Here is a 144,179-nt window from a genome sequence, read left to right as displayed (position 1 = left end):
GGAGGGCGCAGGACTCTGCCAGCTCAGCTCAGCTGCGCTGCATGTCGACCCTCTGCCTCTGGGTCCATCTGCAAGAGAAGAGGTGATGGATCTCCATGCACAGATGCAGGAGTCTCTGGCAGGTTTTGTCTCCAGGGTCGCTGCGAGTGTGGAGTGAATGGAGGAGTCCAGAGCGAAGATGAACTGAGCCATTGTGTAGTCATTGGCGCATGAACGCATCACCATGGAAAGGTTGGCACCCTCCGTGGAGGAGATAAGTCGCCAGGGTATGGAAAACATGGTGGGTGTTCATAATAGAATGACATCTCCTGAGGAGCGATGGGCATCTATTGAACAGAGAAACCAGACCTTCATGGAAGTCCTTCTGAGTAGGACTGCCAGTGCAGATACGGGTCCCCATGGGCCCCTAATGCGCAGCAAGGTGCTCTCAAGCCACATCCAAGCGCTGGCCCCTTCTGGCCTGTGCAGCTTCAGGTGAGTGAGCAGCAGCCTGGTGCTCCTGCTGCTGATGCTGCTGTTCCTGGTTCTGCTGCTGCCGCCTCTGCTGCTGGAGATCCTCTAATGGCATGAAGGGAAGGGAACAAAGGCCTCCCATACTTCTGGTAGATGCCTCCATTGAGGAAGCGCTGAGTGAGGGTGCCGAGAGGTGCTTCCCATTGAGCTCACACTGGAGATGTGGGTGAGGCTCCAACCTTCCACAGCTGTGCCTAAGCTTTGACCAAGTTGCCCCAAGCCTGAAACAACAAGGTCCTGCAACCTACAAATGCTGTCTGATTAAATCTCTTCTTTCCTGATTGACCTGCAGCTGAAAGTAAGCAAGCCGACATTGTTCACGCCAGGTTTCATCAGCAGGGTTCCCACTAGGCGTGTTTAACATGGGGAAAGGCTGGAAATAGCAAGGGCCCCTTAAAATGGCATTATAGATGCCAATTATTGGTGATTAGGCTCCCGACGACCAGTCCCGCCTGCTGCGGGCGGGACTGATTCGGGTCGGATTGAAACGCCAGGGTGAAAGTTGGACGGGGCGGGGAATCAGGCGGGGGGGGGGGTGGGTGGTCGCGACCCCCTATTTTTGAGATTTCCCCCCCCCACACACGGCTGAAACCCCGCCTGACGGCTCCAGGAAAATCAGCCCCATGGTAATAGAATACTGAGTCCAGTGATCCAAAGGGTGATCCATTCTGAGTACAGGCTGAGCCAGTGAGAGGCCTTTGTGGAGTGCCAAAACATCGACCTCCACTAACAGCAGACAGCAATGGTGTCGAGAGGGGCCGAACAAGCGGAGGAGAATGGATGGGACAGGGGTGATGATGCCAAAGACTTGGAACGACCAGTTCTGGCCAAAAGGCAGCATAGAGTCATAGGGGGAGAAATTGAGTATAGCCCCGTTTGGGGCACCAGCCTCGCCAGGGCACTAAAAGTAGCGCCCCGGAAACATTCGCGCTCCCGCACCGGAAATTGAGTTGTTGCGCCACAAAGGGAAACGCGGCGCTACTGGAGGTGCCCCGCATCCCTCTTGGGGCGCTGCGAGTGAATATTGTGGTGCTACGTGCCACAGCGCCACACGCTGCGGCACATCGCACTGCAGTATTGCAGGCCTTCCTCCCCTTCTTAAAGGGGAGGGACCTTGTGCAGCGCGATCTGGGGCCCTGCTGAGCCCCCGAGGATCAGAAGTGCAGGCAAAAGAGCCCGGCACCGAGGAGAAGTGCCGGGCTCTTGGAGCACAGCCGGCACTCCGCGGAGTGGGGGGGCGTTCAGGAGGCCGGGGATGGGAGCGCAGGCAGGTGCTGGCAGGTGGCCAACAACAAAAATGGCCGCCCCACACCTCGCCATTAATTTGCGCCTCCCCGGCCGCAGGTAGGCCCCCCTGAACCGGTCAGACATAGCGTCCGGCGGTAAGTCAGGGGGCGCTGCCAAATATCGTGGCCGGGGCATCAGTGGGGCACTGCACACACCGATGACATCATCGGCAGCGGCGCAGCGCTAACGGTTAGCGCCACCACTAACGTCCCGTGGAATTTAGCGGGAGGTGTGGGCAGTGCCGTGCCCGGGCGCCAGTTGGCTTGCGACCCACTTAGCACCCTCTTAAGGCGCTAACGGGTGGCGCAACCTACTGAATTTCTCCCCCATAGAGTCATAATGGCACAGAAGGAGGTCATTCGGCCCATCGAGTCTGTGCCGGCTCTCTGTAGAGCAATCCAGTCAGTCCCATTCCCCCGCTCTATCCCCGTAGACCTGCAAGTTTATTTCCCTCAAGTGCCTATCCAATCTCCCCTTGAAAACATTGAGTGTCTCCACTTCCATCACTTTGTTGGCAGCGAGTTCCAGGTCATCACCACTCGCTGCATAAAAATTTTTTCCCTCACATCCCCCCTGTATCTCTTGCCCAAAACCTTAAATCTGTGTCCCCTAGTCCTTGTACCATCAACTAGTGGGAACAGCCTCTCCCCGTCTAGCCTATCCAAACCTGTCATAATCTTGTACACCTCGATCAAATCACCCCTCAACCTCCTTTGCTCTAATGAAAACAAATCCAGCTTCTCCAACCTGTCCTTGTAGCTAAGATCCCCCATCCCCAGAACCATTCTGGTAAATCTCCTCTGCACCCTCTCAAGTGCTTTTGCATCCTTCCTAAAGTGTGGTGACCAGAACTGGACGCAATACTCCAGTTGTGGCTAACCAGCGCTTTATAAAGGTTCAGCATAACTTCTCAGCTTTTGTACTCAATACCTCTATTTATGAAACCCAAGATCCTATATGCTTTGTTAACCACTCTCTCAATATGTCCTGCCACCTTCAGGGACCTATGCACATTAACTCCCAGGTCCCTCTGTCCCTGCACACTCTTTAAAACTGTGCCATTAAGTGTATATTGCCTCTCCCTGTTCCTTCTGCCAAAATGCATCACCTCACACTTCTCTGTATTAAATTCCATCTGCCACTTGTCTGCCCATTCTGCTAGCCTTTCTATGTCCTGTTGCAGTCGATTGGTATCAATTACAGTTGAGAGGCCAATTGGGGGAATAGCAGTTGCATCCATTTTTTGATTAAACCTTTGTGACGTCCCGTCACTCCACGTTAAATTGAGTGATTTGCTAACCACCAATGCCCAGGATGCAGCATGATGCCCTTTACACCCCCAGTCTTCACCTCAAAGTATTCTTTCCTACACAGACCTGCATGGAATCACCACATTGGACCCATTATGGGCTGCTTGTTGATACCCGTTTGTCATGGTACCCAATGGTCATTCTAACTTCTTTCCATTCTTTTTTAAGGAGAAGACAACCATAATAAATAATGTGAGAAATGCCACCGGTGGGATCCCTTTCTGGCCTATGCTGTTTCACCCACAACATGGAGCAACTGCTTACAATCCCGGAAAGGGATAGAATCGAGAGAGTTGGAGAAAGCAAAGTAGGGGGTGGGGTTGGGGCAGCTGCCAGGAAAGTAAACATTAACTTGAGTAATGCAGTGCAGCTGGTTGCAACAAGCTACACATTGCACAGTTAGGGTGGTTCCTTTCCTGTTGGCATAGATGATGGCATTGATGAAAGGACCATGTACTGTACGCATGGCCTGTTGTGGCCTTTTAAATTTACTTCTGCCTTTTCTGTCGACTAGCAATGCTGGATGGCATGGTGTGATTACCATCCATGATAGAAATGGGCCGTATGAATTTCCCACATCCTTACCGCCCTACTTAGATGCTCCCTCGGGTTCTTCCAGCATCAGTCAGTATTCAGAGGAACATTTACCTTGTCATATTTACTATTGGCATTAAACACTGCATGTTGCCCAAGCTTGTCTTCAAAGGGTATTATGAGTATAAACATCCATACACTTCAGGTATGAACACTTCAGTTTTGTCTGACAGAGGAGACACACAACTGTCAACCCTGCAGACTGTATTTTGTTGGTACACGAAGGACTTAAAACTGTTTTCTTTCAGTGAAAAGTATTTGTTTTATCCCAAGTTCTGCAAGGAACTTTTGAAGGATGCCACCTGGCTGGTCTGTCTGTTTAATCCTTCGCGAACTGGCTCCAGAATTATGCATGATGTATTTGAGTGGATTCAATATCTCACTTATATTGCAGCTTTTATAAATAACTCTCAACATGTTTCATGGTTTAGTCTGTTACAGAAAGTGCCTGGCATCACTGATGTTATCTGTCTTCTGAAGTGATGTGAGGTGTAGCGAATTCCTACATACTCTCCAGTCACAATAAAAGGATTCATTGTTCGCCCAGGGCACACTATCCTCGATTACTTCATGCATAACATCATGTTTCAGTTCCTCAGAGGTGCAAGCTTACCTATATGAGCAGACTTTTGTATTCAGCATGAAAAAAATTGTATCGGGGGTGAGTTGAATCTTAACACTGCAGGAAAGATTAATAAAGAAATAATTGAAATGCAGAATTTTCAAGAAATTAAGAGCTTAGCATAAATCATATACTATTAAGGGTTTCAAGATAATTAAGGGATTGAGATCACACAATGAACCAATGAAGTGAAACAATCATCTGAATCCTGTGATGAGATCGCTGCTCTGATATCACTGTTTATATAATTGAACAGTTGGATGTTCTACCATTTTATAACAGCTAGTTTGTTCCTTTAAGGCCACCAAGACTAATTTCTATAAATAAGAACAAACCTGAGATCAGTTAGAGTTAATTGCTGTCGGTGAGTTTAGTTTGCAAATTGCTAGTTATTTGTAGATGTCTAGCTGCAGGTTAATCTGTAAACTGCCTTACAAACAACAATAACCTGTAATCAACCTATTTACTTTTGACACTTTGAACTGTGATGGGTGCTCTCAAAAAAAAGAAAAGACTTGCATTTAATTAGCGCCTTTAATGGCCACCAGACGTCCCAAAGCGCTTTACATCCAATGACGTAATTATGATGTGCAGTCACTGTTGTAATGTAGGAAACGCGGCAGCCAATTTGCACATAGCAAGCTCCCACAAACTCTTCTTCTTCTTAGGCAGTCCCTCGGAACCAAGGATGACTTGCTTCCACATTAAAAATGAGTTTGCAGGTGGCTGATGAGTCCAATGCGGGACCTACAGTCTCGGTCACAGGTGGGACAGACGGTGGTTGAAGGGGGCGGGTGGGTGGGGTGCTTGGGTTGACGTGCGCTCCCTGCGCTTGGCTTCCGCTTGCTCCTGGCGAAGAGACTCGAAGTGTTCGGCGACTTCCCGGATGCTTCTCCTCCACTTTGTGCGGTCTTGGGCTAAGGATTCCCAGATATCGGTGGGGTTGTTACACTTTTTCAAGGAGGCTTTGAGGGTGTCCTTGAAGCGTTTCCTTGGCCCACCTGGGGCTCTCTTGCCTTGCCGGAGCTCCGAGTAGAGCGCTTGTTTTAGGAGTCTCGTATCGGGCATGTGGACAATGTGACCCGTCCATCAGAGCTGATCGAATGTGGTCAAAGCTTCGATGCTGGGGATGTTGGCCTGAGCAAGAACACTGACGTTGGTGCGCCTATCCTGCCAATGGATTTGCAGGATCTTGCGTAGGCAGCATTGGTGGTACCTCTCCAGTGCTTTGAGGTGTCTGCTGTACATGGTCCATGTCTCTGAGGCATACAGTAGGGCGGGTATCACTGCTGCTCTGTAGACCATGAGCTTAGTGCCAGTTTTGAGGTCCTGGTCTTCAAACACTCTCTTCCTCAGGCGACCAAAGGCTGCGCTGGCACACTGAAGGCATTGGACTTCGTCGTTGACATCTGCCCGTGTTGACAGTAGGCTCCCAAGGTATGGAAAGTGGGACCTGCGAGAGGCACAGAGCTCCGAGAGCGGGAGAGGCTGATTTAAACAGAGCCGAGAGCAGGAAAGGCGGACCTGTGGGAGGCACAGAGCTCCGAGAGCGGGAGAGGCTGATGTAAACAGAGCCGAGAGCGGGAGAGGCGGACCTGCGAGAGGCACAGAGCTCTGAGAGCGGGAGAGGCTGATTTAAACAGAGCCGAGAGTGGGAGAGAGAAGAAAAAAGTACTCGAAGTATGACGTCACCAGAAAGCAGGTAAGTGATTGGTTGGTGAGTATTTCTCTCTTTCTCACTTTTTCTAAACTTAAATTTATAGTTTCTAGGGTCTCTGTTGTGTAGAGGGGACTGCTGGTAAACAAGGGCCCTTGAGTATATCATTTAATTGTAGTGTAATCGGTGGGATTGATTTGATTTAATTTTATTTGAATTAATTAAAGGGTAAGTCATGGCAGCACAGCTCGGCGCACTGGTATGCTCCTCCTGCAATATGTGGGAAATCAAGGACACTTCCTGTGTCCCTGATGACCATGTATGCGGGAAGTGTATCCAGCTGCAGCTACTGGCAGACCGCATTGCAGCGCTGGAGCTGCGAATGGATGCATACTGGAGCATTCGCGATGCTGAGAATGTCGTGGATATCACGTTTATTGAGTTGGTCACACCGCAAGTAAAGGCTGCACAGGCAGGAAGGGAATGAGTGACTGCCAGGCAGAGTAGTAGGTGCAGGCAGGTAGTGCAGGGGTCCCCTGTGGCCATCCCCCTCTCAAACAGATATACCGCTTTGGATATTGTTGGGGGAGATGGTTTATTGGGGGAAGACAGCAGCAGCCAACTTCCTGGCACCGTGGGTGGTTCTGCTGCACAGGACGGGAGGAAAAAGAGTGGGAGAGCTATAGTAGTAGGGGTTTCTATTGTAAGGAGAATAGATAGGCATTTCTGCGGCCACAAACGAGACTCCAGGATGGTATGTTGCCTCCCTGGTGCAAGGGTCAAGGATGTCTCGGAGCGGCTGCAGAGCATTTTGGAAGGGGAGGGTGAACAGCTAGTTGTCGTGGTGCATATAGGTACCAACGATATAGGTAAAAACCGGGATGAGGTCCTAAAAGCTGAATATAGGGAGTTAGGAGGTAAATTAAAAAATAGGACCTCAAAGGTAGTAATCTCAGGATTGCTACCAGTGCCACATGCTAGTCAGAGTAGAAATAGAAGGATATTTCAGGTGAATACATGGCTAGAGGAATGGTGCAAGGGGGAGGGATTCAAATTCCTGGGACATTGGAACCGGTTCTGGGGGAGGTGGGACCAGTACAAACTGGACGGTTTGCACCTGGGCAGGACCGCGACCGATGTCTTAGGGGGAGTGTTTGCTACTGCTGTGGGGGAGGGTTTAAACTAAAATGGCAGGGGGTTGGGAACCTGTGCAGGGAGACAGAGGAATGGGAAACAAGGATAGAAGCAAAAGACAGGAAGGAGAAAAGCAAAAGTGGCAGTCAGAGAAATCAAGGGTTTAAATCAAACATGGCCACAGTAAATAATAATTCTAAAAGGTCTAAGAGTGTTAAAAAAACAAGCCTGAAGGCTTTGTGTCTTAATGCGAGGAGCATTCGTAATAAGGTGGATGAATTAGCTGCATAAATAGATGTAAATGGATATGATATGATTGGGATTATGGACACATGGCTCCAGGTGACCAAGGCTGGGAACTCAACATCCAGGGGTATTCAATATTCAGGAAAGACAGGCAAAAAGGAAAAGGAGGTGGGGTAGCATTGCTGGTTAAAGAGGAGATTAACACAATTGTAAGGAAGGATATTAGCTCTGATGATGTGGAATCTGTATGGGTAGAGCTGAGAAATACCAAGGGGCAGAAAACGTTAGTGGGAGTTGTATACAGATTTCCTGGAGTGTATTCATGTTTTCCTGGACCAATATGTCGAGGAACCAACTAGAGATCAGGCCATCTTAGACTGGGTACTACGTAATGAGAAAGGATTAATTAGCAATCTTGTTGTGCGAGGCCCCTTGGGGCGGAGCGATCATAATATGATAGAATTCTTCATTAAGATGGAGAGTGAAATATTTGACTCAGAGACTAGGGTCCTGAATTTAAATAAAGGAAACTACGATGGTATGAGGTGCGAGTTGGGTAGGATTGATTGGGGAATGTTACTGAAAGGGTTGACGGTGGATAGGCAATGGCAAACATTTAAAGATCGCATGGATGAACTACAGAATTTGTTCATCCCCGTTTGACATAAAAATAAAACAAAAAAGGTGACTCAACCATGGCTAACAAGGGAAATTAGGGATAGCATAAGATCCAAGGAGAGGACATTTCTTAAGACTAAAGGGATCAAGGGATATGGGGAGAAGGCAGGGACAGGGTACTGAGTTTGGATGATCAGCCATGACCTCATTGAATGGCAGAGCAGGCTCGAGGGGCCGAATGGCCTACTCCTGCTCCTATCTTCTATGTTTCTATGTTTCTATATTTCTATGGTCCACGTTGTCCAAGGCCTTGTCGTGGATTTTGATAATCGAGGGGCAGTACTGTGTGGCGGGGGCAGGTTGGTAGAGGACCTTTGTCTTACGGATGTTTAGTGTAAGGCCCATGCTCTCATACGCTTCGGTGAAGGTGTTGACGATGGTTTGGAGTTCAACCTCCAAGTGAGCGCAGACGCAAGCGTCGTCTGCATACTGTAATGCGACGACAGAGGATGGGATGACCTGGGATCTGGACTGGAGGTGACGGAGGTTGAACAGTTTCCCATTTATTCTGTAAATTAGCTCCACTCCAGCGGGGAGCTTACTGAGGGTGAGAAGGAGCATTGCAGCAAGGAAGATCGAGAAGAGCGTTGGTGCGATGACACAGCCTTGCTTGGCCCCAATTCGTACATGTGGTGTCTGTGGTGGAACCGTTGGTCAGGATCACGGCTTGCATGTCTTCGTGAAGCAGGCGGAGGATGGTGACAAACTTTTGAGGGCAGCCGAATTTGAGGAGGACACTCCATAATCCTTCACGGTTGACAGTGTCGAAGGCCATTGCAAACAGCAATGTGATAATGACCAGATAATCTGTTTTAGTGATGCTGATTGAGGGATAAATATTGGCCAGGACACTAGGATAACTCCCCAGCTCTTCTTCAAAATAGCATCATGGGATCTTTTATGTCCACCTGAGAGAGCAGACAGGGCCTTGGTTTAATATCTCTTCCAAAAGACAGCACCTCTGTCAGTGCAGCACTCCCTCAGTATTGCCAGCCTAGATTTTTGTGTTTAAGTCTTATGGATTGGGACTTGAACCCACAACCTTCTGACCCAGAAGTAGTGATGCTACCAACTGAGCCACAGCTAACACTTAAACACTTAAGTAAACAAAGATAGATATGATACTTGGGCGCTGCTGAAATAGATTTATGCAAATTTTTGCCAGCTGCAGATTGTCATGCTGGGTATCAACTGGTCTGGGAAGTTCATGAAGGTGACATGAGATGATGTCCTATTGAAGGTTATGGGATAGAAAAGCATCTTGGATGGTAGCACATAATAGGCGATATCACATAGATCGACCATTATATGCCCTCTGCCTGATATTCAATTCCATTGACTTCAATAGGCAAATTATTATATGAAATTGTTTATTGGCTACTCTTTATTTTTTTTCAGATCTGATAAAACAGCATACTTTAATTATCATTTTCATGGACCAAAATTTGTTTGTATTAAAATAATAAAATAATTCAGGAAATTGACTCGAGGTCCTTTTTTAAAAAAATCACAAGTCCACAGTAGACTAAAACAATATTATAGCCACACTTGGCCACTGTACTCTTGCAGTGTTTAGAAGCATAGATTTTCTCATAAACTCAACAACTGCACTGTATCTTTGTTAAGTACACAACAGGAAGCTTTGCAGCAATCTAAACTGCTTCAGAAATCCCTCCTTTCCACAGCACCAGCCCCCCCCTGCCACTCGCCCCCACCACCGCCCCTTTGAGACAATGCCAAAATGTCCGTTAAATCATACAAGATCCTTGTCTGCATTTACATCTCCAGTTCAAGAGGGAAAAAGAAGACAACCTGATAGGGACCAGTACAGTCAACTTCCCAAAGCTAGCATATCCTAACAACCTATGAGGGGAGCAATCAATCAGACATCCATCCTCCCCCCTGGTGTTCCTCATTTTCAGAGGACAGCACCATCAGACAGTGCTAAAGAGCAGCAAGAGGCCCCAGGTCACACAAAGGCCAATACAGAGAAAGCGAAGTGCAAGACAGCCTAATATAGAAACTGAAATTCCACCAAGCTCAAGCAGAGGCCTTTGCTAGTTTAGCTCCTCGTCTAGATGCATCTGAGGAAAAGCTTGAATGAACGGCCCAAAACCTGGCCAATTTCAGCAATCCTTCAAGAAAATATGGAACTGGATTATTTGACGCATTAAGACCACTGCTTCCATGGACCACTTATGATTTTCCATGTTGTAGAATTTTCCCAAGCCACTCAATCCCTGAGGTAATTTTCAATGAGCATAAAACTCTGTGAGATTCCTCCCCTACTGACAGACATATTAAAGAAAAACGGCAAAGCATCAAAACAAATTTACAATCCACGATATTCAACTCTGTCCAGTTGCATCCCACAGAAAAAACAGCTTTTCTCCCAGTAGCATAGGAACCATTCCATTCCAGTCAGTATTTAATCACCTGTGTCTATATTTACGCGTATGACCTTTAGTAATATTTATCAAATTCCTTTTTTAAATGGACGAAATAGCACAGTATTAATTGCTTTTGAATCTATTCCACATGTCTAACATTCTGTGGGGAAAGATTGTGTTAATAATTGATCTCGTTTGACTCGTATCCCAGCAATAATTCCAAAAAACCAGTTACCTCAGCCCTGCTTTATGCACAGCATTCAACAAACCTACAAACCTTTTTTGGGATCCAATGAAAACTTTTGCTCAGCCAGATAGAAGGTAGAAAACATTTGCTTTGCCTCAGGGCAGGTGTGAGGAAACTACAAAGGCAGCGACTATTTATCATAACTCCCGAATCCCGATGACTCATGCAAAATGCAGAAACAAGTTTAGCAAAAAAACAAATTCAACTACACAGAGTGTCCACATGTTTTTCTTTCATTTAAATTACTCAGAACTAAAGATGATCAGCATTTATTATGCTTACTACTTTATGTCATCTGAGGTTTGCCTGGTGTTTAAGCAACCAACTGAGGAAGCAATTCACAGAATTTTACCCAAATGGATTAGATGATATGGGCTTCCACTGGAATATTGGTAATTCAGTCCAGATCTGGCCGACGACTTGGTTTTCTTTCCTCCCTCTCTCCCTCTCTTCCTCTCTTTCCAGTTACACTTCTGTAAACCACAGGGACCTTTTGCTTTATTTTCTGCTGCTGTTAGGCAGTCTTTAGGAAGAATATATATGTACCTGTCCATCTAACTAATACAACTGTTACCCGAGAAACATATTTGCACATTGAGGAGCTATTGATTCTAATAATGTTACCAGTCGGTATCTAAGAGGGTTCATGGTTAAGACAGCAGTTGGTCTCGATGGCAGTACGCCACAATCCCAATAAACGTTAGTGGGTTTAGGAAGGGAGAGAATGCGCACCACAGGCAAGATTGAGAGAGCCAACAAGAAGCATAATTGCATTCTTGTTGGTCAGAGAGAAACCGATGGATGAAAGGGGCAGAGAAAGAGATGCAGCAAATTACAACAAATAAGAGAAAGAGACGGAATCTGGAGTTGAGCGGAGAAGAAAAGATGGCTCCTGATTTGTCTGAAAAAAGACTATGGATATATCAGTGCATGATAGCAGGTTCACAACATGTGGATTCCCTTTGCCGAGAACTCTAGCTAGCATGTGGTTGGATCTTTGATGAATTAAATGAACATTTTCAGAAGTCTAAACCTTCAAATACCAATTTCTTATTTTGTGATAAATTTTTGCATCCATTAATAAACAGAAAGACTTGCATTTATATAGCGCCTTTCATGACCACCGGATGTCTCAAAGTGCATTACAGTCAGTGAAGTACTTTTGGAGTGTAGTCACTGTTGTAATGTGGGAAACACGGCAGCCACTTTGCGCACAGCAAGCTCCCACAAACAGCAATGTGATAATGACCAGATATAATCTGTTTTTGTGATGTTGATTGAGGGATAAATATTGGTCAGGACACCGGGGATAACTCCCCTGCTCTTCTTCAAAATAGTGCCATGGGATCCTTTACACCCACCTGAGAGAGCAGACGGGGCCTCGGTTTAACGTCTCATCCAAAAGACGGCGCGTTCAACAGTGCAGCACTCCCTCAGCACTGCACTGGAGTGTCAGCCTAGATTTATGTGCTCAAGTCCCTGGAGTGGGACTATGAACCCACAACATTCTGACTCAGAGGCGAGAGTGCTACCCACTGAGCCACAGCTTATGAGAGACCCTGTCCTTTAAAAATGAAGGGAGGAAGTCTCCGCTTGTTTCCACTAGTTTTCCAGCGCAATCTGGACGGAATTGGTGGAACCAGCGCAAAAGATTGGGGAATTTAAAACATAGGTAAGTTTGTGAGGTGTTTGGTTTCCTCATCCTTACAAGAGTTCTTTGAGTCTGGGTTTTACAGGAACAAAATGGTAGACAACACAAAGGTTTAGGTTCAACCCAAAACTGCTAGTTTATTAAAACAAACAAAACACAGAAAAAAACCTGTTGAGATTTGGCTGATACTTACAATCACCCATACGGCCGATCGTTACCGTTGTGGATTATAGGCCTGGATCGGAGATGACCGTCTTCCCTTCCTTCTTACACCTGGCAGTTGCTATAGTCAGAGCTAACTTCCGAGAGAGAGAGAGCTTCCCAGAGAGAGCTTCCGAGTGAAAGAGAGAGAAAGCTGTGGTGTGGTTCCTTCTTATAGTTCTTTTAGTCACTTGGCCCCATGCTGGGCCTCCCCCAACCAGTTTTGGTTGTCAGTTTGCTGAACTGTCTGACATTCACACCTCGTCAACCTATAATTCAGTCACCGGAGGTGTACAGAGTTGTGAGATCGAAGATAACTCCTTATCTCCTCTCCCGCTTTCTGTAACACACATTTATTTAGATTTCTATTACTGTTGATGGGCGGTTGGCTGATTGTCTGCTCGGGACTTGTGTATCTTCCATTCATGTCAGGAAGTCGATCGTGACCCCCATTGTCTCAGTTAAACTCAGAGCATTGTCCAGATGTTAATTTTTCCCATCGAAACCAATCATGATTCAAGGCCTCACAGTTCAATGTCAATGTCCTTTTCAGAGTTAATCATGAGTCAAAGCTTTCATTGTCCAGTATCAATCTGTTCTCCAAGAACTGCAGACTTTAATGACTGGCACCTTTTCTGTGCCATGAAGTTTAACCGTTTCATGTCCTTACCACTGGGCCAAACAGGCTTCCAGCATTTTGCTATTGTACAGGGTTTTTTGAAATCTACAAGTTACACCCCAAACCACTTTTGTTTATGTTTTCCGCGATCTTTCGCGCTGGTTCAAGATTGAATTCGCCCAAATCAGGCCCCGCCCACAACGCTGGCCACGCCCCCAGCTCAGAATTGCTCGATTCCGCCAATTGCGCTGGTTCAGGAAGGGTCTTCATATCCCACTCATTTTCTGAGGTGCACTGGCACTGGTAGGCACATTAAGAAGATTTTCATATCAAAAAATATTTAACTTACTAATAAACTGACTAGTGTACACCACTGAAACTATTAAAGGGCTCAGTATAGTTAGTTAAATAACTTTCATTGATTTTAAATCAGGTTACTCACAGGCGGGGGAGCGGACAGCCTTATTAAAAATGCTTATTTTTGGTGTTAAACCCATTTTCAGCTGTATTAATAAAACTGCTCCAGGTTACCACTCTTAAATACATCAACGAATGCTTCTCAATGGAAAGAAGATAAAAAAGAAACAATTTCCATCTATTACGCAGCTCGATTGCACTGGTTCAGGGAAGATTTTAGGTTTGCGATTATACCTAAGGTGCATGGCCAATCTCAAAGGTCCCGTGCAGGCCTCTCACCGGCTTTTCCACTGTAACTACCGTGCCTGTGTAGAAATTTAAAGGGACCGCGCATTTAAAGAAACAGGATGCGCCGATCAAAGCGCAGCTTACAGGAAACTTTGCTAACCCCAGAGCAATTTCAAGTGCATTTTTGGCACAATTTCGCAATTGTGCACAAAGCAGAAGCTCTATCCCGAAATGTTTTAACAGTCTGGGAATACAGTGTCAGCCTTGAACATTCCCAGGTCAGAAACGGTATGGGCCAGCTGCACTGTAACTCTTCCTCATCCCAGCCTTTGAAGGGCATCTCCTAAAGCATCAGTGCAAATTCTTCCACTTCTCACACCAAGTCGGCCAATTTAGTAGACTGAACTATGGGTTGTCTTGTGCTGCTGCGTAGAAATACAAAGACGTTACAACACAGAAGCAGGCCATTCTGCCCAACCAGTCCATGTCAACATTCGAGCAAAGAGTTCTAATCTCATTTACCCCCTTCATCCACCTATTCAATCTAATGTTGAGTATTAACCTAGCTTCTGCCTCAACCACTAACACTGGAAGTGAATTCCACAGCTCTCCGTATAAAGAAATTTCCCTTGCTCTCTGTTCTAAATCTTACACTTAATCTTGTATCTGTGGTCCCTGTAGGGGTTTGCAAAATTCCCCTATTTTTCCCTGAAGATTGAAAATACTGTTCCACATCGTGGATGAAGAATTATATGTTTTGAATTGCCTCTGGGTAGGACAGTGTTTTTTTAAACATACCCAGAATCGTGAAAAGCTGCATTGGACAGAGCAGCACTTGGGCAACATCAGGGTCTAAGACATTACATTTTTATTAAAATGGTACCTCTGAGTTTCGAACTGTATATTTCAAAGAGGTTTTAAAATGGCCATCAGTAAAAACATGGCAGAGAAAGCATGGCAAAAGGACAAAGAAGCAGCTTGGAGTATGTCTGTGTGGGAGGATCTACAGTGGCAGTCAAAGACCTGCCAATCAAAGGGAGGTTCCCTTCTAAGCAATCGATGTTGTTTATTGACATAAGAGATTAGCCCACTTGAGACTAACCGCAGGACAATCGATTGAAACTGCTTCTGTTTACACAGCAATTCAGCCATTCAAAACACTCACAGACAATGAGATACTGAAGCCATGGAACGGATTTTGATATGCAACAGTTTAGGAATTGAATGGGTTTTTGAATCACCCATCATTCTGGACAATAGGGCAGTTGCATTCCCTTTTGTTTTAGCCCAGGTGAGCTCCGGATGTGGGCGGGAACATTTTGGCCCCACAGTGCAGACACATTAACCCATTCCAACCACTTTGAATCAACCAATCACAGCGTTTCTCTTGTGTATTGGAACTTTGGGCGCGAATTTTGCAGACAGACTTTTCCAGGTATAAAGATAGCTCCTGAGAAGCTATCTCTCTCTTAGCTCTTACTTCGCTGGACCCCAGGTGAGCAGGTTTTCTGACTCCTCAGTAAGGCAACCTAGTTAGGGGGTGGTAAATAAGGGGAATTGCTAAGATTGTTTAATCAACATTGTAGCCATTTAATCCCTCATTTTTGCTGTCTGCCTTCCCCCATTTAAGCAATTTTTACTGTAATTACTGTGTTCGTGTGGTATAGTTTGATATTTGATTATAGTTTCTTTTAGTTAATAAAGCTTGATTTTTCTCTCATCCAGACCATTTGTCCGTTTTAATATCATTAATTATAAGTCCTTCAGTCAGAACTGGAAGGTGGGGTAGCGATTCGAAACCGCTGTTTGAAAATTGGTTTATTGGAAATTGGTTTACAGTGTAGCAGCAAGGCTGCCTGACCAGGTGAAGTACCGTAAACCAGGTAAAAGATTGGAATTGGTCAGAGTGCAGGCAAAGGCTGCAAGACCAGGTAAATTACCTTAAACCAGTTACTAGATGCCCCCCTACAAAATGGCGACCGCGGCAGGACAAGAGGCAGTTTTTGATATAATAAATGGTCTGGATCTGGAGAAAGCATCAGTTATTGCTTTTCTTGTTTTTAGCCTGTGGGCAGCCCTGCGGAAGGTAGTGGCAGTGTGTAAGCTGGCTTATTATAGTATAGGTGGCCAGGTTAAAGAGGCCGAGAATTGGGAGTCCCAGCTTGAAAAATGCCAGGCAGAGATAGAGTGCCTTGTGCAGGAGGTCACTGAGACCAGAGATAGCGAGATGAGACTGCGGGAAGAGAATGTCCGCCTCATGTCAGAGGTTACAGAGTAGGAGGAAAGGGTTAGGGAAGTAAAGACAGCTTATAAGCTGGCCTGCACCCAAAGGTTTAGTGAAGCAGATCATGGCCCCTGTAGGGCAGAGATAGAAAGCCTTAACGTGGCTTTAAAGGGAGCAAGGGGAATGATTTGCCTGATCAGCCCAAAGGCAGGTCAGCTGGATTTTACTGGCAGCCCAAGTAGAACCATCCCACAGGCAGCACCCAGAACGGTGCTGGATAGGGAGTTAGATAAACCTGGGGCTCCATATCAGAAAGAGTGGCACCAGGAGGGGAGCCATCCCTCCCAGAACAAGGTCACTTGGTACAAGTGCGGGGAGGAGGGCCACTGGCACAGGGATTGTAAAAAGCCTGGGAGAGATGATACAGCCAGGCACCCCGCAGCCCCAACTCAGAAGGCAGAGACAGACACAATCGAGTCTGTCCTGGAGACGTTAAAATCTCTCATGAAGGTCAAGCAGGGAAAGGGGGCAGCCATCAGTGGTGCTGCAGCCCTCTCGCCCACCTCTGCCTCCCCACAATGACTGGAAAGAAAGGGGTTTAAAATCAACCCGAACCAGGCAGCTGGGAGTGAGCCTAAGAATAGGAATCCTCAGCCCACAGTAGGTTCAAGTTCACAGGCAAGTGCTGTGGCTTGTGTGGGGGGAGGAGCCATTCCTGGGCGGAGTAAGCTGTTAAAGCCAGGGAACAGTGAAGGAGAGTTCTGGGACTCCTGTAGAGCAGGTCCAGTAGCAGAAATCCGGGACAAGGGAGGCACAAAGGGGATAGTTTTGGCCCCAGACCAAAGGCAGGTCCAAAATTCCCCATTTAAAGCCACCCAGGTAAGGGAACATGAGTTTGCTGTTCATGCAAGTTCAAGTTCACAGCCTGTAAAGACAGGCACTGTGGCTTGTTTCCAGGGAAAAGTTGTCCAGCCCACAAATTGGGACACTTCCCTGCCCCAGTGGGACCCTAGTTTTGCCCAAAGTCCAAATTTGAAAAGGTTAGGTGGCTCAGAAACAGAGAAACAGCAGCCTGGGATTAGAAATCAGCAGGCTGCTGCCAATCCATTCACTGAAACTGTTCGCGCAAGCGCGGTTCCCCAGCCCGTACCCCAAGCGGCTCTTCCTCAGTTTTCCCATGCAGGCGCGGTCGCGCGCCTGAGGGGATAGTTTTGCCAACAGGAGGGCCGCGCAGGCGCAGCCGCGCACCTGAGGGAAAAGGTTCCCCAAAACCGGGTTCGCACAGGCACAGTCGCAGACCCGGAACCCCCAGCGGCTCTTGCTCAGTTTGAGGCCGAGCGCGCAGGCGCAGTCGGCCGTTTAAAGATCCCTGCTTCCCAAACAATACGCGCAGGTGCAGCGGCCTGCTTGGAAGACTCAGCGGTTCTTCCAACCCTTTTTAGCGAGATAGTTTGCGCAGGCGCAGTTGCCTGCGGGACCCCAGTGGCTCCTCATAAGTTTTCCTGCGCAGGCGCAATTGCCTGTTTGAAGCCAGAGGCTTCACAGCCTCTGCCGCGGGACTCCGAAGAGGAAGTTCACGCAAGCGCAGTTGCCGGCGGGACCAGCGCGGCTCTTCTTCAGGAGGTTTGTGCAGGCGCACTCGCCTGCTTGAATACAAAGGCTTCACAGCCTCTGCCGAGGGACTCAGGGGAGGAGATTCACGCAGGCGCAGTCGCCTGTTTAAAGGGACCAGCTTCCCAGCCAGCCTCTAGAATGGTTCTCCCCCATGATGTGGGACCCTGGGGAGGCAGGGATAGTAATTCCTCTTAAAGGGGACACAGGGGGGGAGCTGGAACCAGGTTGTGGACCTGGAGAGGAGGATTTGCAGCCACCAGCAGCGGGTGGTGAGGGAATACCTGCCCCCAGCACAGGAGTGGGCAGGGAAAAGGAGGCAAACCCAGAGTACCGGCAGGCTGCCAGGTATCTTATACAGTGCAGGCTGTTGGCACCAGGGGGAGAAGGTTCCCAGCCAGCTAGGGCTGCGACCCTGGCTCAGGGTCCGCCAGCCAAAATTTCCCCCACAGAGACGCCCCTCAGAAGGTCTCAGTGGGTCCGCAAGCCTGAGACAAGATGGTCACCCACTTTACAGTGGAGTAAGGCCGTCTCCCGAACCAGGGAGAAGCCAAAGAAGAGAGGTCCCATACCAGCAGCCATAAGCTGCGAGGGACCAGAGACAGGAGGCAGTCCAGCTTCGCTGCAGCCAGCAGCAATCTGCGACAGTGCCAGAGATTAGCCTGGCTGTCCGGAGACGGGCAGCATTTGTATTATAGCTATGTGTGTATATAGCTTGTTTAAAGGTTTGTATTTTAAGTTTAGAATGTTTCAAATGTTTTGAGTTTAAGTTGTTTATAAGTGTGACAAATGTTTGTATTTTGGTCCGAGGTCAAGGGACCCGACCTTGTCTCCACCTAAGGCAGCAGGTCAGTGAGATCTGGCTGCATGTCTTTTTAAGTTTTGCAGGAGAGTGGAAGAAGAAGCAGCCCTGTTCACCCAGCCCGAGCTGGGCATCGAAGGAAGATGTAGGTACAGAATGTTGGGGATCACCTCATCACTGGACGAATCCAGAGGGAAACCCCGCAGCGACCTTCGGGAGAAACCGGACAGGGTCCGGAGGAACTTGCCTACTCCTCCTACGCGGAAGAGATGGCCCCAGCTGGGTGGGGCACGGCCCCCAACCCAGCACTATCCTGACCGAAGTTCACTTACGGGAGACCTCGCTGTTGAGGAGTAATGATGGGGAAGCGCGGGCGCCTTGTCAGAAAGGGACGCATTCCATGGGAGTGGGTGGTGATGGCCCGGGAAAGATTGTAAAGGGAGGGGGAGGCCCAAGAGTTGCGTGGGTGCGGTCGGGGGAGGGAGGAGCTCACCCAGGGGCCCACGGGTAAAGTTAGTGTAAGTGTGGCTGGGGAGGATGAATGGGTGGCCGGATCTGGGATCCAAGTTTGAGCGTGGGGCCAGCGAGAGCTGCCACACAGGCACCCATCATTTTCTGCAGCCAGTCAAGGGTAGACGGGAGGGGGAGGGACTGGGAGTCGTGATCCCATACTCCCCGGTCTCGGTCTGTGCCAAGGTATCTTAAACATGAGGGGTACCCCGCCTCCACAAAGGGACAAGGGAACAGCTCAGGGCTGGCAGAGCAGGTTGGTCTGTAAATCCATTCTGTCTGTTTCAAAGTTTAAGACAATCAAAGGGGGGTGGAAGGTACATTTACTGCCCGGGTGGGTGGAGCAATACCCACTCGAATTTTGCGACCCATCATTGGCACATAATGGTCGGGGTTTGTTTAAGCATGTTGTTCAAGATTTTTTGTATTTTGTGTTACAGCCCCAAGTTGAGCAGAGGCGTAGGATCCTCTCCGTGCTTGGGATCATTTTGTGACAACTCCAAGTTGAGCAGAGGCGTAGGACCCTCTCTGTGCTTGGGATCATTTTGATTACATTGTGTAACTAAGATTGCAACATTTTGTAATAGGTTATAATGTAAAAGGTGATTGTAAATTTTGATTGCATTGTAATTGTACAAGCGTGTAGGGGTATGAGACCCCTTATTGTAAACTGATGTATCTGTAATATGCCTACCGTATCACGGTTTTTTCTCGAATTTTAGGGGAATAGACGGTTCGGGGGATCAGTGGCAGATAGCTATTAGGTAAATACAGGGGATGGTTGTTTGTGAGGGGGTCTGGAAATTTTGCTCACTCCTTCGAGTTGATACTTCAATCAAGTTGGGAGTATCAAAAGGAAGGAATGTAGGGGTTTGCAAAATTCCCCTATTTTTCCCTGAAGATTGAAAATACTGTTCCACATCGTGGATGAAGAATTATATGTTTTGAATTGCCTCTGGGTAGGACAGTGTTTTTTTAAACATACCCAGAATTGTGAAAAGCTGCATTGGACAGAGCAGCACTTGGGCAACATCAGGATCTAAGACATTACATTTTTATTAAAATGGTACCTCTGAGTTTCGAACTGTATATTTCAAAGAGGTTTTAAAATGGCCATCAGTAAAAACATGGCAGAGAAAGCATGGCAAAAGGACAAAGAAGCAGCTTGGAGTATGTCTGTGTGGGAGGATCTACAGTGGCAGTCAAAGACCTGCCAATCAAAGGGAGGTTCCCTTCTAAGCAATCGATGTTGTTTATTGACATAAGAGATTAGCCCACTTGAGACTAACCACAGGACAATCGATTGAAACTGCTCCTGTTTACACAGCAATTCAGCCATTCAAAGCACTCACAGACAATGAGATACTGAAGCCATGGAACGGATTTTGATATGCAACAGTTTAGGAATTGAATGGGTTTTTGAATCACCCATCAATCTGGACAATAGGGCAGTTGCATTCCCTTTTGTTTTAGCCCAGGTGAGCCCCAGATGTGGGCGGGAACATTTCGGCCCCACAGTGCAGACGCGCTAACCCATTCCAGCCACTTTGAATCAACCAATCAACCAATCACAGCGTTTCTCTTGAGTACAGGAACAAGGATGTCTTGCTACAGTTGTACAGGGCCTTGGTGAGACCGCACCTTGAGTATTGTGGCATAGGGGGCACAGGGGAGCACGGTGGCATAGTGGTTAGCACTGTTGCCTCACAGCGCCAGGGACCCGGGTTCGAATCCGGCCTCGGGTGACTGTCTGTGTGGAGTTTGCACATTCTCCCCATGTTTGCGTGGGTTTCCTCCGGGTGCTCCGGTTTCCTCCCACAGTCCAAAGATGTGCGGGTTAGGTTGATTGGCTATGATAAATTGACCCTTAGTGTTAGGGGGATTAAATACGTGGGGTTACGGGGATAGGGTGGGATATGTGTCGGTGCAGGCTCGATGGGCCGAAATGGCCTCTATCTGCACTGTGGGGTTTCTGTGATCTGTGATTTCTGTGATTGTGTGCAGTTTTGGTCACCTTACCTGAGGAAGGACGTTCTTGCCATGGAGGGAGTGCAGCGAAGATTCACCAGGCTGATACCTGGGATGGCAGGAATGACGTATGAGGAGAGATTGTGTCGATTGGGCTTATACTCACTGGAGTTTAGAAGATTGAGAGGGGATCTCATCGAAACCTATAAAATTCTGTCAGGTCTGGACAGACTAGATGCAGGAAGGATGTTTCGGATGGCCGGGGAGTCCAGAACCAGGGGTCATAGTCTAAGGATAAGGGGTAAACCATTTAGGATGGAAATGAGGAGGAATTTCTTCACCCAGAGAGTGGTGAACCTGTGGAATTCTCTGCCAGAGAGGGCGGTGGAGGCCAGTTCATTAAATATATTCAAGAAAGAGTTGGATATATTTCTTGAGGCTAAAGGGATCAAGGGATATGGGGAGAAGGCAGGGACAGGGTACTGAATTTGGATGATCAGCCATGATCTCATTGAATGGCGGAGCAGGCTCGAAGGGCCGAATGGCCTACTCCTGCTCCTATCTTCTATGTTTCTATGTTTCTATGTATTGGAACTTTGGGCGTGAATTTTGCAGACAGACTTTTCCAGATACAAAGATAGCTCCTGAGAAGCTATCTCTCTCTTAGCTCTTACTTCGCTGGACCCCAGGTGAGCAGGTTTTCTGACTCCTCAGTAAGGCAACCTAGTTAGGGGGTGGTAATTAAGGGGAAATTGCTAAGATTGTTTAATCAACATTGTAGCCATTTAATCCCTCGTTTTTGCCGTCTGCCTTCCCCCATTTAAGCAATTTTTACTGTAATTACTGTGTTCGTGTGGTATAGTTTGATATTTGATTATAGTTTCTTTTAGTTAATAAAGCTTGATTTTTCTCTCATCCAGACCATTTGTCCATTTTAATATCATTAATTATAAGTCCTTCAGTCAGAACTGGAAGGTGGGGTAGCGATTCGAAACTGCTGTTTGAAAATTGGTTTATTGGAAATTGGTTTACCGTGTAGCAGCAAGGCTGCCTGACCAGGTGAAGTACCGTAAACCAGGTAAAAGATTGAAATTGGTCAGAGTGCAGGCAAAGGCTGCAAGGCCAGGTAAATTACCTTAAACCAGTTACTAGATGCCCCCCTACATCCCTGTTGGCTCATGGTCAGTACACACTGTACTGAGTCTGCCCAAATTCATTTTTGTGTGGGACCTTTACAGCAGGCAAACAGAGGAGAACTCCACCCCATCATTGTGGGTCAGATTCAAACTTAAGGCCCAAAGGTGTAAAGATTATTCTAACTCCCTGACCCATCTGATGTCTGAAATGTCAGTTTCTAAGAAAATATATTAGATTAATGAAAAGTAAATCATATGTAATAAAAAAATGAACTTGCATTTATATAGTGCCTTTCAATGTACATAAGTGCTTTACAACCAATGGATTACTTTCCAAATGCAGTTACTGTTATATCGGTAAGTGCAGTAGCCAATTTGTGTACAGCAAGGTCCAACAAAGAGCAAAGAAAAGAATGACCAAATGTTCTGTTGTTGCTGGTGTTGGCTGAGCAAGGACTGTTGGCCAGTACAACAACAACAAGACCTTGCTGCTACATTTTTTAAAATTCGTTTATGGGATGTGGGCATCGCTGGCAGGACAGCATTTATTGGCCATCCCTAATTGCCCTTGAGAAGGTGGTGGTGAGCCGCCTTCTTCAACTGCTGCAGTCCGTGTGGTGATGGTGCTCCCACAGTGCTGTTAGGGAGGGAGTTCCAGGATTTTGACCCAGCGACGATGAAGGAACGGCGATATACTTCTAAGTCAGGATGGTGAGTGACTTGGAGGGGAACCTGGAGGTGGTGGTGTTCCCATGCACCTGCTGCCCTTGTCCTTCTAGGTGGAATAGGTCACGAGTTTAGGAGATGCTGCCGAAGAAGCCTTGGCGAGTTGCTGCAGTGCATCTTGTAGATGGTACACACTGCAGCCATGGTACAGAATATTTGGCCATTCATTTCTTTGCTTTTTGTTGGACCTTGCTCTGCACAAATTAGTCAAAACTGGCAAGATATCTTGTAAACTATACAAGGATGAAGTAAAACAACAACAACAACAACAACGTGTATTTGTATAGCGCCTTTAATGTAGTAGAATGTCTCAAGGCACTTCACGGGATTATTATAAGACACAAAATTTGACACCGAGCCACATAAGGAGAAATTAGGGCAGGTGACCAAAAGCTTGGTAGGTTTTAAAGGAGGAAAGAGAGGTAGCGAGGCGGAGAGGTTTGGCAGGAAATTCCAGAGCTTAGGGCCTAGACAACAGAAGGCACGGCCACCAATGGTTGAGCGATTATAATCAGGGATGCTCAAGAGGACAGAATTAGAGGAGTGCAGATATCTCAGGGGTTGTTGGGCTGAAGGAAGTTACAGAGTTAGGGAGAGGCGAGGCCATGGAGGGATTTGAAAACAAGGATGAGAATATGAAATCGAGGCGTTGCTTAACCGGGAGCCAATGTAGGTCAGCGAGCACAGGGGTGATGGGTCAACGGGACTTGGTGCGAGTTAGGACACAGGCAGCCGAGTTTTGGATGAGCTCAAGTTTACGTAGGGTAGAATGTGGGAGGCCAGCCAGGAGTGCGTTGGAATAATCAAGTCAATCCAAAGGCATGGATGAGGGTTTCAGCAGCAGATGAGCTGAGGCAGGGGCGGAGACGGGCAATGTTATGGAGGTGGAAATAGGCGGTCTTAGTTATGCTGCAGATATGTGGTCGGAAGCTCATTTCAGGGTCAAATATGACACCAAGGTTGTGAACAGTGTGGTTCAGCCTCAGACAGATGTTGGGGAGAGGGACAGAGTCAATGGCTAGGGAACGGAGTTTCTGGCAGGGACTGAAAACAATGGCTTCGGTCTTCCCAATATTTAATTGGAGAAAATTTCTGCTCATCCAGAACTGGATGTCAGACAAGCAGTATGACAATTTAGAGACCGTGGAGGGGTTGAGAGAAGTGGTGGTGAGTAGAGTTGGGTGTCATCAGCATACATGTGGAAACTGACACTGTGTTTTCGGATGATGTCACCAAGGGGCAGCATGTAGATGAGAAATAGGAGGAGAACACCAGAGGTAATGATGCAGCACCGGGAAGAGACACAGATGCAGGTGATTCTCTGGCTATGATTAGATAGATTAGAATGGAACCAGGCGAGTGCAGTCCCGCCCAGCTGGACGATGGTGGAGAGACGTTGGAGAAGGATGGAGTGATCAACCGTGTCAAAGGATGCAAAAAAGTCACAGAGGACGAGGAGGGATAGTTTACCTTTGTCACAGTCACAAAGGATGTCATTTGTGACTTTGATGAGAGCTGTTTCACTACTGTGGCAGGGGCGGAAGCCTGATTGGAAAGATTCAAGCATGGAATTGCAGGAAAGATGGGCACGGATTTGGGAGGTGACAACACATTCAAGGACTTTGGAGAGGAAAGGGAGGTTGGAGATGGGGCAGTAGTTTGCAAGGACGGAGGGATCAAGGGTTGGTTTTTTGAGGGGAGGGGTGATGACAGCAGTTTTGAGGGAGAGGGGGACAGTACCTGAGGAGAGAGAACCGTTAACAATGTCAGCTAACATGGGAGCCAGAAAAGGAAGTTGGGTGGTCAGCAGTTTGGTGGGAATAGGGTCGAGCCAGCAGGAAGTGGGTCATATGGACAAGATGAGCACGGAGAGGTCATGAGGTAAGATCGGAGAGAAACTGGAGAAAGATGTGAGTTCAGGGCTAGGGCAGGGGGGAATCTTAGAGTAAGTTTGGCCTGTTGGGCAAGGGGAAGGAAGGGAAGTGGCAGAGGCAGCTGAACGGATGGTCTCAATCTTAGAAACAATGAAGTGCATGAGCTCCTCACACTTGTTGTCGGAGGTAAGGGCCAGGCACCAAAGATATGTCTCTACTGGGAGGAGTGGGTGGGAGAAGGTTGGCTCCTGAAGAGGTGGTGAAATGAAAGAACTGTTTTGGATAGTTAACATTGGATGGCTTGTTCTGGAGAGAGATGGGAGCATGTGACCTAGAAGCTGGCACTTTTCCTGTTGTTTTCCTCAGAAATTGAGTTGATTTGACTTGTCAAAATTAAACATATTGTGAGATTATACATAATATACAATGGAGGAGAATTTCCGAGAGGCCTCTCCTGATCGCCCACTATAACAATAGCAAAACACCTGAAGAAACAGCATTAAATGTCACTTTTAGACATTTATGATTGATAGAACCCCTGCATATATGTATATATTTTTCATGATTAACTAGTCGCCTTCCCTGTAGCTTATTTCAATTGTAGAAACAATACTTAAAGATTGTTGAATTAAGGCAAGGCGCATGGAATTTTATGCTATTTTGATCTAAAACCTCCTGTGGAGTATTCCAACGTCTCCTGCTGTGTTACGAAGTCTAAATCTAATCCAGCGACACTGCAAGAAATGCCTCTTACTGAAGCAGCATCTCAGAACGTAAATGAGATTGGAGGGGACAGGTCTGCTTTTCCTCCTATTCCACTAATGCAAGGGGCACTGCAATTCCTTTTAATAAAAAAAAATGTCATTTCAATTAAAGCATCAGGTGGCAGACTCCCCTTCTCCCCCCAAGGCAGGTTTATGGTAGTTAATGGAAGGCAAGACGCAGATGATTTTACAATTATATGTATGTATGCTCAAATGGTCGTGCTGTGTATCTATCTTTGAAGGATTGATTCCGATTCTGTCCCAGTTGCCAGTGCCCCACAAATAGTCAATGGTTACATAAACACCATTCTAAATTCTTTCATGGACAATATTATGCAATTTTTAATGCAAAGCAGCACAATGTACTGTTGTGGCTTAGGAAGAAGCTGGAGCTGGTAGACACCTAACAATTGCTTCACCCTAGAGACAGAGAGCAGCTTAGACATTTTTTTTCTCCCGTTCATTCAACTTATTTCCATATTGATTTAATTCTGTATTCATTTGCTATTTTGACACAATGATCTATTGGAAATTGACAGCAGACCTCCGGGACTAAGATTTTTTTTCTGGTGCAGGTAATTCGCATGAATCGGAGGCTGGATATGGTGCTACGGTCAGAGCAGATGAAGAGTATGTACATGGTGGAGCTGACGGTTTGCCGAGAGACACTTGACCGAAGGCTAGTGAAAGATGCAGAGTTAGTTACGAGCCTTGGCTCAGTGGTAGCACTTGCGTCGCTGAGTCAGAAGGTCATGGGTTCAAGCCCCGTTCCATAGACTTGATCATGTTTCGCTTGATGCTTTTTCATGTATGACCAGAGCAAAAAAGGGATTGCATAACTCTGTATCGGAACCAAGATTTGGGGGATCTTCGCTTTTTATAAATATTTGTTTATGGCCCCATTGCTATTGTTTTGAGAGACTTCAGAGCCCCTGATGAAAGCTCACACTATATGTAATGCTGCTCTCAGGCAGTAACTCATTGATGAGAGATTCTCATGAATGTTCCCTCCCCTCCCCAATGCACCAACAGTCACTCTATCCATCTAACCCAGTCCTCAACTACCACCTGAATATCCTCATATAGTCCAACTTCGTGGGTGTTGCCTCAGGTGACGAAGAATATCAAGACCAACAACAATCCAAGAAAAATATATTTACTATACCAAGATACTTCATCATTCCTCATTTAACAATTGTTATACTGAACATTAGAAAACTAAAAATCACCCTTGTGCAAAGCCCGAGTGTGCGCGCTAACCTATTCTAGTGCTCCTATGAGGTACATCAAGGGAGGAAAAAGGCTGCTGAACTTCCATTGAGGACACCTGAGATGGCCGTGGTGGGAAACCTTGAGTAGCTCTGACCCTAGAGGGCCCAGTCTTATATTGTAGTATCTCAGCGGCGCCTGAGGTAGTCAGGCCCAACTAGCTCTCTGGCACCAACATATGCACTGGTTAAGAGTGTCGTGAGAGAGCAGGTGTGCTGTCCTCTTGAGTGAGGACAGCATCTGCCTCTCCCATAGAGCCAATGCCACTCTCGTGGGGCTGCACCTCAGCACTCCCGCTGCTCTGCGCGCGAACAGAGTGCAGGAGTGATGAGAAGCTGTTAAAGCCTCTATCTGCACTGTCCTTCATGCTTTGAAAGCCAGAGGACATGCTGGAACTCAAACCCAAGGTGGCAGCAGTCTGAGCTTCCATCGAATCTGCCAGAGCTGCCAGCAGAGACTCGACCATTGCGAGTCTCAGTGCAATGTTATTCAAGCTGACCACACAATAATAATACAATAATACAAATCGCTTTATTGGCATGATAAGGTACATCTTATGTTGCCAAAGCATCAAAATACATTTATGGTTGAACACATAAACGCGGTTCCATTCATACAGTGTATAAACAGGTATATCCCTGAGTTTATAAATATATTTTCGCCTTGTTTATATATATTCTTGTCTTAGTTTACTGGTTGTCCCTCTGTTCATGGCAAGCTGTAACATAGTGTGCCGCCAGTGTTACACAGCTTCTCTCCTCCCCCAGTAGGAATGATTGACTGCATGGTCTGCATGTCATGCCTAAGGTCCCCGCAGAAGTTGGAGCTGGGCCCCTCCATGCTCTGCCACTGTACATAAGCTAGCTGGCAGGCTGCTCATTGCAGTGAGAAGTTCATCCTTTAGAGGCAACAGTTCTGTAATGTACAAAAGCAAAATACTGCGGATACTAGAAATCTGAAATAAAAACTGAAAATGCTTGAAATACTCAGCAGGTCAGACAGCATCTGTGGAGCGAGAAACAAAGTTAACGTTTCAGGTCGATGACCTTTCAGCAGAACTGGAAAAAGTTAGAGATGTAACTGGTTTTAAGCAAGTGCAGGGCAGAGAAAGGTGGGAGGGGGGGAAAAAGTACAAAAGGGAAGGTCTGTGATAGGGTGGAAGGCAGGAGAGATTAAATGACATAAGGGATGATGGTGCAAGGTGAGATCAGCTGGTAATGGGTCAGTTCTCTTCTGTAGGCTGGGTCCTCAAGGTCTTCTTCGCCACCCTCTACAGCAGGGCTAAGATGCGAGATCGCCCTCCAGCAACATGCTTCCTGGGGTGTCATATCCACCTGCCTTTGCTCCTGCACACTTGTGGTCAGTGAATCTCCCAGTGCAGACCTCTGTACTCTAGCCTCTGGGCTGGTGCTTGCTTGGGTAAGGTTCAGTGATGCTAGATCTTCTGGAGGGATGTCCTCCTCTCCCTCCAGTCCCGCTGTGCCTTCTGGTGTTCCAGGATCTGAAAGGGAAGAGAGGGACAATTAGTGGCAAGGGTAAGCAGTGACAGAGGAATGACTTTCTGATGCATCGTAAGTGAGATTTTAATGAGAAGGGAAAGCGGATGAGATGGCCAAAACCCCTGAGGGACGTGTCCTTTAGCCGCTCCAGCAGTAACACTCCGGACACGCCCTGTGCTCACAATTTCCTTGACCATCCCTTCCAGAGGGGACAGGATGTATTTAGATGCGAGGTCTCTTGTCGTTGCCTGCTGCCTGTTATTGCATGTCCTCTTCTCCCGCAAGAAAGATGGGAATGTGTTAGTGTTAGCCTGGTGAGATGCTTTGAGGAGTTGCATGTCAGGGTAGAGTAGTGTTGCTGGTGTGTGAAGGATTGCACAGGTGTAAGGAGGTGAGGGAAATAGTATTGAGGATAGTAACAGGTGTAGAGTGATACAGTAGCAGCAGAAGGAGGTGGAGTGAAGTGAGCAGCAGTGATTGGAGAAGAGTGATAGGAGCGAAGGGTTGTGAGTGCTGAGGTCACAGGTAATGCAGGACTAAGCAGAAAGTTAGAAGTTAGAAGTCTTACATTAGAAGCTACTGTCAGGTCATTGAATTTTTTTCCTGCATTGCAGCCGGGTGGAGGCCCTTAACCTCTACAAGGATCAAGAATCATTCATAGATTTACGACATTTTCCTTACAGGAGTTTCTTACTGCAGTAGCAAAAATGCTGCAAGAATAATTGATATGTTTGTTTTTGCGTGAATGATTTCTCTCTTACATCCTGTTTGCACTATAGTGGTGCAATAGCCTGCCCCGGTCACTGTTTAAACTTTTCCAAAAGCTACACAATGTCTAAAGTGGTTAGTTGTGAACCCTCTAACTTGCCAGCCGTTTCCTTCATCTGTGGCAAAAGGGCAAGGCTATGAATGAAGCGCACTTGTATCGTTCCTGTCAATATCCTGTTATTTACATCGAGTAATTCGATATAGTGGCAGGTGTGTGAAACACAGCATATCGTCTTTTATCAACAAATATTGAATACAAAGGCGAGTTGCACTTCATTTATTTTGTAAAATATTTTAACTTGCTCCTGGCATGGAACTTGTAGTGTAAAAAATCCTAGATGTCACTAACAATTAATTATAATTAAAATAAATATTTTTGGATTCCTGCAGACTATTTCCTTTGTGCTTTGGAACTGTCTGAATTACATTAGAATCTGGCTTCTGGATTTCTGTAATCTTCCAATTATCAGTTTATTGTAAAAACTGCACATTTACAATTATATTGCATGTTAATCTGAAATATTTTCCTCTTTATAAAAATGTGTTACTTACAATCATATTCTCTTCCAAAATTTGAATAGAAAGGAAAAGGTTTTATTTGTGCCTACACGTTCCGAGCCCTGTCAGATAGACTTGACTCCAGTGCGGAGGTAAGGGGGGCTGACAGGGCTGTAATAGTCTAACTGACTGGTCACACAGCTGCTTAGGTAGCTGACGATATTGGATCGTTACTCGAGCTGAGGTGTGAGTGATCATAGCAGCACCTTTAATCTACAAGCAACTGGGGAAGCACCAGTGTAATCAAACAGGAAATTCAAACCGCAGGTGTAAACTGATATCGAACCATTCTGCCCACTGGAGTAATGCTGGGTATTATCCACAACCGCTGCCTCACACCTTTCACTTCTCAATGTCCTTCACAGCTTTCAACGTGTACGTATATCCTCCTCTCTTCTACCTCCCACCACACACGTTCTCTCCTTAAACCTCTCTTCATCTCTTCCACTCTCTCCTCCTTTAAGACGCTCCTTAAAACCTACCTCTTTGACCAAGGTTTTGGTCATCTGCCCTAATATCTCCTAGTGTGGCTCGGTGTCAAATTTTGTTTTCGAACGCTCCTGTGAAATGCTTTGGGACGTTTTACTACTGTAAAGGCGCTATATAATTACAAGTTGTAGTTGTTGTTGTTCTTCTTCTCCGGTGGTACTAGTGGGGTGTTGTTCAATAGCCCTCTCATATCTTGCCTAGGTCACCCTTTTTCATGACACCGCCCAGCTAGTGTCAGCCAGCAGGAATGAAAGCCCTGGCTTACTTTCATCCTTCAGCCCAAAGGCACTGCAAGTAATTGTATTGCTCCTACAAGACCCCTGCCTGAAATCAGTTCATTCAGCAGAGATAGAAGCCGCGATTTTGCTCACCTCAGCAGGTCTGTGGCAGGTGATGTCGGTGGCGGGTCTCGGCCCCGCTGCTGGCTCCATCCCGGCCTCCTAAATGACTTTCTGTTTATAGGGCTTATTAAGCCCGCCCAGTGAGTTTCCCGGCCAATTGACGGAAACAGGTCTGATGACGTCATTTATGACGCGTTATCAGCCAGTTTCCTTAAAGGGACCATGGCCAACTTTATTTTGACATTTGTGCTGTCAGTGTTCTACAGCAACGAAATGCTGCAAACACTGACAATCTCTGCACAGAGGTGCAGGGCTGCACCCAAGTTCTCCCATGACTCCCTCCATAAGCATATGGAGGGAGTCACAGCACGCAGGGAGGTTCTCTTCCCTTCCAATGGGTGGAAACGACCTCCCCCGGACACCAACGCAGCCTGGTTGCACATTGCACAGGACGGTACAAGCAGGGATGTCGTCAGGAGGACCAGGCTGCAGTGGCGCAAACCTTTCAATGATCTCAGTAGATCACGAAACGTTAGTACAAAGCCACACTCAACCTGATCCTGCTGTGCCACTTATCACATCCCCATCACTCTACCTTCCCTACCTCACTCCTGCACATCCTTACTCACACCAACTTACCTTGCACCTCCACCCATCCCTCTCTATTTACATTATCACTTCCCCATCTCAATAGCCAACCCTCACACTCACCCTCATCCGAGTCCAATCATGCCAACTAACAACACACAAGGGTAGGCACTTGAGTGTTTTAGCCAATGCTCATTTAAAGTTTCTGTTAATGTAGTGTCAGACATTGAAATCTTTATTTTCAACATTTTGCGTTCTTGGACAGATTTGTGTGCACCTTTGGAAGTGTCTTAGTGAGTTACAGTGAATGGTAAGACATAACGGTACCCCCCGCAATGGTGATAAGTGTGAAAGGAATGGCTTGAGCATTGTCGGGATGCTTTATGTTGTTGGTGTGGGGTGGTGCCAACCTGGTCCATCATGTGGCAGCCAGGGTGTACAGCATCAAATGAAATATATATGGCCATGATGAGGCCATCCCTGGCCTCCCGGGCAGCAATGTGGTTGGGTGCTGATGCCCTCTGTCCTGTGCAGCATCAGGTGATTGCGGAGAAGGTTGGTGCTGCTGGTGATGTTGGTGTTGGGGCTGATCATGGTGAGATTCTGAGGACCAAGGTGAGAGAGTTTCAAGGGCACCGATGCTGATGGAATAGCTGGCAGGTGAAGTAGAGATGACAGAAGCGATCTGTCAATGGTGGGAGAGGTAATGAGGTCTGACTGGATGGAGACTTGTGTAAGGAGTTGCAGCATCCTGAATCTGTAGTGGAAATGCAGTTTAGAGAAGCTAGTGGTTAAGGAAACATGTCTCAATTAGCTGGGAGCTTTGACTTGACAGTTGAAGCTGTCAACTCATCAGCTAATTCAATGGCAAGTGACCTCCTGCCTCAGCTTCACAGGTGAGGTCGAGGCACAGCGGGAAACTGTTGGGCGACCTGTCAAATTCAAAGAGCTGGGGAAAAAACCATTGCTAAGTGGCTGTAAACAAGCCACTAATGATTTTAATTGCCTCCCCCGCCGCTGCCTGTCGGGTCTGCTCAGCGCTGGCAGACCCAACATCGGGAAAGTCCAATGTGTGTGTTTTGACAGTGGGTTCATGGCCCGCTGTCAATCATTTAAAACTTAACAGCTGACCCACCACCCATCCCGTCTACTGAGCGCCGGCAAAATTCCGGCCAGAGAGATAGAACCCGGACCCTTCCTGCTCTGTTGGGCTATGGGGTGCATCAATCCACCAAGCTGTCAGGGGAAGCTGTTCATTCTCTCTTTCCAAAGTTAAAGACGAAAGTCAGAACGCATAATAAATGATTTACACAAAGGTGAATAGATTTATAAAACAAGTTGCCTCTAGGTGAAATCTGCTTATATATCATGTATTGAGTGTTAACATCAAATAATTAGGAACGTGTTATGCTTGTAACAGGGTTTTCTGATTGGGGGTACTGAAGGGAAAGGTGGCTGGTTTATAAGGGAGTGTAGTGATTGAAGCAGGTATATATTTATTTACAAAAAAATATACATAATTTCTCTGGAAAACTATTCAGAAAAATGAATAAAACGTGGCAAGCAGCTTACCCACCAAGACGTAGGCACAAAACGTGACAAGGAAAATATCTTTTAAAACAGACCAGAATGCTGCAGGTTTGATCGCCTGTCCACAAGGAGTCAGATGATCTCTACTGGGCCTGTAGTTCGGGTTCCTGCTCCTAATTGCCATCTACTGACCCCACCCCCTGCTGAAAACACACACACATCGGTGTGTCATGAAAGCACATCTGGGCTTTCAACTATGATACCCTCCTTAGTTAAATAACCCATCTAGACTCACTACCTAGGCTCATGTATGAATCATGAGCATTTCAGTGAGGTACCAGGGGATTGTGGTGCCAGTAAGAGGCATTATAAATAGAGGCATTCACTGGGCAATCATGGAACACCATTTTTATCCCACGACTGAATAATTGACAAGTAACACTGTTGCTCGTTAATTCCCAAGGTGAGCCAGATAAATGGAATATTCAGTAAGTACCCATTTGAGTATTCCATTTGTACAACTCATTTAAATTTGTTAAACAGTTAACTTCTTTGTTTTTAAAATATTATTGATTTAATTTTAGTGGGACTATTACTAGTGTGTAGCACTTCACTCCTCTGCCTAAAGTCATTTGATAAATGTCATTCATTGATAGCATTAACAATCCTTATAAAATGTTCTTGTATTGCTCTATGCTTACACAAAGTGCAGTACACCTTTAGCAAACCTTACAGAAGATGTCCCTGCTCTCTCTTTACATTATTGTTGTCGGGAACAGTAGCGTAGTGGTAACGTCACTGGGTTAGTAATCCAGAGGCCTGGACTAATGATCCAGAGACGTGAGTTCAAATCTCCACCACGGCAGCTGCGGAATTTAAATTCAGTTAATTAAATAAATCTGGAATAAAAAGCTAGTATCAGTAATGGCGACCATGAAACTATCGGATTGTCGTAACAACCCATCTGGTTCACTAATGGGAAGGAAATCTGCCGTCCTTACCTGGTCTGGCCTATATGACTCCAGACCTGCAGCAATGTGGTTGACACTGAAATGGCCTAGCGAGCCACTCAGTTGTAAAAAACCGCTACAAAAAACAATAAAAATGAAACCAGACAGACCACCTGGCATCGACCTTGGCGCCGGGTATGGACATGACAATGGCACACCCAGGCCAGTCGACCCTGCAAAGTCCTCCTTACCAACATCTGGGGACTTGTGCCAAAATTGGGAGCGCTGTCCCACAGATTAGCCAAACAACAGCCTGACATAGTCATACTCACAGAATCATACCTTTCAGCCAATGTTTGAGGGAAAAACGTACTTGATCTTGTCCTCACCAATCTACCTGTCGCAGATGCATCTGTCCATGACAGCATTGGTAGCAGTGACAAAGTACCGTCTTCACACTGAGGACACCCTCCATCATGTTGTGTGGCAATACCACCGGCTAAATTGTCAGCTGGGGCTCAGTGGGTAGCACCCTCGCCTCTGAGTCAGAAGGTTGTGGGTTCAAGTCTCACCTCCAGGGACTTGAGCACATAAAGCTAGGCTGACACTCCAGTGCAGTGCTGAGGGAACGCTGCAGGTGCCGTCTTTCTGATGAGACATTAAACCGAGGTCCCGTCCGCTCTCTCAGGTGGACTTGAAAGATCCCATGGCACTATTTTGAAGAAAAGGGGAGTTATCCCCGGTATGCTGGCCAATATTTATCCCTCAATCAACATAACAAAAACAGATTATCTGGTCATTATCACATTGCTGTTTGTGGGAGCTTGCTGTGTGCAAATTGGCTTCCGTGTTTCCCACAATACAACAGTGACTACACTCCAAAAGTACTGCATTGGCTGTAAAGCACTTTGAGACATCCGGTGGTTGTGAAAGGCGCTATATAAATGTAAGTCTTTCTTTTTAAATGGGATAGATTCAGAACAGATCTTGCAGCTCAAAACTGGGCATCCATGAGGCGCTGTGGGCCATCAGCAGCAGCAGAATTGTATTCCACCACAATCTGTAACCTCATGGCCCGGCATATCCCTCACTCTACCATTACCATCAAGCCAGGGGACTAACCCTGGTTTAATAAGGAGTGTAGAAGAGCATGCCAGGACCAGCACCAGGCATACCTAAAAATGAGGTGCCAACCTGGGGAAGCTGCAACACAGGACTACATGCATGCTAAAAAGCAGAGAAGCAGCATGCTATAGACAGAGCTAAGCAATTGCACAATCAACGGGTCAGATCAAAGCTCTGCAGTCCTGCCATATCCAGTCTTGAATGGTGGTTGACCATTAAACAGCTAACGGGAGGAGGAGGCTCCATGAATATCCCCATCCTCAATGATGGCGGAGCCCAGCACGTGAGTGCAAAAGACAAAACTGAAGCGTTTGCAACCATCTTCAGCCAGAAGTACGCAGTCCTGAGGTCCCCACCACCACAGAAGCCAATCTTCAGCCAATTCTATTCACTCCACGTGATATCAAGAAACAGCTGAGCGCATTGGATACAGCAAAGGCCATGGGCCCCGACAACATCGCAGCTATCATGCTGAAGACTTGTGCTCCAGAACTAGCCGCGCCTCTAGCCAAGCTGTTCGAGTACAGCTACAACACTGGCATCTATCCGACAATACGGAAAACTGCCCAGGTATGTCCTGTCCACAAAAAGCAGGACAAGTCCAATCCGGCCAATTACCGTCCCATCAGTGGTACTCTCAAGCATCAGCAAAGTGATGGAAGGTGTCGTCGACAGTGTTATCAAGCAGCACTTACCAATAACCTGTTCACTGATGTCCAGTTTGGGTTCCACCAGGACCACTCGGCTCCAGATCTCATTAAGCCTTGGTCCAAACATGGACAAAAGAGCTGAATTCCAGAGGTGAGATGAGAGTGACTGCCCTTGACAACAAGGCAGCATTTGACTGAGTATGGCTTCAAGGAGCCCTAGTAAAACTGAAGTCAATGGGAATGGGGGGAAAATGCTCCACTGGCTAGAGTCATACATTCAGGCTTGGGCTGATAAGTGGCAGGTAACATTCGCGCCACACAAGTGCCAGGCAATGACTATCTCCAAAAAGCGAGCGTCTGACCACTGCCCCTTGACATTCAACATTACCATTGCCAAATCCCCCACCATCAACATTCTGGGGGTCACCATTGACCAGAAACTTAACTGTCCCAGCCACATCAATACTGTGGCAACAAGAGCAGATCAGAGGCTAGGCATCCTGCAGCGAGTGTCTCACCTCCTGACTCCCCAAAGCCTTTCCACCATCTACAAGACACAAAGTCAGGAGTGTGAGGGAATACTCTCCATTTACCTGGATGAGTGCAGCTCCAACAACACTCAAGAAGCTCAACACCATCCAGGACAAAGCAGCCCGCTTGTTTGGCACCCCATCCATCACCTTAAACATTCACTCCCTCCACCGTACCGTGGCTGCAGTGTGTACCATCGACAAGATGCACTGCAGCAACTCGCTAAGGCTTCTTCGGCAGCACGTCCCAAACCCAGGACCTCTACCACTTAGAAGGACAAGGGCAGCAGGTGCATGGAACACCACCACCTCCAAGTTCCCCTCCAAGTCACACATCATCCTGACTTGGAAGCATATCGCCGATCCTTCATCGTTGCTGAGTCAAAAAGCTGGAACTCCCTCCCTAACAGCACTGTGGGAGTACCAGCACCACACGGACTGCAGCGGTTCAAGAAGGCAGCTCACCGCCACCTTCTCAAGGGCAATTAGGGATGGGCAATAAATATCGGCCTTGCCAGTGAGGCAAACATCCCATGAACGAATAAAAAGAATAAAAATATTAAATATTGGTCATTAACGCAGCGCAATCTGTATGTCGTGGTTATGCCGATATACTGATCAAATCCTGTTTGCCACAACCTATTATTAAGTTCAGGTATATCGAAGAGGGGAAAAGCACTGCATCATGGAGTTTGCCAATCCCTGCTGCAGCGTCAAAGGGGAAAAAAATCAAGAACCATTGGATTTAAGTATCGGCCTAATGTCAAATACAAATGGAACAGTTATGAACCTCGTCCCATAACACAGGAAGTTAACATTATGCCTTTAGATTTGTTGTAGCTCGGAGCGAATGCAAAGTTTGCTGCCAGTTGGAGATGTATACCCACCCACCTTTACTATTGAGGCTTGGAAAGCATGGCTTATATGTAATTGTTCAGTTGCTGTGTCTTCAGGGAGGTACATGGAAAACATGGAAATAACTATTTTTGCCATTTCTGCCATGCCTGCACACTCTTTCAATGCACTAAAGCTTTGGGGCACAATACGAGAGGGCCACACTAATACCCAGCACCAAATCAGTTCAAAGTTCACAGAAATCACAGAAACTCCACAGTGCAGATAGAGGCCATTTCGGCCTGCACCGACACATATCCCACCCGATCCCCGTAACCCCTGCATCAACACATATCCCACCCTATCCCCGTAACCCCACGTATTTAATCCCCCTAACACTAAGGGTCAATTTAAGTTGTGCTATAAAAGAATACTGCCACCACAAACAGGATGCTTTGCCATGCTCTCCCGCACGGAGGGAGGAGGAGCGGGCACAGGGTGTTTTTTTCCGCATTCTAATACGTTGATAAATTGAAATAAAAACAGAAATGCTGGAAACACAGGTCAGGCAGCATCTGTGGAGAGAGAAACAGAGTTAAAGGGGGGAATTTTAACCTCCCAAAATGGGTGGGTTTATGTCGGCTGGGATGTGAACATTTTACAAATCTCAAACCCAACCCTAGCCTGCACACTTCTGGTTCAAGCGGAGGTGGGATGGGTGGGGCAGGGCAACCAGCCCGTTAGCAGGAGACGGGTTGGTCATTTAAATGTTACTGTTACATTGTTATAGTATCACATCGTTAAATGGAACTACTTTGGTATGGAACTACTTTGGTATGGTGTAGTTATATTGCTATGTGGCACACTGTGCACGGGCAGTGCACAGTGCAGCGTCGGACATCTTGTATCACTCCACACCATGCGGCAGCACTGAAACAAAGCAAATACAGCTAAGTAAAAAGCACTAACTACAAATGAACTAAAAGTGTCTGTAATATATATAGTATAAGAACACAAGGAGACACAACATGGTGGCAGCGGTATAAGTGAGTACAAAATTGTGCTATACGAACTACGAATAAGACAAAAAGTGATTTTATGAGCTGATTGAGAGTGAATCATACGGGAAACTAAAATGACTGTGCAAATGCAACCCCTCATGAAGGTTAGTTACATTCTGTTGTGGACAGGAGAAAAAGGTCTAGATTTGTATAATAGCTGGAGTTTGACTGAAGAGGAAAAGGAAAACACTGCGACAATTTTTGATAAATTCAGCAAGCATCTAGAGCCTAAATCCAATCACCGTATACACAGATACAAATTCCAGAGTCTAAGACAGGAACCCGGTGAAACAGCTGACAATTTCCTGACAAGGCTGAGAAATGAAGCCAGCAAGTGTAAATTTAAGGAAATGGAGGAAAGGCTTGTGGACCAGCTAATATGGGGGTCAGCGCATGTAGAGGTACAAAAAGCCCTGATAGGAAAAGAAAAGCTCAGAATAACAGAGGCTATAGATACTGTGAGAGCTCATGAAGCCATGAAGCAGCAAATGAAAACGCTGATTTCTCAAACGGCTGATATGCGGACGGCTTCTGAGACGGACAACAGAGTGGATGCAGTGAGAGAAAAGTACAACACACAAAGACATGCACATGACAATGGGAGAAACATGTGCAGAAATGGTGGAAGACCACACGATTACACAGACAAGAGGAAATGTCCAGCATATGGAACAAGCTGCAATGCATGTGGCAAACTAAACCATTGGGAAAAGAGGTGTAGAACGAAGAAAGACGGAACATACATCAAAAACAAAGGCGGACAGCAGAACCAGAGAAAGAAACACAATATCCATGCCATGGATGAGCAGGATGATGATGATGATCACGACAATGCACTAAACATCGAAACCATAAAGATACAGCTTCACGAGATGTCCAGAGCGGAAAATACTCCGAGGAGAGAATTGCACACCATCATCCAAATCAAAAAAAGGGTCAAAGGTCGGCCCACACCATCAACTTAAAGTTGAAGCTGGACACAGGGGCTCAGAGCAACATTCTCCCATTGAGACTGTACCAGCAGATCTTTCCCGAAAATCTGAGAGAAGATGGCTACCCGAAAAATGGTTGTTTAAAGGCAAGTAATGTCACGCTGACAGCATACGGGGGGAGTGAGATTAAACAACTCAGAATAACCTTTATCAAAGGGACACATAAAAGAAAGAACATCAACTGCATGTTCTATGTCATCGACACTGAGGGGCCAGCGATCCTGGGATTAAACAGCTGCGAGAAGTTGAGATTGATCTCAGTGCATCACGAGCTGACGGAAACGCCACTGAAGATAGACAGCCACACTCCACTGGAGAACCGCCCACAAATCAAGAGTAAAAAAGACTTGATAGACATGTATCCGGAATGTTTCGATGATACAGTGGGATGTTTTGGAGATTTCCAATACCACATCACCATCGATCCAGAGGTAAAGCCCATTATCCATGCTCCACGAAAAGTACCCATCGAGCTGAAGACAAAGCTTGAAAGAGAGCTAAAGGAGATGGAAGAAAAGGGAGTGATCGTAAAGGTCACTGAACCCACAGACTGGGTAAACTCAATTGTGGTACGAGAAAAGCCAAACGGGCGTCTCAGAATATGTTTGGACCCCAAAGATCTAAACCAGGTGATAAAGAGGGACCACTATCCCATCCCAACGCTAAAGGAGATTACGCCATCACTGGCAGGAGCCAAGGTTTTCTCAAAACTAGATGCCAGAAATGGATATTGGAACGTGAGGTTGGATGAGGAATCAACAACACTGACAACATTCGACACACCATTTGGGCGTTACAAATTCCTGCGGCTACCATTCGGGTTAAAGGTCAGTCAAGATATCTTTCAACAGAAAATAGACGAGACATACAGAGGCTGTGAAGGAGCTATAGGAATAGCTGATGATATTCAGATCTATGGAGCAGATGAAAGAGACCATGACATGCACCTACATGAGGCCATGGAGAGTACCAGGAAGGCTGGCATCAAGTTAAATGCAGATAAGTGCATAGTTAATGTCAAGGAATGCCAATTCTTCGGTATGATTTATACACCAGAAGGAGTCACGCCAAATCCAGAGAAGATTGCGGCGATTGCTGAAATGAAACCACCCAAAGACAAGAAAGAGCTGAGGAGTTACCTCAGCTTGGTCCAATACATGAGTTCTTTCATCCCACACATGTCGGAACATACAACAAATCTCAGAGAGCTATTGAAAGAAAATGCCGAATACCAGTGGTCTGAATCACACAAAAGGAATTTCAAACAACTTAAAGAACTGTTGTGCAAAGAAACAAGTCTGTCATATTATGACAGAAGAAAACCAGTCACTCTGCAAGTAAACGCTTCTACCAGAGGACTAGGGGCAGCTCTGGTGCAGGAAGGAAAGCCGATAGCTTTCGCATCAAAGGCCTTGACGTCAGCCGAGACGAGATACGCCAACATAGAAAGAGAACTATTGGCAGTAGTGTACGGATGCGAGAAATTCCATACATACCTATATGGCAGGCGATTTACAATAGAGAGTGACCATCGTCCACTAGAACAGATCTATAAGAAGAATCTGTGCAAAGCGCCTGCAAGACTGCAAAGACTACTTCTAAGGATCCAAAGCTATGACTTCACACTTAAATATAAGCCAGGAAAAGAAATGGTGCTAGCAGATGTGTTGTCTCGATTGTCACCATATGAGAAACACGAGGTGGAGGGCCTAACAGTAAAAATCCACCACCTACAATGTTACCCCTACAAAGCTCAGTCAAATCAGAGATGAGACTAGCAAAGATGAGGAGTTGCAACTACTCACACAACAAGTAATACAGGGGTGGCCAGAGAGAATCCAGCAGGTACAGGCAACAATTCGTCAATACTGGACGATTAAAGATGATGTTGCAGTAGCAGACGGTATTCTTCTTGCTGGATCGAGGATCATCGTGCCAAAGACGATGCAGACACAACTTCTCCATCTCATACATGAAGGCCACATGGGAATGGAGAAATGCAAGCTGAGAGCCAGATCAGCTGTATACTGGATAGGCATGTACAAAAATATCAAACAGATGGTCTCTGCATGTGGTATATGCCAGAAATACAGAAATGCACAATAGAAAGAGGAGATGATACCTAGTGAAATACCGTCAAGACCATGGCACACTGTTGGGGCAGATCTCTTCATGTGCAATCAAGAATGGTATCTCATAGTGGCAGATTACTATTCCAAGTTTCCTTTTGTGAGAAGGATGAAAGACTTGAGAGCCACAACTACCACCAGAGTTGCAAAGAGCTTGTTTGCTGAACAAGGAATCCCGGAAAAGGTAATCTGTGACAATGGAACCCAGTTCACATCGAGTGAATTCAGAGCTCTGGCAGAAAAGTATGGGTTCAAAATAGTAACCTCATCCCCACATTTCTCAAGGGGACACGGGTTCATCGAAAGACAGATCCAGACTGTCAAGAGAACTCTCATCAAAAGTAGTGAGATGGGGGAAGACCAAGACCTTGCCCTCCTATCACTCAGATCAACACCACTGAAAGCAGACATGAAATCACCTGCGGAATTGCTGAATGGGAGGAAGTTTAAGACTACACTACCAGCAAAAATACATCCTCTCCAGGACCAGGAGGACTTCAGACAAAAGCTGGCAGAAGCACAAATCATAGGAAGCAAACATTACGATAAACATGCAAAGACGCTACCAGAATTGCTGAATGGACAATCAGTGCATGTGCAAGACCCAGTGTTGAAAACCTGGAATCCAGCCAAGGTCATTGGAAAAGCTGATACTCCAAGATCCTACTTCGTAGAGACTGAACCTGGTAACCAATACAGACGGAACAGACTCCACATCAGACCTTCACCTGAACTGGATAAGCAGCAGACAACACCAGCAACATTGACAACACCAGCTACCACAAGCAGTGCAACACCAGAAACAAGCGCTACAAATCAAACAACCATGAGCATGCACACTCCAACTCCAAAGGCGACAGCAACAACAACAACGAGAGTGGAACACACCAAAACACCGCAGAGAGGAATGGTCACCACCAAATCCACAAGATGGAGGGACAACATCCAACCACCTGAGCGATATCGCGAATAAAAAAAACTCACGATTCTTTGTAGTTGATAATAATAGTTTAGATATAATATTTGTTAATTTAAATTGTTAAATTTCGGGGGAGAAATTGGGTATGTAGCGCCACCTATTAGCGCCTAAAGAGGACAGTCAGTGGCTGTAGCGCCACTGGCCGCGCCTCCCGCGATATTCAGCGGGGCGCTAATGGTGGCGTTAGCCTGTTGCGCTGCGCTGCCACCGATGATGTCATCGGTGTGCGCAGCGCCCCGATCACGATATTTGGTAGCGAACGCCGCTGTAGCGCTGTTCGCTACCCGCGCCCGGTTCACAGGGCCTTGCTGTGCCGGCAGTGGCACAAGTTAAGGTGGAGGTGCGGGGCGGCCGCCTTTTTCGGCGGCCGCCTGCCAGCACCTCCATCCCCGGCCTCCTGACCACCCCCCCACCCCGCGGCATTGCCGGCTGTTTCCCGAGAGCCCGGCACTTCTCCTCGGTGCCGGGCTCTTTTGCCGGCACTCGCGATCGGGGATCGCGCTGTTGCAGGCCCCTCCCCCTTAACAATGGGAGGAAGGCCTGCAGTATCGCAGCGTGCCGTGCCGCAGCGTGTGGCGCTGCGGCACGTTGCGCTGCGATATTCAGTTTCAGCGCCCTAAGAGGGATGCGGAGCGCTTCGAGCCTCGCCCCGTCTCCCTCTAGGGGCGCTGAAACTGAATTTCTGACGTTCGTTAATGCTCCGAACGCTGTGCAAAAATCAGCGCCCAGGCGAACTTGGCGCCACTTTGGCGCCTCAACCCAATTTCTAGGCCTTCATGTTTTCGTTTTTTGAGAAAGAGGGATGTTACATTGTTATAGTATCACATCGTGTATCACTCCGCACCATGCGGCAGCACTGAAACAAAGCAAATACAGCTAAGTAAAAAGCACTAACTACAAATGAACTAAAAGTGTCTGTAATATATATAGTATAAGAACACAAGGAGACACCACAGTTATAATGAGGCTGCATGCCTCATATCTTATCTGTCTTCCAGGTTTAACCCTGGCCAGCCAGGTTTCCCGGGCCTCGGGAAACCCGGCAGCTAAAGTGAGATGAGGACTGCTGCGTGGAAGAGGTAAGTGCTTTTCCAGCACTGCTTGTGGGCCAGGAAGAGCCAAATTTAAAAGACGTCCCACAGTTAATATCTGCTGGACATCCGGGAAACCCACTCCAACACGCTTCTCCGTAAATATCGGGCCTATTGTATCAGAGGTCCTCTCAAATTCATCTTTTTCTCTTCCTATGGGTTTCTCTTAAAATAATGGTAGGTGACAACAGGAAATCATGCACCTCACAGCAGCTTGCATCAAACACATTGCAAGCAACAGCACAGATCCCAGCAGTCTGAGAAATCTGGGTAGGAAGTTTGAGGAAGGAGACCCTGGTGATGAACCACTCACAAGTGAGGAGAAGCACATGGCGACGAGGAACAGGAAAGATCTGGCCAGGCGGAGACCCCAAGGTGCTTCCCCACTGAATGAGCAAGGGTTTGGTACCTGACTGGACCTTCCTTCAGATAGAAAGTTAATGGAGGGGAAAAAGGACTAAAAGCAGCATGGGAACTGCCTGGATACTATTAACATGCAGTATCTTGTTACTGTTGCCAGATACCGCCTGAACGTTGACGGAATGGAATCCTTTCCTGTTCCCATTTGGGGGGTTATATCCAAACAGCTGCATGTGCACCATTTGTAGTGCCCTGGACCCTTGGAAAGCTAGTCAGCTAGAAAGCTAGTCAGCTAGAAAGCTAGTCTGCTAGAAAGCTAGTCAGCTAGAAAGCTAGTCAGCTTTAGTCTGCTAGAAAGCTAGTCAGCTAGAAAGCTAGTCAGCTAGAAAGCTAGTACGATAGCAAAATACTGCAGATGTTGGAAATCCGAAATAACAACAGAAAATGCTGGAAAAACTCAGCAGGTCAGGCAACATCCGTGGAGAGAAATTTGAGTTGACGTTTCGGGTTTGACCCTTCTTAGTCTGCCTTCTCTCCAGTTGGTATCTTCTTTCTATTTAGAAATTCATGAAACTGTTTCTCTGGCAAGCATGCTTTATACTGTAGACTGTCTTACCCAGCAGTATATTCTCTGTGGTTGCCTGGAAGATTCCTATAACATAGAAACTTAATGTTGTTATGAGCTTCACTACCACAGGGAACAGCCACCCCAGTCCTTAAGGTTGTTTGTAGGTTAGTAGAGAGTAGAGAGATCTCCTCCAACATATCCAGTTAGGACAGGCCTGGTCGATAAATGTGGGTCTTTGGGTCTTGATGGAGGTGCACATTCCACCTGAGGAGTTGTTGAAGATTTTACCCCCTCATGAAATCTTCCCCTCCTCCAAGTCACACAGCAGAATTAAAACAGCCAAAGGGATTCACATCCTTAAAGCTAAGTCACCTGCAGCTTGAACCAACTGGCCTGGCAGAATCAACTGTTATACAATTTTTGCAGGTATGCACAAGTCAAAAAGCTATGCTGAATGCTAAATACAAAAGTACTTAAATGCTTAATGCAAAAACAGTTCCCACAGCACCTATAACAAAAACCTTGTTTAAAGGATTAAACCAAAGCAGGCCAATGGAGCAGTCAGGTGCCCATTTTCTAGGGGTGAGGTGTGCACTGGGGTGGAGCTCAGTCAACCTCAGAAAATTCAGCAAGGGATATACTTAACATAATTATCCCGTTTAAATGAAGTGTAGCCTCTTGTGGCTCAGCAAATTCCCAGACCACCAAATTAGGAATGATGCCAATCGGGCACACGATATCACATGCCCGATTCCATGCCCCACTGCAGTCCGCAGCCCAGCTCCAGATCATAAACCCAGCCTCATAAAATCACAGCTATCATATTCTTTCAGACATAAGGGGACAAATTCCTGATTTAGTGACAATAATGAACTGAAAGGTTTGTGAGTATTGGGGTTTTTTAACCATGCCAGTGGTTGCTGTGTAATCAGGCCCTCCTTGTATGTGTGCTTTGCCATTTATTATGACTGATTTACAATTATTTCACAATAAATTCATACATTGTCAATATTTCAATTTAAAAATCACTGACCGCGTGCCTAGCATCTCTGTTGCTCAATAACGTAGCTTTACTGGTCAATTTTGCAAGACTCCATTCCGAGCACAGAAACTGACGAGCAGCAGGAGCAGTAGCGCAGAAAGAACCACAACCCTGCAAACCCGACTTCCCAGCCCACGTTCACCGCAGGGGAGGCTCGGCACTGGGAACGGAAACTCGGAAATTCACCACTGCTATCCTGCCTTATTATTCAACAACAGGAGTGGGCCTTTGGCGTAGCAGTAGCATCCCCGCCGCTGGGCCAGAAGGCGTAGGGTTTCGAATCCCGCTCCAGACAGTCCCGGCAAGTGGAGTCGGAGCTCCGGCTCTAAATTCTGGGTTGACATCCAGCGGGATATTTGCGTCCATGGGTGTGGGTGGCCCCCCCCCCCTCGTATGGGTTGTGGGAGCCCGTAAAACCCTCCCACCATAGGACTAACCACCCTAATGGCTGGTACGAAGATGGTTACGGTCACGGAAGGAGCATTAATCGCGGCCAGAAATCCTTCCATCACTTCATACAGTTCCCCAAAGGGAACAGTGTGAAGACACGTACGACGACGATTCAACAACTTGCATTCCTATATGGCACAGTAATGATATATTACCTTCTTCTTCTTCTTAGGCAGTCCCTCGGAACTGAGGATGACTTGCTTCCACATTAAAAATGAGTTTGCAGGTGACTGATGAGTCCAATGCGGGACCTACAGTCTCTGTCACAGGTGGGGCAGACAGTGGTTGAAGGGGCGGGTGGGTGGGGTGCTTGGGTTGACGTGCGCTCCTTGCGCTTGGCTTCCGCTTGCTCCCGGCGAAGAGACTCGAGGTGTTTGGCGCCTTCCCGGATGCTTCTCCTCCACTTTGTGCGGTCTTGGGCCAGGGATTCCCAGGTGTCAGTGGGGATGTTACACATTTTCAAGGAGGCTTTGAGGGTGTCCTTGAAGCATTTCTTCTGCCCACCTGGGGCTCTCTTGCTGTGTCTGAGTAGAGCGCTTGTTTTGGGAGTCTCGTATTGGGCATGCGGACAATGTGACCCGTCCATCGGAGCTGATTGAGCATTGCCAAAGCTTCGATGCTGGGGATGTTGGCCTGAGCAAGAACACTGACGTTGGTGCGCCTATCCTGCCAATGGATTTGCAGGATCTTGCGGAGGCAGCGTTGGTGGTACCTCTCCAGTGCTTTGAGGTGCCTGCTGTACAGCAGGATATATTGCTACCACATTGGCCAAAAAAGGCCTAACCTTTGAATGAAATTACACAGTCACAACATTTCCCAATCATGGAATCAGTTTTTAATATTCTTCCAAATGTAATAATACTGTAACTCATCATCTTTACTTAACAGAGGAGGTCATTGTGACGTTGGACGATAGTGTAAAACGCACAATATCGGCTCCGCCACCTGTTAGACACTTCTGATTAAACGGAAAGCGGATGGCCAAGCCGATGGCACATGTCGCCCAAATTCAAAATTACTGCCCCCCCCCCCCCGGCCCCACAACCCCCGTAGCCCAGGTTTTTAGTATGTTCGGATGAATTCCACAACACAGCTTAAAATATAGCATGGTCAAGCCAGCAGCCAAGGTCTAGTAACCTAGTAACATCGGCAGAGGTATAACTGAGAGCCTCTTAATAAGGCTGGCATTTTTAGTGTACTTGGGAGATTTACAGGTTTAAACGACTGGCTTCTATCAGCAGCTTTTACAGTGACAAAATTGACCTTTGTGGCAAACAACGTTCAGGACTTAATTAAACCATCTTTTTGATTGCCAATGGCTCTACGTTTTTGAGGTGGGGGTGCCTCAAAATTAAAATTGAGTCACGACTGGCTCTTTGACTCATCCTCACCTGTGATATGTAATATGTGAAATAACAACAGAAAATGCTGGAAAAACTCAGCAGGCCAGGCAACATCCGTGGAGAGAGAAACAGAGTTAACGTTTCAGGTCGAAGACCCTTCGTCAGAACTGAGAAAAAAGCAGGAAACGAAACGGATGAAAAAGCAAGTTTGGGGGCTGGGAAATGGGGGAGGGGATGAAAGAACAAAAGGGGAAGGTCTGTGAGAGGTGAAGAGACATTAAGAGATATTCAAGGCGAGATGAGATGGTAATAGGACAGGTAAAGAAACAAAAGATGGCTCTAGATGAAGTGTGAAATGCGCTGGCAGAGTGAGAGGCAGCTGCCAGCATCCGCAGTATTTTGCTATCATATGTAATATGTGGCTTGGCTCCCAAATTGTCTTTATTGCAGCCAAGTTCTGCTAGCCAAAGTGTTATCTTAAGGAACACTAGACTAATAGACAATTAAAAATTAATCAAAAGAGCAATTGTATGGTGCAGTCTGCAGCCCAAAATAAAACCCTTTATTAATCGTTGGCCACCAAAATTTGCGTCAGCTCCTGTGCTTGGCCACCAAAACTGGGGACAAGCCGCAGAAACCTGTCAATTAAACTGTTGCAGTTGGGAGACATTGGCCTAGATATTAGTCTGGGCCCATTTTCTGGCCCCGAGTCAGCAAAGTCGAGAAAATTGGTCCTCGGGGCCTAATTTGACATACTCGTCTCGAGCTGCCGACGCTGGTCGTGACGCCACAGGTCGCTCGCCCGAGTGACGACATCAATGTTGGGCTGCCTGCCTCGTCACCAAATTAGCCCTCAGGTAAGTCCCGAGAGGGGGGCTATTGGAGTGGGCTACAGCGGGGGCGGTGCGGGGGGGCCATCACAACTCCTGTCGGAGTCGGAGGAAGAGCACTCCTGCTCCTTCTGGCTCCACAGGGTGGGTTCACTAACAGAAACATTTTTAATCACTTACCTGGAGTTGGCGGCCACAGGGGCCGCTGAAGGACCCTCAGCGGAGCAGGTGCGCGACTGCCCTGTTCATTGCCAACAAATTTCTCAATGGGGTCCTTCAACATTTGTTAGGCTCTGAAACTACATATTTAAGGGGCAGTCGGACCAACAACTGTGCAGAATGGGCGTAAGACATCCCACTGCAAAATTGTTATGCTTTTGCGCCTGTTGTATGCCCTAAAAACAGATGCAATACAAACCAAATTGTACCCCTTTGACCGCTGTTGAAAACACTGGCAACATAGAGCCCACCTTTACTGTCACTTTTTCTCTCAGTTGGATTGGCATAATAACACATGATGGCATTTGCAGACTGACAGCTTGTCTGATGAAATTGAGAATGTATTTCAATCCTTATTCAGTTGGCAGAAAGGCCCATCTACAGGGTACAAGCTGTGCCATCTAGTTCCAATCTGTGCTTACCAAGGAGTAGGAGGAGACATTGCTCCGCAGTAGTGTTACATGTATTGTAAGCTTGCAGTGCATTATAATTGAGATTGTTGTTTGCTTCACTGTGCCAAATGTTTTTTTTTTACCAATCATGGAAGTTCTTCAATGGGCCATCAGATGGGCTTTATGCTGCAGTGGTATATTACATGTTCTATCTGAAGGGATGAAAAACTGGCAGGACCAGTCATCCTTGCAGAAGGGCATCTCCTGGAGGATGCTAAAACTGTATCAGTTACAGAGGCTATGGAGAAACCTGTCCCATAATGTGTACATTACAACAGTGACTACACTTCAAACGTAGTTCATTGGCTGTAAAGTGCTTTGGGACATCCTGAGGTTGTGAAAGATGCTATATAAATGCAGGTTATTTCTTTCCTTCTTTCTTTCTTTTCCTCCTTTCTTTTCTTTCCTTTTTTCTTTCTTTTCTTTCCTTTTTCCTTTTCTTTCCTTCTTTCTTTCCTTCTTTCTTTCATTCCTTATTTCTTAAGAAATGGGAAGAAACACAAATTAGATGATAAAATCTGGATGGGAATGAGCTAAAGTCAACAAGCTCACCCTAATAGCCTAATGTTGGAACACGATTGTACGAGATGCCACAGACAGGGCACGTCAGCTAACATTGGCTTGCAGGCTTCCTCTGGACGATGAGTTGCTCTGCTGGGAGGCTGAGCACAACGTTGACCAAAAGAAGAGGGACCCCCACTAACAGGAAAGAAAGCAAATGGAGGAGGGTTTCCATCACGGGCTGAACTTCGAAACTGGCTCCCCTCTCGCCAGCTGGCCAAAGTGCAGCACTGCCGGGGGCCATGGAGATCTCCGCATTCGCCCACCCATCATCTCTCCCAGGTTCTAGTGTGCACAGTCTCAGAGGATACAAAGGGGAAATAATGGAGAGAAAATACACTGAAAAAGCATTCCCCCAAAAAACTTACCCCAACCTTCAGCTGTTACGGTCGGTAATAACTGTAAGAATCACCTAATAAATTTGAAAGGCTGTTTTCTTTCTGTTGTATTTAGTTAAATCTCTTCACATAAAGAAGGGGATTATTTGTTCTTTTAGAAAAAAAGAAAGCACTTCTTTAACTTAATAAAACACAGACCATTCAATAAAAAGCAATAAAACAAATGTGGTCTAAACCTCCCCAGTCTGGTCAAGCAGTAGAATAGAGCAGAGTTTCTAAAATATCACTGGAACTAAAACATTTTTATGAGGATGCATTCATAGGCCACGATTCAAATGTCATGCATGTTTCCTTAATCCCAATAGCCGTGAAAGTGTTGTCTCAATAAGGCAGCTGTATTAGCTGCAATCGAAAAGTTTTAGGCTTGACACAAACTGGCTTTACTAAGAGGGGATCATGAGCCAGACAGCTGCACTGTGAATAACCTGAGAGGGATTCGTGGCTTGATCCACTCTGGAGTATAAACTGTTTTTTCTCGCCACCCTTCTATTCAAATGTTTAATGCAGAAAAGAGCAGCAAAATGGTACAAGTTTAAAGAGCATGCAAGCAAATTGGCGACAATGGAGGGGACAAAGGAGTTCAAACGATTGAAGTTAATCTCTAAGAGTTTGGTAATTAATTCAGTAAAGCTGTGTGAAAATTTGGATTAACCTCTCCCTCTTAAGAGAGTGAATGTCCAGGTTTAGCATTGGGAAGATCGAAATGAAATGGATGTTTAGCCAGTTCCGATACTCTGGACGAATATTCTAAACAGGAATACCTTTATGAAATGAAGATCAGCTTTAGCATTCAGCAGGGTGAAACTGCTTTGTTCTCAATGCTACCGAGCCACATTTCACACCTTTTATTGGGGCCAATGGTACAATTAGTGTTGCCACTTTTAAATTTGCTGGTGCCCATTTCTGTTGTTTCCCCTGGTACTGTTCCGTAGGTTTATATCATAATGTTATACATGTGACTGCTCGGTGATCAGTATGTTCCTTGGTGGGATGTTTTCCTTTAGTTTTCTCCTAGGTGCCAGGATGCTGGAGCGCTCTCTCTTCTAATTTTCATTTCTGTTTCACGAAGGGAATGCAGGATCATTCTCAAAGTGGTCAGGAGCCCACAAAATAATTGCTATCATCTGACAGTTGCAGCGATTTGCTTCCTTCCTACCACTATGTTGTTCTTTTCCTAGGACAATCTGGTCCATGTACTTCTCCGAGCCCATTTCATTCGTACTCCAGATCAGGAAGAGTGATTTGTGGGGTACAATAATTTTCCACTGTTCTTCAATATCTTTTCCCAATCCCCACCCGCCCCCCCCAACTCTCAAGATGGATCAAGTGGTCCAGCCAACCACCAACAAACAGCATTTATTCATTGAGGTTGGGGGAGGGGGTAGCCTCTTGGAACTTCAAAGTATTAAAACACATGTTGAGTGAAACACACCTGCAGCATTGCCATTCCCTCCAGAGAGGCCACAACTTATCTCCAAGTTGCAACTGCCCCACGCCAAGCACTTTAATGTAACAGACCTTTAAAATTGTGGCCAAGGACACTCCAGTGGACCATCATGTAATTGAAATAATAAATGATTCCACCTCAAACCTGTTTAGGGTGACCCTGCATCTCTGACCAAACTCGATTGTATAAATACCTTATAAAAATAATAATCTACCCTCGGTTGTCAGTGGCCTGGGAGGTCAACCACTGGAGTTCAAGGAACCACAGAAACACCAGTTTCTACTCTTGGGTAAAGAAATGAGAGCTGGAATTCCTTTCCACAAAACATTTATAAATTCAGGTGTCAGGGTGAACCTCGGTGAAGTATGGGAGCCACTTATCATGACACAGGCAGCAGCCGAAGGTTGATAGACTTGGGTGTGTGGGTCTTGAACCCTCACAGTTAGAACACCCCAAGACTTCATACTTTTACGTTGCGATCATCCTTCCCAAATCAGTGACCTACAAGGAAAGTGTGTAAAGCTGTTCGTGTTCCTAGTCTTTCCCGACAATGGTCAGCCGAGCCTGGTTATTCTTTACTCACTACGATACTGGCCAACATACCCCTGTTGTGAAAGATATTATGAGATCAATAAAAGCATATTTTGTTTAAAAAATAATGAGAAGACCCAGCAACATTTTAGAAAATATCCCCATCTCTTCATACCGTCTCTCCTTGATTGTGTGACCCCACAGCACATATCCATGTTTAAAAAATTTGATAACACTTCAAATCGCCATAAAATTGTTCACGGGGGGAAAAAAATGTGCAAATAGCTCTGGAGTGCAAATGTTTTGCAAATAGCCTTGTTATCATTATTATTAAGCTGCTGGGATGTCACTACAATAGCTGATCTGAAGCAATATTCGAAATTTGACTACATTTTGAATATAATTCTGCCAAATGTTTTCAATGAATTGCAATTGTTTCACATGTGTTTCAAGAATGTCACTCATATATGTGAAGTTTTATTGATTGCGCGGTATAGGGCATTGCGGTTCAAACCGAACTATAGGGCTATGTTTGTTTAATCCTATATCTAGATTTATCATGAGGAAGGTTTCCTGTTTATTTATCATTTCAAAAAAAAAACAGCCTACGGCAGTGAGGCTGCTGTGTTTCTCTGCTACGAGAAGTTGAGCAAGACAGGCTACACTCCTGTAATAAAAATCCACCTTCTGCACCAGCTCTGCACAAACTCACATTTAGCACAGGCCACCAATGTAGCAGATTTGTAGAACCTGGTTACCTTTGGAGCACTGATGTGCTTTGTGCTCCCCCTCCCCTCCCCATTTTTATTTTTTGTGTAGCACGTTATACCTTTCCAATCCAAATTAGACTTGAACATAAGAAATCGGAGCAGGAGTAGGCCATTCGGCCCCTCGAGCCTTCACTAAGGTTATGGTTGATCTGATCTTGGCCTAAACGCTACTTTCCTACCCACTCCCCATTAACCCTTGATTCCCCTGTTTTTCAAAAATCTATCTATCTCCACCTTGAATATATTCAATGACTCAGCATCCTGGGGTAGAGAATTCCACAGATTCACGACCCTCTGAGAGAAGAAATTCCTCCTCATCTCCATTTTAAATGGGTGACCCCTTATTCTGAAACTATGCCCCCTAGTTCGAGATACCCCCACGAGGGGAAATATCCTCCCTGCACCTACCCTGTCAAGCCCCCTTAGAATCTTATATGTTTCAATAAAATCACCTCTCATTCTTCTAAACTCCAATGAGTATAGGCCCAACCTGCTCAACCTTTCCTCATAAGACAACCCCTTCAACTCAGGAATACCTTTCCAATCCAAATTAGACTTGAGGTCATCCAAGGCTCTGCTGCCCGTGTCCTAACTCACACCAAGTCCTGTCCATTCATCACCCTGGGCTTGCTGACCTACATTGGCTCCCAGTTAAGCAACGCCTCAATTTTAAAATTCTCATCCTTGTGTTCAAATCCCTCCATGGCCTCGCCTCTCCCTATCTCCGTAATCTTCTCCAGCCCCACAATCCTCCCAGATATCTGCGCTCCTCTAATTCTGGCCTCTTGAACATCACTGATTTTAATCACTCCACCATTGGTGGCCGTGCCTTCAGCTGCCAAGGCCCTAAGCTCTGGAATTCCCACCCTAAACCTCTCCACCTCTCTATCTGTCTTTCCTCCTATAAGACCTACCTCTTTGACCAAGCTTTTGGTCATCTGCCCTAATATCCCCTTTTGTGGCTCGGTGTCAGATTTTGTTTGATAATGCTCCTGTGAAGTGCCTTGGGATGTTTTACTGCATTAAAGGCGCTATATAAATACAAGTTGTTGTTGTTGGTGGTGTCTAAATCTCCCCCTCCTGACCCCCACTACTCCATTTGTGAAGCACTGTGAGGTATTTTGAAATATAAAAGTGTGACTTCTTGTTAGGCATTCAGCAGTGGTGCTATAAATACAAAGTACAGTAACTGGCCACCAACAGGCTGGATGACTCAGGCAGACTCCTCAGCCATTTATGGGCCTGTGGACTCCTCCCTACAATACAGTTTTCACAGCACCATGAGTACTTTTGCTCAACGTCTTTCTTGAAACGGCTCTGCAATAGAAATCCACCGTTAATGTGTTTCATTTTCTTCTCTCCTTCAAATACTTCTGTGTCTTGCACCATTTTTTGGCTGGGGAGACTATGGGGAACCAATAACAGGCTCCCTAGGCCTCTGGGATCCTATAGCCAGCTGCTTGGCAGGATTTAGGAATTGCCTGAGCTAACCCATCTGTCCCACCTCATCATCGTCCCCGTGTAGAATCATTTGCCCTCCTCTTGGCTGCATGGATAATCCTCTGAAACTTGATGTGTGTGGGGTGCAAACCCAGATTCTGGCGCTCCATATCACTTTGAGTTGGACCACTGGTGCCATGTTACCTTGCCATCTGACTGTTTATGATGGAGTTTTTTTAAGTTTAAATAGTAACTCTCATTCCCCCATACCCACTCAAACAATTCTGTAAATGTTGACAATTCCAGAAGTTGGATCTGTTCAAAGTCTTGGTGCATGAGAGAGAATGAATACCTCAAAAATACTTTGTAATTACTCGTACTGCTATTATATATAGAAGATAACATATAATGTGGAATTTGTCATGGTCATGTAACCTTGTGAAGAAACTAAGTTTACATAACCAACCACAGAAGTAAAAACTTGCAGATTATCAACACCATCTCAACCACTGACTGTTACAGCCTTGAAGCAAACGCTAGATGTGTTATTCTTTACTGTAGTTAGAAATATAACATGTTATGACATTTTGCTGTGCCTTGCATTCAACCACTTTCTGTATTTTGTTTTGCTGGTGGGATGTCCTGATAGATAATGATGGATGGTTAACTCTTGCTTGTATATGATCTAATTAGTGGAGTGGTGTTGCTGGGAGGTATTTTGCTGACTGATTCAGGGCAATACTTTAACTTCTATCAATTGGAAGCAGGTAGAACGTGGAAGTCCAGGTACAGAAGCAGTTACAGCACTGGTTTCCCAATCAAACATTCGTTGGTTCAAGCCACAGGGTTTCAGTAGCCGCAACTACAATACGAGTTTAATCAGTTCTAGTCCAGGCTGTTAGGTAAGTGGTCTCGTGATGGCCAAGGGCTGTACTAGTGAATGGGGTGGGTGGGAAGGGCTTGATAACAACTGACATTATCCATACCACCCCTCTAACTGCCCAAGCTTATTTTCCTACGTCACATACACAGTGCACATTTGGGTTGTCACGCGTCCTGTTTTGGACTGAACAGACTGATTTATTTTTGAGTGTTGTTTTCCAACCACTTCTAAAACTGGACATGGTTCTTTTTAAATATATTTCTATTGGTATACTCTAGTCGCATGTTTTGATTGGGGAAAAAAAGGGCATTGCTAGTATTTTAAAAGCAGCAACATTAAAACTGATGCATTACAGCAACAGAATTTTAAAAATATCAATATATTTGAAGTTCTTGCATGATAGGAAACAGGTTACCATGTTAGCAACTACAAAAGAAATTCAATACTCAGTGTACATGGTATCTTAAATGCAAATATCTACGAGGGCAATGAGTGGCAAAGTGAACCTGGCTGACCCAGATCAGTTTAAAGTTAATTGAAGATGATTGTTTGCTGTTTTAAATGCCTTCTACTGATAAGGTCCCGCCCAGGTACGCTGCCCCTGGGCTAGGGAGTGGGGCCAACCCACGGATAATCATCTTTTGTCTCTCAGATCATTTAGCTCGGTCGGCCACCCTTTCAGCCATGCATGAAAATAAAACTAATCTGATTAAAACAGAAGGGGAAACACATCAAAGTTTACTAACAAAGGACAGGGACAGGCAGAAATCCGGCCGCTCCATAGCCCTCTGCTGCTCTGTTTAGACACGTTAAACATAAGGGAATAAAGCAAGGTGCAAGAGATGAATAAGCCGAGCACATGGCAATTAAACGCTGCTTAAACACCCCCAAGGTATGGCAGCATGCTTTCCGTCACTTTAACAGACTCTTAAGGAGACAGTCCACCTTCTGTAGTGCACATACTGCGGGTGATGCTCAGTTCATATTTTCCTCCAAAATGATTTGAAGCAAACCAGGAAACCCACACAAAAAAACACTCCTGGGACAAGATTCTGTGACACCTCTAGGAATGGTCCAATATTGTCTGCCTGACCGAGCCCTGCCAACCAGCTGGCATGTTTCTGTCACTGTTTGAATAACCTGCAACGATCCCGGCTGTTTCCAGGAGCGGTGAGGCTTGCTGACCACACCCCAACTATTAATCACAAGTCAATGCACCTATGCAGTAGAGAGAATAATGTTGTCAGTGCTCACGTTGGCTATTTGCTCTCATTTTCTTACTTCTACCAGGAAAATAGAGAAGGGTTAGAAAGAAAGACCTGCATTTATATAGCACCTTTCACAACCACCCAGCCGTTCCAAAGCACTTTACAACCAGTTAATTACTTTTTGAAGTGTAGTCACTGTTGTAATGTAGGAAACGCGGCAGCCAATTTCCACACAGCAAGGTCCCACAACCAGCAGTGTAATAATAACCAGTTAATCTGTTTTTAGTGATGTTGATTGAGGGATAAATATTGGCCAGGACTAACTCCCCTGCTCTTCTTTGAAATAGTGCCATGGGATCTTTTACGTCCACCTGAGAGTGCAGGCGGGGCCGCGGTTTAATGTATCATCTGAAGGATGGCACCTCCGACAGTGCAGCGCTCCCTCAGCACTGTACTGGGAGTGTCAGCCTAGATTTATGTGCTCAATTCTCCTGGAGTGGGACTTGAACCCACAACCCTCTGACGCGAGTTCTACCCACTGAGCCACAGCTGACACGAGGAAAGATTTAACTGATTACAACTTCCTTTCATCATGGAATATATGAACGAAATTCATTGATATTTAATTATGGTGCGAAACAATTAATTATCAACAACGTAATAAATAAAATAAGATTTTAAATAAAATAAGACTACTCGATTTTCAGAATGAAAGATGCAAAGAAATACTTGAGTGAGTTTGATGTTCAAAGTTTGTTAGTATTGAGAAGGTGATGATCTCAATCTCACAGGACTCTGGGACTCAATACAAGCTCCTGTGATTTGTACATTCAAGGCAGTCTCACAGAAGAACTCAATTTTTTTTATTGAGAAACCAAAGGAGAAGGCCAACGACACATAGAACAAGAGAGCAGCATGGTTCAAAACAGTAAAAGAGAAGACTGGGTAAAACAGGAAGTTAAGGATCGATGTTGCCATTCTTGGGTCTTGAAGATTGTGGGAAGAACGAAAGTCCCACAAAACAACATTGAGAAGACCAAACACATGATGAACATGCTTTGACAATGCAAAAGCAAAATACTGCCGATGCTGGAAATCTGAAATAAAAACAGGAAATGCTGGAAATACTCAGCAGGTCAGGCAGCATCTGTGGAGAGAGAGAACCAGAGTTCACGTTTCAACTCGATGATGAAAAGTGCTGCCTGACCTGCTGAGTATTTCCAGCATTTTCTATTTTTATATAATTTGACAATATGAGCTTATCCTTCCTGGCCAATTTACTGACCATTTAGAAAAATCCATAAAGGCTTCATCGTTGAACAGTTTTAAGGGATATAAACTATTTATGCGCACTGTATTCAAGGAATAGCATGGTCTGAACATTTATATTGGTTCCTGTTAAGCTGAAAGTGAAATTGTTTAAACCTTCTCAGCGAAAGCTGAATAATTAAAGATGCGCTCAAAGTTTGTTTCAATAACGTACGGCCAACTCTTACAGAACTATGCTGAGGAGCACATGCTCCGACCTGGTCCAGTATGATCCATGTTGAACATGGGCTTCTACCAGAATCTAATCCAGTCATGACAGCTCCAGTGGCTGAGCACACCGCTGTGTGGCCCGAGCACCTGATTCAGGGCAAACCTGAATGTTTATATTGTGGCGGAGACCACATAGGGACAATAACACAATGTATAGCCAATGCTGTTATATGTACCTAAACACAATTCACTTTGTATAGCAATGTTGTGATATGTACATGCTGGGTTGGGTTATTGGTGCAGGGTCCCTTTAAGAGCGTCGGGAACGTCATGACGTCGGTTGCGTGATGACGTCATAGCCCCTGCACGGGGCTGAGCCTTCAGACCTCGTGGAGATTGATTAAAGTAAGACACGTTTTGTTTTTGCTTAAAGAAAAGTCTCAGCCTGTTGATTTCTGTCGACTCCAACAATATCCTCAACACTACAAGGAGCAAATCAACAGCAGACCCCCATTTGTTCTCAGAGAAGATCAAGTCCTCAGCGGCCACAGCCAGCTTCACCCCAAGATTGAGTGATCTGAGGAGAGTAAAAAGAACAGAAAACGCTGGAGATGCACAATAGATCAATCAACAGCTGAAAGTGAGCGCTAAGTTCAAGTTTTGGGTGGAACCCTCGTTCTGTTTGAACTTTAGCTGCAGAAGTATTGTGACCACTGGCAGCAGTCCAGCTCCGTGAAGATAATGAGCATAATTTGGATTGTTTCTCATGCTCTTACCTGTCCAAATCATAAGCATTTTAATGGTCACCAAGTGCATTTGCCAGATGGTGATTCCTATTCATTATCAATAATCAAAGCACCTCAATGAGCCATTCTCAGCTGAAAGGAGCAAGTTTTTAATATTCGCCTATAATGTCCATTTGGTGTTAATATGACTGGGGAGGGGGGTTCAAAATACACTAGCATTTTTCACCTGATCTCTTAAAAAAATAGCCTTTTAAAAAAAAAGGTGGCACCGTGTTCTTTAGCCATTGCTTTGGCCGAGTCAATTTGATATTAGCAGCTGCATCGAATCAGTGCATCGTGGCCCACTGTTCATTGTGGAGTATTTAGTTTTTATTGCTGTTTCTCCAGACAGGCTTTGGAGTATTTATTTTTTAATGTAACCAGTGTTACGCTGTAATTACACTATTAATTAGAAATGAGCCCAAATTAAAAGCTGGGGCTAGTTTCCGAAACACATCTGAGATTTTTTTTTTACTCATAATTATTAATTCCAGTCATTAACCATGACTAATTTGACTGTGACATTACTTGGAAAACTGTTCTTTAATTTCTTGGCCCTAACTTTTATAACAAGGCCATTCTCTGCCAAAAGTGGGTGTGTTATGTGTCCTGTTCCATCCGTGTCTAACATTCATGGCTTGTTTGCTGCTGGGGTTTGAGTGTACAATGTTAGGAACGTTCCCCCCGCCCACCCCACTGTTCTCCTTAATGGCTAAAGGTGCTCGTTCATGCTGGGGTACAGGGCACCAGTTGTTCTGCAACACTTCTTCTCGTGTGTGAGCCTCGACACACAGAGTGTTGGTCCGCTATTCAACTGTGGGCGGCATTACAGCCATGCCATTCCAGTCTGCATCTCATGTCCACACAGACATACTGTCGAGCAGGAGTCACCAGATACTGATCATAAGCAAGAACTCTAGCTGATTATCTCCCTCCCAAGCCCAGAGGCCCATTTTATCCACAGCATAGATTAGCCAGCTCAGCATAGGCCTATAACCATACTGCCCCATTTTCTGCTTGAGATCAGGGAGAGATATTTGCCTGATGTTTCTCCTCAGTTGGCTGTTTAATTTTGATGTAAAGACGAACCTCAACTTCACTTCGACGTTACATTACGGAAAGTCCCTTGCGATAGTCAAAATGAATGCAGAGACATCACAGCAGGGATGGTAACAGAGAGCAATTAAGTAAAACAATTGGAATAGTGCATTAAAAAATATATATATATAAATAAATAAGTGCTAGAACCCAACAGCTTAAGCTTTGACTTTGATACGATGATTGTGCTTTTGAAATTGCCTGAAACATCCTTTTGTGTGTCAGCGGTGGCTCAGTGGGCAGCACCCTCGCCTCTGAGTCAGAAGGTTGTGGGTTCCAGTCCCACTCCAGAGACTTGACCACAAAAATCTAGGCTGACACTCCAGTGCAGTACTGAGGGAGTGCTGAACTGTCGGAGAGTGCCGTCTTTCGGATGAGACATTAGCCAAGGCCCCGTCTGCTCTCTCAGGTGGGCATAAAAGATCCCATGGCACTATTTTGAAGAAGAGCAGGGGAGTTATCCCCTGTGTCCTGGCCAATATTTATCCCTCAATCAACATAGCAAAACAGGTTATCTGGTCATTATCACAATGCTGTTTGTGGGAGCTTGCTGTGTGCAGATTGGCTGTTCCATTTCCTACATTACAACAGTGACTACACTCCAAAAAGTACTTCACTGGCTGTAAAGCGCTTTGGGACATCTGGTGGTTGTGAAAGGCGCTATATAAATGCAAGCCTTTTTCTTTTAAAAAGCATATCCCACCTCCATCTTCCATTTTGGAAGATGAAATTTATGGTTTGGATAATATGGCAATGAGAAGATTGTTGAGTTGGCCTCTGACAGGTTTTGTAAATTATATTCTGAAACAATAATGTTTTCTCTATTAAAATATTGGCAAAGTTCGTTGAAGAATCAGCATTTTTTTTCTTCTCTTCTGCAGCTTAGGGAGTGTGATTTCCTAAAACTTTAAGAAGTGACTTTGCCAATATTCCACCACATTCAGCTAATTCCCTGAAATAAAAGCCTTCGACAGAAGAGAAACATTGTCTGATGCTTACAAAAGTGCCGGGGGGCCTGTTCCAAAATCAGATTGTTTTAACACAGCAAATTCTTCAACTGACTCCAGTATCTCCAAAAGCCAAGACTTTTATCAAAGAAACGACAGCACATTGTCTTAAAGCTATTGAAGTGCCCTACATCAAAGAATTAGTGGGAAATGGAAGAAAAAGATGTTAAGCAATAGCATTTCATGACTTTAAATCTTCAATGCATGTAAACTCGAAGAAAGACCACACCTGGAGTGCTGTGTACAGTTTTGGTCTCCTTACCTAAGGAAGGATATACTTGCCTTAGAGGGAGTGCAATAAAGGTTCACGAGATTGATTCCTGGGATGAGAGGGTTGTCCCATGAGGAGAGATTGAGAAAAATGGGCCTATATTCTCTGGAGTTTAGGTGATCTCATTGAAACGTATAAAATTCTTGACAGGGTAGATGCTAAGAGGCTGTTTCCTCTAGCTGGAGAATCTAGAACTAGGAGTCATAGGGCGTGAAATTCGGTTACGCCCCGTTTGAGGGTGGTAACTGAGCTAAGGCCGGACATTTAATGCCCGGTGTGGAAGTACCACCCCGGCCGCTACATTCGGCTTACCGCCCCGTAAAGGAAGTGGAGTGCAATCTCGGACGCTCCACTTCCTGGTGGGACGGTAACCAAGGCGATGTCGGGGCACGATCGGCAGCGCTCCTCGGAGGATCCACGGAACACTGCCGTTTTTCAACGCCCCTCCCCTTCAGTTAATGTGGAGGGCCACTGCACTCTGCAGGGCCTCTGATGGCCCACAATAGGCCACCAGGGTGGCGTGGTGTCATGGCCGCAGCCTGGCGGGGAGATGCGGTGCTGGGCTGTGCGGTGGCGGCCAGGACCACGCCACGGCCCACCATGGAGGGCTGACCTGGAGGTCAGCGAAAAAAGAAAATGGCGGCACGGGTCGCGGCCGCACTTCCCCTTTAAATACCGCCCCACGAGCGGATGTCGACCCAGTTTGCGACCCGCGAGGCTGGTGCTGACATCGCTCGTGGCAGCCTCGTGAGGCGCAGCTGAATTTCTGCCACGAGGCACGGCGATGATGGGCAGCAGTGAATTGTAGGAGCATGTGCAATTCTGAGTGGGTTTGGGTGAGTGCACACAATTGTATTCGTCTTATCAATGCTGGCTATCCTTTCTCCGTTTTAAGAGCCAAAAGTCGTAGGGGGAAAAATTCGGTTGGTTTGTGCCTCCCGTTAGCGCCTTAAGAGGGCACTAATGGGGCGCAAAGCAACTAGCGCCCGGGCGCGGCGATGTTTGCGCCGCTCACGAAATTGACTAGACATTTTGCGGTGGCGCTAAACACTACCGCCACGATCTCCTGCGCCGGCAGATCGTGACGTCAGTCGAGTGTGCAACGCCCCGGTAGCACCCCAGACCGAATATTGAGTGGTGCCCCCTGCCGCTAGCAACGACAGGTTGAGGGGAGCGTTTTGCAGTTGAGAAGGGACTGGGGGAGAGTTATTTAAAGGTGACCGCTTCCTGCCTTTTTTTGTTGGCGAAATATTTTCACCACGCATTCTGAGTGAGAGAGAGAGACTGCAGGAGATATTCAAAGCTGTGTCGAGGAGTTTTGGGTACTGAGCAGCACTTTGCAGGTTCTTTTTTATTTGATCTTCCTTGCATCGATTTAGACGAGACTATGGGGGCTGCACTCTGAGCTCTTTCCCTGGGCCTCTCCATTGTTCTTTCCAACAGATTTCTCCAGGCCTAGATTCAAGGCTGCAATGAGCAGGGTGTGGATGGAGAGCAAGATCGACCCGCCCCTTTAAGAACTGGCCAGCGCCAGTGTGTCTGTGTTCCATTGCTGACTGACATCGCATGAGCTTCACCAGCGCTCTGAGGTAGCGCCTCGCTCCTCAGCCTTTGCACCTTAAGACAGGTGTGCTGTGCCAGATTTTGTGTTCCAATCACTTCCAGGGGCGATAAAAGCCAAGTTTGCAGTCGGAGGCAATAATTAGCGCCAGGCACTAAACTTTGCGCCCGGCCATAATCGTGCCCCAAACGGGGCGATACTGAATTTCTCCCCCGTAATCTCTAATTCCAAGAATGGATCGTTCTTAACAGGATCAGTTGTAGCTGGCTTATATTAAAACAATGGACAGATGTAGCAGCACACCAAAGTATGGAGAGAACAAATAGAAATGGTTATGCATGATGCTCCTTATACATTCCCCCTCCCCATACCCCACAAATGGTTGTGCTTTCAGCTGCCTAGGGCTCATGCTCTAGAATTCTCTCCCAAACCCCTCAGCCTCTCCACCGCCCTCTCCTTCTTTAGGACCCTCTTTAAAACCCACCTCTTTGAGAAAGCTTTGGTCGACCATCTTAATATCTCCTTCTTTACCACTATGGTTGCATTTCAAGTGGCTGCCTACCCTATTCTCCCAGATATTCCAGCACCTGGCAGACTTCTGGGGAATGCCAAGGCTCCCTGGAGACTCTACAGCTTCCCCTCGGCCTCCTGTGTAAGGATGCTGAAAGCAAAAATTTTAATTAAAATTTACCCATCTCCAGGGGTACAGGCCGCTTCTGCTCTGCAGGTCAATTCAACGCCCCCCCCCCCCCCACCCCCCGAGCCCCGGTGAGCTACTGCCCTTCTGGAAGCCAATACAATCTATCCAAGCCAGTGTACCAATCTCCAGTCTTATGTTGCATCCCTAATGGGTCAGGGAAGTAGGTGCTCCCAGTGTAGGGAGTCCTTGGCCCAGGCCCCAGCCCCACTACCTCTGGCATGGATACACACTTCTGAGGATGTCTGGGATTTCCCAGCTGAGGTCAGTGTGTCTCGGTCCTGGCCTTTTTATGAGCAAATTTGGCCCCAGTGCGTGTGCAGACGGTGTTTTTGGCAAGTTTTGGAAGTGGCCTTGATAATGTAGCGTGAGTGGAAGTTGTCTGAGTTGAAGTGCACAGAGAAGGGTCTGTAGAAATTGGCATATCAGTAATGGGAAGAAGGAAGGTGTAGGCAGGACTGTTCTTGCAGTAACCAGATGTGGTAGTCAAAAGAAAGCCTCTCGTATCAGATTTTCACAATTGTTTCTTCCAGCTGGCAATATCAAATCAATCAAATCAAATCAAATCAAATCAACTTTTATTGTCATTGTTAGTGCACAAGTGCAGTACAACGAAATGTAGGCTTGCGGCTCCCGAGAGTGTACATTTAGATTAAGACATTTAAACATTCAACATACATTTGGCTTGTAATACAGTAACATGCAGCTTCAGCCAGTGTTCCTCTTATCAATGCCCTTGCTCCTGATGAGGTCCTTTGCCTTACAAAGAGGACACCTCATATCAACGCCAGCTTTGCGACTCTTGCCAGATTATACTTCAGGAAGCAGACCAATCCAGGTACCTGAAGTGTCACATCAACATGGCTATGGTGCGTTCAATGATGATTTTGGTGGATAAATGGACCTCATTACAATGCTGCTCAGCTGGGCTTGTGGGAAGGCACTTTAACGTCATCAGCCAAGATTCTAGAGGATAGCTTTTATCCCTAAGGAGCTACCCAAAGTCTTGGCTTTCTGGATTAAAGAGTGCCGACACTGTGGAGTTCATTAAAAGAAAGGCATCACGCAGCTTCAAGGGAAGCAAGTATTCCCATCTTCTCAATGTGCGCAGCAGGCAGCAAACAAGCTGCACATTGAGAGGGTGGTGTCCTTTGCTGTTGGCATACAGCTAGCCATTGAAGGGATCGCATATAGTCACATGGTTGCCATCTATAACACCTTGGACTTAGCGGAATCCTGTCATTTGGTAAAATTGCAGCGTTCTGTTATGTTAGTGCTGGTCGCTTAGGGCGGTGGTTCTCAAACTGTGGTCCATAGAGACTTTCCAGGGGGTCCACAAAATACCAAGCAAGGCCAGCCCTACGGGGGGTTGGGGGGGGGGGCGCCGTGGTCAAGAGTAAGCGAATGAGCAGTGGCCGGAAGTGGGCTTGGTGCGAGCTGGGAGGCAGGAGCAGAGTGCGGCCGCCACGGGTACAGTGCTGAGTGGGCTGGCTGTCTCACCCAGGAGGGGAGTGAGCATGGAGGAGCGCCGAGACTGGCACGGAGATTGCCAGGCAGTTACCAAGGCTGGTGGTGGGCACCAAAAGGTTGATCGGTGGTAGTGTGGCACATCCATCTCACTGATATCTGTGTAAAAACCCGTTTTCTTAAAAGCGTTATTAAAACCCTCTTGACAGGCAGCACTTTCATATTATGAGTATTATATAGTATTATAATTTAGATAGGGGGTCCCTGATTCCTAATCCATTTGAAAAGGAGGCTCTTCAACCAAAAAAGTTTGAGAACCACTGCCATAGGGAAGCTGATGAATTTACTAGTTTAAACAGAATTGTAACTCAATAAGTTTGTCTCTTTAAATTACTTTTACCTCCAGGGTAACATCTAGCAATCCTGGATGCCAGTTTTATATTGGCATGATAGAGACTCAGTCTAAACGAGCCATAATGATAGGAAATGGGATGTGTGCCGTCAAGAGGTCCACCGGAACTGACCATGGAAAATTGGTCAGGAACGTAAGCGGGTGGGGATCTCTGCCTCATTTCCCGCCAGTCACTCAATGACTACCTGTGCTTCAGGATCCATCGTTGCAAACACCTGCTCCGCCTGGCCCACAAGGATGCCACAGAAAGCTCATTTTTATCAACTTATCTTGGCCTCTTCCGACCACTCCGCAGACTCCCGCCATGAGTGAACTGTCAGGGATGGCCCCTTGCAGGCCTCCCAATTCAGGAAGTAAAAATGTTGTCGGGGCGCTGATGATCCCATCGGACCACGACTTTTCAATGTACATTAGGCCCCCGCGTGCTGGGGTCGGGCGGCCCTCCCATGCCTGTTGTCAGGTAAGTTTCGATGAACAGGGGAGGGAAAGCGGGGCGACCCCCACCCCCATCTTAAACTCCCACCCACCCCCGCCTGCATCATTCTTACAGGGCTGGGGGGGGTGGGTTTACATCTATCCCCTCAATCCACTCCCTGGTTTTTACAGGATGTGACTCCACAACACAAAGCGTCCACTATTCAACACAAATTAGCACTACCTTTGCAACCTCAAACAACCACAAGCAAGGCTGATATGGGAAGTGTAAATCTCACCCTGAAGCAGTATAAGGTAATCTTCAGAGACTGGATAAATCTATATTGCTGGGACAGAGCAGACTGAGTTCCATTTTCTGGCCTGTGATATATCTGGAAAATGTTGCATTCATCGTCACTGACACACCTCACCTTGATTTCATTTCTCTTGATCCTGCTTTCTCTTTTATTTTAAATAATTTTTAAAAATCAGCAATCCATTGTGTCTGTGTTTTTGTTGGACATTTCTACAAGTGATCAAGGGAATAGAGAGAGAGAAACAACACACATTGTTCAAGAAAAGTCTAATCGTCAGAGATGATTTTTTTTTTTGCTTTTGTTCCATGATGCTTACAGTATCAGGTCAGAATTGGCAATAAACACCACTGGTCTATACATTCATCCATTTGCTAATGTTGGTGAAGAAGTTGTCGTGAGCATAAAGCAGGGATATTTGTGCTTGTGATGTCAACAGTGTAGCATGACAATAGGCGTTCATGTGAAATTACAGGAAATAAATCTACACCTTCCAACATAAGAACATGCAGATTGCAGCCATGTAATTTTCAGGAAATGTAGGGTGAGAAAGGAATTTGCATATATTATAATTCAATATATTTTATCAGTTATACAATACCTACTTAGTAAACACTTCAGTGCAGTGCTGAGGGAGTGCTGCACTGTTGGAGGTGGCATCTTTCAGATGAGACGTTAAGATCCCATGGCACTATTCGAAGAAGAGCAGGGGAGTTCTCCCGGTGTCTTGGCCAATATTTATAACTTAACTGACATCACTATATATATATATACTAAAACAAACAGATTATCTGGTCATTATCTCATTGCTGTTTGTGGGAGCTTGCTGTGCACAAATTGGCTGCTGCGTTTCCTACATTACAACAGTGATTGCACTTCAAAAAATACTTAATTAGCTGTAAAATGTTTTGGGATGTCTTGAGGCCATAAAAAGCATGATATAAATGCAAATTTTTTCTTTAAACCTGGATATTTGCATTGACCATATTAATTTTTATTGCTTTTTTTTTTGCTCAGTCAGTTGTCGAAGTTTAGATGTGATTCACACCAGTCACAGTAAACAGACTGCAACACTAATGGAATGAGGACACCAGACGACAGATCAATATCTAAATGACTCTGATTAAATCAAAATGGGGATACAAGAGCTACAGTACTTTATACACGTTCACTGAGTGGGCACAGATAGACGGCCTATATGCACAAAAAAGAGCTGCATCAGTGGCACCAGAAATCGTCAAAAAACAACTCAAGTGATGGACTAGTTCCATCAGAGACACAGCAGAAGAGAGGCAGCTGAGACTGCAGACTGCACAAGGGAGGAGGGCCGGGCTATTGTGAGGCCTCAATGGCGGCAGTCTTACCCCAAAACTGGACAAGAGTGGATAATGATGACAACCATGGTGGTGGCTCACAGTAAGCCTCTGTGCTATTCTTGGGATAGGCTCAAGCACAGCAGGGAAATCTGTATCTAAATTTTGGCTTTCATTGTCCTCCAATCTCCAGATGTAAACTGACATCCGATTCATTTATCAATTGCCTAATGTACATGTTTCGGGTTTGATTTTGAGCCACTGCACCTGTACTCAACTATTCTTAAGCTGCCCCTACACTAACATCTGAATGTGAATGGAGGAAACTTTGAAAACTCTAAATGAATCTGAAGTTCCTCAGTTTGGATCCATTTAGGTTTGGATATTACAATCAGGAGCTCGTCCCTGACCTGTAGTTTATATAGAGGCTCTGAATCTGTTGCACGTTGGCTGGTTGTCCCATTATTGATTCAGACCGTGCTACATCGTGTCCTTGAAACCTGGTACTGCAACATAATAAAAAAATAGCAACCAAAATGAACACCACTCGCCAATCAAAATGATCAAGTAAATTCATGACTATTTGGGAGCCTATTTCATAACCTGTGGAGCTTGACCACAATATCAGTCAAAGTCTTCAAAAGCAAAAAGGAGAATATTTGAGTGCAAAAAATGAAATAGTCCTCTCACCATCCTTTCCTTTTATTTTCTATTCTGTATGAAACTGTTAATGTACATCTTTGTAAAAATCTACACTTGGCCTTTTTTTATTGTACAAATAATTAAATTGTATTATTGTATCAAATATTAGATTAAAGATCTTACTGGTACTCTTATAGATTGAGCTGTCCTGTTTACATTAGTGTGTGAGGTGACACCAGGTACAGGGACTCTTATAGATTGAGCTGTCCTGTTTACATTAGTGTGTGAGGTGACACCAGGTACAGGGACTCTTACAGATCGGGCTGTCTTGTTTACGTTAGTGTGCGAGGTGACTCCAGGTACAGGGACTCTTATAGATTGAGCTGTCCTGTTTAAATTAATGTGCGAGGTGACTCCAGGTACAGGGACACTTATAGATCGAGCTGTCCTGTTTACGTTAGTGTGCGAGGTGACACCAGGTACAGGGACACTTATAGATCGAGCTGTCCTGTTTACATTAGTGTGTGAGGTGACTCCAGGTACAGGGGCTCTTATAGATCGAGCTGTCTTGTTTACATTAATGTGCGAGGTGACTCCAGGTACAGGGACTCTTATAGATCGAGCTGTCCTGTTTACATTAATGTCCGAGGTGACTCCAGGTACAGGGACTCTTATAGATCGAGGTGTCAGTTTACATTAGTGTGTGAGGTGACTCCAGGTACAGGGGCTCTTATAGATCGAGCTGTCTTGTTTACATTAATGTGCGAGGTGACTCCAGGTACAGGGACTCTTATAGATCGAGCTGTCCTGTTTACGTTAGTGTGCGAGGTGACACCAGGTACAGGGACACTTATAGATCGAGCTGTCCTGTTTACATTAGTGTGCGAGGTGACTCCAGGTACAGGGACTCTTATATATCGAGCTGCCCTGTTTACATTAGTGTGTGAGGTGACTCAGGGTATAGGGACTCTTATATATCGAGCTGTCCTGTTTACATTAGTGTGTGAGGTGACTCCAGGTACAGGGACTCTTATATATCGAGCTGTCCTGTTTACATTAGTGTGTGAGGTGACACCAGGTACAGGGACTCTTATAGATCGAGCTGTCCTGTTTACGTTAGTGTGCGAGGTGACTCCAGGTACAGGGACTCTTATAGATCGAGGTGTCTGTTTACGTTAGTGTGCGAGGTGACACCAGGTACAGGGACTCTTATAGATCGAGGTGTCTGTTTACGTTAGTGTGCGAGGTGACTCCAGGTACAGGGACTCTTATAGATCGAGGTGTCTGTTTACGTTAGTGTGCGAGGTGACTCCAGGTACAGGGACTCTTATAGATCGAGCTGTCCTGTTTACGTTAGTGTGCAAGGTGACACCAGGTACAGGGACTCTTATATATCGAGCTGTCCTGTTTACATTAGTGTGTGAGGTGACTCCAGGTACAGGGACTCATATAGATCGAGCTGTCCTGTTTACGTTAGTGTGTGAGGTGACTCCAGGTACAGGGACTCTTATAGATCGAGCTGTCTTGTTTACATTAATGTGCGAGGTGACATCAGGTACAGGGACTCTTATAGATCGAGCTGTCTTGTTTACATTAATGTGCGAGGTGACATCAGGTACAGGGACACTTATAGATCGAGCTGTCCTGTTTACGTTAGTGTGCGAGGTGACTCTGGGTACAGGGGCTCTTATAGATCGAGCTGTCCTGTTTACATTAATGTGCGAGGTGACTCCAGGTACAGGGACTCTTATAGATCGAGCTGTCCTGTTTACGTTAGTGTGCGAGGTGACACCAGGTACAGGGACTCTTATAGATCGAGCTGTCCTGTTTACATTAGTGTGTGAGGTGACACCAGGTACAGGGACTCATATAGATCGGGCTGTCCTGTTTACATTAGTGTGCGAGGTGACTCCAGGTACAGGGACTCTTATAGATCGAGCTGTCCTGTTTACGTTAGTGTGTGAGGTGACTCCAGGTACAGGGACTCTTATAGATCGAGCTGTCCTGTTTACGTTAGTGTGCGAGGTGACTCCAGGTACAGGGACTCTTATAGATCGAGGTGTCTGTTTACGTTAGTGTGCGAGGTGACTCCAGGTACAGGGACTCTTATAGATCGAGCTGTCCTGTTTACGTTAGTGTGTGAGGTGACTCCAGGTACAGGGACTCTTATAGATCGAGCTGTCTTGTTTACATTAATGTGCGAGGTGACATCAGGTACAGGGACACTTATAGATCGAGCTGTCCTGTTTACGTTAGTGTGCGAGGTGACTCTGGGTATAGGGGCTCTTATATATCGAGCTGTCCTGTTTACATTAATGTGCGAGGTGACTCCAGGTACAGGGACTCTTATAGATCGAGCTGTCCTGTTTACATTAGTGTGTGAGGTGACACCAGGCATAGGGACTCATATAGATCGGGCTGTCCTGTTTACATTAGTGTGTGAGGTGACTCCAGGTACAGGGACTCTTATAGATCGAGCTGTCCTGTTTACATTAATGTGCGAGGTGACTCCAGGTACAGAGGCTCTTGTATATCGAGCTGTCCTGTTTACATTAGTGTGCGAGGTGACTCCAGGTACAGGGGCTCTTATAGATCGAGCCGTCTTGTTTACGTTAGTGTGTGAGGTGACACCAGGTACAGGGACTCATAGATTGAGCTGTCCTGTTTACATTAGTGTGCGAGGTGACTCCAGGTACAGGGGCTCTTGTATATCGAGCTGTCCCGTTTACATTAGTGTGCGAGGTGACTCCAGGTACAGGGACTCTTATAGATCGAGCTGTCTTGTTACATTAGATGTGTGTAGTTACATACTAACTGTTGGCTCCGTTAGAGACTGAGCTGTCTTGTTGATATCACAGTCTCACAGTGGGGCACTGTGTTCACTGTTAATGGACTGCACCCATCCGTTGCACTTTAAACTGAACCACTGCGCATGGGTTGACATAACACGCTCACATGTGCTCTAACATTATTCACGATAATCAAAGGGTTAATTAAATTTACTGCTGTGCAAGAGGCCACCGAATGCTGAATGAGTTAATTTCTGAACTGTATCGAAATAACCTTTTGTTACTGTTGCAGCCCTGATGCTGCTCCAGAGCGGAGTCGAGTCCTAATTTGCCCAGAATAATTGCAGAGAGTCTGATTAAAACCCAGGTGTTGAGAGAAACTCAATCTTATTTCCCAGGGTGATTCTATCGGTTAAAAAAAAAATGTTTTTCTGCAAATGAAAAAAATGCAAAAAGATAACAGAATTCATTGCTCTTAAAATTTTAAATTTAAAAAGTTAATAAAGCTCAGGCTGGAAGATGATAGGAATTTGCATTTCGCAGATTAACATGCACAAAAAAAGCAAAAATCCTTTTGCCTCAGGTAATAATTTGAGAAACCTTTGCATATTTTATTTAAAACCAGGCCGAGTTTAGCAGGGTAATAACACAGACAGATGATGATTAGAAGGTTAGGCCTGGAGGGCTCACAGCTTGGGCCCTGCAACTCCTCACACACAAAGGACTGCTGAAGTGCAGATTACTCTAATTGCCTGTCACACGTTTGTCAAATGTTCTGTGCAAATATTATGCACAACTCTGCCAACCTTTTGAATATCTCTCTAACAACTTTTTTTTAAACAGACAAGTTTCGGCATATTGTGTGTTACGAAACTGTGAATTTGTTCAGTGTGGCGTGCTACTTGTCGTGTCAGGGACCCCTGAACAATAATTGAAAAAACTGCACCCAACAGAGGGATTTACCAGGAACGGGCACATTAGCCCAGTTGATTTTTGTAAAGTGAATAGCAGGTTTGCCGTAAAATTGTACTGTCAAGAGGAATCACTTAACCCTTTTAGTACTTGGGCCCTCAAATATTTACAAGTCCTTCTAGACTCTCGCATATTGCTTGCAAAAAGAAAAAAAAACCTTTTGGAATATTCTACTTCTGATATCATAAAGAAAAACAAGAGGGAAGTGGAGTATGTAGAAACTGTTTCTTAGCGGAAGAGTTTTGCGAAACACAATGGAAAATGTTTTGCACTCATTTCATTTTTGTAGTCCTTTGACAATTGACATCAATCCACATGGAAGGTTCTGGTGTCAGGGTTCACATTAGTTTACAGGTTTAAGTAATTTATTTAAATGTGACAGCCCCATACTTAAACTTTTGAAGTAGCCTTTAGGTTTTGAGAGCACAATTTGTGGAACACAACCTGGGAGTGGAAGGAACTCAAAGCAAAAAAACACTTGTATACAAAATAAACCTCCGCCTCACCTGTATGATTGAAGGGTCCAAACACAGGGATAAGTACAAAGGATCCCCTGTTTGGATTCAATTCAACTACAGTGTTGGGAATAAAGTTCCTTTCTTAAATCTCTTTCAGTCTCGGGAATTTCTTTTCAAAAACAGTGGGTTGGAGTTTCCGCTAAGTCACCTCAAATCAGCCAAGCCAGCGCGGAAGGTCAAGGAATTTCAAGCGCAAATTATGCCCAGCGCAAATCAAGTTTCCGCGATCTTTTGCGCCGGTTTAAAAACCGTCACGATGGAAGCCAGCCCCGCCCCAGATCGAATTAATCACCATGGCGAGTTTCCGCTAATTGGTCCTGTTTGCGGGCCTTTGAGGAGGCTCTTAAAGATTTTAGACGCAAGGACACTAATAGGCACCTTTTAAAAGCTTTTTAATTTACTAAGAAACTGACGACTGCACACCAATGTAACCAGTAAATGGTTCTGTATAGTTTTTTAAAGTCATTTTCAGTGATTTTAAATTGGGTTACTCACAGGTGGTGGACTGGACACACTGATTAAAAATGCTTATTTTTGGTGATAAACCCATTTTCAGCTGTATTAATGAAACAGCACCAGCTTACCACTCTTTAATATATCAAGGAAACTTTTTTAATGCACATTTTTTTTTCTCCAGAATTACATTCTAAAACGCTGCCTGATTGCGCTGATTTGTGGAACAGTTTACATTCGGAGATATGCAAATGTGTTTGAGCAGAAGCTTGAGCAAAAAATTCTATTAGAAAATTAGCACAATTTTGAGTGCAATTTGCGCCCGGATCGCCGATTGCGCCCAAAAGCAGAAACTCTACCCCAGTGTGTTTCTGCCTAATGATACAAGGTATTGCCCTGTAGTTGAGAGTGGAGAAATAAGTGATTATAGTGCAGATCTGTCTCAATATAATGCTATTCTCAAGAGCCAAGTATTTTAGTAGTGAATCAAGGGAAGCGCAGTATGTGATATCTTACAGAAGGCTGGGAATCACTTCCTCTTTCTGCCATTCATAACTAAGAACTAAAGATATATTATAAGTTCCATATTTACCCATGACCAGAGTTAACTTTAATTTCTTCTCTGTCAGACTGCTGCAGCTGTGAAATGGGTTTCTGTAAAATCTGCTTTCTCTTCATAAACCCTAAATGGTTTTCTCTGTATAAACTGGGGCTGCTTGTCTGGGTATTACCGTCAAAGTAAGAAATAACTTAACATTTATGTAGTACAGTAATCCCTCCCCAACCGCGGGGGATACATCCCTGAAAACCCCCGTGGTTAGTAAAACCGTGGTTGGCAAATACAGTATAAATGTTCAAATAACACAATAAAAAAATATATAAAAGCAATAAAATCATGTTATTTACCTTAATCCTAAATTAAAAACCGCGTATACGCAAACTTCGCTGCCGCGGTTGGCAAAAGTTGTCGCAGAGAGGAAACCGTGTATACTTGGAATCCGCGTATGGCAAAACCGCGCGGTTGGGGCGGGATTCCTGTACTCTATCACATCTCTCAAACATCCCAAAGTGCTTTGAGGGTGCAGTCAGCCTCGGCTCAGTGTCGGGTCTCACCTCTGAGCCAAAAATAGCAGGTTCAAATCCCACTCCAGCGACTTGGGTACATAATCTAGGTCAACACTTCAGTTGCAATACTGAGGGAACGCTGCATTGTTGGAGGTGCTGCTTTTTGGATGAGATGTTAAACCATGGATGGCCCTGTCTGCCCTCTCAGGTGGACGTAAAACACATTCCGTGCATTATTAAAAGAAAAGCAGGGCAATGTCCAGGCCAACATTTATCCCTCAACCCACATCATTAAAACCGATTATCTCATCATTTATCTCACTGCTGTTTGTGGGATCTTGCTGTGAGCAAATTGGCTGCTGTATTTCCTTATATTACAACAGTGGCTACACTCAAAAGTACTTCATTGGCTGTGAAGCATTTTGGGGAAGTCCTGTAGTTGCGAAAGGGACTACATAAATGCAAGTTGATTCTTTCTTTCTTACAAGGCAGCCAGTTTGCATACAGCAAGATTCCACAAGCAGCAATAAGGTAAATGACCTGTTAATCTGTTTTTGGTGGTGTTAATCACGAGAGGAATGTTAGCCAGAATACCAGGAGAACTCCAAATTCTTCTAATATTGCCATGGGATCTGTAATGTCCGCCTGAATCTAAGGCAGGACTTTGGTTTAACATCTTATCCAAAGGACAGCATCTTTAACAATATACCCCAGCCCACGCCCCCCTATCCCTCAGTGCTGCACTGAAGTGCGCCAGTATGAATCAGAGCTCTTAGTAATACAGTGCTAGTTTAGCATATCGAGATCCTGATGAAGTTGACTGAAGTTAAAAAAGCCACACCATCAATACTCAACCTCAGTCTATGACTCTCGCACACTTTTCAAGAACCAGATGCAACAGGAAGCAAGGCATACAAGATCACCAAATAGAAACAAAATTAAGCAAAACGAACTATCTGACGAGAGCCAGGCAACCATAAAAATAAACGACGCATATTTGTTAATTAGCCATCAAAGTCTCTTTGCAAATGAGCAAATCCATGTGGAATTACATCGTCACAAGCTGTAAAGAGCTCTGTTCATTTGAGCCAGACTGTCACAAATTTTTTCCACATTAAAAGACTGAAGTATCTATAAACTATGACACAGCAGTGAAATCTTAGTTCAAAGGCATTTTTACATTCTGGTCAGGTCATTTACACTGGGGAGTTCCGTCAACTGCGCCAGTCCCAAGAGTCAGGATTCCCAGACTGGGCTGAGTTAGAAGCAACAGTCCAGGTGCTACCACTAGCATTTGTGCTCCAGGCTAAAGGAAGAAAAATCAGCCAAGGCTCCGACTCCAGAATGCTGTCCAGTAACCCCTGCTCGAAAAGAAATGTGTGTGTGTGTGTGTGTGTGTGTGTGTGTATGTGTTGCATGGCCTTCAAATGAAGGCAAGATTAGGTTTGGTGATGTCCTCCATGCTCATGTCTAGGCTCACACATGAGGGATAGTCATTTGGGAAAGGTGCTGGAGGGGGTACCAGTAAAAGCCAGGATTTTCAGGAGATAAGGGAGACAAAATTGTTGGTCACTTCCAGTAGGGATCACGGGATGAGCTGTCGATGGGGTAGGGGGAGGAGGCAGGTAGGGCCGTAACCAGTTTCCTTTCCCCTGTCCAGGGATCATGAGGTCAATTGTAGTACTGTCCCAGAACTAACTGAGATCTAAAACTAGGGGTCATAAATATAAGATAGTTACTAATAAATCCAATAAGGAATTCAGTAGAAACTTCTTTACCCAGAGAGTGGTTAGAATGTGGAACTTGCTACCACAGGGAGTGCTTGAGGTGAATCGCATAGATACATTTAAGGGGAAGCTAGATAACTACATGAGGGAGAAAGGAATAGAAGGATATGCTGATGGGGTGAGTTGAAGTAAGGTGGGAGGAGGCTAGTGTGGAGCATAAACACCGGCATAGACCTGTTGGGCCGAATGACCCGTTTCTGTGTGGTAAATTCTATGTAATTTACAAAATGTGATAGTGGGGCACTTCCTTGTTTTATTTTTTATGCAATAGGCCAAACACTAGTGCACCCATGAGCGCTGGTTCTGCACTCCCAGGGGGAGCAGCACTCATAGGGAGCACATTATGGGCGATTTTCTTCCCATTAAAATGAATGGGTGATAAATCACGGGCTGCGCGGATATGATTTCCTGCGTTGCTCTCCCTTTGACCATCGATTCCCCACTGGGAGCGCAGGAGCACGGAATTGGGGCTCCAGTCCACACTGCGATTATTTGCCGGAACATTTGGTGCAGTTGGGTCTTTTTCTGCTGCCCCTATCCATTTCTGGTAGATTTTTGCCTTTGCAAGAGGGATGTTGAAATGAGTTCACTTTGCTGGAAGTTCCACTGGATTGTGGGAGCAGCACCACGTCTGCAGCAGATGTTTATCCCAAAACATATTCTTTGTCAAAAGATTTGCAGCTCCTTGATAGCAAGAGCATTTCAGAAAGTAAATGATGTAAAAAGCCAGTTGCAGTACACTTATGCACAAATTAACATTTACCACACAATCTGAAAGAACAATACCCAGACAACTAGCACCAGTTGCCTGAATCATTCCTCTCGTTTTCCCTCCCTGGTGACTGGCAACCATCCAGTACCTTACCCAAGTGGCCATTCATTATGCTCGAGTCGGCACAGTGAATGTCAGTGTCCGAGTTAACCTTAGGGGTCTGTCAAAGCCGAGCTCGATTCTGCCCTCACCTGACGCACATTCTCGCTCGGGAACACCACTTCCAGTAGGTGTTGCTAGATGGCAATTAGGAGCAGGAAGCCTGCCTGATGTTTGGAGTCAAAGGTGCTGAGGCCAATTGTAACACCACTACCAATTCCCCAGGTAGAAATCAGGTGATTGGGCGCACCGCTGACAGCAATGCGTTTCGCTCCTGGAATATAAAGAGTTTCCAGTTAAAATTAAAGATTTGTGGCCAGGCTGAGAATTTGGCACTGGACTCTGTAAAATCCTGCCAAATGTTCACTGATACAGCCTGTACTGACATCACCCTGAGTTGGAATATCTATAAATGTGAGAAGTCACACAACACCAGGTTATAGTCCAACAGCTTTATTTGAAATCACAAGCTTTCGGAGCGCTGCTCCTTCGTCAGGTGAAGTCTTGTGGTTTCAAATAAAGCTGTTGGACTATAACCTGGTGTTGTGTGACTTCTCACATTTGTCCACCCCAGTCCAACACCGGCATCTCCACATCATGGAATATCTATAAACAGCTGGTTTGCTTCTCTGATCTAGGAGAATGCCTGTTACCATAGAGCACCAAACCACAGGGCTTTTATCAAGCGTTATCACATCAGAACCTTTTTTTAAATGTACTCAAAAAGTTTTTAATCTTTTCATTGCTGCTTGGCTCCTTGTAGTACCTCACTCCTGGTTTAGTGCCATAGATTCCCTTGGTAAATGCAGATCAGAATCATAGGTTTACACTGACTAAGTAAAGGACCTGTTATTCCGAGAGCCTGAATCTGTTCATTTATTAACTCTATTTTAGCAGATAAATTTTGGTGTAAAAGTCTGTATCTGGTTTTGGAATTTGGATTTGACGGTTTAAATATTGTTAACTGGCTCATGGGTGCACGGGATCCAAACTAAAGGAAGAACAATATAAAAGTGGCTGAAGTCAAATTCCATTATTATTATATCAGATTCTGGGACTTTTAGCAGTGCTTTGGGGCTTAAATTCTGCAATTTCAATTCTTTTTCATGAAAGTAGAGAACCAGTAGCTTTGGTGAGGATTCTTGCTGTAGGAAAAGAAAAAGTAACGGTAGGAAATTGTTGGCCTTCATGTTGTCCTTGTAATCAAATTTGTTTTGGGAACGCTACTTTGATTTCAGGGCTGATCGAATTGTTCTTACTCTAGGGCACAATGCAAAGATTTCGCTTCTTCAGCAGCGCTTATGAATGAAGACTTTTTATCTATTTACACTTTTTGTGTCTTTTTTTCCCATTTATTTTCTTTCTCCCCTCCCCCCACCCCCACCCATCCAGGCCGAATGTATTTCCCAGGCAGCTTAGAGGAGGCTCACTCCTAGTCTTCTGCCCACAGCTCTTTGGAACCAGTTACTAGGGGGAGCGTGTTAGATTTCTTTTTCTCTTGATGGTGCAAGGAGATTGGGAATTATCCTGCAGGGAGAACTTAAAGGCTTTAGAGAAGGTGCAGAAAAGATTTACAAGAATGGTTCCAGGGATGAGGAATTACAGTTATGTGGATATACTGGAGAAGCTGGGGTTGCTCTCCTTGGAGCAGAGAAGGTTGAGAGGAGATTTGATAGAGGTGTTCAAAATCATGAGGGGTCTAGACAGAGTAGATAGAGAGAAACTGTTCCCATTGGCGGAAGGGTCGAAAACCAGAGGACCCAGATTTAAGGTGATTGGCAGAAGATCCAAAGGCGACCTGAGGGAAAACTTTTTTACACTGCGACTGGTTATGATCTTGAATCCACTGCCTGAAAGGGTGGTGGAGGCAGATTCAATCGTGGCTTTCAAAAGGGAGTTGGGTAAGTACCTGAAGGAAAGGAAATTGCAGGGCTACGGGGAAAGGGTGGGGAAATGGGACTAGCTGAATTGCTCTTGCAGAGAGCCGCACGGGCTCGACGGGCCGAATAGACTCCTACTGTGCTGTAGCGATTCTATGATTCTAACTACAAAAGGCAGTGACTGGAGAGCCAATATGTTGTGCTACCAAACTTTAAGTCAACCTCCTGAAGTGAGCCGTGTTCTGAATTCCAGACCTGTCTTTGGTGTTAAAAGTAAGGTTATGGGTCTAAACTTGTCACGCATTTGGGCATAGACAGTGTTTACTATTAGTCTGTTGTGAACCGAAGAGGATATTTGGCTGCTTTATTTTTTAATGAGCAATTTTCATAACATGGCTCTAGGCAAACAGTTTGCACAGATAAGACCTCACTTGGGTCTTATTTATGCATTATAAAAAGAAAGGTATTTGCTTCCTCTCTTCCCCCCCACTGCTGCCACCCAAATATATTCCCCCCTCTTCTCCTTAAAGGCAGTGACTCATGTTGGGATGTGGTTCCCAATTTGCCAACAGACCTCCAGTAGACTCTCAAGCGGCCATTCTTCTCAAGTGAGCTAAGACACTGAGTGCTAGCAGGATATTAAACTGTGGCTGCTCCAGCTAAACCCAATCTTGTCCTACACTTTCCAGCAAGGAAAGTATTTTCAAAGTTTTAAAAAGAACTTTCTCAGAGGCTCCATCTCACTCACAGTTTTTAAAAGACAAATGAACAAACACAAAGGAATATCAAACACAAACTGGTTGATTTGATGAAGGGGGTGTTAATGGGTCCAGCAGTGGGCAAAAAGAACAAATGGCTGCAAAAGGGAGCAAACAGTGTGAATCCAGCCAGTTACAAATGTGTCTATAACTGCAACTGCACACGATGCACAACTCCAACAAAGGACTTCTAGACTTGTCCCAGATGAACATATGATCACCTGCAGATCCTTTTCCATATATTTCCGCAGGGATGTCCGACCATTTTGCCTGTGGTCAATATTTGTATCACACTATCGATCCTTTTGTAGGTACTCCCGGTACTACCTAATTCCAGAATGAATAAGTATAAACATCTTCCCCTAACCTGAGTTGTCTAATCTCAACTCTGGCAGAAGTTGAAGCACTACAATTGGCCTCAGTGCCTCAGGCTAGGGAAAGGAAAAATCAACCTGGGTTCCCTCACCTGAACACTACCCACTGACTCATGCTGTATATGTGTGTGTGTGTGTGTGTGTGTGTGTGTCCATGTGTAGAGGTTGGGTAATAAAAGGACTATGCTCCATGATTGAAGAGTTTCCCAGCACTCAGTTTCTAGGCGCAAGAATGAAGAATGGTCACTTAGGCTCGGTTAGGATGGATTCCAATGTTTGTTAGAACTCCAGCAATGAGTCCGTGCTTTCAAGAGAGCAGAGTAGAAAATTGGAATAGAAACTCCTGCTTAATCCAAACTCAATCCAGAACCTATCTGGAGTGTTTTCTGTACATGAAGAGAATTATAGAAAAATAAGTTGTTGAGTGATTTGTCCATAATTCATGCTGCACATTTAATTACAAGCTGACTTCATTCAGCCCCATTTTTGCTCCAATCTTTAACATGAACCCCTTGTTAATACAGATTTAATGTACATCAATGTCTCAGGTGGAATCAGGTCTTTTGTCTTAAACCTTTTGACTGGAGCAGTATTTATTGGAGTTTCATTCCCCCACCTCCCCATGATGAATTGTCTTTCATTTTGCTGTTTGTGTGGAATTTTCAACCCCAGGCAATTGACATTGCATAAAGGGAACCGGTTATCTGCTCTCACCCTTGCCTTTGCATGTCAATGGTATTGAGTGAAGTATTTACAATAAAAATCCAGGAGTACTTCCCCAGGGATTGCTGCACTGTTTCAGTAACCAGAGCTCACCTGTCACTTCGGCAACACCCAACAACATCATAGTTATTGGAATGTCTGAACTTTTTTTGTGGGGGATGGAGGATTCTGGCATAACAGTGATAGGTAACAGTGCTGAACAATTGCACAACTTTCCTCCTTGCATGTACTGCCAACATCAGCAGCTCGCAGGTTTAGGTTAAATGAGGTTGGCTCCTGCTAAAAGATGGCCTTTAAAGTGTCTTTACTTCAGTTTGACATGTCCATTTCCCATAATGGGCATATTCCAAATGAATTTGATCCATTCTACTTGTTGCCAAGTTTATGTAGTAAATTCAGCCCACTGGGAACCGGACTAATGTTGTCTAACCTTGCATCCTTTAAAAGAGCATCTTTTACATCCTCAGGATGTCCCAAAGCTCTTCACAGCCAATTAATTATTTTGAAGTGAAGTCACTGTTGTTATGCAGGGAAAATGCAGCAGCCAATTTACATGCAACAAGGTCCCCCAAACAGCAGTGAATTATATAACCAGTTAATCTGTTTCGGAGATGTTGGTTCAGGGATAAGTGTTGGCCAGGACACCAGGAGCGCTCCACTGCTTTTCTTCAAATAGTGCCATGGGATCTTTTACATCCACCTGAACAGGCAGATGAGGCCTCTCTAACATTTCATTTGAAAGGCGGCACCTCCAACAATGCAGCACTCCCTCAGCACTGCACTGAAGTATCAGCCTAGATTATGTGCTTAGGACCCTTAAAAGCAGTTAGAGGGGAAAAACTTTGTTTTTCTTCCTGGTTTTCTTCCCTCCTCTTTTGAAGGTACTGGGGTACGATTCTACAGGAGTCTGCCAGTACCTCGCCCAAAAGAAAAGAAAAAATTGCATTTATATAGCACCTTTCATGACCACCAGATGTCCCAAAGTGCTTTACAGCCAATGAAGTACTTTTTGAAGTGTAGTCACTGTTGTAATGTAGGAAACGCGGCAGCCAATTTGCACACAGCAAGGTCCCACAAACAGCAATGTGATAATGACCAGATAATCTGTTTCAGTGATGCTGATTGAGGGGAAAAAGTTTGGCCAGGACACCGGGGATAACTCCCCTGCTCTTCAAAATAGTGCCATGGGATTTTTTTACATTCACCTTCAAGAATAGATGGAGCCTCGGTTTAACATCTCATCCAAAGGGCAGCACCTCCAACAGTTCAGCAGTCCCTCAGTACTGCACTGGAGTGTCAGCCTAGGTTCTTGTGCTCAAGTCTCTGGAGTGGGACGTGAACCTGCAACCTTCTGACTCAGAAGCAAGGGTGCTACCCTTCTTCTCTTCTTCACTGAGCCATTGGCTGACACACAAAAGGTCATTCTTCATCTGTGAGTCTAGACAATGAGGTGCTGGCGGCCCATTTTGCCAGGGGGTATCACAACTGACCCAAAGTCTCTGCCACCCACCCACCCACAGCCCTTGTTCTCCAGTGTAAACAGAATACTGTGATAAGTCTCCCAAGGCCAATTGATATGTCATTATTCAGATTATGAGATAATGTAAAAATGATGTGAGCCCAAGCTTATAATATTTAATTCATGTTGTGCTTGAAGACAAATTGAGCTGCTATTTTTTGCATAGGATCCCGATTGCCATTTCGGGTGACAACCAGGCGGAGTGTATACATTGCACACAACTAGTTTTACTGCTGGTACAGCCAAAGTGGACCAAAAAAGGTATGTTTTAAATTATTTTTCAGGGGCCAGGAGGAGCAGAAGTAACATGAGCACTACACCTGGTAATGGGGCACATATCATGGAAGACATGCTTTTAAAGGCAGTGCAGTACAGTGCACCTTCGCACCAAGTTTACAAACTAAAATAAAGCAGAAATGACCAATGTAAAAAGCGCGTGGTTTCTGCATTTTTTTTGGCCATTCTTTTACTGATGAAACTATACCCCACTGTACAGTGGCTGCTTGGAGCTGAAATCTTCGCCAACCTTTCTGGATAATATAGTGACAGTGTTTCAGATTTGGGTGTAACATAAATCCCTCTGACACCTGCTACACTACACTAGCATAGTCCAGACAAAGCCAAAGTTACCTGGCAGACAGCTGAAGTACTCTTAAAAAAAGGCATTCTTTTCATTATCCTAGGTATACTGCAACATTTTATTTAAATATCAGGTCAAATGAAAATACTCAGAAGCTTGTGGGTTCAAGACACATTCCAGGGACTTGAATACATAATTCAGGCTGACCTCAGTGCAGTCCTAGGCCGCGATTCCGCTTACCGAGGCAGGTCCAGGGCGGCCGAGGTCAGTGGCGGGTCCCGACCCCGCTGCTGGCTCCAGCCCGCTCTGTGAAAATTTTTTACGCTGATTGGGCTTGTTAAGCCCGCCCAGCACGTTTGCCGACCAATTGAAGGAAGCGGATCAGATGACGCATCATCAGCCAGTTTCCTTAAAGGGACCACGCGCAAGTTGATTTTGACAGTTCTGCTGTCAGTGTTCTACAGCATTGAGGTGCTGCAAACACTGACAATCACTGCGCAAAGGTGCACGGCTGCACCCAGACTCTCCCATGACTCCCTCCATATGCTTATAGAGGGAGTCACAGTCCGCAGGGAGGTCCTCTTCCCTCCCAATGGGCGGAAGAGACCTCCCTAGGACACCAACGCAGCCTGGTTGCACATTGCACGGAGAACACAAGCAGGGATGTCGTCAGGAGGACCAGGCTGCAGTGGCGCAAACCTTTCAATGATCTCAGTAGATTACAAAATGTTACTGCAAAGCCAGTCTTAACCTTATCCTGCTGTGCCACCCATCACATCCCCATCACTCTGCCTTCCCTACCCTACTCCTGCACACCCTTACTCACACCAACTTACCTTGCACCTCCACCCATCCCTCTCTATCTACATTATCACTTCCCCATCTCACTAGCCACCCCTCACACTCACCCTCATCCTAGTCCAATGATATCAAATAACAACACACAAGGGTAGACACTTGTGTGTTTTAGCCAATGTTCATGTGAAGTTTCTGTTAATGTGCTGTCAAACATTGAAATCTTTATTTTCAACACTTTGCGTTCTTGGACAGATTTGTGTGCACCTTTGGAAGTGTCTTAGTGAGTTGCAGTGAATGGTGAGACATAACGGTACTCCCCACAATGGTGATGAGTGTGAAAGGAATGGCTTGGGCATTGTAGGGATGCTTTATAGTGTTGGTGTGGGGTGGTGCCAACCTGGCGCATCATGTGGCAGCCAGGGTGTACAGCGTCAAGTGAAGTAAATCTGGCCATGGTGAGGCCATCGCTGGCGTCCCGGGCAGCAATGTGGTCAGGTACTGAAGCCCTGTGTCCTGTGCAGCACCAGTTGATTGCGGAGAAGGTTGGTGGTGTTGTTGGTGTTGTTGGTGTGCCTGGTGCTGCTGGTGTTGGGGCTGATCATGGTGGGGGTCTGAGGACCAAGGTGAAATATTTTCTAGGGCACTGATGCTGATGGAATAGATGGCAGGTGAGGTTGAGATGACAGAATCGATCTGTCAAAGGTGAGAGAGGTTGTTCCAATGAGGTGACCCTGGATAGAGAATTTGCGCCAAAGACTTGCAAGCTGCATAAAGCTCAATCTGTCTTCCAAATGCAGTAAGCAACAGCTTCTAACCTTGGAAAGTGAATAGCTGTGAGATGGGAGCTTTTATAGACCATTTGCCGCTGTCAAGTTTAGAAATCATCCCATGCTGACACAACACCCAACCTCCTTACCCGACATGATCCATGAGCAACGGGGAAGCCGTTGTCAAATTCTAAGGGGGAAAAAATTCAGTTGCTTTGTGCCTCCCGTTAGCGCCCCAAGGGGGCATTAACAGGGCGCAAAGCAGCTAGCGCCTGGGCACAGCACCGCTAACACCTCCCGCGAAATTCAGCGGGAGGTTAGCGCCGACGGTAGCCGGTAGCACCCCGCGGCGCTGCGCCTCTGGCAATGACATCATCGCCATGCACAGTGCCCTGCTCACGCCCCAGCTACAAACTTGGTTCGTGCCCCCTGACCTACCACTGGATGCTAAGTCCGACAGGGTCAGGGTGGCGTTTTTGCGATGCGATATTCAATGGGAGCGCCTCAAGAGGGAGGGGGAGCGCTTCCAGTAGTGCCCCGCCTCCTGCTTGGAGCACTACCATTGAGTTTCAGGTGCGGGGATGCTAAGTTTTTCGAGGCGCTAAAAGTATGTGCCCTACCGATTTTCCCAGCCGAACCACCACCAAATGCGCCCCGACCCCCTGAAAAATTCTCCCCTAACTCGTGAAAGGCACTATATAAATGGAAGTCTTTCCTTCTTGAGGTCATGGGGAGCTGGAGCTTTCATATGAGTAGCTTGAAACACAAAAGTCAACAGTAAAAATGGTAAAAGAACCCCAAATGTATCAATTATTTTACTCTGTTAAAGCAGTGATTAATAATATATGATACAAAGTACTAACAATCACAATATGTGTTAGATTACAACCAGTGATGTCCAGGTGCATTTTACAGTGCATTTGTAGCAACATTACCCAGATAGGATGGACCAGACACTCCCTACACCAGGTATTAGGGCCATTTCTATATAAGGGTATAGCATTGTAAAAATGGTATTTTATAGTCTACACCTTGGACCTCTCCACTGCAAATACCAATCTGTTAATCCTTCATATTATCGACTGATTATTCATATTATTGAAGTCAATGGAAAGAACAATGGTGCGGGGAGTATAATGTGTGGACGTAGTGTTAGCACTGTTGCCTCACAGCGCCAGGACCCCGGGTTCAAATCCGGCCTCGGGTGACTGTCTGTGTGGAGTTTGCACATTCTCCCCGTGTTTGCGTGGGTTTTCTCCGGGTGCTCCAGTTTCCTCCCACAGTCAAAAGATGTGCGGGTTAGGTTGATTGGCCATGATAAAAATTAAAAAAATTAAATTAAAAAAAATTGGACCTTAGCGTTAGGGGGATTAAATACATGGGGTTATGGGGATAGGGCTTGTGTGGGATGGCTGTCGGTGTAGGGACCGGGTGCTAGGGTTTGGATGATCAGCCATGATCTCGTTGAATGGCGGAGCAGGCTCGAAGGGCCGAATGGCCTACTCCTGCTCCTATCTTCTATGTTTCTATGTTTCTATGATCCATTATCACCTACTCAATGCCCCTGTCGAAGCTGAATTTCAAACCCCCTTGATTTTCATGCTCTGAGCTGCTTGAGATGTCTCATTGTTGAAAATATAAAACATTTCCATAAATAATTATATTTAAGCAGCATATTTTCACATACTTCAGTGGTGGGATACTACTACACAAATGTTTAATGAACTTGTCCAAAATTCCACTCTCTGCTATTTCAATGCAGGCCATAAAATTAAACATACAAAGAAATAGGGCTGAAAACGTTTCTACAGTCCATATGGCCGATCCCAAAAGCCAGTAACCCTCCATCACCCATTCCCGCAGATACCAGTACCCCTCAATCACCCACTCCCACAGATACCAGTACCCCTCCATCGCCCACTCCCACAGATACCAGTACCCCTCCATCACCCACTCCCACAGATACCAGTACCCCTCCATCGCCCACTTCCACAGATACCAGTACCCCTCCATCGCCCACGCCCACAGATACCAGTACCCCTCCATCACCTATTCCCGCAGATACCAGTACCCCTCCATCACCCACTCCCGCAGATACCAGAACCCCCTCCATCGCCCACTCCCGCAGATACAAGTACCCCTCCATCACCCACTCCCGCAGATACCAGTACTCCTCCACCCATTCCGCAGATACCAGTACCCCTCCATCACCCATTCCCGCAGATACCAGTACCCCTCAATCACCCATTCCCACAGATACCAGTACCCCTCCATCGCCCACTCCCACAGATACCAGTATCCCTCCATCGCCCACTCCCATAGATACCAGTACCCCTCCAATGCCCACTCCCACAGATACCAGTACCCCTCCATCGCCCACTTCCGCAGATACCAGTACCCCTCCATCACCCACTCCCACAGATACCAGTACCCCTCCATCACCCACTCCCACAGATACCAGTACCCCTCCATCGCCCACTCCTACAGATACCAGTACCCCTCCATCGCCCACTCCCGCAGATATCTATCCAATTTTCCCTTAAATTTTGCCACGCTATTTGCCTACACTGTCTCCCTGTACAGGCTGTTCCACAAATTCATCATCTTCTGTGTAAAGTAATTAAATCTAAGTTGTCTCTGCACTTTTCTTCTTCTAAACTTGAAGCCATGTCTCCTGGTTCTAATGTCTGTTCAATGTTGCAGACATTCCTTTAAGCATTTTGAATACTTGAATAATATCCCCCAAAGCCTTTTCTTCTCCAGAGTAAATAACCTCTGGCTGTTCAACCACTCCTCATAGCTCAGATGCCATATTCTAGGCACCTTTTCTGGCTGTCCTTTCTGCGCTGTTCCCAATACTTGGATATCTTGTCATAGTACGGTGACTAGAATTGTACACGGTACTCCGGTTGTGGTGAAAATAGTGCCTTTTATCTGGGACTTGTGTTCTATCCATCTTGCTATACATTCCAAAATCCAGTCAATTTTTCTTACGACTGCTGTACATTACGATGCTGCCTCATCAGATCCTTCTCCTGCCAACACCCCCACTGGATCATCAGTGATCTGCATTAAAGCGCTCGATAGGGTGTCTCCAATATGGGTAACCACCACATTGATTAGCCAGTCTGTCAAATCCAGCAGGATCAATCTCCTGTAAGTGACTGCCCAAGTTCTCAATGGCATCAGTTACAGCTGTCACGAGATATCTTTTTTTCCTCCCTCTGTGCTTTGGGGATTCCCTTGAATGGCTGTAAAGACAACACTTGCTCCATAGTACATTACATTTCTGTAAATCACTCACGCAGGACTACAGTAATATTGGAGGTGCACTGTTGCAGGCTGTACCACCTACTGCTGCAGGGTCCTCATGGCAGACTCAAAGGATGTGGAAAATGCCTCCTGCTCCAGTCTGAAAGCAAGCCCAGTAGATACTGTAGCCCGTACTGTATTGTAATTGAGGGAAGTTGTAGGTTAGAAAAGTAAGAATTGGCATTGCCATGGAAGGTCTAAATATGAGGGTGGAAAATTTAAGTTTGAGGTGTTGAAAAAGACAACATAGATTAGCGAGAACAGGGGAATTTAGTGCAGGGTAGGATATAGATAGCAGAGTTTTGGATGAGCTGAAATTTATGGAGGGGAGGGTAAAGAATGGGATCTTCTTGCATCCAGTTACGATTGATTAGTTTCCATGCATTTCTACTGTCGTTGATCCTCATTTTAGCTTTAGAACTATCGAACTGGCTGCGTCCTGGTTGTAGTTGGCTTCAGCTTGGTCGTGTGCATTTTTCAAATGCCTTCTTGCGTGTTATTTTATGACAAGATCTTTGCTGCATGCCGGTTTCAAGTGTTCTCTCTTTTCTATAACTAGGAAATGATTTTTATGGGGAGATCAAACGCAGATTGGGTGACCGCTTTGCGGAACGCCTCCGTTCAGTCCGTAAGGGTGACCCCGAGCTTCTGGTCGCCTGTCATTTCAATTCACTGTTCCATTCCCACTCGGACCTCACCGTCTGCGGCCTCTTGCATTGTTCCATGGAAGCTCACCATAAACTTGAGGAACAGCACCTCATCTTCCAATTAGGCACTTTACAGCCTTCCGGACTCAATATCGAGTTCAACAATTTCAGATCATAACCTCAGCCCCTATTATATTTTTATATTTTTTATCCACACTTTTGGTTTGTGACTTTTCCTTTGTTTTCTCTCTCCCACATGGCAGCTGTCTCTCACTCTGCCAGCGCATTTCACACTTCATCCAGAGCCATTGTCTGTTTCTTTACCTGTCCTATTACCATCTCGTCTCACCTTGAATATCTCTTAACGTCTCTTCTTTCATCCCCTCCCCCATTTCCCAGCCCCCAAACTGCCTTTTGTTTCATTTCCTGCCTTTTCTCTCAGTTCTGTAGAAGGGTTTCGACCCGAAACGTTGACTCTATTTCTCTCTCCACGGATGTTGCCTGGCCTGCTGAGTTTTTCCAGCGTTTTCTGTTGTTATTAATGATTTTTAAGTTTGGGTTTTTTCAAGAGATGTGCTTTCTTGGGGATTATTTGTCTGCTGTTTTGGCTATTGCTTTTACCAGGAGTGAATATTCTTCTGAAGGTGTTTTCTCTGCTAATCTGTTGATCATCCTTATTCCATCTACTCCTGCCTAAATTTCTGCCTGGCACTCTCCGACTTGTTCTTGGAGCCCTTAAGCTAGAATTGTATGGTCTGACCCGACGATATTAAAAGAGTTGTAAGCTTCAACATTCCTAACACTGTTTTTCCACTTTTTCCATACTAAGATGTAATCCAGCTGGGCTTTCTTACCATTTGGGGATTTATATGACGAAAATTTTCCTTATTTCATGGCAAAGTTATTACTTGTAGACCAGAGGCTGAATTCTATGTCAAGAAGTAATTCTCCGTTTCCATTTGCATCATGATGAAATGAGTAGCAAATTATTTCTTTACTCAGCCCTGTGTTTATCTCACCTCCAATAATCAGGAAATTATGGGGTGGGGTAGATTCTGTTGTCTTCACAAAATGTGAGTATTTCTGCATCTGGACTACGGTTGGTTGGGCTGTAGCAGGTTATTATGCTGACGAGTGGGTTGCCAGGAAATTCTGAAACAGATATTCTACTATTAATTACATGGACAGATTGAAGACATTTTGCCACGTACAGACTGAGCAGGAATCTTACTCCTCCTATTGTGGTTCCTGCATTTATTTTTGCTGGAGCCACAACTAAAATCCATCCATCATGAAGATCCTGGTATTTTACTCCTTCATTCTCATGATAGAGGCGATGTTCCTGTAGACAGATCACCTGGATGTCATACTTCTGTGCCCTTCCTACTAATTCCCTTTTTGCAAAACTTGCATTTAAGGTGCAAACATTGAATGTGGACACTTTTATTATCATACATTTAATGAAATTAATGCTGGTTTTCAGATCTCTGTCAGCCATAGCCCTCCAATAGTTCTATGAGGTTTTGGGGTTATGTCATCAGATGTTTTTAGACACATCAACCTGTAGACTAGCAGCATTAGGTCTCGAGGCAGGGACTTGAAACCTGGTGTTGTGTTTCGGATTGTCCATGGTTGCTCTTTCATTGACTTGTTACGTGCTGCAGTTGCATCATGGCTTACAGGTTATGGATGTCATTGGCTAATTCAAGGATTAGCTCATCTGCCTTTTGATGGCATTTCCTCCAGCGAGGGTCCAACTCCCCTCTTCCAGGCACTCATTCACCCAAAGCCGCTGACACATTCTGGAGGTGGCCAGATTACTTGACCGCCATCCGGCACTCACCGTTGACCAGTCGCAGGTAGCACCGCCTACGTTCATTACGGTAGCCGGTTTTAACAACTGGCCTGACACCTTTTATCAACTGGCCTGACACATGGTAGCCATCTAAGTGATGTATGACAACACCACAGCAATAGCCCGTTTGATTGGCACCCCATCCACCACCTTAAACATTCACTCCCTCCACCACCTGCGTACCGTGGCTGCAGTGTGTACCATCTACAAGATGCACTGCAGCAACTTAGAGTCATAGAGTCATAGAGTTATACAGCACGGATAGAGGCCCTTCGGCCCATCGTGTCCGCGCCGGCCATCAAGCCCTGCCTGATCTAATCCCATATTCCAGCATTTGGTCCGTAGCCTTGTATGCTGTGGCATTTCAAGTGCTCATCCAAATGCTTCTTAAATGTTGTGAGGGTTCCTGCCTCCACAACCCTTTCAGGCAGTGAGTTCCAGACTCCAACCATCCTCTGGGTGAAAAAGTTCTTCCTCAAATCCCCTCTAAACCTCCCGCCCTTTACCTTGAATCTATGCCCCCTAGTTATTGACCCCTCTACTAAGGGAAAAAGCTCCTCAGCATCCATCCTATCTATGCCCCTCATAATTTTGTACACCTCAATCATGTCCCCCCTCAGCCTCCTCTGCTCCAAGGAAAACAAACCCAATCTGCCCAGTCTCTCTTCATAGCTGAAGCGCTCCAGCCCCGGTAACATCCTGGTGAACCTCCTCTGCACCCTCTCCAACGCGATCACATCCTTCCTGTAGTGTGGCGACCAGAACTGCACACAGTATTCCAGCTGTGGCCTAACCAGTGTTTTATACAGTTCCATCATAACCTCCTTGCTCTTATATTCAATGCCTCGGCTAATGAAGGCAAGTATCCCATATGCCTTTTTTACCACCTTATCCACCTGTTCCGCCGCCTTCAGGGATCTGTGTACTTGCACACCCAGATCCCTCTGACCCTCCGTCTTGCCTAGGGTCTTACCATTCATTGTGTATTCCCTTGCCTTGTTAGTCCCCCCAAAGTGCATCACCTCGCACTTTTCCGGGTTAAATTCCATTTGCCACTGTTCCGCCCATCTGACCAACCCATCTATATCGTCCTGCAGACTGAGGCTACCCTCCTCGCTATTTACCACCCTACCAATTTTTGTATCATCCGCGAACTTACTGATCATACCTTTTACATTCATATCCAAGTCATTAATGTAGACCACAAACAGCAAGGGACCCAGCACCGATCCCTGTGGTACCCCACTGGCCACAGGCTTCCAGTCACAAAAACAACCTTCGACCATCACCCTCTGCCTTCTGTCACTAAGCCAGTTTTGTATCCAATGTGCCAAGGCACCCTGGATTCCATGGGCTCTTACCTTCTTGACCAGTCTCCTGTGCGGGACTTTATCGAAGGCCTTACTGAAATCCATATATACCACATCCACTGCGTTACCCTCATCCACACACCTAGTCACCCCCTCAAAAAATTCAATCAAATTAGTCAGACATGATCTTCCCTTGACAAAGCCATGTTGACTATCCCTGATTAATCCTTGCCTCTCCAAGTGGAGACAAATTTTGTCCCTCAGAATTTTTTCCAATAATTTTCCTACCACTGATGTTAGGCTCACTGGCCTGTAGTTCCCCGGTTTTTCCCTACTTCCCTTCTTGAATAATGGTACTACATTAGCGGTTCTCCAGTCCTCTGGCACATCCCCTGTGGCCAGAGAGGTCCTGAATATATGTGTTAGAGCCCCCGCAATCTCTTCCTTTGCCTCACACAGCCAAGGCTTCTTCGGCAGCACCTCCCAAACTCACGACCTCTACCACCTAGAAGGACAAGTGGGAACACCACCACCTCCAAGTTCCCCTCCAAGTCACACACCATCCTGACTTAGAAGTATATTGCCAATCCTTCATCGTCGCTGGGTCAAAATCCTGGAACTCCCTCCCTAACAGCACTGTGGGAGTACCTTCACCACACGGACAGCAGCGGTTCAAGAAGGCGGCTCACCACCACCTTCTCGAGGGCAATTAGGGATGGGCAATAAATGCTGGCCTTGCCAGCGACGCCCACATCCCATAAACGAATGCAAAAAAAAATCTCGGATGTTGATACAGAGCCTTTTCAGATGAAAGCAGGAATTCAGATGAAAGCAGAGATATGCTGGCACCCTTTTTATTTATCATCGTGCTAGATTATGTAATGAGGAAAACAGCAAACTTCCAGGAAAGCAAATATGGTTTTACCATCCAGACAAAAAGAAGTCAAAGATATCCAGCAAGAACGATCACAGACTTGTATTGTGCAGATGGCATTGCTCTCTGCAGTGACACAGCAGGAGATGGGTAGAAGTTAATAAACAAGGTTGAAGAAGCAGTATAATTTGGTCTTCAAACGAATGGAGAGAAAATCAAATGTATGATGCTAAATATCAACAAAGAAACAAGAGAACTGAGAACTGCAAATTGAAATATTGCAGGAGGTCAACAACTTTAAATACTTGAGATTGTAGATTAGAACAACAGAAATGGATATCAACTCCAGAATAGGCAAGACTTGGTCAGATTGCAATGAAATGAATAGATTTTGGAAGTGAAGAGAGCTGGTCAGGAAAGATAAGATCAACATATTCAGAAGCACAATAATTTGTACAATAATCTTGCTGACAGTAATTTCTAAAACTCACACTCACCAAAAACTAGGTTGAGACGATCGAATCTCGATTCACATTACAACTGGCCGAGAAGACCTTTATCATGTCATTCTGGGTTTGATCAGAACTCCAGTTCCAGCCTGATATTCAATCCCCATATATGCTATCATCTGCCCCGATATATATGAGATCAGCAGCATCTGAATACTTCAAATAGATTACTGCCTTGTAATCACTCTTGGATATCATTATTCATATTATAGTCATCGTTCAGTATTCATGATTATCTCACCCCACTAACACCTTTAGAGTGACTAGTATCTCAAGTGATCCATCAAAATCTGCAGCTACAAAACCCATAATACTCAACTGCTTAAAGAACTAGTGGAGCTTCATGAACTATTTTTGGTCCCAATTTATTATAAAAAAGGACTTATGCAGACACTCCTCCAATCAACTTCCTACACTCTTAAGTTTCAAATATTGACTGACAGCAAATCACTGTAACACTTTAAAAAAAAAAGAATTAAATAAACTCCTTGCTGGGTTACAGTTCCACAAGTGTCAGGCAGCTCACTGGACCCTGAGATGAGCAAGACAGTGAGTGTTAGCAGACAGATCCACCATGAATGATGTCTCGGTGAAGCCCAATCCTGTTCTTAGCCGATGTCTACAGAAACATAATTCCCAGCAGGCACCACTTGGTACAGATCAGGAGCGGGAACTCTGTCTGGTTTTCCTCTCCCTAACCAAGGGATGCTGATGCGAGCTATAGCACCCTGACCGCTGCCCAGCTGAGGAACGAGATATTTTTAACAATGGGACTATCCGAATAGTTCACTAACATCCAGGTAGTTCTCTACAGTAGTGATAAAGCAGTTGATTCAGCTAAAGTCTTCACTGGTTATACCCTACAATATGGTATCCAGCTTTAACATACATGCCTCCAGGATGGTGTGCAATTAGATTTCCGTGGCAATCTCCTTCTTGTGCAATTAATAAAAATTACACATCTGTGTTGTGTTTTTTCATGTAATTTATTTTCTCATGACAAACACATAAATAAAGAGCACCATGCAATAATTATACAGCCCATTAATGAGAAGACACAGCCATTAATCAGCTGTAACATAAGCCGTAGAGTAATTATGTGCAGATTGTATAAAATGCAGTGAATCAAAGAACTACACAATGGCATTCTCTGTTATATACCTATGGGTGGCACCTCCATGGCGAGTTCCCAATCTTGGTTGAACTGTCTTGGAAAGATAGCTGTTTCTTCACACAGAGAGACGGGAAGTCAGAGAGTGAGTGACCCCTCCAGACACTCTCTCATATCACATGTTAACTGTTGTGTATGTACCTTTAAGAGAATAACTGATCTCAGACTGCAGTACCGGCAGTGACCACCCCTGTATAAAAGGCGCTAGTAAGCCTCTGTAGTTTCAGTTTCCCGATTGACTCCTTTCAGTAAAGACTTGTTTTGTTCAACTCCTGCTGTCCGTGTCTCAATCATACACGGACATAATACTGGCGACGAGCAGATACGAACTTACCTACAGTCTGCACCACCTCCTGGGATCCATTCCTGCAGCGAAGTGAGCAGAGGCCGAGGCCAGAAGGAAGAAAAAAGCAGTAGAAACGGGCGTCGACCATGGGCATTCGCCCCTGTGTTAGAGGAGTTGAAGATTGCTGGAGAAGCTGTCGAAAGCGGGGCCTGGTTCCTGTCGACGGTGCTTCAGCTAATCGGGCTGGTGGCAGGTAGTACACTGATCCTTCCTGGGCTGCAGCGGTCGTGAACTCGAGCGGGTTGCTTGCAACGGGGCCGAGCAGCGTTGTCGGGAAGAGGAGAGAGAGAGGGTGGAGCACACAGGGCGCGGCCGGTGCTACGAAGCCGGGCTGCGTATGGACCCGAGAAGAGGGAGGCAAGAGTCCCACAGGGTTGTTCCACGACGGGAAAATAATAAAAAAAGAAATATTAAACGCGCAGGAAACCGCGAGGAGCTGCAGGTTGCAACGGAAACCGCGGAAAGCAGTGCTAGCAACAGCGGGGAAGAAGGCAAAAGCGCAGGAGGCGCCATCTTAATCAGCGGGGAAGAAGGCAAAGCGCGGGAGGCGCCATTTTGTTAAATCGGGGAAGAAGGCAAAGCGCGGGAGGCGCCATTTTAGATTTTCAAGATGCCGAAGACTGGCTGTATCACTGCCTTTGATAATACAATAGAGGACTGGACCACGTATGTGGAAAGAGTCGAGGTATATTGCGAGGCAAACGAAATAGCCGATGAGAAAAAGGCATCGGTATTGCTAAACTTAATGGGCGCTAGAACGTACGGCCTATTGCGGGACCTGATTACTCCAGCCAAACCGAAGGCGAAGAGTTTTAACGAAATTGTTGCTGTCCTACAGGAACACCTAAACCCTGCACCGCTGTTGATAGCCGAAAGATTTAAATTCCACAGGAGAACTCAGCATAAAGATGAGAGCAATGCTGAGTACCTTACGGAACTACGCAAGCTATCAAAGCACTGCCAGTTTGGAGCAGGACTGGCAGATACACTACGGGACAAATTTGTCTGTGGACTCCTGAGTGAAGGAACACAGAAGAAGTTACTCTCAGAGAAAGAGCTGACGCTAGATAAGGCTTTCAGCGTGGCAGTATTGTACGAAGCAGCAGCCAGGGGAGCTGCGGAAATTCAACAACAGCCACAGGAATACGGCACCCACGAAATGACACGGGGATTTGCAAAATGTTATCGCTGCAGCAGAACTAACCATGACCAGAAGGACTGCTGGTCCAAGGACAAAATATGCAGGCAATGCGGAAAGATGGGACACATTGCATGAGTTTGCAGGTCTGGGAAGAAGACCAGCGACAACAAAAAGGCTACTAAGGAACCGTACAAGAAAGTACAAAAGATGACAGACAGTAGTTCCGAAGACCAGATGAACGATAGTGAATCCGGGAACAGGAGACTAAGCTGTCTCAAACTTCACAATGTAATCGCAAAAGAGGATCACCGAACCATTTGGGTCACCCTCACGATAGCAGGGTCCCAAGTTAAAATGGAATTGGATACAGGATCAGCGCTAACCGTCATGAATCGACGAGACTACGAGCGGCTATTTTCACACATACCCTTGAGAGAGACATCCATCGTCTTGACGACGTATACGGGGCAAAAAGTATACCCCAGAGGAAAAATAAGGGTGCCTGTCGAATACAACGGCAAGAAAATATGGAAATTGTATCTCTACATACTGCCAAATGGTGGACCACCGTTATTGGGACGTGAATGGATCAGGAAGATAAGCTTAGATTGGCACTCCATTCATGCAATGATGGTGGACGGTAAAAAAGATGAAGACATCACTCCTGGACGATTGTCAACAATCTTAGGTAACGCCAAAGAGGTATTTCAACAAGAACTGGGTACTCTTAAAGGCGTAACCGCCTCGATAAAAATAGAAGAGAATGCAATTCCCAAGTTTTTCAAAGCAAGACCGGTACCATATGCAATTCGACCAGCCATCGAGGCAGAGCTGGAGAATCTGGAGAAGGCAGGCATGTTTTCTAAGGTCGACTGGAGCGAGTGGGCGACACCCATCGTTCCTGTCATGAAGAAAGCATTGAGCAATAAGTCTGAGGAGCCAAGGAAGGTTCGCATCTGTGGGGATTTCAAGGTGATGGTGAACCCAGTCCTTCACACAGTACAGTATCCTCTTCCAAGGATAGAAGACATCTTCGCCTCACTGTCTGGAGGGAAGCGTTTTACAAAAATTGACCTAGCACAAGCATATTTGCAGATGGAGGTTGAAGAATCCTCTAGGAAGTATCGCACGATAAACACTCACAAAGGTCTTTACCAGTATCATCGATTGGTATTCGGAGTAGCGTCAGCTCCGGCGATATGGCAAAGAGCGATGGAACAAGTCCTGCAAGGGATTCCGGGGACTCAGCGTTACTTGGACAACATCCTAGTGACAGGTGAAGATGACAGTGAACACCTTAACAACCTAGAACAGGTGCTCACTAGACTACGGGAACATGGGCTACGAGCCAACCGCCCCAAGTGCGAGTTTTTTAAGAAACAGATATCGTATTGTGGCCACGTGATTGATGAAGAGGGGTTACATAAGTCCCCTGACAAAATTGAAGCGGTTGTTAAGGCCCCAGCGCCTGAAAATGTGTCGCAACTGAGGTCATTCCTCGGATTGGTGAATTACTACCATAAGTTTTTGCCGAATTTGTCGACAATTCTGCACCCACTGAACGCCCTGCTATGAACGGGAGTAGCATGGAAATGGAGCAATGACTGTAAGCGGGCCTTTCAGAAGAGTAAGGACTTAATCACTTCAAGAGAAGTATTGGCTCACTACAACCCAGCACTGCCGATCAGACTGGCGTGTGATGCGTCTCCCTACGGCATTGGGGCGGTACTGTCACATAAATTCCTTGATGGTTTAGAGAGGCCGATAGCTTTTGCGTCACGCTCGTTAACTTCTGCCGAGCGTAACTACGCCCAGATTGACAGAGAGGCCCTCAGCCTAGTGTGGGGGGTGAAGAAGTTCAATCACTACCTGCACGGTCAAAAATTTACTCTACTAACCGATCATCAACCTCTTGTCTCCATTTTCAACCCTCAGAAGGGCGTACCGATAATGACAGCGCAACGGCTGCAGAGGTGGTCCCTTTTCCTAGGGGCACACCAATATGACATCGAGTACAAAGGAACTAAACAGCATGGGAATGCTGATGGATTGTCACGCCTACCGTTGCCGACGGTGGAAGAAGAAGACCTTGCAGTGGATCCAGTGGAGTTATTCCACTCGACCATAGTCGAATGTCTCCCTGTGACGAATGCAAACATAGAAAAGGAAACACAGAATGACCCGACACTATCACGGGTCTATGATTTAATGGTGAAGGGATGGCCAGCACATGGCGAACGACTGCTGCCAGCATTCTCGCCGAGAAGAGAACAGCTGTCAGTGTGCAGAGGAACCTTGATGTGTGGATCCAGAGTAGTAATTCCACCTAAGTTGACGGATAGAGTGCTCCATGAGCTTCATGAGGGTCATCTGGGTGGGGTAAAAATGAAGAACTTAGCCAGAGCGTTTGTGTGGTGGCCGGGAATCGATAGAGAAATCGAAGAGATGACTAAGAGCTGTGCAGGATGCCAGAAGGTCCAAAACGCCCCACCACAAGCTCCTCTACATCCATGGGAGTGGCCCTCATCTCCATGGCAAAGGGTGCACATTGATTTTGCTGGTCCCTTCATGGACTCGATGTTTTTAATTGCGGTGGATGCACATTCAAAGTGGCCAGAGGTAATAAAACTGTCCTCAACCACCATGGAAAAAACGATCACAGTTTTACGAACCATATTCGCCAGGAATGGGCTGCCTGAACAGATTTGCTCTGACAATGGACCACAGTTTGTGTCTGAAGAGTTCCGGAGGTTCTTAAAGAACAATGGTGTTAAGCATTACACATCTGCCCCATATCATCCAGCCACTAATGGATTGGCCGAGAGGTTTGTTCAAACATTCAAGAAGGCTATCAAGGCAATGTGTAATGAAGATATACCCCTACAACACAAGGTGGACAACTTCTTGTTTGCCTACCGGAATGCGACACATGCGGTTACCAACCAAACTCCAGCCATGATGTTCTTCAATCGAAGACTACGATGCCGCTTGGATTTGGTTAAGCCAAACGTCTGAAGAGATGTGGAGAACAGGCAGTTTCAGAGTATGAATGAAAGGCCGACCAGGAGTTTTAAGATAGGTCAACCAGTTTTGGCCCGGGACTACCGCACTGAGAAATGGCAGCCAAGAACGATTTGTACACGGCAAGGACCTCTCATGTATACCGTGGACGTTGGAGAGAGCATTGTAAGATGCCATGCTGACCAGATTCTAGAGTCACTGGAAAACGTCAACTCCACGCCATGATCTGATACACCTGGTAATGAAATCGACGTACCAATTGCAGCTACCGCAGAATCGGTGATATTGGAAGCAGATGAACCAAACAACGACATTGATCCCGACTCAACCTTGCCAGAGGAACCTGATACCCCAAAGAGGCGTTATCCAGACAGAATCAGGAAGCCTCCTCAAAGACTGAACTTATAATTGCTTAAACTTAACCAATGTATCTAGCAACCGTAATTGTGATTGTAATTAGTTATCATTTAGTTGTTAAATGAATGTTTTGTACTGTTTATCTAAAAGGGGAGGAATTGTTGTGTATGTACCTTTAAGAGAATAACTGGTCTCAGACTGCAGTACTGGCAGTGACCACCCCTGTATAAAAGGCGCTAGTAAGCCTCTGTAGTTTCAGTTTCCCGATTGACTCCTTTCAGTAAAGACTTGTTTTGTTCAACTCCTGCTGTCCGTGTCTCAATCATACACGGACATAATATTAACCAACTCAAGAATCAAGCAAAGAAGACCGCCTGAATCTGTTGGAACATTTAACAGTCAATAACAGAGGCCATAGGTATCCTCGAAGAGAATATTTATTGTATGTATGGCACCTGTAATCAGCTGTGGCAATTTCTTGCTAAACCTCTCAAAGCAAAACCTCAAATATAAATTTTCTTCTTTAAATGACAAGCTACCTAGAGACTATGCACCACACTAACAGCCAGAGTCTATTCTGACAACTGGTGCAGCACTAGGATATACCAAAAACAGACACGCTACACAAAATTCAAACAGCATTGTTATGGACAAAAACAGATACCAGGGTGCGATTTCAAGCCTGTCATGGAATCTCAGGGTTCAGACGCTGAACCTCTGTCAACTCTGCTCGCATTCACCACAGCTGACTGCACTAGCCTGTTTTACAGCTCTAGCCTGTTTCCTGTTATCTGTACAGCCTACAAATACTACAAGAATTCAATCCTTCCCCAGGAATGCATCACACTGGAAGCTAAAACTCCCACTTCTTTTTCAACTATCCAAATCAGACACTATAGCCATACTTGGACCAGGAGTAGATCTTTTGCCCCTCAAAATACCATGAATGTAGGTACTCCTGCCCTCTATAAACTGTACCAGACATATCAGACTACACCACATAACATGCACGTCTTCTGCTGGCTATTTGTTCACTGTGATAGAGCCTCCCCCCAAAAAAAGTAGCAAGGCTAAATTCAGGACTTCAATATAAATGAGTTGAAACTTATAGACAACCTGATAGGGCTTAAAACAAATAAATCCCCAGAGTACGATAGTATTTACCCCAGAGTGTTGAGGGAGACTAGGGAGGATATTAGCAAAGTATTGACAATCACTGAGAGAGTAAATGGGCACTGGGGAGGGATCAATAGAATGAATAAGAGATTGGCTGAAGACAGAAAACAACAGGTACTGGTTAGAAGAGTTATGTTGGGGTGGGGAGAAATACTGAGTGAGGTTCCTCAGAATTCCATGTTGGACCACTGCTTTTCTAATTTCCATCATGTAACTAGTAAAATAGATAAAGGAGAACCAGTGGATGTGGTGTATTTGGACTTTCAGAAGGCTTCGATAAGGTCCTGCATAAGAGATTAGTGTGTAAAGTTAAGGCACATGGGATTGGGGGCAAGGTATTGACTTGGATAGAGAACTGGTTGGCAGACAGAAAGCAGAGTTGGAATAAACGGGTCTTTTTCCGAGTGGCAGGCAGTGACTAGTGGGGTACCACAGGGATCGGTCCTAGGACCCCAGCTATTCACAATATATATTAATGATCTAGACAAGGGAACTAGATGTAATTATCTCCAAATTTGCAGATGACACAAAGCTGGGTGGGTGTGTGTGCTGTGAGGAGGATGCCGAGAAACTCCAGGATGATTTGGACAGGTTGGGTGATTGGGCAGAAGCATGGCAGATGCAATATAACGTGGATAAATGTGAGGTTATCCACTTTGGTGGCAAAAACAGGAAGGCAGATTATTATCTGAATGGCAATAGATTGGGAGAAGGGGAAGGGCAAAGAGACCTGGGTGTCCTTGTGCACCAGTCGCTGAAGGTAAGCATGCAGGTGCAGCAGGCGGTTAAGAAGGCAAATGGTATGTTGGCCAACGTAGCAAGAGGGTTTGAGTACAGGAACAAGGATGTCTTGCTCCAGTTGTACAGGGCCTTGGTGAGACCACATCTTGAGTATTGTGTGCAGTTTTGGTCGCCTTATCTGAGGAAGGATGTTCTTGCCATGGAAGGAGTTCAGCGAAGATTCACCAGGCTGATACCTGGGATGGCAGGAATGACTTATGAGGAGAGATTGGGTCGATTGAGCTTGTACTCGCTGGAGTTTAGAAGAATGAGAGGGGATCTCATTGAAACTTATAAAATTCTGACAGGACTGGACAGACTAGATGCAGGAAGGATGTTCCCGATGGTCGGGGAGTCCAGAACCAGGGGTCTCAGTCTAAGGATAAGGGGTAGGCCATTTAGGACAGAAATGAGGAGGAATTTCTTCACCCAGAGAGTGGAACCTGTGGCATTCTCTACCACAGAAGGCAGTAGAGGCCAATTCATTAAATATATTCAAGAAGGAGTTGGATATATTTCTTAAGGCTAAAGGGATCAAGGGGTATGGGGAGAAAGCAGGGACCAGGTACTGAATTTGGATGATCAGCCATGATCGCATTGAATGGCGGAGCAGGCTCGAGGGGCCAAATGGCCTACTCCTGCTCCTATCTGCTATGTTTCTATGTATCAGTGGCTTGGATTCAGAAACCAAATTCAAATTGGTCAGAAAATAGTCTCTTAATATGAGCTGACATATTTCATGACATCATGTTTCCCCATCCAACCACAATTTCAACACAACTTCCATTTCTATGGCTGGTTCTCTGCAACTATGGTCCTGAGCTTTCCGTACCATTTTAAGTATATGGCTAAATGCTTTTTGCATCAAATCAAATCAGTAAGAATTGTTTGTTTTACACCATAAACCACATTGTGTATTGGATTTATAATGAAAACTCAATAAATCCTCCATCGCTAAGTGACAGTAGCAGCCTTTCGCTAACTCCGAAATGGCGGTTTACTAAGAATTCAAAAGCCTTTAAAAAAAAGTCTCTGTCATTCCCTTCCTTATACTTTGTAAATAGCTATTCTGGTGTCAGCTGTGGCTCAGTGGTAGCACTCTCACCTCTGCGTCAAAAGGTTGTGGGTTCAAATCCCACTCCAGAGACTTAAGAACATAAGAAATAGGAGCAGGATTAGGCCATTTGGTCCTTTGAGCCTGCACCGCCATTCAATAAGATCATGGCTGATCTTCTACCTCATCTCCACTTTCCTGCACTATCCCCAATTCCCTCAATATTCAAAAATCTATCGATCTCTGTCTTGAATATACTCAACGACTGAGCCTCCACAGCCCTCTGGGGTAGAGAATTCCAAAGATTCACCACCCTCTGAGTGAAGACATTTCTCCCCATCTCAGTCTTAAATGGTCGACCCCTTATTCTGAGACTGTGACCCCTGGTTTTAGACTCCCCAGCCAGGGGAAACATCTACCCTGTCAGGCCCTGTAAGAATTTTTTATGTTTCAATGAGATTACAAAGCTAGGTGGAAATGTAAGTTCTGAGGAGGATGCAAGGAGGCTTCAAGGGGATATAGACAGTGGGCATAAACATGGCAAATGGAAGATAATGTGGAGCAATGTGAAGTTATCCACTTTGGTAGGAAAAATAAAAAGCAGAATATTTTTAAATGGTGAGAGATTGGGAAATGTTGGTGTTCAGAGGGACCTGGATGTCCTTGTACACAAATCACTGAAAGTTAACATGCAGGTACAGCAAGCAATTAGGAAAGCAAATGGTATGTTGGCCTTTATTACAAGATGATTTGAGTATACGAGTAAAGATGTCTTACTGCAATTATACAGGGCCCTGGTGAGACCACAACAGGAGTATTGTGTACAGTTTTGGTCTCCTTACCTAAGGAAGGATATACTTGCCATAGAGGGAGTGGAACAAAGGTTCACCAGACTGGTTCTGGGATGGGGAGATTATCCTATGAGGATAGATTGAGAAGACTAGGCCTATATTCTCTAGAGTTTAGAAGAATGAGAGGTACATAATCTAGGCTGACACTTCTGTGCAGTACTGAGGGAGTGCTGCACTCCTGGAGGTGCTGTCTTTCGGGTGAGATGTTAAACCGAGGCCCTGTCTTCCCTCTCAGGTGGATGTACATGATTATATGGCGAGATGAGGAGAATCTTTTTTACATGGGCTATTTAAGGGGTACAACTAATAAAGGAACTCAAACGTAAAATGACAGAGATTTTAGTCACCAGTGGAAACTTAAACATGGAATAAACCGAGACCATTCAGCTCAATGATCAGCTCCTGCCATGGACCATGTACAGATTACTCTCTCCTATCATCTCTCCTGCTTTTTTAATCTCCTGAGGGAATGTTCTGTATAAATATTTCCTGATGTCCAACGGTTATCCAGCAAATCTTCAAATTAACTATCCATTCCCAAATCTACGCTAACTAACCCTGGCTACCCTTGCAGAAAGCAGAAACTACCCTGCCTCAATCTTCCTTGTACAGACCAGCAGCACAGGAATGATGGTGTTCCATGGATCAGCTCAATCTATACCGAACTTAGCCTTCAATCCTTTCCTAACCAGATATTTATCCAGCTCTTTTCTGAACAAGTTAATTGACACGACATAAGCTGCCTGTACTTGGGAGTCTGTACCGCACATCCACTACTCTATGGGGAGGATAACAATTCAACTCCTCTTGCTTGAGGCTTGTTCATTTTAAAGCTGCATCCTCTAGTTCTGCCCTCACAAGCCAAGTTAACCTTAAAATGCTCAATAGGAACTAAATGCAGCCCAAGGCTTTTAAACTGAAGGAATCACTGGGTTCCTTGTGCTTAGCCTTTTCCAACAGTGGATTTGTTCGTTTCAGCACCTCAATAAATCAATATATTTTGAGGAATAAAACTATGGACTATTTTCATGCTGTCCTGTTGGAGTGGCCCAACTGTTCACGGTCCTGATTCCAGAACTGTAGTCCGACAATCTGAGGGGAAGATCAAGTCAATGGCGCCTCCTTTAAATAAATAAAAATTCTTGATGCAGGTTACTCAGGATCTGGAGATGAAGCTGTAATGACTTTAATTATGGTGTGATGCTCCTTCAAATATAAATTCCTAAATGCAATATAAAATATGACCATATTTCCCAAACCCAGGACCATGAGTAAAAAAAACCGGGAAAGCCCCAAACCTTCAATGAGATACAGAAAAATATCCAGCATATACTGATAACCAATAAAAGGGAATGATGTTAGTGCACATCAAACTTTGCTACTGTGGCCAAGGCTCCTTAAAACCTACCTCTTTGACCAAGCTTTTAGCACCTGTCTCAATGTCTCCTTATGTGGCTCGGTGTCAAATTTTGTTTCATAACGCTCCTGTGAAGCGCCTTAGGGCGTTTTACTACATTAAAGGTCCTATATAAATGCAAGTTGTTGTTGTTGTTATTCTCGTTGTTGTAGTAGGATGTGACCGGAGTCCCCTCACAAGTAAGGTACTGGTGGATTCTCTCTCCCCAGGAGCCATACCTCAGCGTGAATCACCACCGTCAGAGAAAGTGCAGAAAAAAGGAAGGAATTTGGGGCTAAATACACCAGTGAACTGAAACTATTATAAACGGACAAATAGACTGGGGCAATTTAACAGTGAGTCCTTTTTCGACCTCATTAAAAGCAGACAAGGTAATTGTTCAACTTTAACACTGTGATAAAGGCTTCTCAGTAAAATCAATAAACTGAAGAAGGGACTGAGTGAATAAACGTGGGTAAACCCTCCTTATTGGTGACCATTATCGTCATCCCTTTTGTGAAACTGCTGGATGAAGGTGAGAGGCCGTTGGCGTGAAATTCTAAAACACCAACAGCAAGAAATATTTCCCCTGTAATTATAGTGTTCTGTTGGTGTGTAAAAACAGCAATTTTAAAATCTCCTGAAATCATTTTTTTCCCGAGGATGCAGATGAAATATTTGCCTGCTGTCGAGCTGTCTGAGGGTACCTGCTACCAACCCAAGGACACGTCGCTGACTATTATTAAATTTGTACCAAAATAAAACACTTTACCTCTGCAAAAATATGGCAATTTGGTAGATAATGAAAAAATGACTGGGGGGCAGAGCTGCCTGCCTCTCTGAAAAATTACCGCTTGTTTGTCTGATTTCTTTGCTCCTTCCTCCAAGCCTTCGATCATCTGTTCAGGTGAACTCGGGGCGAATTCATTAGAACCTCTTCACTGACACCTCAGCCGGCGGCTTTCTGCACCGACCCCGCAACCCCAACCTCAACTATTGAACACTCCGAGAAAAAAAATAAAACTTTATTTTCAAAGGAACAGAATCCTCTTTAATCCTCTGCCTACAGGCGTCAGACCTGTGTAAATTATAATCAGTTCTTCTCGGGAACTAACCTTTCCCCCCAACATCCACCGACCCAAAATAAAACAAATCACTGCTGATCTCTGTGGAATCAGAATATATGGTGATGGCTTCAGTTCACTTAAGATAAACTGTTGCCTTTTGCCACGTCTAAACTGGACAGCGAGCTGAAAAGAGGCCGAGCATGAGCTGCTGCTACAAATTCATTGAAAATCTTAACTAGTGATCTGGAATGCACTGCCTGAAAGGGTGGTGGGGAGCAGATTCAATCATAACTTTCCAAAGGCGATTGGATATATACTTGAAAAGGAAAAACATTTGCAGGGCTGCGGGGAAAGGGCAGGGGAGTGGGATTCATTGGAGAGCTCTTTCAAAGGGCTGCACAGGCTCGATGGGCCAAATGGCCACCTTCTGTGCTGTACAATTCTATGATTCTGGCGCACTCACGTATGAAGACACAAAAGTGAGAGCCTGTGTGTTTGAATCTACATGCATGGATATGGGGCAAGGACAGGATCAAGCTCCACTGTGATGAATGGTTAAATAGCCTCCCTACACTCCCTGGCGAAATTCGCACATGAATAACAGACACTTCAGCAGAGAAAGCTCCAGTGTCTAGTTTACATTTCATAAAACGCTCATGTGCCAACCCCAAGTTAAGAGTGAATCCTGTCCACTCTATATTTCATCATGCATTCAACCATTGCTGCCCTCTCCATGCAAGCCCCAGCACGCACAGGTTCACCCTCCCAGATCTACTTACTGAATCTAAACTGAGTGACTGGAATTTGTAATCGTTCTTTTGAGACCTGTGACTGTTAGAAAGAAATAACTGGCATTTATATAGCGCCTTTCATAACCGCAGGACATCCCAAAGTGCTTTACAGCCAATGAAATGTACTTTTGAAGTGTAGTCACTGTGGAAATGCAGAGAATGCGACAATCAATTTTCACACAGCAAGCTCCCACAAAAAGCAATGAGATCATGACCAGATAATCTGATTTTTGGGATCAGAGAAGCATTGAAAATCTGTTCTGGAAGTATTCCTCCCCCACGCCCCATCCAATCACTCACCCCAGCGTTGGTAGTTTCTCTTCATTAAGGTTTTCTCAACAACTTTTATTCTTATTGGAGGTGTTGCAATGTAAATCGAACTTTTCCCTGTTGTTACTTGATCCAAACATTGAGCCATGGGGTTGTTACTCTTAGAGCCTTTGCATTATCTTTTTGGAGAGGGTGAGCAGCCAACTTTAAAAAAAATTAATTCTCAGAATGTCGACATTTTTTGGCAAGGCCGGAATCTATTGCCCATCCCTCATTGCCCTGAGGAGGAGGTGGTGGGCCCTCCTCTTGAACCGCTGTAGTCCGTGTTATTCATTGTAGCAGTTTGATACAACTGAGTGGCTTGCTGGACCACTTCAGAGAGATATTAAGAGTCAACCGCATTGGACTGGAGTCACATATAGGCCAGACCTAGTAAGAATGGCAGTTTTCCTTCCCTAAAGGATATTAGTGAACCGTTTGGGTTTTTAATGACAATCTGACAGCTTCACGGTCACTTTTACTGATACCAGCTAGACTGTACTTCTATAAGCACCACAATCCGTAGCAACCCCGAGCGGCCATTTTATATGGGTGAGTAGATGAGTCAGCACTTTGAAAGTGTAAACAACAGAAAGTTGTGAGCACAATACTGAGTCCAGTTTATGACTAAATCTGTACAAATGAACTGATGGGAACTTATGGTGCTCTTAAAGCTTGGTATCGTGAAATTGGATATGGAGCTTAATAAGCAGAGATACAGAATCAAAGATCTGTACCCTGGCCCCCCTTCCCTCCCCACCCCGATTTCCAGTCAGTTTTGCCAAATTTCCACCTGTTTATCATAATATTTAGGCTAATTTCTGCAAGACAGGAGGGAAAACATTGGAAAGAAACCTTTTGTAAACTTATATTTCGTGTAATTTGTCCCAATCCTTTCATATGTTCCTGTAATCTGAAAAAAACACCTTAAAAAATGATGTGTGGCCACTTTATTTTGAAGAAAAACATGCCACTGAAATCCATTTGTCAGCATGCCGGGATTGTATGTGTGAACAATACAAATCCAATCTGTGATCCCTGCCTACAGCAAGCGACCATGGTAGCGTTATCCAGACCTCACTATGGTCTGGCACTTGTCCACCTTGTTGTGTTATTCACCCTTCTGTTGCTTTTAGCAACATTTGATGACTCGGGATGAAGCAGCATTGAACGCAATGTCAATGGAAAATCTCATCCTTGAGGCTTATCTGACAGTGAGCACATCCCTAGTAGCATGGCGGGAATGCAAGGCTACCAGAGAAATCACACCACCAAGGGGCAAAGGAAACATCTGCAACTTACACTCCTGGAGCTGTAACTCAGGCACATTCCTCAATGAGAGAGACTTTTTTTTTTATTTACAGGTATTTGTACAAGGACTTACAGAACATGATGAGACAGGGTACAGTTTAAATTATATAAAGACTCACAGCACATACAGGCAGGTGTGTAGTCAGCTAGGTATCAGCACTGCACAAGTGCCAGGTCTTAACTGGATCATGCAGTACAGCTTTTAGGCTATGTTCTGAATAGGGAGTTGCTACAAGATCGCCAAAAAAAACATCAAGGTTAATTATCTGAGCATATCATCTAGGCTGAAAACAGCATCTAGCTTGACAATCCAGTGCAGGAGTGAGGGAGTGCTGCATTGTCACAGGGGCCGCCCTTCAAATGAGAACTTAAAACCAAGACCGTGTCAGTTTATTTTGGTGGTTCAGGAGGACAGTAAAGATCCCATGGCACTATTCAAAAAAGGAGCATAGAGTTCACCAATGTTCTGGCCAATTATCATCCTTCAACCAACACAGGCAAAAAAAAAGCTGTCTCATTGCTGTTGGTGGAGTCCTCTTGGATGGCTTCACAACCACAGTCAATGCTTTTCAAAGTAATTCATTGTACAGTATGTGAAGTGCCGTGAGGTGTTTGAGAGAAGTGATAAGGCATTATATAACTGCAAGACCTATTTTTGTAAATTCCTGCTCAATTACCACATTTCCTCACTGCTTAAGAAAAGGCTGACATTCAACAGCATTCCCCCTTGCCTACAACATTCGACATGCAGGGAATCAGGATGGATTATCCAATGTCAATCCACTGGTTTAATTAAGCAGTAATGACAGAGTGATGTTATAAGTCATATTTTCTGTAATTATCGCCATATCAAAACTGGACACAAATAATGCCAACATGCTATTGGTGTCCAACGTTGCTAAGGAATTGTGCGGAACAACAGCTAACTATTCGATGCAGTCTTAAATACCGGTTAAAATTTACCAGTTATGGGAGGACCCCGCACTATTAGTTATGAAATGGAGCAGGTGAGCCCTTCATACTGCTGTAGGTTTGCCAGTCCTGCAGCATTTGCAAAATTCCTGTGGCAGGCTCCAGAAGGCCAAGCAGAAGTAACATAGGACCCAACAAAAATATTCTAATTAGGGTGACCCCGAGAAATCTGCTAAGGTCAGTGCCAAGTTCAACGGGCAACTTCCAGTGAAACACTTTGGTCCCACAAGCGGATTCATCGTGAACAAAATCAAGTAATGACATTTTTAAGATATAGTTCCCTTCAAAAAAATAATTCAATGCACCTATGGTCACAATAAGGGACCATTTTTGTTTATATTTTAAAACAATAATAATTGCAGAGAACTTTGCTGCAGCAATGTTACTCAGCCCTGGAGAGCTTGGCACTAAGACGGCTGGGTGCACAGCATTGTAAAGAAGAGTGAGGCCCTCCCATGAAAGCATTGCATTGATTGGATGGAGCACTCTGAAAACAGCAAGAAATCCCGCAGCTCTCACCAAACTGCTTTAAAATGTTCATCAGTAAATCCATTCAAAGTGGGCCACATATGCCTCAACACAATTTCCATTGGAAGACAGACAGCAAAACAGTTTTGGGGAAAATTGGCTCGAGCCCCCTTTGGGGCGATAACTTCGCCAGGGCACTACTTTCGGCACCCTGGAAACGTTAGCGTCCCCGTGCCCGAAATTCAATGGTAGCGCCCCAAGCAGGAGGCGGGGCGCTACTGGAAGCGCTCCCTCTCCCTCTTGGGGCACTCCCATTGAACATCGCAGCACTATGTGCTGCAGTGCCACGCGCGTGTACTGCAGACCTCCCTCCCCTGATTAAAGGGGAGGAGCCTAGCGCAGTGCACACCGGGGCCTGCTGGACCACCGGGGAGCAGGGTGCCAGCAAAAGAGCCCGACACTCGAAAGGAGCGCCGGGCTGACCGATCGCGGCCAGCACCCCGCAGGAGGAGGCAAGAGGGGGGCAGGTGCTGGCAGGTGGCCCAAAGAAAATGGCCGCCCTTTAATTATCACCGCCCCACCGCAAAAACGCCACCCTGACCCTGTCAGACATAGCGTCCAGTGGTAGGTCAGGGGTGCGAGCCAAGTTTGCGGCTGGGGCGTGAGCGGGACGCCGTGCATGGTGATGACATCATCACTGGAGGCGCAGCACCGTGGGGCCCATCGGCTACCGCCGCCGCTAACTTCCCGCTGAATTTCACGGGAGGCGTTAGCGGCGCCGTGCCCGGGCGCTAGATGCTTTGCTAATGGGAGGCGCAAAGCAACCAAATTTCTCCCCCTTTAGGCCAAACTTTCAACTTCAGCAGAGGCCATAAAACAGGCGTGGTGTGTGACGAGCAGCTGATTCGTTACCGCCCATTTAATCAAAGTTGAAAGTTCTGCCCTTTTCTATTGTGTATCATTAGGAGCTGTGCTCTGCATTGTATATGCAGGTGAATTTAACCCACCCTGCCTGGTGGGAACAGGGTGGCCGTGCAGTTAAAATCACCTCTGAAGACTTACTGCCCCCGCTTTAACTCTTCACTTGTTTTAGGCAGCCAAGCTAACCGCCTGACTCAGGCGGGAACCTCATTAATATATGCAAATCAGGGTCCTACGTTATCATTAGGTCCCCAGTGGATATTAACCACCAAAGGCCGCCCTGCCTAGTAAAACCTGGTGTTGCACTTTGGTAGGAGGACTTAGGAGCCTGCTTACTCTTTGGAAAATTAAGAGTCTAAAGAGGGTTGAGGTATAAAGGGATCCAGGGGTACAGATTCACAAATCATTAAAAGTAGCAATGCAGGTTAACACAGCCATAAAAAGTGCAAAGCACTGGTGTTCATTTCCAGAGGAATAGAAATCAAAAGCACACAAGTTATGGTAAACTTATATAGAACCTTGGTTAGACGACACCTATTGTGCACAGTTCTGGTCTCCATATAACAAAAAGGATATAGAAGCAGTGGAAAAAGTGCAAAAAAGATTTGCAAGGATGATACCAGAACTGAGAGCATACAACTATCAGGAAAGGCTGAACAGGTTAGGTTTTAAAAGTTATGATGATCGTCTTTGCCTCAGTCAGAGTGGGCTTGTTGCCACATTGTTGCCAATTAGTACCTTTACAGCCAGATAAATCAGCCATTTATCTGTCTGTAAAGATGTTAAATGGTAAGTTTCCTACATTACAACAGTGACTACACTTCAAAAAGTACTTCATTGGTTGTAAGGCATTTTGGGACGTCCTGAGGTCATGAAAAGCGCTATATAAATGCAGTTTATTTTCTTTTTCTTTCATTTGAAATTTTATATACGCCAGCGAGCTGCCCCCATCGGTCACCATGACATCCTAGAGCATCAGAAATTTGATTAAACTGGCTGGCCACAGGCAGCAACCTGCAGCAGTGGTCCCAGCCCAGCTGAGGGAAAGACAAATTAGATGCACCTTCTTTTTGTTCCCCAAAAGTTTCACAAAAGAATTCAGCCCGTCGTGCCTGTGCTGGCTCTTTGAAAGAGCTGTCGTGTTTAGTCCCACCCCCCCGCTTTTTGTCCGTGACCCTGTAAGTTCCTCATCCTCACGTACCTGACCGACTCGTTTTAAATTATTTATGGAATCAGCTGCCACCACCTTTTCAGGTAAAGCTTTCCAGATCCCGACAACTCTCTGAGTGAAAAAATGTCTCCTCATCTCCCGTCTAGATCATTTGCCAATGATTTTAAATCTACGATCTCTGGTTACTGACCCACTCACCAGAGGGGATAGTTATTCTCTAACTACTCTATCAAAAATAAGTAGGAGCTTATGCTCTGGAGTCAGTGCTGGTGAGCTCAGGAGGACTCCTACACAAGCTGCTGGACATCTCCGCAGCAGAAACAGAGAACCACAGAGGCTTTACTTGATAAGAGTGATTTCCCCAGTGTCTTGAGATCTATACTACTTACATGCCATCTGTGATCACTAATATTGTCATGTCTGCTAAAAGATGCCATTCCGTGAAAGGTGCTACAATATCATTACAGATATGTGCCTTGAGTACCCTGACAGCACCAAGACTCTTTTACCTTTGCCAATTATAGACTAGGCTTAGGGAAGGAGAATGACTGAGTGGCAGACAGTTCCTATGTAAGGTTACAGTATGCAGACGACGCTTGTGTCGGCGCTCACTCGGAGGTCGAACTCCAAACCATCGTCAACACCTTCACCGAAGCGCATGAGAGCATGGGCCTTACACTAAACATCCGTAAGACAAAGGTCCTCTACCAACATGCCCCCGCCACACAGTACTGCCCCCTGATTATCAAAATCCATGACAAGGCCTTGGACAACGTGGACCACTTTCCATACCTCGGGAGCCTACTGTCAACAAGGGCAGACATTGATGACGAAGTCCAACACCGCCTTCAGTGTGCCAGTGCAGCCTTCGGTCGCCTGAGGGAGAGAGTGTTTGAAGACCAGGACCTCAAACCCGGCACTAAGCTCATGGTCTACAGAGCAGCAGTGATACCCACCCTGGGAATCCCTGGCCCAAGACTGCACAAAGTGGAGGAGAAGCATCCGGGAAAGTGCCGAACACCTCGAGTCTCTTCGCCGGGAGCAAGCGGAAGCCAAGCGCAAGCAGCGCAAGGAGCGCACGTCAACCCAAGCACCCCACCCACCCGCCCCTTCAACCACCGTCTGCCCCACCTGTGACAGAGACTGTAGGTCCCGCTGAGAACTCATTATTAATGTGGAAGCAAGTCATCCTTAGTTCTGAGGGACTGCCTAAGAAGAGAGAAGAAGAAGAAGATGTAAAACTATGGATAACAGTGTCTGCTTCCTTTTCAGGCAACAAAGGTTATGGTCTCAAACTGAAGCTCACAGCTCCAGTGTCAAAGCTCCCCAAAGCATGTACAAGACAGGTATGACAGGACACCGCAAGGATGGCCATAGAATACATATTTGGCATTTTAAATATTACATTTTGAAGTTTAGATCACCATGACCTAAACAACACAGCTCTCGAAGGGTCTGAAGACACTTTGTAGCCTGTTGTGTCCTGTGCATACGACAACACTTTGGTCTACTAATCTTCACCTCCGGGAGGCCAGCAATGACAGGTAGTCCGTGCAGCTGCCAGGTACGTTCAGAATGCCATCATCGGTGACACCTCTTCCTTTCGGTCAGCAGCCGCATGTCCAGGAATGGTGCATTACATTGGGTTAGAAATATGAGTACAGGTATGCACGGTCACATTTTCCTGTAGCGCTTTAGGAGACAGCTGCCACGGTAACATGCGCAATCCCCACAGCAACACTGAGGAATTTTTTTTTTTTTGGTGAGGGGGGGCCAAGGTCTCTGGCTTGCTCCTGTACCTCACCATTAAAGGTGCTGTAATAAAAACAGAAAATGCTGGAGAAACTCAGCAGGTCATCGACCTGAAACGTTAACTCTGTTTCTCTCTTCACAGGTGCTGCCTGACCTGCTGAGTTTCTCCAGCATTTTCTGTTTTTATTTCAGATTTCCAGCATCTGCAGTATTTTCTTTTTGTATTAAAAATGCTGTATTGAGCTCTCTCGTCCAGCAGCTGACAGACAACAGGCACGCACCCTCGGCCCGGTGGGTCTGACGGTTTAATTCAGTATCTACTGCTTGTGCCGAGGGCAGATCAACTTCAGCACACAGAAAACAACTTTAAAAATTCAGACTTTTAAACTATGTACCCAAGCTACATTAAAATTTTACCAGATCGTCTGTGATCTAATATTGATGGTTTCCACTGAATGACGTGTTCTGTGCTACTTCCCTGCTATTGTGCTAATAAGATTGAGGATCTTTCTGCACACACAAAGATGCCTGCAGACATACCAGGCGATCAGAGAAATGAAATAGAAAGAAAATCCCAAGGGCTGAAATAAAACAGGAAATGCACAGCAAGTCGATCAGCGTCTGAAAGGGAAAGAAAGAAGAGGTAATATTTCAGGGAGATCCTTAACTGAAACACGTGTCTCCATTTTGAAGCCTATAAATAAGCCTCCCTGGGATCACTCTTCCCACTGAGTTTCCTTATGATTGTACAAAAACAATTCTGATGATGTCGCAGCAATTTCCTGATGACTAACTTGCCAATATAATAAAAAAATGAAATTTAAACTTTAAAAAGTCAGTATTTACATTCCAGTGCTAACACACTTATATACAAGCAGAATACGTTAAGGACATAAACAAATCCATAAAGTGGAAAGGCCACTCAGCCCATCAAACTCACTGCATGCAGAGTCTTTGTACGGTTATTCTATCGTGCAGTCCCACTGATATAAGAAAACTACTAGGCACTTGGTCTAAGCGTTAAACAAAGCTTTAATCAACTGTTTTACAACATGGAGATCTAGTTGTGTCCTTCACTAGTTCCTGTTAAGAATGTCCTGCGCAAGCTGGGCCCGTGCCCGAGTATTTATACTCTCCCTGGACAGCGCCACCCGTAGGCCGCTCAGTATTATTTCATAAGTCTTTTTTCACAAATGACTGATTCATGTCGCCCACCATCAAGTTTCTTCCCTTATCCCCACAAACAAAAGAAATCAGGCGGTGCTATTAATTATCGTTGCAACGCTCAATGTTCCTTCTCAACAGATGGCACTCTAGCTATTGAATCAATGATCTTTTCTGAGGTCTGTTCCATATGTGTGGTGAAAAAGGTTTTAGTGATAGGCATGTGAATATTGTACTGACATCCTCTAATTCTCTGCTGATTGTTCACAGGTAATGCATAAGTATTAATACATCCACACTGACAATGGAAATTTTTTGAATATGAAAAACGGAATTGTTTTCACTGTGACGATTGACAACTTTCTGAAACAGCCAACTAATTCTGACTGCATCAACCAAACCCATTGTCTAATTAAGCAAAATCCAGTGAAACAATACAATTTTGTATACCCCCTTGCTCTTTATAAATCGCTCATTTGTACAAGTATTTCTGCTCCAACGTTATTGAGCCTCGGCTCCCCACATATTCATGCTGCTTATTATGCTTGTAATGTCCACAGCACATACTTTTTATAAGACACGGGTGAATTTATTATGTTAGAATACAAAAAGACATGAGAATTTGGTTTTAAATCTCAGCTCCAAATGTCCCCTGCTGACCCACTGAAAGTGGAGAATGTCAAAGGTGAGTCCTAAACTGTCATGGTTCAGTCCCCTGTCTTGGAAACAGCGTGGCGATCGAGGCCACAAACTACAGGCTAATGTTTCTCATTATTCTCACCATTTTTTGAAATAAGAAATCTTAAAATTAAATATGGAGAGGGATAGTAATTTTTGCATAATGCGATTTCTTTGATATTACATAGAATTACATAGAAATTACATCATGAGAACAGGCTGTTCGACCCAATCAGTGCCTTTTGGTACTTTATCCTCCACACCAGCAGTAGTCTTAATCCCATGTACACGGTCTGTTCCCGTATCCCTTTATCCCTCTTTCCTTCAACCAGTTATCGAACGTAATCCTAAAAAATTGACGTGGGGTCTCTGCTTCAATCATTAACTCTGGAGAACTCTGAAGAAGAGCAGGGGAGTTCTCCCGCTGTCCTGACCATTATTTATCCCTCAACCAACATCACCAAAACAGATTATCCAGTCATTATCACATTGCTGTTTGTGGGAGCTTGCTGTGCGCAAATTGGCTGCTGCGTTTCCTACATTAAAACAGTGACTCCACTTCAAAAGGTACTTCATTGGCTGTAAAGCGCTTTGGGACGTCCAGTGGTCGTGAAAGGCGCTGTATAAATGCAAGTTTTTCTTTCTTTAAGTGCAGTCCACAGCCTCTCAACCCTCTGTGTAAAAAGTTTCTCCTGCTCTCTGTCCTAAATCTCTTACATTTAATCTTATATCTATGTCCTTTTGTTCTAGACACCAGTCAGTTTCTATCTACACTGTCCCATCCCTTCATAACTTTAAACACCTCTATCAAATGAGGCACTACAGGCCCTACACTACAGGCACATGTTTTCAGCAATACGTGGACTATAGGCATTGGGTTGACCAATTTCTATGTTAATCAATAGATTGTGTTGCAAAGTGGTGCAACCAAAAATGAGTTTCCATGATCAGAGATCCAAGTGGACTAAATGAAAAGCTATTTGGCAAAGATGGCAGAAAGTTACTGAGACGTGTAGCTACCAAGAGAGCAATAGCCAACAAGCATTTACCAAAATCATTTCAACATCAGTTTAAAAGCAGGAAGAAAATCCTCTTTCCTTTTTCACCTGGTCCCTGGGAGTTTGAGTTTACAGAAATGCTGCACAGACTGAACACAGCTCCCAGTTAATTATCTGCCAACACAGTTTATCTTTTCCTTTGTGTTATTTTAATTAATGTCGATTTCCTCCAAGCGAAGCAGCTGTCATGTAAATAGTGAAATCTTGCCATCCCATCCATGATCTGGAACTCACGTGAAGAAGGGAAGATTGGTGCTTCTTTGTTTTGCTTCTCTGCACTAAGCTGTGGAATGGTCAGAACCCCTTCGCCCTCTCACTCACAGCATGCACAGGCAGCACAGTGCTGACAAAAAAAAGATAACATCTTCCAGTTAAAAAAGAACGTTGTGCTTGGTTTTTAACAATAGTGTCAGTTTAAAACATTTTTTAAAATTGCTCGACAAGCTTAAAACTTCGCTTTAAAACCTGGGCCTCGATTTAAACCCACCCCCGACGGGTGGGAGAGGGCCGAGGAGGGTTGACATATCGGAATCAAGCAACCCGGCCACATTCCCAGCTACCGTGATATTTACAGGCACTGTGCAAGGCTCCTGCTAAAAGCAGCCCGGGGCCTACTTAACATGCATTTTTAATCTCAACACAGGGGGAATCCCGCGCTCACTGCAGCAACACGGTGGGAGGAGCCGACTGGCTAGAAGAGGCCTAGGTAAGTTTTGGAACCTTGCCTTCGGCCTCCCCAGCCCCGAGCACCCACCTTCCCGATCGCTGACATCAGCAAGCTCCCCTCTCCCAATCGCAGCCTCAGCCTTCCTGCGCAACCCCCCCCCCACAACCGCAGACCATATCCTTCTTCTCCGCAACCCCCCCACCAATCGCAGCCTCAGCCTTCCTTCGCACCCCTCCCAACCCAACCACAGCCCATATCCTTCTTCTCCGCAAGCCCCCACCAATCGCAGCCTCAGCCTTCCTGCACACCCACCCCCACCCAATCGCAGCCCATATCCTTCTTCTCTGCAGCCCCCCCACCAATCACGGCCTCAGCCTTCCTTCGCACCCCTCCCCAACCCAATCACACCCCATATCCTTCTTCTCCGCAACCCCCCCACCAATCACGGCCTTAGCCTTCCTTCCGCCCTCCCCCCACCGCCCCCCCCCCCCACCCCCCCATCCCTCCACAAACCCGATTACGGCCTGGATCCTTTTATCGCCGCCCTCTCCCAATCGTAGTCTGAGGCTTCCACCATCCCCCACCCCACTAATAGCCAGGGACCATTCCCACGGGTCCCCGGCCGTGACCGCCTGCCGCTAAATTTATGCTCCCGCCCACCAGCCAGGCAGGCTATCTGGCCAGCTGTCGGCCGGCAGTCTGCGCAGAACTATTTAAATGAGGCCCTGCGCTTTAGATCAGCAGGGCCTCCCCATCCCCGGCTTTGCCGAGGTTCTCGCTACCAGGCTCCCCGGCACTCTTCCCGCCTCCCCGTTACTATCGGGGCCCTAATGTCAGCTTAATACTCAAGGAACCCATCAATAAGGATCATCTGCAGTCATCTTACAGCGGCACAGTCAGCCTAAGGATAAATGCAGAGCTGTTATTGAAACTAAGGTCTCAATCTTGCCAACCCTGGGAAGGCGGGTATGGAGGCGAGACTGCCGGGAAAATGGCAGAATCTGGGGGCGGGTGCCCAACCCGCCACCTACCTGCCTCCATGCCATCTTGCCAGGAGGTGGGTAGCCGACCTGCGCCAGGTCCCGTCTCCTGGAGGCGGGAAGGGGATTACAGCCACCTAACTGCCTGTTAACAGGTAGCTAACAGGTAGATAAGAGGATTATCCCCATTTTACCCACACAAGTGTGGGCTTCCCAAAGGCTGCGAACCCCGCCAGGGTCACCGAGGCGAGCAGTGGGTCTGCGGGGGTCAGTGGGGTGCAAAAGTACACTGCGAAGGTAAGTGATAGGTGCAAGTGTGGAGAGGTGAGTATGTGAGGTGAGTGGAAAGTGTTAGAAAAGGTTTACTTACCTTTGTTTCTTCCTGCAGGCTTCAAGAGTTGGGTATGCGGAGAGTCTCACATCTCCGTGGCAGAGATGACAGATGGCTGCTGCATTCTCCAATGCAACAACCATCTAATTTCTGCTAAAGAAAGGTTTGATGAGTCTTGAATTCAAGAACTCATCAAACTACAGAGACCGTTAGTGTTTGACAGCTTCACAGAGCTGTCAAACGATGACAATTCATCTGTCAAAATTTTTTGACAGATAAAACGTCATACGCTGATGTTCTCTGTAACCAACTTCCCCTTAATTGGCCTGCTAAGCCCGCTGGGCGGGCTTAACAAGGTCAATCAAGGGAAAATAGCATGGGTTGGCCACAAGTCGATGGAGGCGGGACAGCGACCCGACAAGTGGGAGTCCTGCCTCCAACGCGCCCCCATTGGCGAAATCGCCCCCCTTGTGCCTGGAAAACCAGGTACCTCCTGCTCACAAGTTCACTAAATACTTATGAACGAGGAAGGCTTTTCAGCCCATCCTAATTCATCATCCAGAACAATCCTACACTCCCCCTACTGCTGCATCTAATTGTTTCTTGTCACCTCCACCACTCTGCTCAGAGTCAATTCGAAGTGTTGATCACATTCTGTGTGAAGAAGAATCTCCGGGTATCAGTTCTAAAGTTACCTTGTATTAGTTTGGGCCTGTGTCCCCTTGTCCTACTCGCACTGTTTAATCTAAAGGTGTAATCCGGATTCATTTCTTCCAAACCATTTACTAACTTATATACTTCTACAGATCGCCTCTCGGGTGCCTGCTCTAAAATCTTCTACTCAAACATAAGCATGCTTTCCATTGGGCCAACAATATTGTCATCTCTTTCACTTCAAAACTTTCTGTAATTTTGGCTCTAATTACAAGCATCAGATTTAAAGCTCTTAACGGGACCTCGGGAACCTGCAGGAACATTTCCTGGCACACTGACCTGGAAAGGAGTGTGGGGGCCTGTCTTCTTACGGTGTGGGTCAGCAGACAGGCAGATGCAGAGCTATGCAAGGATACTTGCAGCTACTATGCAGCATCGGGCTGGCACATGCAGTGACAGCAATGGTTAGTTCTGAATTGGGACTTGGATGCAGCTACTTGTAGGCATGCTGTAATGTTGAAGTGTGGGGAGGTTACCGTAGAGTGGTACAGAGGGTAAGCATTTGATGCAGCACCCTCGCCACTTCATCACCCATCAGGCAAAATGTTGGGTGTTGGGTTGCTCTTTCACTTGTCGTCAGATTGATACCAGCACTGAGGATTTCCTTTCCCTTCACTTTGGCTTACCATTTCTTAATCCGTGCCCCTTCACCCTTGCAAAGCCTTTTCAGACCCTTTCAGAATTTTAAGAACATAAGAACGTAAGAAATAAGAGCAGGATTAGGCCATTTGGCCCTTCGAGCCTGCTCCGCCATTCAATAAGATCATGGCTGATCTTCTACCTCATCTCCACTTTCCTGCACTATTCCCATATCCCTTGATTCCCTTAATATTCAAAAATCTATCGATCTCTGTCTTGAATATACTCAATGACTGAGCCTCCACAGCCCTCTGGGGTAGAGAATTCCAAAGATTCACCACCCTCTGAGTGAAGAAATTTCTCCTCATCTCAGTCCTAAATGGTCGACCCCTTATACTGAGACTGTGACCCCTGGTTCTAGACTCCCCAGCCAGGGGAAACATCCACCCTGCATCTACCCTGTCAAGCTCTGTAAGAATTTTGTATGTTTCAATGAGATCACCTCTCATTCTTCTAAACTTTAAGTAAGTAGATCAAAACTGTACACAATACTCCAGGTGTGGTCTCACCAGGGCCCTGTATAATTGCAGTAAGAAGTCTTTGCTCATATACTCAAATCCTCTTAAAATAAAGGCCAACATACCATTTGCTTTCCTAATTGCTTGCTGTACCTGCATGTTAACTTTCAGTGGTTCGTGTACAAGGACACCCAGGTCCCTCTGAACACCAACATTTCCCACACCCTCACCATTTAAAAAATACTCTGCTTTTCTATTTTTCCTACCCAAGTGGACAACTTCACATTTCTCCACATTATATTCCATTTGCTTTACACTAGAAAATTGTACACTATTACCACTTCAAGGTGGATGTGCACCAATTCTTGACCATTTAGAACTAACTTACATGTGCAGGTGAAAATGGGCAGCTTTGATACACGGTACCAACGGAGGGCAATGGTGGCTGTAAGCAACAATGTACCCTTTCTCAAAATCTATTGAAAACCCAAGGTGTAGGAGGAAGAGAAACCTAAACAAGATAAAGGCTCCCACGCACTTTAAGCTGAACATATCAGCTTCTTCTGAGGCATGTTTATTTTTGGCTTCACCAAGTGAATTTCTTGACATGTGAGAAGGTTATGGCGTTTGCAGCAAAGAGTGATGTTCGGAGAAAGTTGGAGGCCGCGATTTCCCCTACCTTGGCGGGTCCATGGCGGGCGATGTCTGCTGGCTCCAGCCCGCTGTGCGGAATGATTTTACGTTGATTGGGCTTGTTAAGCCTGCCCAGCGCGTTTGCCAGCCAATTAAAGGAAGCGGGTCTGATGATGTCATTTGATGATGCGTCCTCAGCCAAGGACCATGTGCAAATTGATTTTGACAGAGAGACTTGGGAGTATATGTGCACAAATCGTTGAAGTTGGCAGGGCAGGTTGAGAAAGCGGTTAAAAAAGCATCACTGAGTAGGCTTTCAGATTAAGATTGACCATTTCGGCAATGAGAAGCCTGCCGCCACCTATTGAACCAGTATGAGTCGCAGGGAGAAAATAAGGGGGAAAATATCTTTTAGTTGCCTTCAAAAACGGCCAAGTTGATGCGGTTTTTTTGAATAAAAATCACTACTTATATTTTTACAATCGCATTTGTATTTAAAAGAATGAATTTCTTCAGTGTTGTGACTGTTACTTTTGAGCAAGCTGAATGATCCATGGGATAAGAGATAAATAATGATCAGTGGTTTCTCATTGTCCTGAGGGAGGTTTTTAACTTCATAAAAACCATGTATTAAGCTAATTAAAGGACCAGAATATCATTACATTTTCAGATATTTTATATTTCTAGATCTCTAAAACCTTCATTAGATACAGTGACAAGCTGAGAGGGAGGTTAGTCAGAGGAGCAAACAGGTTGTGATTCGTGGTTGTGATCATTTGAGATGGTTTCAATATTAGATATAAAACGGCAAAGTGAAAGTGCGGCTGCATGAGGTGGGTTGGAGGAGCATTGGCCAGTTTAGTACACAAGGCACCTCTCCAGAAGATCTGGCAGGATATGGTGATCTGGGTTAACATTGTGCACAGACCCCACAGGGTCTAGAAACAGATACAGAAGTAAATGGAAGATCATAAGAAAGCTGCCAAAGTATGGCCCCCAACAGGACCATATACCAGTAGATGGCCAAAGGACTTGTGACACAGAGGCCGGAATTTTGCCGGCGCTCAGGGGGCGGGTTTGGAGGCGGGACATTCCGGCAAAATCGCTGTCAACCCGCCATCAACCAGCCTCCAATCAATCTTCCCAAGTGTTGGGTCCCGACACCTAGCGGCGGGAAGAGGATTATAGCCACTTAACTGCTTGTTAACAAGTTGTTAACAGGCAGTTAACAGGCTTTTCCAATTTTGACACTTCTACTGCGGGCTTCCCGATGTCCAGACACCACGCCAGATAAGTGCGGTGTGTTGCGAGTCTGCTGTAATGTTTATGCATTGATGACAGCTGCAGAAGTGGTGTGAAGGATCCAATGGTGCACTGGTGAGTTTCAGAGGTAAGGAAATGTTGGGAAATTCATTTTTAATGCATTTAGACTTTTCTGTAGGTAACAGGTTTTGAATTGGCTGTCTAGTCCCACCTCATTGGGGGAACCTCTCTCACCAGTGACAGATCGCTTCTGTAACCTCACCTGCAGCTGCCATCTGTTCTAGCCTAAGGAAGGAGTCACTGGAGAGCCTGGGTGCAAGAGTTCGCCTGTGAACAGTGATTGTCAGTGTTTGCAGCACCTCAATGCTGTCAAACACTGAAAAATCAACTGTCAAAAAAAATTGTGCATGGTCCCTTTAAGGGCAGTTGAGGTAAAATTACGTCTGTGGGCCGGATGTAGTTGGGGCGGGACTGGAACCCGGAAGGCAGCTGACCCGCTCCCAAGCCGCCTCGAAGCATAAAATCGCGGCCAAAGTGTTACACAGCCAACGTGCCACACAGTCAACCTGCTACACACACACTACTGGCCTTAGATACCTTTCACCATGCATGCACGTGTCCTACTTCTCACTTCTCACTTAATGACACATCCCCACAATTACAAAAATATCATATACACAATTTTGCAATGCAAACTCTGTTTGAAGGTGTGTCGAAGCCAGCGTTGTAAAATGTTTTCCTTTTCTGTTATTGTAAGCCTGGAAGAGGGCCGATTAGAACTACCAGTGGCCCAGAACAAACCAGCACCTTGCACCTCACCAAATTTTTCCAGCACCAGCACAGCTATACACATCCCAGAGGATGCAGCTAATGAGTTTAAACAGGCAGAACTAAGTGAGTTACAGGGTACAGCTGAGAAGGAGCTACTGGTGTTGTAGCTTCTGTGGAGCACCTTGGGATGTTTTACTACGCTAAAGGCGCTATACAAATGCAAGTTGTTGTTGAATCCGATGGCTGCCATCAATGACCCCTGTATCCTGGGAAATGCAGCAGAGCGGTGAAATTGGGCAGCCATGTCATGATGTTGTTACTATTCAGTGGGAAAGGAGAAGAAGTGCTAATCATGTTGACAAATTCTTCAGTCATCCATTTAATGCATCTGTGGACAGCTGATACTTAAACGGTCCTCGTGTTGGCCAGAGGCAGAAAAGCTGAAGATGGCAGTGACCTTGACTTATATCTGGCAGTGTGGACAAGTTGACTAGAAGTGTCCTTATAGTAGATGTCACACCTCTTCAACTGCTGAGCAGAGGAGGTTGCTCTTGGTCATTGCCAGATAGTTGTGCCAGGGCTGCAGATATTGTTGGCATAATGACAGGTGCAGACGGTCCAATTTTGGTGCCAGCTGATATCCTTGGTCTGCCTTCTTTCATTTTGTATCACATCAAGCAATAAATACCACAACTGGGGCAAGTTAAAAGCATCATTAATTTTAAATGGATTTGCCAACCAGCAAAAGACTCATTGTCGCAACCTTGTCGCTCTCTTAGCTGCAGTGAAAGTTTATATTCTGAGCCCCTTTTCATATCCCCTCTCCTTAAGGATCTTCCTATTCAGTTTTGCGTCTAAAGCGTCTTGGGATGTATTTTCTGCATTAAAGGCACTACATAAATGTACATTGTTGTTATTGTTTTTGTTAAGTTAGACATTCCCTAATTGTTTGCCCATCTGAGCTCTCAGGCGGATATAAAAGATCCCATGGCACTATTCGAAGAAGAGCATGGGAGTTTTTCCAGTATTCTGGCCAACATTTATCTCTCAACCAACATCTAAAACAGATTATCTAGTCACCTATTTAATTGCTGTTTGTGGAACCTTGCTGTGCACAATTTAGCTGCCATGTTTCCCTGTATTATAACAGTGACTGCACCTCAAAAGTACGTCATTGGCTGTGAAGTGCTTTGGAACATCCTGAGGTCATGAAAGGTACGATATGAATGCAAGTCTTTCTCTTTTTCTATGTTTAGATCATTAAAAAAAAAAGCATATTAAGCCACTTAAAACAGAAGCAGAGCCTCAGAAAACCTCTACCTTTTGATGAGCTCCTTTGGGGCAGGAATTGATATGTGTAGTGCCCGTCTTTCAGGCATAAAACACATCCCAATTTAGCAGCAGGATGGCCTGTGCCCAATCTGCGCAGGTGTTGGTCCCACTGCCAAATTCATAGGGCCCATTCTTAGGCTTTGCAGGCGAATGCCTAAAACAAGCTTTAGGCCCCTTGAATTTGTAATTTAGGGACCTAACGCCGGTTAAAGGATGCCTTTCAGAAATTTGTGATCAATGATCGGGGCAGGCATCGGGCCTGTCCCGTTCAGGGTTCTTCAATGGCCCCCACACCCGCCGACCAAAGGGAAGTTTTACATTTTTGTTTAAAATGGGCCCAAACTAATTTTTACCCCAATGTTTCCCTTTTATGCCCACTTCATGCAGGTGCACTAAGTACACTGGGCGATCAGAGAGGATTCAGAGGAGATTTACGAGGATGTTGCCTGAACTGGAGAATTTTAGCCATGAGGAAAGATTGGATAGGCTGGGTGTTTTCTCTGGAACAGAGGAGGCTGAAGGGAGACCTTATTGAGGTGTATAAAATTATGAGGGGCCTGGATACAGTGGATAGGAAGGACCTGTTCCCCTTAGCAAAGAGGTCAATAACCAGGGGGCATAGATTTAAAGTAATTGGTAGAAGAATTAGAGGGGAGATGAGGAGAAATTTTTTCACCCAGAGGGCGGTGGGGGTCTGGAACGCACTGCTCAAAAGGGTGGTAGAGGCAGAAACGCTCATTACATTTTAAAAAGTACTTGGATATGCGCTTGAAATGCCGTAACCTGCAAGGCTACGGACCAAGAGCTGGAAAGTGGGATTAGGCTGGATAGCTCTATTTTGGCTGGCACAAACATGATGGGCCGAATGGCCTCCTTCTGTGCTGTAAACTTCTATGATTCTATTTCTATGATCAGTAAAAAGTGCACTAGGAATGATTGACATGCCATTTAAATGAAATTGAATATGTTAATAAAGTTCTTGCTCATTTGTGCAAAAATGCTGAAGCAGGAAAATTGCACATTACCTGAATCCAGTGGGGAGCCAGCAAAATTGAAATTCATGCCACTTCATGCCCAGTCGTGGCAGTAGAACTGATCCTGCCAGTCAAAATACCACAGTCATTTGTAACTACAGGGTATTTGTCAAAGTACCGACTATCTTCTGGAACTTTTTTCCCAGTTTGAAGTTGAAAATATCACGGGCTGGATTTTCATTCAGGTGCGGGTTGGTGTCGTGTAATCTGCATTTCGTGTTATCCACACAAATCTAATTCGATGTGGGAGATTGATGCTATTTTAACTAAATTGCCCAATTGAGTTCCAGCTTGTGAGAAACCGTGGCAAATGAGTTTCTCCAGTCTGAAAGTCGCCTCCAATGACGTCATCATTGCTGCTGCATTTAAGGTCTGCAAGAAGCCTTGCTTCTTCTGCAGACTGCCAACCTTCTGGCATTTCCTGATACACTGAGCTCGAAGCAGAATGGCCAGAGAAAGACCGAGGTCTGCACCCCGTTTCAATGACGTTGCCCTGCAGGCTTTAGTGGAGGGAGCAAGAGCTCACAAGGAGGTGCTCTTCCCTTCATCAGGGAGGAAGAAGCCTCCCCAGCAGACATAGGCTGCGTGGCTGCAAGTGGCAGAGGAGGTCAACTCCTTATCGGCTACCCGCAGAACCTGGATACAGTGCAGGAAGAGATTTCATGACCCTCAGCGCACTGGAAAAGTGAATATGAATTTCCCATCACTCTCAATCTGATCCCCATTGCCTTTCCTCACCAGCACTCAGCTTTAGCAATCTCTTCCTCCACATCCCACTTGACACTGACATCCATGCACCCTTACCCATTCCCTCTCTCTCTATGGTCACATTCACCTAACTATTCGACTATGCAGCCCTCACACTCCCCATCACTCTGATGCTATGAAAACAACTGACAACACACAGGGAGGGCCCTTGGTCTTGCCACCTCACTCCATCTTTGTCTCCTTCTAAGCATCTATGCTATGGATTCTCTATACGCCTTCATTCTCACTCAACCTCCACTTGTCTCCCTCATTGCAGGAAAAGAGAGCTCACAATAAAAGAGAACGAGCGAGGACAGGAGGAGGGCCACCCTCTGTAGCCCACCTCACCCCCTGAGAGGAGGCGGCCCTGGAGATCGCAGGAGTGGAGGACGACGCGCATGTGGGGGACAGACAGATGGGTGCATCACACCAAGCTGGTGAATGAATAGTTTTCCATCTCTCTCACTGATATTGCATGAGTTGCTGATAATGTTTCGGAAGCTCTAACAGATGGACTAATGATCATCTGCAATATGCAATGTGCATGTAACCTTGGCATCACATCTCTGACTCTTTCCTTTACTCCCCCATCGCAAGCACCCGTCCCCACTAGCCAGGAGGAACAGGCTGAGCCTCCAGACTCCACAGAGGAAGCTGCAACTTCTGAGGGCGCAGCTTCAGCAGAATTCAGCGCACCCAGCACCAGCGCAGACACTCACACCTCGGTGGGACCTTCTGGACATAGAGTAGTGTTGTCACCTGGTGTATCACAGCTCACAAGTGAGCATCAGCAGATTCTGGAGACAGGGACAGCAGTGGAGAGTCCTAGTCGGAGGGGGCAGGACTCTGCCAGCTCAGCTCAGCTGCATGTCGATCCTCTGCCTCTGGGTCCATCCACAGTATCAGCGGTGATGGCAATCCAGGAAAAGATGCAGGAGTCTCTGGCAGGTTTTGTCTCCAGGGTTGCTGTGAGTGTGGAGCGAATGGAGGAGTCCCTCGCTAACATGAGCAGAGCCTTTGTGGAGTCATTGGCACATGAAAGCATCAACATGGAAAGGATGGCAACCTCCATGGAAGTGCTAAGTCGCCAGAGTGTTGAAAACATGGTGAGTGCTCAGAATGGACTGACATTTCTGGAGGAGCGATGGTCAGCTATTGAACAGAGAAACCAGACCTTCATGGCAGTCCCTCTGAGTAGGACTGCCAGTGCAGATACGGGTCCCCATGGCCCCCCTGATGTGCAGCAAGGTGCTCTCAAGCCACTTGCAAGCGCTGAGGGGGACCTGACCCATGAGAGGGAAGTTGGTGGCAGACATCAAGGAAGTGGGGGCTCCTCTCCAAGTGCTCACACTTCCATGCCACTGCAGAGCCCTCGGTCAGAGCCCCACCAGAGTCCACACCCAACTGAGATCGGCATCTCAACCCCTGCACAGCCGCAGGAGCAGCAGACTGTTGACGAGATCTCACAGGTTTGCCACCCCGAGGACTCCCGCCAAAGGTGTCGAGACAGGAGCAGCAAGAAACTGAGCAAGGGGCCTCCACATCTGCTGAAGCCACAGGGGAAGCACCACGTAGGAGCACGCGTAAGAGAAAGATACTGCACAAATAGTCACAAGGGTAGTCACTTGGGTGAAATTTGATGTTTTTTGTGTAAAAGCCATCATATGAATCATGTACATAAAAAATCTGATGGCTACTGCTGTAGTTGTGGCGTGTGTCATTTCGCAAATGGGACTTCCACATTGAGGGCTTAGGATTACTTGCAGGTGTCAGTATGGTGGTCAGATTGCTAGGAATCAGCTTGTGCGTGGCCATTGTCGATGCTCAGGTAAGAAGATGCAAGGCAAAAGTGCTTGAGTGACTAGGCTAAGCAAACCTGGCCAAGATGAGTGCGTTCCTTGCATCCCGGGCAGCTATATTCTCGCTTACTGCTGCCACTGGTTGATGGGCCTCTGCAAGATGTTTGTTTTCGCTCTCCTCCTCCTCCTCATCTGAGGAGAATATGTGAAGAGCCACTTGGTCCTCAGGAATCTGCAAGCCATGACGCTGTGCCATGTTGTGAAGTGCACAGCAAACCACGACGGTTCTGGAGACCCTGGCTGTTGAGTACTGCAGGGCTCCACCTGATCTATCCAGGCATCTGAAGCGCATCTTCAGCAAACCGATGGTTTGCTCGATTATGGCTCTGGTGGACATGTGGCTGGAGTTGTAGCTCTCCTCAGCTTCATTGGATGGTCTCCTCAATTGCCTCATTAGCCATGTCCTCAGGGGATAGCCCTTGTCTCCAAGTAGCCATCCATTAAGTTGGTCTGGTGGACTGAATAGCGGAGGCACACTAGACTGGCGCAGTATGAAGGAGTCATGGCAACTGCCAGGGTACTTGGCACAAACATGCAAAATTTCCTTCTTGTGGTCACACACCAGCTGAACGTTAAGGGAGTGGAAGACCTTGCGATTGACAAAAATACCTGGATTGCGATGGGGTGCCTTCAAGGCCACATGTGTGCAGTCAACGACGCCCTGCACCCTTGGAAAGCCTGCCAGATGAGCTAATCCAACCGCACGCGCCGTGACACTTGCTTGATCCTTGGTGAAATGGATGTGATTGTGTATGAGGGCAAAGAGGGCATCGGTTACCTGCATGATGCAAGTGTGTGCGGCCACCTGGGAGATGCCGCTGATGTCTGCTGCTCATCCCTGGAATGAGCCTGAGGCAAAAAAGTTGAGTGCTGCTGCTCAGACATGTTGAGATAGCTGACCCTGTGTCTGTAGACCCTGTTTGGGGGGTATCTCCTGCGCCGATGGGCTTCCATGCGCCGGCCGATCCTGGCCTGTGGGTGAGCAGCAGCTTTGCGTGCCTGTTGTTGCCGCTGCTGTTGGGGCTGCTGTTGTTGTTGCTGCTGCTGTTGGGGCTGCGGTTGTTGTTGCTGCTGTTGTTCGGCCTCATCTAATATCCAGAAGGGAAGGAAATAAATGGCTCTCATGCTTCTGGTAGATGCCTCAGTTGAGGAAGCGCTCAGTGAAGGTGGCGAGAGGGGTTTCCCAGGAGGTCACACTGGAGATGGGTGTCAGGCTCCAAACTTCCACAGCTGTGGTTATGCCTTCTAAAAGTTCCCCCAGACCTGAGACTACAAAGTCCTGCCACCTGCAAATGATGGCTGATCAAATCTCCTCTTTAATGGTTGACCTGCAGCTGATAGTCAGCAATCCAATTGTGTTCCCACCAGGTTTCACCGTCGTGTTTCAGAACAGGCGTGTTTCACATGGGAAAAGGGTTAAAATCACAATGGCCATTCAAAATGGCATTATAGAGGCAATTTAGTGCTTGTTAAGGGCCTTAACGGCCTATCCCGCCTCTTGGAGGCGGGACGGAGACGGGACCATCAGACACGAATTTTTGAAAATTGTGTGGAGGCGGGATGGAGGTGGGGTCGGGCCCGCCCGCCAGTTTTTGCAATTTTAACCACCCGCACGCCTCCAATCTCGCCTCCACGGCCCAATGAAAATCCTGCCCCACAACTTCAAAATGAGATCCACTCTTTCCAAATTATACAAAAATTTATTTGAAAATGTTACAAATATTCAATGATGACTGGCAGGGACGTTTCAAGATTTGCAATGTAGAGTATTTGAAGGAGTCCATCGAAATGACCTTTTTTGGTCCAAGCTGTGGATTCTGAAGCAAATTTTAAAGCCTTGTTTCCAGTGCCACGCATTATGTATGTGTGTGTGTGTGTGTGTGCTTTATGGAGCCTAGACCATTGGAAATCAGTTATTTTAATCTTCCGCTCAGGCTCTGATTAATGACCTGTGAAAACAGCTTCTGGAAGTAAAGATTTTCCTGATGCTAATGCCATTGATTTATGGGATTATTACTTCTATTCCATGCGTTGCAGTGAATTCCAGAGCTGTGGTACTGGTATCCTGCTCGTACCAAAAATATATTCTAGGGTTTTGACGTCGTCCTGTTAACCCTTTGGAGGACTGTGGTACCTTGACTAATACATGACCCAAATATTACGTCACAGTAGAGCCTCTTAGTGGACAAGCCAGAGAAGCATGTAAAATATTTCCTTTTCCCAGTCATTTTCAGGAAGCAAACAATGTCGGATGTGTGAAACACAATGGAAAATGTTTGAAGTGCACATCAGGGCAGTCAGCACTTGAAATAGAGCGAACTAAGAATTAAATAGAACCTGTGAAATTTATAGAAATATTTTCTATTATAAAAAAGTAAAAATTCCAGGTTTGAAAAAGCAACACAAATATATATATATATACTATTCCTTAAATATTACCCAATAGATATTTAATTTATACAACAAAAGCATGTTTCAAAGTGAAGGCTTTCCACTTACTGCGAGCAATCATTGATTGCGGCACAGAGACTTGTAGCAGTCTTTTATTGGCCATTCACGTTGGCATGCTGCTTACTGTCCGAATGTTCTTTCACGAGCAGTGTGATTTCAACATCTGGTAACAAAAGCCTGCTGCCGATCTCCCCAAAGCAGTTAATAAATACCATCAGTAGGTGGGAAACATTAACTTTGAAACTTGTTTTTACTGTGCAGATTAAATTATTAAAACTAACTCATGTTCGTAACTAGATACTGAATGAGTGCCTGTGTATTGGATACAAGTTGATTGGAACCTGGAGTTTAAATTGGATATCCATTAACTGATATGAACTGTACCAGAACTTTTGCATTTGCTCAGATAATAATCTAAAATGCAAGAACTTTATTGTGTCTAGACCACAGAAAACTCTAAATTGCTAGGACTCATTTTTCTCTCACCACACAGTCCCACTAGCCTGGGTACAAAGTCATTTTTAAATGTGAATCATTTGTGCAGAGGCATAGTCTCGCTCTTTTCCCTCAGAGCTCAGTATAAATTGTGAATATTAACCTGATTTCACATACAAATCTATGATTAATCACATACAAGTCTGTGATAAAAGTGCTCAATGTCGTACACCCTGCAAGCGGCAAGATGGGAGTTACAGGGTCAGGAAAAAGAGATTGTGAAGCACTTAAAGACGATAATATTGTTGAGGAGGTTCTCAGACCTGAGAGAAGGTTGTTTAGCAGGTTGGGTTTTTTTTAAAGCCTCTCAAACTAAAGGAGGCACAATGGTGTAGAAATTACCTATAAATGAAATGGTACATCCCAAGTCAATGGGGCCTGGAAGGAATGTCAAAAGTGTTTCAGGAATGTCCACCACAGAACCCAAAAGAAGCTGGCAAACAGCAATGAACTCCAATGGCATAGACAGTCTAGTATTGAGAGCAAAACAGGTGAAAGAACTAGATATAATAAATGTTTCCTTACACAACATGTTAGTGAGGAAACTAGGGATAACCGGGTATTAGATTTAGTTTTTAGCCGTGTCCCTGATGCAGTATCAGGCCTCAATATGTGGGAATACATGAGCAATAGTGATCACAATATTACTAGATTCAACTTGATCAGCCAAACCAAAGTTGCTGAAAACTTAATGCTAGTAGCAGATTACTAGACTGGGCTAGATTTACAAAGATGGCAGATGTTTTGAATCTGGTCGAATGGCCAACCCAACTAAACAGATGCACGACTAGCACAGAAGAAAAATGGAGTATCTATAAAACTATCCTAATCTTTGTTTGAGACTTTCAACATGGCTTCTGGAAAAGAAGATCATGTCTCACCAATCTAGTTGCATTTTTTGAGGAAGTTCTTCTTCTTCTTAGGCAGTCCCTCGGAACCGAGGATGACTTGCTTCCACATTAAAAATGAGTTCGCAGGTGACTGATGAGTCCAATGCGGGACCTACAGTCTCTGTCACAGGTGGGGCAGACGGTGGTTGAAGGGACGGGTGGGTGTGGTGCATGGGTTGACGTGCGCTCCTTGCGCTGACTGCGCTTTACTTCTGCTTGCTCCCGGCAAAGAGACTCGAGGTGCTCGGCGCCTTCCCGGATGCTTCACCTCCACTTTGTGCGGTCTTGGGCCAGGGATTCCCAGGTGTCGGTGGGGATGTTACACTTTTTCAAGGAGGCTTTGAGGGTGTCCTTGAAGCGTTTCCTCTGCCCACCTGGGGCTCTCTTGCCGTGCCAGAGCTCCGAGTAGAGCGTTTGTTTTGGGAGTCTCGTATCGGGCATGCGGACAATGTGACCCGTCCATCGGAGCTGATTGAGCGTGGTCAAAGCTTCGATGCTGGGGATGTTGGCATGAGCAAGAACATTGACGTTGGTGCGCCTATCCTGCCAATGGATTTGCAGGATCTTGCGGAGGCAGCGTTGGTGGTACCTCTCCAGTACTTTGAGGTGCCTGCTGTACATGGTCCATGCCTCTGAGGCATACAGCAGGGCGGGTATCACTGCTGCTCTGTAGACCATGAGCTTAGTGCCGGATTTGAGGTCCTGGTCTTCAAACACTCTCTTCCTCAGGTGACCGAAGGCTGCACTGGCACACTGAAGGCAGTGTTGGACTTCGTCATTGACGTCTGCCCTTTTTGACAGTAGGCTCCCGAGGTATGGAAAGTGGTCCACGTTGTCCAAGGCCTTGTCGTGGATTTTGATAATCGGGGGGCAGCACTGTGTGGCAGGGGCAGGTTGGTAGAGGGCCTTTGTCTTACAGATGTTTAGTGTAAGGCCCATGCTCTCGTACACTTCAGTGAAGGTGTTGACGATGGTTTGGAATTCGACCTCCGAGCGAGCGCAGATGCAAGCGTCGTTTGTATACTGTAATTCGACGACAGAGGATGGGACGACCTTGGATCTGGACTGGAGGCGACGGAGGTTGAACAGTTTCCCGTTTGTTCTGTAAATTAGCTCCACTCCAGCGGGGAGCTTACTGAGGGTGAGATGGAGCACTGCAGCAAGGAAGATCGAGAAGAGCGTTGGTGTGATGACACAGCCTTGCTTGACCCTGGTTCGTATGTGAATTGGGTCTGTGGTGGAACCGTTGGTCAGGATCACGGCTTGCATGTCGTCGTGAAGCAGGCAGAGGATAGTGACAAACTTTTGAGGGCAGCCGAATTTGAGGAGGACACTCCATAATCCCTCACGGTTGACAGTGTTGAAGGCCTTTGTGAGATCAAAGAAGGCCATGTACAGCGGTTGGTGCTGTTCCCTGCATTTCTCTTGTAATTGACGTGCGGTGAAGATCATGTCCATTGTGCCCCTTAGTGGGCGGAATCCACATTGCGACGCTGGGAGCAGCTCTTCGGCCACTGGGTGAAGGTGATTGAGCAGGATTCTTGCGATGACTTTCCCTGTGGCAGACAGCAGGGAAACTCCTCTGTAATTACCGCAATCGAACTTGTCACCGCCGTAATTGTGACCATCTTCAAGAAAGGTGTGGAAGTTACTTGGTTGGTGGATGTAGGTAGCCGGATTGACATTGTGGCCTAGAAATTGGATCGCGCCTGAATCGGGGTGTGATCCCGGTGCTGTGCACACTGCATGCGCCATAGGAAGTTGGTTCGCTGACCTCATTTGTTTATTACTAGTGAGCTGCAGATGCCAGTCATGACCCCAGAGGCAGCTCACCAGTCCTGGGAGGCAGCTGGTTCAACCAGTTTAGACATCGGCTGAGGTCATAAGGAGTGTCGGGTGAGGGGAGGTGGGCGAGCGGTGGCCTGCAGCAGCCCGGGAATGTAATATGGAGCCGAGAGGAGCACTCCTGTTCCACCCCACTTCACAATAAGGCAAGCAAAAAAACTAAAACTTATCTTTCCAAACCGGGCAGGCAGCTGAGAATACTGGCCGCAGCGTCCACGGCACATGGTGCAGCCAGTCGCATGCGAGTTTTGCAAAAGGGGCTTCAAACAGGCAGTAGGAGGACACTCCATAATCCCTCACGGTTGACAGTGTCGAAGGCCTTTGTGAGATCAAAGAAGGCCAAGCACACGCATGGCACCCGCCATATTGGACAGTTAGGCGCCCGTTTTAGGCCTCTAAAACTAGCAAAATGCCATTGAATTTCTAGGGCTGTTCACCTTGACTTTCAAAAAGCTTTTGACCAGCTGTCACACAATAGGCTACTTGATAAAATGGAGTTCTGTGGGATCAGCCGGCATATTTTGAGTTATGGATAATGAATTGGCTGCATTTTTGGTAGTGGTTCTGCCTGGGAACTGAAGGGATTGGTGTTTGAGCAGTTGCTCTTCACCATTTTTATCAATGGTCTGGATCTGTTCACAAGTTCGTGGATGATACAAAAATTTGTGTGACTATCAGGACCTTAGATGAGAAAAATAGATGACAAGCAGATCTAGATGCAATGGGGGAATGGACCCATGTCTTGCAGATATCATTTAATAAAGATAAGTCTAGTGTTATGCACATGGGAAGGGCTAATGCCCTGCATGTATATACTGTTCAGGGTTGCAAACTTAAGGCTGTTGAGCAGGTGAAAGGCCTACCTGAATCTCTGAAGTTTCACGACCAATGCCGCGAGATTGTAGCACAAACAAATGCTAGGATGTGTTGTGTATGTACCTTTAAGAGAGAACTGTTTTACAGCTCCTGTATACTGTAGTACCAGCAGTGACCACACCTGTATATAAAGCTGGAGCAGGCTTCTGTACTTCAGTCTTGAGACTACTCTACTCCAGTAACTACCTGTTGATTGTTAAGTTACAGCATCCATGTAGTTCTTGGGGAAACATCCTATTTAAAGAATCACGGATCTAACAGTGGCGATGAGTGTCGATTCGAATCTACCTGCAACTCTGCATTTCCCTTCGAGGATTCGCTCCGGGAGGGCGGTGGAAGAAAGTCGAGGCCAGAAACATGGGCGTCGACCACGAGCAACCGCCCAGTCGTCCGGCAGAGAGTGAACATCGCAGGGGAGGCTGTGGAGAGCCGGGCTTGGTTCCCCAGCCACGATGATCAGCAATAGACTGACGACAGGTACAGCGCAGACCCTTCCCGGACAGCGGCGGCTGGAGCTGACCGACGGCAGAGAAAAAGCCGAGCAGCGTCGACGGGGTAAGATAGAGGGTGAAGCGCACAGGGCGCAGCCGGGGGTTGAAAACTGAGCGGCGTCGAGGAAAAACAAAACGGAGAGAGAGAGGGTAAAGCAGCAGCCGGGTTCAGGACCGAGCGGCGGAAACGGGAAAGGCGCGCAGAAGAAAAAAAAACACGCAGAGCACAGCCAGGGCTCAAGGGCTGAACAGTGTCCGCGGAGAGAAGAAGGGAGAGTACGGGAGATGCCATTGAGCCGCAGAGAAGAAGGAAGAGCGCGGGAGACGCCATTTTTAGAAGCCGCAGCGGAGAAGAAGGGTGAGCGCGGGAAGACAGGAAAGCATGGGAGACGCCATTTTGTGCCAGCGGAGAAGAAGGGAAAGCGCGGGAGATGCCATTTTTGACAGTTAAATCACATCCAGGGATGCCGAAGAGTGGCAGTATTTCTACGTTCGACAATGAAGTCGAAGATTGGGCGACATATGTGGAACGTATTGAGGTGTACTGCAGGGCGAATGAAGTGCCAGATGCTAGGAAAGCACTGGTTTTGTTAAATTCCATGGGTGTGTCGAAGTCTCGACTCCCGAGTAAGACTCTTAAACACAAAGTATCATCAAAGACAGGCTTTATTTGCTTGCAAGGGAAGGGTTGTGTAGTCAAAGGCTACATCAGACCTCTTCGAAGTAAAACAGAATTTGTAACACATTTATACAGTACAGAGACAAACAGGCTTTCTATGCCACATGACATAGTATTGAATCATACCTGATTACAAAGGCACAGACCTTGCGAATTATTGGAACAACGTATTCCAGGCTTCGTTAGAATAACGAACAGAAATACCTTGAGATATGATTAATTAATCCTTTATTATGGCATCCTTCTGTTCTCCCACTGTACCAACTGAGCCTGTGGGCCGATGTTTACCTTATCCTGTCCTTGGCTATTTGTTTGGTAAACGAGGCTCCTTGTTAAGCTTGTCACAGATAAGGAGTACGTATGTAGCATTCCTAAATTGTCTCATCCCCTGGCCATTTGAGTTTTTATTCTATGCCTAGGAAGCCATTTTGTGTCTAAGTGAGAAACTGTACTTCCACAGGTGCAAAAACTTATGGGTTACTGCGAAACCTAATAACCCCAGAGAAGCCTGTGAATAAGAATTTCGAAAGCATAGTAGAAATCCTACAGGACCACTTAAACCCCACACTGCTGCTGATAGCAGAACAATTTAAGTTCCATAAAAGGAACCAACACAAACACGAAAGCAATGCTGAGTACTTAACGGAACTGCGCAAGCTATCGAAACACTGCCAGTTTGGAGTGGGACTAGCAGATACGTTAAAGGACAAGTTTATGTGTGGGCTACAAAGTGAAGGAACCCAGTCCTTCACACGGTACAATATCCGCTTCCACGAATTGAGGATATTTTCGCCTTGCTATCTGGAGGTAAACGCTTCACCAAAATTGATCTAGCCCAGGCACACTTGCAAATGGAGGTAGAAGAAGCCTCGAAACAATACCTCACGATCAACACTCATAAAGGTCTCTATCAATACAACCGGCTGGTGTTCGGGTAGCATCGGCTCCGGCTATTTGGCAAAGGGCGATGGATCAAGTCCTGCAAAGGATTCCAGGGACCCAGTGTTATTTGGACGACATCCTGGTCACGGGCAAAAATGACAGCGATCACCTCGCCAACTTGGAGAAGGTGCTCACCAGATTAAAGGAATATGGGCTACGAGCTAATCGCCACAAGTGCGAGTTTTTCCAGAAGCAGATCTCGTATTGTGGCCACGTCATCGATGAAGAGGGGTTACATAAGCCCCCTGAAAAGATTGAGGCAGTAGTCAAGGCTCCAGCACCGGAAAATGTGTCACAACTGAGGTCGGTCCTTGGGCTGGTAAACTACTACCATAACTTCTTACCAAATTTGTCCACGGTATCACACCCACTGAACACCCTACTGCAAACAGGGGTGCCATGGAAGTGGAATGACGAACGTAGACGAGCTTTCCAGAAGTGTAAAGAATTGATCACATCAAAAGAGGTGTTGGTCCATTTCAACCCAGCACTACCAATTCGGTTGGCATGTGATGCATCACCCTATGATATTGGAGCGGTGCTGTCGCACAAATTCCCAGACGGGTTGGAGAGGCCAGTAGCCTTTGCGTCTCGGTCACTAACCTCAGCCGAGCGCAACTACGCCCAGATTGACAGGGAGGCCCTCAGCCTAGTATGGGGAGTAAAAAAATTCAACCAATATCTGCATGGGCAGAAGTTCACCTTGCTGACTGACCACCAACCACTTATCTCCATCTTTAATCCTAAGAAGGGCGTTCCAGTGATGACTGCACAACAGTTACAAAGATGGTCCCTGTTTCCAGGGGCGAATCAATATGAAATAGAATATAAAGGCACGAAACAGCATGGAAACGCTGATGGGCTATCGCGCCTGCCACTGCCTACTGTGGAGGAAGCACCAGCAGTGGACCCTATCGCGTTATTTTATTCATCAATAATTGAACGATTGCCAGTAACGAACGCGGATATAGAGAAGGAGACCCGCAATGATCCGACACTGTCTCGGGTATATGATTTGACGGTGAGGGGATGGCCAACACATGGCGACTCACTGTTGCCAGCATTCTCATCCAGAAGAGAACAGCTGTCAGTATGCCAGGGGACAGTGATGTGTGGATCCCAAGTGGTGATTCCACCCAAGGTAAGGGAGAGAGTGCTAAATGAGCTTCATGAAGGTCATCTGGGAGGGGTGAAAATGAAAAGCCTTGCTAGGGCTTGTGTGTGGTGGCCGGGGATCGATCAACAAATCGAGGACCTAACCAAGAGCTGCTCAGGATGCCAGAAGGTCCAAAATGCACCACCACATGCCCCTCTACACCCATGGGAGTGGCCCTCTCCATGGCAACGGGTGCATATTGATTTTGCTGGTCCATTCATGGACTCAATGTTCTTAATAGCAGTGGATGCTCACTCGAAATGGCCTGAGGTGATAAAAATGTCCTCAACCACTACAGAGAAAATGATTGCAGTCCTACGGACCATATTTGCCAGGAACGGCTTGCCAGAGCAGATTTGCTCTGATAATGGACCACAGTTTGTATCCGAAGAGTTTTGAAAATTTATGAGAATGAATGGGGTAAGGCATTACACATCCGCCCCATATCATCCAGCCACAAATGGATTGGCTGAGAGGTTCGTACAAACCTTTAAAAAGGCGATAAAGGCCATGTGCGACGATGAAATTCCACTACAGCATAAGGTGGACAATTTCCTATTAGCCTACAGAAATGCGACACATGCAGTTACCAACCAGACCCCGGCCATGATGTTCTTTAACCGAAGGTTGAGATCTCGTCTGGATTTGCTCAGACCCAATGTGCGAAGAAATGCTGAGGATAAACAATTCCAGCACATCAATGAGAAGCCGACAAGGAGCTTCAATGTAGGACAACCAGTCTTGGCCCGTGACTACCGAACAGAGAAATGGCAACCCGGAACGATATGCACAAGGCAGGGGCCATTAATGTACACAGTGGATGTCGGGGAGAACATTGTGAGATGGCACGTCGATCAGATCTTAGCGTCACAGGAACGAGTCAACCCCATGTCTCGAGTACCTGGGGATGAACCCGACATACCGGTAGCATCTACCTCCGAACCAGTAGCAGTGGAAACCGATGAACTAACCGACGAAAAGGAGCCAGAATCGCCTCCGCACCAAGAACAAGAACTTCAGGAAGGCGCTATCCCGAAAGGATCAGGAAGCCGCCCCAAAGACTGAATCTATAAATGGACTATTTTCAGTTAATGTTGCATGTTAAAAATGTTAATTGTTAAATGAATGTTATGGTACTGTTAATCTAAAAGGGGAGGAATTGTTGTGTATGTACCTTTAAGAGAGAACTGTTTTACAGCTCCTGTATACTGTAGTACCTGCAGTGACCACACCTGTATATAAAGCCGGAGCAGGCTTCTGTACTTCAGTCTTGAGACTACTCTACTCCAGTAAATACCTGTTGATTGTTAAGTTACAGCATCCGTGTAGTTCTTGGGGAAACATCCTATTTAAAGAATCACGGATCTAACAGGATGTATTGCCAATTCAATCAAATACAAAACAGTAAGACCTTTATTAAGCTTCCTGTAGAATACAGTGCCCAGTTTTGGTCACCTCGTATAGAGGCCCTGGAGAAGGTTTAAAGACACCTAGTTTAAGAGCACTTAGTTAACATGCTAGGATCAAAAGCTGTTTTTTTTTTACTCTAGTAAAGTGTAGACTTCATTGAGATTAGTTTGAGGTCTCTAAAATAATGAAAGTATTGTGTCCATGTGGAAAGGGAATTTCAGTTGGATAGGTTAGGGAAGATCAGGGAATGTGGGTTACATGTTAGGATGTATTTTTTTTCGACAGAGAGTCATTGACCAATGGAAGAAATTGCCAGCTTGTACAATTAATGAGGATTTGCTATAAACATTCTAAAGGGAACTGGATGAGTTCCTAACTGTCGCTGACATCGCAGTGTATAAAAAGGTAGGTATAGAAGGACAAGTCTCCCAGTCAATATACTCTCCTGGAACTTGTTTCATCACCTTCAGGAGTTGGAGTGAAATTTCCCAGAGCGTTCGTTATTTGCCTATACAGGCCTAGGGCATTATTTTCTCTTTTTTTTGGCCTCTGCCAAGAAATTACGTGGCTAGCTGGGGTGGGGGGTGGGGTGGTCGGGTTGGAGTGAAGGGATAATTACAAGTCCTAGCCCTGTTCGGGCTACCCCAGATCAGGCGTACTCCCCAAACGTTCACCTTCAACTAAAGTTAGAGATAGCCGAATTCTATAAGATGCTTAATTGGGTCTAAAGGTCCAGGCTATCTCTCCCTAAAGGAAAGGAATGACCTGAAGATATTACCGTCCTCCAGATAGCACTTTTAATAAGATTAACTAGACTGTAACCTTCCGGATATTATGAGGGTCCGGAATACCCCCCAGAACTCTGCAACTCTTCACCAAAGAATGTACAGAGATTTGAGTTCGCAAGTTTATACAGAAATACTTTGTGAGACAATTCTAAAAAATATATAAATTTATTAAAGAACCAACATGTAGTTAACAGCTGGTAAGTCCATCGCAATATTACAGTTCAAAAACAAATAGCTTACATTTCTTATTTCTCAGAGATCCTTATTTTCAAATCTTAACTTCTTTACATTTCTACATTTCTTACTTATTTCTAAATCCAGATTATCCACCAAAATCAAATTATAGCACCGTTTGATCCCCGAGACTCAAAGTTAAAAAGTTACAGATGGTGCCTGTAAAGTTGAGAAACGCTTGGACCATTCAGCGACTTCTGACTTTCTGTTTGAAAAGGTATATCTTTTATACCCTTTTTGCAGTGGTTTATTCTTTGAAGTTCTCTGCTGATGTAAGCTAATTGTCTTTATTGATACCTCTGTTGAATGCTTTCTAGCTTACTGTCAATTCAATTATTGCATGCATAATTATGTTTCTACCTTTAGGTGTTCCAAAAACTATCATAAAAACAATATGACAGCAATGGTTTCTGTTTGATGCCATTCTTACCGAAGGTTTTCCATTCAATTCTTAATATTGGCTTTACTGGTTTTAGCAGATGTTGAGTCTCCTAACTGCTCCAAGTTCAATACAAACACAATGTAATTGCTTGGTGTATCTATTGAAGTCATATCTTCAAAGTGTTCTTGTTGGTATCATATTTACTATGTATAAATTAAAGACACTTTGACTGAGTGTTTACTTGTTTTCTAGCTATCTCAATTGGTTGCATATTTAATCTTATGTTTCCTGTCTTCCAAGTTTAACATAAAAACTATTTGACCAGCAGGTGTTTCTTTTACTTGATGTCATCTTTTCAAAGGCACATGCCTCTTTTAATAATAAATAACTGTTGTGTCTGGGAATAATAAGACACAGACTGCAGGAGAAACGGTACAACAGGTGTTTACTCAACATGGCTCACAGTGGAACTGCCTGTACAAATTACTACTCAGTGCTATATACAGGTGTGGTCACTGCCGGTACTACAGTATACATGAGCTGTAAAAAGTAGTTCCCCCCTTAAAGGTATATACAATACAATTCCTCCCCTTTTAGATTAACAGTATCATAACACTCATTTAACAATTAAATATCAAACTAATTACAATTAACACTTTTGACATGCAACATTAGCTGAAAATAGTCTATTTATATATTTAGTCTTTGGGGAGGCCTCCTGATCCTTTCTGGATAGTGCCTTTCCCGAGTGTCTTGCTCTTGGTGCGGTGGCGATTCTGGCCCCCTGTCGTCGGTTGGTTCATCAGCTTCCGGTGCTACTGTTTCTGGGGTAGATGCTACCTGTACGTCGGGTTCATCACCAGGCACGTATGCGCGAGGCATGGGGTTGACTTGTTCCTGTGACTCTAGGATCTGGTCAGCATGGCATCTCACGATGCTCTCCCCAACGTCCACTGTGTACATTAGTGGGCCCTGTCGTGTGCATATCGTTCCTGGCTGCCATTTTTCTGTTCGGTAGTCGCGGGCCAAGACTGGTTGCCCTACATTGAAGCTCCTTGTTGGCTTCTCATGGATGTGCTGGAATTGCTTACTCTCAACATCTCTTCGTACGTTTGGTCTGAGCAAATCCAGGTGAGATCTTAACCTTCGGTTAAAGAGCATCATGGCTGGGGCCTGGTTGGTGACTGCATGTGTCGCATTCCGGTAGGTGAACAGGAAATTGTCCACCTTGTGCTGCAGTGGAATGTTGTCATTGTACATAGCCTTTATTGCCTTCTTAAAGGTTTGTATGAACCTCTCAGCCAATCCATTTGTGGCTGGATGATACGGGGCGGATGTGTAATGCCTTACCCCATTCTTTTTCAAGAACCTCCGGAACTCTTCGGACACAAACTGTGGTCCGTTGTCGGAGCAAATCTGTTCTGGCAAGCCATTCCTGGCAAAAATGGTCCGTAGGACTGCAATAGTTTTCTCCGTGGTGATGGAGGACATTTTGATGACCTCAGGCCATTTCGAGTGCGCATCCACGGCTATTAAAAACATTGAGTCCATGAATGGACCAGCAAAATCAATATGCACCCGTTGCCATGGAGATGAGGGTCACTCCCATGGGTGTAGAGGGGCCTGTGGTGGTGCATTTTGGACTCTCTGGCATCCTGAGCAGCTCTTGGTCAGGTCCTCGATTTGTTTATCGATTCCCGGCCACCACACGTAAGCCCTGGCTAGGCTTTTCATTTTTACCCCTCCCAGATGACCCTCATGAAGCTCATTGAGCACTCTATCCCTTAACTTGGGTGGAATTACCACTCGGGATCCACACATCAAGGTCCCCCGGCATACTGACAGCTGTTCTCTCCTTGTCGAGAATGCTGGCAACAATGAGTCGCCATGTGCTGGCCATCCCTTCACCGTCAAATCATATACCCGAGACAGTGTCGGGTCATTTCGGGTTTCCTTTTTGATACAAGTGTTAGTTACCGGTAGGTATTCAACTATAGTCGAATGGAATATTTCGACAGGATCCACTGCTGGTGCTTCCTCCACAGTAGGCAGTGGCAGGCGTGATAGCCCATCAGCATTTCCATGCTGTTTCGTGCCCTTATATTCAATCTCATAGTGGTGCGCCCCTAGAAAAAGTGACCATCTTTGTAGTCGTTGCGCAGTCATCACCGGAACGCCCTTCTTCGGATTAAAAATGGAGACAAGAGGCTGGTGATCAGTCAGCAAGGTGAATTTCTGCCCGTGCAGATAGTGGTTGAACTTTTTCACTCCCCATACTAGGCTGAGGGCCTCCCTGTCAATCTGGGCGTAGTTACGCTCGGCTGAGGTTAGTGATCGTGACGCAAAGGCTATTGGCCTCTCTGAGCCGTCCGAGAATTTGTGCGACAGCACTGCTCCAATGCCGTAGGGTGACGCATCACATGCCAACCGAATTGGTAATGCTGGGTTGTAATGGGCCAATACCTCTTTCGATGTGATTAGTGTTTTGCTCTTCTGGAAAGCTCGTCTACATTCATCACTCCACTTCCATGGCACCCCAGTTTGCAGTAGGGTGTTCAGTGGGTGTAGTATTGTAGACAAATTTGGCAAGAACTTATGGTAGTAGTTTACCGTCTCAGGAACGACCTCAGTTGTGACACATTTTCTGGTGCTGGAGCCTTGACTGCTGCCTCAATCTTCTCTGGGGACTTATGTAACCCCTCTTTATCGATAACGTGGCCACAATACGAGATCTGTTTTCTAAAAAACTCGCATTTGGGGCGGTTAGCTCGGAGCCCATATTCCTGCAATCTAGTGAGCACCTGCTCCAGGTTGGCAAGGTGATCACTGTCATTTTTGCCCGTGACCAGGATGTCATCCAAACAACACTGGGTCCCTGGGATCCCTTGCAGGACTTGTTCCATTGCCCTCTGCCAAATAGCCGGAGCTGATGCTACCCCGAATACCAGCCAGTTGTATTGGTAGAGACCTTTATGGGTGTTGATTGTGAGGTATTTTTTTGATGCTTCTTCTACCTCCATTTGCAGATACGCCTGGGCCAGATCAATCTTAGTGAAGCGTTTCCCTCCAGATAGCGAGGCGATAATATCTTCAATCCGCGGAAGTGGATATTGTACGGTGTGAAGGACCGGGTTCACTGTTACCTTAAAGTCCCCACAGATGCGAACCTTCCTTGGTTCCCCAGGCGTGCTGCTCAACGACTTTTTCATCACAGGGACGATGGGTGTAGCCCACTCGCTCCAGTCTACCTTGGACAGTACACCTGAACGTTCCAAACCTTCCAGCTCTGCTTCGACGGCTGGGCGGATCGCATAAGGTACCGGTCTGGCCTTAAAAAATTTTGGATTTGCGTTTTCTTCAATTTTAATCATCGCTGTCATGCCTTTTAGTGTTCCGAGTCCTTGCTGGAACACTTCTTTCGCATCAGTTAGGATCTTTGACAGTCGCCCAGGTGTGACGTCGTCATCCTTTTTGTCAGCCACAGTCAGTGCCTGTATGGAATGCCAATCCAGTTGTATTTTCCGGATCCATTCACGTCCCAGTAATGGTGGTCCTCCATCTTGCAATACATACAGGTCTAGTTTTGGTGTTTCCTTACCGTTATATATAACGGTCACCCTTATTTTTCCTTTGGGGTAGACGTTTTGCCCCGTGTACGTCTTCAAAATAATTTTTGTGTCTCTCAAGGGTATGTGTGAGAATAGCCGCTCATAGTCCCGTCGGTTTATGACTGTTAGGGCTGATCCTGTGTCCAATTCCATCTTTACCTGGACTCCTGCTATCTTGAGAGTGACCCAAATGGTTCGGTGATCCTCCGTTGTGATCACATTATGTAGTTTCAGACAACTCAGTTCCCTGCTTTTGGAGTCGTTATCACTCTTTTGTTCATCTGAACTATTCTCCGTCATCTTATGTACCGTCTTGTACTTTCCTTTGGTCGGTTTCTTATTGCTGGTTTTCTTTCCCGACCTGCAGACTTGTGTTATGTGTCCTACTTTTCCACACTGTCTGCACACTTTGTCTTTGAACCAGCAATCATTCTGGTCGTGTGTTGTTCTGCCGCAGCGATAGCACTTCTCTGTTCCATATGACATTTCGTTTGTGCCATATTCTTGCGGTCTCTGTTGTATCTCTGCAGAACCCCGTGCTGTTGCTTCATATGATACCGCAATGCTGAAAGCCTTTTTCAGCGTAAGGTCCTTTTCAGATAAAAGCCGTTTCTGGGTTCCTTCACTTTGAAGCCCACACACAAACTAGTCCCTTAAGGTATCTGCCAGTCCCGCTCCAAACTGGCAGTGGTTCGATAGTTTGCGCAGTTCTGTTAAATAATCAGCATTGCTTTCATCCTTATGCTGGTTCCTTTTGTGAAACTTGAATCTTTCTGCTATCAGCAGCGGTGTGGGGTTTAAATGTCCCTGTAGTATCGTTACTATGTCTTCAAAACTCTTTTCCATTGGCTTCGTTGGGGTTACTAGATTTCGTAATAAACCATACGTCTTTGCACCCATTAAACTTAACAATACCGATGCTTTCTTGTCATCTGACACCTCATTTGCCTTGCAGTACACCTCTATTCGTTCGACATATGTAGTCCAATCTTCGACTTCATTGTCAAATGCAGTGATACTGCCACTCTTCGGCATTTTGGGTGTGGTTTAAAATGGCGTCTCCCAATGGCTTAAAATGGCATCTCCCGCGCTTTCCTTCCTCCCCCGCTGCTGCCAACGCCGCTCCCGGCGGTTCTCATGGCAATGGCGGCGCCCTGTAGGTTTCGCGCGCTTCTCCTGCGCTGCTGCCAATGCCGCTCTCGGCGGTCCTCATGGCAATGGCGGCGCCTCGCGGCTTTCTGCGCATCTCTCTCTCCCTCTCTCCTACGCTGCTCGGCCCCTGAACACCGGCTGCGCCCTGTGCGCTCTGCCCTCTCTCTCTCTCCCCCGTCGACGCTGCTCGGCCCTTTGCTGTGCCGCTCAGTCGGGCCCTAGCCTGCCGCTGTCCGGGAAGGGTCTGCGCACTACCTGTTGCCAGCCCGTTTCGCTGGACCACCTTGACTGGAAAGCCAAGCCTGGCTCTCGACAGCCTCCCCCGCAATTCTTGAGTCTCTGCTGGATGACTGGGCGGTTGCCCGTGGTCGACGCCCGAGTCTCTGGCCTTGACCTCCAATCCACTGATCTCCAGGAACGAATCCCCGGGAGGTGATGCAGAGTTGCAGGTAGGTTCGAACTTGCCTTGTCGCCAATGTTGTGTCTGGGTATAATAATACACAGACTGCAGGAGAAACGGTACAACAGGTGTTTACTCAATGTGGCTCACAGTGGAACTGCCTGTACAGATTACTACTCAGTGCTATACGATAGCAAAATACTGCAGATGTTGGAAATCCAAAATAACAACAGAAAATGCTGGAAAAACTCAGCAGGTCAGGCAACATCCGTGGAGAGGAATTTGAGTTGACGTTTCTTCCTTGAACCGCTTCTTCCTTGAACAGAGGCCCGACCAGTCCCCATCCACCAGGACCCTCCTCCGCCTGGCTGAACTTGTTCTCACATTGAACAACTTCTCCTTTAACTCCACTCATTTCCTCCAAATCAAAGGTGTTGCCATGGGTACCCGCATGGGTCCTAGCTATGCCTGCCTTTTCGTGGGCTATGTGGAACAATCTTTGTTCCAGTCTGATGCGCTATCAATTACTGAGAAAGACTGGAAGTTAAGAGAGTAACAAACAGGCTTTTATTAGCTAAAGAACGAAGGCATGCCTCTAGTGGTCGACCGGTCCTGAACACCTGGGGAACTGCAGAGCACCCGCCTTTATACCAGGGCATATGGGTGGAGCCAGGGGCGGAGCCAGCTGAGGCATGCACAGACAGGTACAACAATGGGCAAGAGTGAACAACAGTGAAGTGAACAACAGTGGAGTGAACAACAGTGAACAACAGTGGTTTACCACATTCACCCCTTGCTTAAAAAAATGAGTCCGACTGGGTGAAGTGTATTAAAAGTTCGTATAATTAAGTCTTTCTGGGGGTCTTGTATGCTGTCGTGATC

Source organism: Somniosus microcephalus, chromosome 20 (assembly GCF_052327205.1).
Source record: "Somniosus microcephalus isolate GS21.2 chromosome 20, FLI_Smic_1.0, whole genome shotgun sequence".
Lineage (NCBI taxonomy): Eukaryota > Metazoa > Chordata > Chondrichthyes > Squaliformes > Somniosidae > Somniosus > Somniosus microcephalus.
This window is presented reverse-complemented; position numbering follows the sequence as displayed.